The 108,172-nt window shown below is 43.0% G+C and overlaps 1 protein-coding gene across 1 annotated transcript; it reads left to right on the plus strand.

Annotated features, from left to right (window-relative positions):
• Positions 1-4,007: 4,007 nt before the first annotated feature.
• kcnh5b (potassium voltage-gated channel, subfamily H (eag-related), member 5b) lies at positions 4,008-102,837 on the plus strand. Its single transcript, XM_014190142.3, has 11 exons — positions 4,008-4,204; positions 5,486-5,609; positions 24,917-25,023; positions 25,168-25,317; positions 27,601-27,737; positions 32,235-32,627; positions 55,408-55,837; positions 67,896-68,095; positions 68,465-68,717; positions 74,832-75,028; positions 97,911-102,837. The coding sequence occupies exons 1-11, from the start codon at positions 4,132-4,134 to the stop codon at positions 98,880-98,882; spliced, it is 3,036 nt and encodes a 1,011-aa protein (XP_014045617.1). The 5' UTR covers positions 4,008-4,131; the 3' UTR covers positions 98,883-102,837.
• The last annotated feature ends 5,335 nt before the right edge of the window (positions 102,838-108,172 follow it).

Consider the following 108,172-nt stretch of genomic DNA (forward strand, 5'->3'; position numbering starts at 1 on the left):
AATCACCACCCACTTGGGTACCAGAAACAACACAGAGGACCTCCGCACGCCACACCTTCCTACTGCTTATCTATGAGGTAAGTAGTGTAGGGAAACCCAACAAACTACTGCTTGTGCAGGAAGGGCCACGATGTGCTGTAAAACTACTCATCATAGTGTTTATAGAAGTCGCCCTGTTACCATGACAAAACCATGTTAAGAAAAACAAGAGCTGCTTTTGTCTACAGTCACTGTTGGGTTTGGCTGAGTCTAGAACATTGTGGCCTAACTCAACTGCAATACCCCCCAGTAAAGAGATGTCTATCTGCACTATTTTCAAAGATGCATATTTTATGTTCCTGGCAGATTTATACTGGAATCATAGTGTCTGGCTCCGAGGATCATCATCCCTTAGAGACAAGGTCCCTCCCCAAACTATTTTAATAAACGTTCATACTTTCATTTTGTCTTTGTTGTTCATTCAGTTAGCCTGTCATCGATTGAACTGATGTTAAACATGTAGAGGTGGGTATTGGATACTGTCTGCTTAGTAGAGGCGAGGGGAATTATTTACTTGTGTTAAGTAGGTCATAATTTACATGTAGTAAATGTTATTCTAGTATTTGCAAGGTGGTAACTGTATAATTGATGCATGTACATAGCTCTGAAAGGAATGCTGTGAAGTTGTAGGACCTAACCAGGCCAGTGGAAGTCACAGTGCTACTGTGTCTTCTTTAAACATCTGCTTTTACATCTGATTGGTTCCTCAAAATAAATATTTCAACACTAAATGCACAGTGCTTTTACATCTGATTGGTTCCTCAAAATAAATATTTCAACACTAAATGCACAGTGCTTTTACATCTGATTGGTTCCTCAAAATAAATATTTCAACACTAAATGCACAGTGCGGAGGTACAGCCTGTCAGAATATGCTAAATGTCCCCCCGTCCCCCCCCACCCAATTTACCTTACTAACAAAGGAGCCAGTTTTTCAATTGTTTTTCCTAGGGAAAAGGAAGGTCCCGGTAATTTCTCACTTAATCACTTAACTCACCACCAGTGGTTGAAGGAAAACGCACCACAAAACACCTCCCACCCTGCCCCATAAAGCTCTGTTTTCATTTTGTGGTGATGAGATCTTTCCTTTGAAGACTGTAGGCTACACAGTATGTGACGAAAGGTGTGATTCGTATTGCATCTTCTAGATCAAACTTGTGCTCATCGTGACTACTGGCATATGCTTATGCTGCTGTTTCACTGACAGTCTTCAGAGTCTAGTCCCCTAGCAGCTGTAGACATGATCCCCAGAGAACGTCTCTATGTTGTGGGGTGGAGTTTGACTCAATTAAAGCTGCTACATCATGACTCCAACTCCAATTAATCAATTATGTATTGTATTCTGGCTGGCACAGGGAAGCAAGTAAGTCTTTAATACAGACCCACAGACTAGTAGCAGTGTAATTAGTACTAATGAGAAGACGTGATATTTGGCAGGTTGCTCTCAAGTAGCACGTCCAGTGACGGCTTGCGGCTCAATCTGAACATTCTCATTTGTAGTTCTATCAAAGTAGTGATGTTTGCAATTGCAGCTGAAGGAAACACATTTGAAATGCCATGGACTATGATGTTATACAAGGAGCGACGAGCTGCGGTATCTGGCACACACACTTTACAGCGAGGAAGCAGAGACATGGGTCATCTGTACACATTGTGTTTGGAGCACATCTCTTACTGACTAATGCAGCAATTTAGTCCCATTCAGACTCCTTGGGGGCATAAATGGAAATACTACAGAAAGAATAGCCAAGTTACAGTTTGTCTTTCTGATCAATTTACTACACCTACTTTTTGAAGTGTTAAGGGAAACCGTTGCATCTTGGGACGTGGGCATTGACTTCTCAGTTGAATTGTTTTTCATGGTCTATTTTAGCTTTGATGGAGCTGCTGGCACTCCAGTAGAATGAAGCAGAAGGGGCCTGATATCCAATCCTCCTTTTAGCCCAGAAAGGACCAACGAGGGGACCATGGAACATCTTAATTCATTCTCAGATCAATGAGGAAGAATGGAGACAGATTTCACCAGATGTGCTGCATTGACTAGGGGAGAAGTTTGATATTTTTTCCCAGTCCCCAAACGAGGCATCAATGTCATCTGCTTTTTGTTTTCATTTGTTTGTGACATTTACAGCTTGTATAATACAATCGAGGGAATCTTGAATCTCTCACACCTGGAAGGGATTTCTAGAACAATGTTTCTCACATAATTCATATCTTCCTGACTGTGGTCGGATAACTTTGTTTTGTGTGCAGCTTCCTCCTGGTGAGGACAATGATGTTAAGTCCAGAAATAAATTTGTCAGGCACATACAGTACACTGATGTATGCCTTGTTGTTGTGTGAGTGGACTTTCAAAGATTTTTTGGACTTCCCACTGAACAATGAGAGTCCTGTTGAATGCTGATTGGGTGTAATTGGTGGTTAGTGAGGCATGGTAATTAGTGTGATTACAGTAGTCAAGTCCCTGCAGAGATGTCCAAGTGCCCGACACATGTGTCTCTGCACTCTCCCCAGCTTTTTCAATTCAGTTCACTGTAAGAAACTTTTATTAAAAAAGTGTTACATCTGAGTCAAGAGGTAGAGTTGAATAAATAGTGCATATTCGGTAAGAAGTGGATTTTTATCTGGATTGTCCTTGTTTCTCCTGACAGGTTCTTACTGTCTTGCTTATATCCTACAGTGACATTTGGGCTCCTCTCCAGCTCAATCGCATGTCAATGTCCCAGAGCCACTCAGAATTGACTGAGAGCTGTCTATGCAGCATGTTCAGCTGCATGGTGGTGGCACACATTTCATTTCTGAGTAATAGGGTTGAGGAGATGATCCATTCCTGTACGACTGCCTGCCTGTGAACAGGATCCTAGGTCTGTTAGTATTACAACTCAGGAAGGCAGCTGTCCAACCTGCACTGTCACATATGTCTGATACTCTATGATGCAATTGGGCCAATTAGAGACGTCCTGTGGGAACACTTGGCGGTGCACACACTCCCACCCCCACCCGCTTTCTCACACATTTATTTGGATATCTCTTCTGAAGTGCTTCTGCTTCTGACAGTCTGTTTGACAGATTGAAGATATTCAGGCGTCTGCTGTTGAACAGACAGGGTATTTCTATGAAGATGTATATAACCTTTATAGCCTATAATAGAATAAAAAAATTGGCATAAACCTTTGTTTAGTTTGCCCTGTATGTATTGTATATACAGCCTGAGCCATATTGAAAGACCAACCTGCGTCATGGCATGAAAAACAGAAACAAACACTGTCACACTGACAGTCACAAGTGACAGTCCATACAGTGCAAGTCCCTTATGCAACACCTGTTGCAGTTATGTGTTTCTTGGTGGGGGACTCAGTTCCCCTGGGTCCTATTACCAAGTACCAATTGGGGACTCAGTAGATAGAAGACTTCTAATGTGTTTTCTGCATTCACTGGAGATGACTCACCGTTTAAAAGCAGTCTGCTCAGTCAACACAATCCAATGTCTCTTAGATCATCTTCATAAAATCTATTAAGTTGTTTACACTGTATTGTCTGGGCTCCCGAGTGGCGCAGCGGTCTAAGGCACTGCATCTCAGTGCTAGAGGCATCAACCGGCCGTGATTGGGAGCCCCAAAGGGCTGCGCACAATTGACCAAGCGTTGGCCGGGGTAGGCTGTCATTGTAAATAAGAATTTCTTCCTGACTTAACGTTCTCGACGTGGAGGCACATTGTTTTGTGGATATGTTGCGGTAATTGTTTGAAAAAGTGTCAGTGCGTCAGTGAAAATAGTTCGCCAAAAAGCAAGTGTGTAAACCGTTTCCCCCTGCATACTGGGAAACCTAGATGTACACCGCAGAGATCCCCCGACGCCTGTATTAAGGAGCGTGTTGTGTGTGGTGATACGCATGCGTTATCACACCCCGGGAGCCTGCAGAATGCAGCGCTTCGGAGGCGCGCGTCTGTGCCACAGTGCGCTCTCAGCAGCTGAAGCGCAGTGTTACAATGAGCTTCTCCATCCCACCGGCTAATACCCACCCACACTGCCGTCCTCCGATAAGCAGCATCAAAACCGCCCACCACCCTCACAACCACCGCCTGGCCCCAGGATGCCCGGGGGAAAGAGAGGGCTTGTGGCACCGCAGAATACTTTTTTGGAAAACATTGTCCGGCGCTCAAGTGGTAAGCAATGTACCTGTTCGTGGGTTTCCATAACAGACAGCTTTAAATAGTTTGGATGATTGTCTTCCTTTTTTTGTTCAAAATATAATTATAGTTTATTCATAGTCTAATCATAGTTTTTTATATGACTTGTCTTTATTGTTAAAATTATCTGGTAGTTTGTTTACAAAGTTTATTCGATGGCGTCATGCCAAGGCGGTTTGGTGTTCATCATGGTAGTGCATGGGCTGCTGAATTGGATATACTGCCAGTGATGTTGCACGGAAATTATATTTCATTAAGGTCAATATAAAATATATTTAATTTCAGATATTATGTATATTCTTTTAGTGATTATTTGTAAGTTAATTTGTAGGCTATATCAAAAATAGATAGCAATAGCTTAATTTGCAATCCATTTAGAAATCTTTAGACTACTCTCTTATATTTATTTGTCTGTTTGTAGTGTGTGTATATCACTTCTTGGCAAAGTGTTAGGCTATAGGCTTTATACATTTGCAGTAAAAAGAATCAGCATGCAGGATGCAGTAAAACATTTATGTCATTACTTAAAGGGGCAATCTGCAATTTCTACATACATTTTTGAATTTATAAATTAATGATATGTACCCATTGATTCTTGAAGAATATAACTTATAAATGCCGCATGAGCTTAGTTCAACTGTTGTACCCCATCAGAACCCAAAATATAAGCTTGTTTACTTCAATGTTTCTAAACAAATTATATGTAAACAAACATTTACAAAGTAAATGTAGCCTCAAAACATGGTTAAAACTATAATTATGAAATCATGGATGATCAGTCCTTGCATGCGTAGTTCCGTCTATAAATTGTTATTTCTCTCCAAGTTTCTGCATACAGAAATGTGATGATCCATATTGTGCTATCAACAACCTGAGAAATGAATCACTCTCTTGTCTATCAGCGAAAAGCCAGTAAAACTGCAGCAGCGGAGGCATAGAATCCCTAATGCAGAGGCTGGTGTGGACTTGGCAGCAGAGTTAAGGCATATGTGCTGTAAACTCTCCCTCTCTGATTAACTTATGGTTGTTGTTGTGGACATAGAACAAGCTATTGCGTGTAGTGTCATAATTATATGGACCACAAAAGAACGAGACATTTGATGGACACGTCATGACTGTGTTAGGCTTCATTGTGTGGGCTCACTCTCATCACGCATCGCCAATGGGTTGTGACAGACCATCTGAGTGTTTGCAGACATTTTACACCAAAGCCCTCCCCCTCACCACACACCTTTTTACTTCGACCTTTCCTCACAGAGACCAGCTTCCTCCTGGGGAACGCCCAGATCGTGGAGTGGCCTGTAGTCTACAGTAATGACGGATTCTGCAAGCTCTCTGGGTTCCATAGGGCTGAGGTTATGCAAAAGAGCAGCACTTGCAGGTAAGCATGGTTGTTGTATGGTAATATAGTAATCATTTTATTATGCCCCTTCGTATGTGTACTGTATCTGCTGTTATAGATGACCACTAAACCACTGTAGAATGCTTTGAAAAGTGCCTTTATTAAAGTGAAGTAAGTCTGTTTATCGCCTGAGCTGTCTGAACATCACATTGCAAGAGACTCACTGAATCTGGCGTTCCACTAGTACTGAATGAGTCCATGTACTGCCTGCTGCTTATAGAAAGAGTTTCAAATGGAGCAAATGACTGTTGCAAAGGGGAACCAGTCAGTCCGCCCAAGGTGAGGCCATCTTTAAAATACAACTCCAAAAGCTTCGCTTGAGGTTTTCCTGGCCTTCGACCAGGGCTAAGGGGCTAAAGCCGTCCTTAACATGTGATTCTATGGGAGTGGAGGAGCATTGGCCTTAAAGGGTAGGTAGCATAAATGTACCACATGTAACATCTGGATTTTCATTAGAATACGCATCAAAGGGCCTCCCGAGTGGCGCAGTGGTCTAAGGCACTGCTTCACAGTGCTACAGACCCGGTGTCATTCCCGGGCTGTGTCACAACCGGCTGTGATCGGGAGTCCCATAGGGCAGTGCACAATTGGCCCAGCATCATACGGGTTTGGTCATTTATTTGGCTCATCGCGCTCTAGCAACTCCTTGTGGCGGGCCGGGCGCCTGCAGGCTGACTATGGTTGTCAGTTGAAAAGTGTTTCCTCCGACACATTGGTCCGGCTGGCTTCCGGGTTAAGCGGCAGGTGTTAAGATGCGCGGTTTGGCGGGTCATGTTTCAGAGGACGCATGACTTGATCTTCACCTCCGAGCCTGTTAGGGAGTTGTAGCAATAAGACAAGATTGAAAAAGGGGGTAAAAGTTTTTATAATAATAAAAAAAAGAATTTGCATCAATTGCTACTTTTTTTTCCCCCTTCTAGTTTATTACATAAAACTGATCCAAATGATGAAGAATGACGAAATCAGGATGGAAAAAACATTTCTGTGGTGTGATGTAATATTGAGGTCCAGCCTATTCCCTATAATGTAAACTCCAACATAAATAACTTTGTTTGCACTCATGACTACTGACTACAGCCAACTTACAAGCAAATACAAGTCAGCTTGTAAAATTGCTAGCCAACTAGCCTGCTAACGTTATCCCTACCAGCCTGCTAACATTAGCCCTACTAGCCTTCTAACGTTATCCCTACCAGCCTGCTAACATTAGCCCTACTAGCCTTCTAACGTTATCCCTACCAGCCTGCTAACATTAGCCCTACTAGCTTTCTAATCTTATCCCTACCAGCCTGCTAACATTACATTAGCACTTCATGAGTCAGCCAGTTGCTATCAACACCTAGCTCACAGCTACATTAAAGTAAAACCAATGTTTTTGAAATACATAACCACAGCTAACCAGTTATCAGAGAATTGTAAGGGAGTGTGTACGCTTATTACTATTAGATGATTAATGGGGCTATAAATCAGCATGAAACTATAGAATAGTTACAATTATAACTACGATCAACTTATAGGCAATTAAGTTCTCAAAATGACAGGCAATGCATTCTTGGAGACAGTAGATAGCTTTACAAAACAAATATATCTTTGTTTGCAAGTGCATCAGTAGTGATGTACCCACGGTGACTATTAAAACCTTCCCCAACCAGAAACTGTGGATTGATGGCAGCCTTCGCGCAAAACTGAAAGCTCGAACCACTGCTTTTAAACATGGCAAGGCGACCGGAAACATGACCGAATACAAACGGTGTAGCTATTCCCTCCGCAAGGCAATCAAACAAGCTAAGCGTCAGTGTAGAGTCACAATTCAACGGCTCAGACACGAGACATGTGACAGGGTCTACAGTCAATCACGGTTTACAAAAAGAAAACCAGCCCCATCGCGGACACCGACGTCTTGCTCCCAGACAAACTTAACAACTTCTTTGCTCGCTTTGAGGACAATACAGTGCCACTGACACGGCCCGTTACCAAAACCTGCGGGCTCTCCTTCACTGCAGCCAATGTGAGTAAAACATTTAAACGTGTTAACCCTCGCAAGGCTGCCAGCCCAGACGGCATCCCTGGCCGCGTCCTCAAAGCATGCGCAAATCCAGCTGGCTGGTGTGTTTACGGACATATTCAATCAATCCCTATCCCAGTCTGCTGTTCCCACATGCTTCAAGAGGCCCGTCATTGTTCCTGTTCCCAAGAAAGATAAGGTAACTGAGCTAAACGACTATCGCCGTCATCATGAAGTGCTTTGAGAGACTAGTCAAGGATCATATCACCTCCACCCTACCTGACATCCTAGACCCACTCCAATTTGCTTACCGCCCCAATAGGTCCACAGACGACGCAATCACACTGCCCTAACCCATCTGGACAAGAGGAATACCCATGTAAGAATGCTGTTCATTGATTACAGCTCAGCATTTAACATCATAGTACCCTCCAAACTCGTCATTAAGCTCGAGACTCTGGGTCTCGACCCCGCCCTGTGCAACTGGGTCCTGGACTTTCTGGCGGGCTGCCCCCAGGTGGTGAGGGTAGGAAACAACATCTCTACCCCACTGATCCTCAACATTGGGGCTCCACAAGGGTGCGTTCTCAGCCCTCTTCTGTACTCCCTGTTCACCCACGACTGCGTGGCCATGCACGCATCCAACTCAATCATCAACTTTGCAGATGACACTACAGTGGTAGGCTTGATTACCATCAACAACAAGACGGCCTACAGGGAGGAAGTGAGGGCCCTCGGCGTGTGGTGTCAGGTTAATAATCTCACAGTCAACGTCAACAAAACAAAGAAAATGATCGTGGACTTCAGGAAACAGCAGAGGGCACCCCCCTCCTATCCACATCGACGGGACAGTAGTGGAAAAGGTGGAAAGTTTTAAGTTCCTCGGCGAACACATCACGAACAAACTGAAATGGTCCACTCCTGAGAAGCCTCAGGAGGCTGAAGAAATTCAGCTTGTCACCAAAAACTCTAACATACTTTTACAAATGCACAATCGAGAGAATCCTGTCGGGCTGTATCACCGCCTGGGACGGCAACTGCTCCGTCCACAACCGCAAGGCTCTCCATAGGGTAGTGAGGTCTGCACAACGCATCACCGGGGGAAAACTGCCTGCCCTCCAGGACACCTACACCACCCGATGTCACAGGAAGGCCAAATAGATCATCAAGGACAACAACCACCCGAGCCACAACCTGTTCATCCCGCTGTCATCCAGAAGGCGATGTCAGTACAGGTGCATCAATGCTGGGACCGAGAAACTAAAAAATTGCTTCTATCTCAAGGCCATCAGACTGTTAAACAGCCATCACTAACATTGAGTGGCTGCTGCCAACACACTGACTCAAATCTAGCCACTTTAATAACTAAAAGGTGGATGTAATAACTAAAAGGTGGATGTAATAAATGTATCACTACTCACTTTAAACAATGCCACATTATATTTGGCTCATCGCGCTCCTGCGACTCCTTGTGGCAGCCCGGGAGCCAGCAGGCTGACTTCGGTCCTCAGTGGAATGGTGTTTCCTCCGACACATTGGTGCAGCTGGCTTCCCGGTTAAGGCAGCGGGTGTTAAGAAGTGCGTCTTGGCGGGTCATGTTTTGGAGGACACATGACTTGACCTTCACCTGTCCCGAGCCAGTTGGGGAGTTGCAGCAATGAGACAAGATCTTAATCACAAAATTAATTACGTTGGATTATGTTGGAGAGGCTTCCATTGTGGGGTATGCATGGATGTCCGAGCTGTTTGCTAGAAGTTTAAACAGACAGCTCGGTGCATTCGGCATGTCAGTACTTCTTACAAAAACAAGTAGTGATGTTCTGTTAGACAGGTAACTCTTTATCCACAATATAGCAAGGGGATGTAAAGCCATAACACATACGTTTTTCCAGCAGCAGACTATGATTGATCATGTCAAAAGCCGCACTGAAGTCTAACAAAACAGCTCCCACAATCTTTTTATCATCAATTTCTCTCAGCCAATCAGTCATTTGTGTTTGTGCCGTGCATAATGAATGTCCTTCCCTATAAGCATGCTGAAATTCTGTTGTCAATTTGTTTACTGTGAAATAGCATTGTGTCTGGTCAAACACAATTTAAAAAACAAGTTTACTAAGGTTTGGGAACAGGCTGATTGGTCGGCTATTTGATTAACTTAGGCCAGGGCAATTGTTCACATACATAGCATCCCGGAAGGATTCGGACTTCTAAAAACCTGGTTTTGCTTTGCCATTATTGGGTATTGTGTGTAGATATATGAGGGGGAAAAAAACAATTGAATCGATTTTAGAATAAGGCTGTAACATAACAAAATGTGGAAAATTTCAAGGGGTCTGAATACTTTCCAAATGCACTGTATTGTTCACATAAATGGAGGGTACTTTGTACACTCTCATAACATCTTCCACTGCCTGTGTGAAGATTGTGATCGCACAGATATCAAACAGTATCCTTTTTGTGGATACATTTTTGGTAATAATAACTGTACCCACAGATCTCAACACATTTAACCATGTCATTTTTAGTCCGTTTACGCTGTTTGCTTGAGGAAATAAGAGAGGTTGAGGCAATTTTGTCGCAGTGTATTGTCCTTTAATGGAGAAGTCCCTTGGCTGAGTCATCATCATCGTAGCTCTTCATCAGAATCCTGCTCTGTCCATGTCTCCAGCAAAAGTTGGAGTGCCCTTTAGTTCAAACCTGCCACCCTTGTTGCTGATAGTAGAAGCTTTGATGAAGACTAGAGGCACAGATAGAACAGTGAGACAGATATTTCAGCAGATGTATAAATGTGAAGCATCCGCTTGGCATTTCCACTCACTACTAAATATGGTGGTGAGAAGAAGCCTAGTGGTCGGCAGTGGGAGAAGATGGAACGATATGGATTTCGGCTGACATTCTGCAAATGTTCTCATCGATGAAACATTTGATCTCAATACAGTTTTCTGTTCGCAAAAGTATAATCTGTTATGAACAGAGTGGACTACGTTTTGTAGAATTTTTACTCTTTGCCAAAGTTTCCAAAAATTGCTTGTCTAGAAGGAGTACAAGGGCGAATTTAGTTATTGCACACGCGCACTTCAGAGTAGGTGTTCCCTACGGAAATATGCAAATACATGCTAGAACGTGCCAATAGGATCTCGCTAGCTCGTGCTTGGCTCTGCCCCCCTCCTTGCTTGTTTTGCCCACTATGACCAATTTTTTCCTAATGGACACGACAAGCTGTGGTCTTTCTTGGGTTAGTTATAAACATCTTTGCTAGAGGTGTGAGATGAGCAAAAGATGAGAAGGCCGACTTCTGCTGTGAGCTTGCTGTGAGTGGCCCTCCATCTTCCTTTGTTCTCTGGCCAGTGAAGAGAGGGAATCCTTGTGTATTGTTATTGTGGTTGACATCTGGCCTGGATGTGTTAATTTGACGCTCCTCTATAGAACTGTATATGCAGTTAACGTTATCTTAGCCAGCAAACTAGCCAGCCAGTTAACATTATAAAAATGAAGACCAGCGAGCACAGGCAGTAACCCACAGAACATAACTAAAACAAAACCCGCCAACAGATAAAAAAAAATAAAAAAAAGGGAAGATAGAGTGGAGACTTACATATTGACGGCTGTGGCCCATCATGGCAAGGACTGTAGGCTGAGTTGGCTACAAAACAAAGAGAGAGCCAATGAGAGGGAGGCACTTCTGGTGTGATAAGTCTAGCTAGCTATTTTAGCCAGCTAACTAGTCTTGCCAGCTAGCATATCCCTGCAGAGGAAACTTCCATCAGATATGAAATGTCAAGATGTCCGACAAAAGCAGCGACTCTGAGCATAGCAGGAACTCTGTTTCCCTGGGCCTGACCATTTTGGAGAATCTGATGACGATGAGGTGGTGGCAGAGCAGGCAGCTGAGCCAGGGATCACTTTCCCATTTCGATTTGACCCTGAAGCATGGAAGCTTGCTGGTGCTGAACTTGTAGTGCGCGATGCGACGCCACGTGTAGGGAATGTTGATTGGTAATATGGCTTGCTAGTTTGCTACTGAGAATACATCCTATAATATCACTTATTTCCTAACTAAGTACTAGTGGGTGGTATAATGCAACATTCTGGCTTCCCCACAATCTACGTGGATGTCAATGTGCTGCGCACGGCCTATAATACCTACCGGCAGGACCACACCCAGGATGCTGACACCGAGTCCATACTCAAGTTAGCTAATCTATAAATAAAATCCTCAATCGAATGCAATCAAATAATGTTACACCACTCCCCCTACCAATAGTAATAAACTTTTTCCCTTAATTTTTAGAAAGTTCAGACACAGGCAGTTGATCAGCTGGAATTGGAGCTATCTGGGGCGGTACAACCTTGTGCCACTTCCAGCATGTGCAGTCAATGGGATAAGTAATAGGTTCACGAAATGAGGAGAACATGCCCTACACAGGCTTCAAGTGCCCCCCACTTGGGGCTCCCGAGTGGCGCAGCAGAAATCAGCTTAGGGCTAGATGCAGGTGTGTTGATGTCAGTGTGACATTAGAAGGCTGATGTTGGACTGAGGTGGTAATCAGGTTCCTAGAGAAAGAGACAGGGAGAAAGACAGAAAAAATTATTCCGAAGTTACTCAAACATTTAGACCTTGAATCAACTCCACATCAAGTGACTGATGCAAGCAGTACAATTAGATTTAAAAAAACACCTTATGGAACAGAGGGGACTTTGAAGCAACACAAACATAGGCACAGACACATGCATACACACGATAGCATATGTACTATACACATGGATTTAGTACTGTAGATATGTGGTAGTGGTGGAGTATGGGCCTGAGGGCACATAGTGTGTTGTGAAATCTGTGAATGTATTGTAATGTTTTTAAAATTGTATAAACTGCCTTAATTTTGCTGGACCCCAGGAAGATGGGGATCCATAATAAATACAAATATTATGACACCGTATTTTACCAATGAGATAACAACAATACTTGCTGCATGAGTACTGTCTCAAGTCATTCCAGAGCAGACTGGAGAAGCTGAGACACGAGGAGAGCCACCCGAAAGTAAAAAAAAAGCCCTACACTATACATTATGTAATCCCTCATTGCCTGGTCCTTCATGGGATGCTGAAACTGGCTACAGAGTGGTGGAGGTGATTCCAGGATCCTGGTGTCTGACCTGTCTTCCGGGAGTAGGGGGGGACAAACCACAGCTTTCACTATTTTGGCAGCGTAGTCTGTAAAGACACAAATAATAAACAGGCATTTCAACATTTAGATAATTTGACTTAGGTGGTTTTGGTCTTCATTGGCCTAAGTGTGTATCCAAAATTCTTGGCCTTTGGGAAGGAGAGGGAATACCTCAGCAGGTTGTGTTTTCTTACTGCCTGCATCCGTCCAGTGTTCTCATTGTAATGTAAGGCTGGGGCGGCAGGTAGACTAGTGGTTACAGCATTGGACTAGTAACCGAAAAGTTGCAAGATCGAATCCCCGAGCTGACAAGGTAAAATCTGTCGTTCTGCCCCTGAACAAGGTACTGTTCCCAAGCTGTCATTGTAAATAAGAATTTGTTCTTAACTGACTTGCCTAGTTAAATAAAGGTAACATTTTTTTTAAAAGGCTGCAATAAAAAAAAGAAGCACAGGAAGCATTTGATGAGTTGGCTTCCAATTGAGAGACACAAACAATGGAAAGGGTTTTGATACACTTGACTGTAATAATGACAGATTCAGTAGTATTGCTTTATCAATACTGCATGCATTCCCTTGTGGGAGAAGGTAGCGCTTCGACAGGAAGTGCAGCATCAGAGAGTGGTACTCCTCTAGCCCTGATGTCTGGTAGTCAGGGGATAGTTGCGAGATGTCCTTCAGGATCAAGGCCCCATGTAGAATCTTCTCCAAATCTATTGAGGTCCCAGAGTCTGGAATTTGATTTAAAAACAGAATGAACTATTATATTGTAAGATTGGCTGTTCTGTAAAAATACATGTACTACATGTAGGATATGTACACTGACTTAGTTCCAGCCACTCCTTTGTCCGTTCCTCTGCTTGCAGTGGTGTATGATGACACAAAGGCGTGAGTGGCATCAGTAGGTTGGTATGCTGGTTCTGTATGTGGTACAGTGTAACGTTTCCATTTTGGCACAATAATTTCCCTGCTTTCTTCAGGAGTCATATGACCAGTAGGTGTGGTTGATAGTGGCGTTCCGCCACTGCCCAACATAAGCACACCCTCTCGAGTGGTGTCAATTTTCTTGTGTAAAGCTAATCACATTAGAAAACGGGTAATACAAATGTTCACATGGATGAGTAGAATAGTTATACCCACTTATACAGTATAATGACACAAAGTTAAATATTTCTTACATTTAGCCAAATATCAATGCGATGCTTTGTACCTGGCATGTTCTCCCAGATCCATTTAACGATCTATCTGTTTGGGTCAGAGATGAGGGTTCCAACCACCAGCTCAGCTTAGTCCTCTTCAACCCCTCCAGTTCACACCACGTGGCGCTCTTCACCTCATTGCTCTTACATACAAACAAAAAAAGAAATACACTTCAATGCAATTAAGCAAATCAGATTTGACACATCAATGTGACAAATTGTTGCATGATTTTACAGTATAACAATAGATAACATTCAGAAAGTATTCAGACCCCTTGACTTTTTCCACATTTTGTTACGTTACAGCCTTATTGTAAAATGGATTACATTGTTTTTTCCCCCTCATTTAACTACACATAATACCCTATAATGACAAAGCAAAAACAGGTTTAGAAATGTTTACAAATGTATTACAAATTAAAAACACTGAAATATGACATTTACATAAGTACTCAGTACTTTGATGAACCACCGTTGGCATTGATAACAGCCTCGAGTCTTCTTGGGTATTCAGAGACTTACATTTACATTTAAGTAATTTAGCAGACGCTCTTATCCAGAGCGACTTACAAATTGGTGCATTCACCTTATGATATCCAGTGGAACAACCACTTTACAATAGAAGGATTACTTTATCCTATCCTAGGTATTCCTTAAAGAGGTGGGGTTTCAGGTGTCTCCGGAAGGTGGTGATTGACTCCGCTGTCCTGACGTCGTGAGGGAGCTTGTTCCACCATAGGGGTGCCAGAGCAGCGAACAGTTTTGACTGGGCTGAGCGGGAACTGTGCTTCCTCAGAGGTAGGGGGGGCAGCAGGCCAGAGGTGGATGAGCGCAGTGCCCTCGTTTGGGTGTAGGGACTGATCAGAGCCTGAAGGTACGGAGGTGCCATTCCCCTCACGGCTCCGTAGGCAAGTACCCTGGTCTTGTAGCGGATGCGAGCTTCAACTGGAAGCCAGTGGAGTGTGCGGAGGAGCGGGGTGACGTGAGAGAACTTGGGAAGTTTGAACACCAGACGGGCTGCGGCGTTCTGGATGACAAGTGCCTGGATTAGGACCTGCGTCGCTTCCTGTGTGAGGCAGGGTCGTACTCTGCGAATGTTGTAGAGCATGAACCTACAGGATCGGGTCACCGCCTTGATGTTAGTGGAGAACGACAGGGTGTTGTCCAGGGTCACGCCAAGGTTCTTAGCACTCTGGGAGGAGGACACAATGGAGTTGTCAACCGTGATGGCGAGATCATGGAACGGGCAGTCCTTCCCCGGGAGGAAAAGCAGCTCCGTCTTGCCAAGGTTCAGCTTGAGGTGGTGATCCGTCATCCACACTGATATGTCTGCCAGACATGCAGAGATGCGATTTCGCCACCTGGTTATCAGAAGGGGGAAAGGAGAAGATGAATTGTGTGTCGTCTGCGTAGCAATGATAGGAGAAACCATGTGAGGATATGACAGAGCCAAGTGACTTGGTGTATAGCGAGAATAGGAGAGGGCCTAGAACAGAGCCCTGGGGGACACCAGTGGTGAGAGCACGTGGTGCGGAGAGGGTGGAGAGGAGGATCTGGTGGTTCACAGTATCAAAGGCAGCAGATAGGTCTAAAAGGATGAGAGCAGAGAGAGTTAGCTTTAGCAGTGCGGAGAGCCTCCGTGACACAGAGAAGAGCGGTCTCAGTTAAATGACCAGTCTTGAAACCTGACTGATTTGGATCAAGAAGGTCATTCTGAGAGAGATAGCAAGAGAGCTGGCCAAGGATGGCACGCTCAAGAGTTTTGGAGAGAAAAGAAAGAAGGGAAACTGGTCTGTAGTTGTTGACATCGAAGGGATCGAGTGTAGGTTTTTTGAGAAGGGGTGCAACTCTCGCTCTCTTGAGGACGGAAGGGACATATCCAGTGGTCAAGGATGAGTTGATGAACGAGGTGAGATAAGGGAGAAGGTCTCCGGAAATTGTCTGGAGTAGAGAGGAGGGGATAGGGTCAAGCGGGCAGGTTGTTGGGCGGCCGGCCGTCACAAGTCGCAATATTTCATCTGGAGAGAGAGGGGAGAAAGAGGTCAAAGCATAGGGTAGGGCAATGTGAGCAGGACCAGTGGTAGAAAGTGGACCAGCGGTGTCGTTTGACTTAACAAACGAGGAGCGGATGTCGTCAACCTTCTTTTCAAAATGGTTGACGAAGTCATCCGCAGAGAGGGGGGGGATTCAGGAGGGAGGAGAAGGTGGCAAAGAGCTTCCTAGGGTTAGAGGCAGATGCTTGGAATTTAGAGTGGTAGAATGTGGCTTTAGCAGCAGAAACAGAAGAGGAAAATGTAGAGAGGAGGGAGTGAAAGGATGCCAGGTCCGCAGGGAGGCGAGTTTTCCTCCATTTCCGCTCGGCTGCCCGGAGCCCTGTTCTGTGAGCTCGCAATGAGTCGTCGAGCCACGGAGCAGGAGGGGAGGACCGAGCCAGCCTGGAGGATAGGGGACATAGAGAGTCAAAGGATGCAGAAAGGGAGGAGAGGAGGGTTGAGGAGGCAGAATCAGGAGATAGGTTGGAGAAGGTTTGAGCAGAGGGAAGAGATGATAGGATGGAAGAGGAGAGAGTAGCGGGAGAGAGAGAGAGCGAAGGTTGCGACGGCGCAATACCATCCGAGTAGGGGCAGAGTGAGAAGTGTTGGAGGAGAGCGAGAGGGAAAAGGATACAAGGTAGTGGTCGGAGACTTGGAGGGGAGTTGCAATGAGATTAGTGGAAGAACAGCATCTAGTAAAGATGAGGTCAAGCGTATTGCCTGCCTTGTGAGTAGGGGGGGAAGGTGAGAGGGTGAGGTCAAAAGAGGAGAGGAGTGGAAAGAAGGAGGCAGAGAGGAATGAGTCAAAGGTAGACGTGGGGAGGTTAAAACCTCTTACATCTAGACGTTCCGCTAGCGGAACACCTGCTCCAATATCCAATGATAGGCGTGGCGCGAATTACAAATTCCTCAAAAATACAAAAACTTCAATTTTTCAAACATATGACTATTTTACACCATTTTAAAGACAAGACTCTCCTTTATCTAACCACACTGTCCGATTTCAAAAAGGCTTTACAGCGAAAGCAAAACATTAGATTATGTCAGCAGAGTACCCAGCCAGAAATAATCAGACACCCATTTTTCAAGCTAGCATTTAATGTCACAAAAAACAAAACCACAGCTAAATGCAGCACTAACCTTTGATGATCTTCATCAGATGACACACCTAGGACATTATGTTATACAATACATGCATGTTTTGTTCAATCAAGTTCATATTTATATCAAAAAACAGCTTTTTACATTAGCATGTGACGTTCAGAACTAGCATTCCCACCGAACACTTCCGGTGAATTTACTAAATTACTCACGATAAACGTTCACAAAAAACATAACGATTATTTTAAGAATTATAGATACAGAACTCCTTTATGCACTCGCTATGTCCGATTTTAAAATAGCTTTTCGGTGAAAGCACATTTTGCAATATTCTGAGTAGATAGCACGCCATCACGGCTAGCTATTTTGACACCCACCAAGTTTGACCCTCACCAAACTCCGATTTACTATTATAAAAGTTTGATTACCTTTCCTGTTCTTCGTCAGAATGCACTCCCAGGACTTCTACTTCAATAACAAATGTTGGTTTGGTTCAAAATAATCCATAGTTATATCCAAATAGCGGCATTTTGTTCGTGCGTTCAAGACACTATCCAAGGGTGACGAAGGGTTACGCGCCCGACGCGTTTCGTGACAAAAAATTCTAAATATTCCATTACCGTACTTCGAAGCATGTCAACCGCTGTTTAAAATAAATGTTTATGCTATTTTTCTCGTAAAAAAGTGATAATATTCCGACCGGGAGTCATTGTTTACGTTCAAAGACGAAAGAATAAAAACATGGAGTCGACTCGTGCACGCGCCTCAGTCTCATAGTACTCTGACCGACCACTATCCAAATGCGCTAATGTTTTTCAGCCAGGGCCTGCAAAGCCACGATTCAGCTTTTTGCCGCCTTCTGAGAGCCTATGGGAGCCGTAGGAAGTGTCACGTAACAGCAGAGATCCCTTGTTTTGGATAGAGATGATCAAGAAGGCCAAGAAATGGTCAGACAGGGTACTTCCTGTACAGAATCGTCTCAGGTTTTGGCCTGCCAAATGAGTTCTGTTATACTCACAGACACCATTCAAACAGTTTTAGAAACTTTGGAGTGTTTTCTATCCAAAGCTAATAATTATATGCATATTCTAGTTTCTGGGCAGGAGTAATAATCAGATTAAATCTGGTATGTTTTTTATCCGGCCGTGAAAATACTGCCCCAAATCCATAACAGGTTAAAGTCACCCAGAACTGTGAGAGGTGAGCCATCCTCAGGAAAGGAACTTATCAAGGCGTCAAGCTCATTGATGAACTCTCCAAGGGAACCTGGAGGGCGATGAATGATAAGGATGTTAAGCTTGAATGGGCTGGTAACTGTGACAGCATGGAATTCAAAGGAGGAGATAGACAGATGGGTCAGGGGAGAAAGAGAGAATGTCCACTTGGGAGAGATGAGGATTCCAGTGCCACCACCCCGCTGGCCAGACGCTCTCGGGGTATGCGAGAACACGTGGTCAGACGAGGAGAGAGCAGTAGGAGTAGCAGTGTTATCTGTGGTAATCCATGTTTCCGTCAGCGCCAAGAAGTCGAGGGACTGGAGGGTAGCATAGGCTGAGATGAACTCTGCCTTGTGGGCAGCAGACTGGCAGTTCCAGAGGCTGCCGGAGACCTGGAACTCCACGTGGGTCGTGTGCTTGGACCACCAGGTTAGAGTGGCAGCGGCCACGCGGTGTGAAGCGTTTGTATGGCCTGTGCAGAGGGGAGAGAACAGGGATAGACAGACACATAGTTGACAGGCTACAGAAGAGGCTACGCTAATGCAAAGGAGATTGGAATGACAAGTGGACTACCCGTCTCGAATGTTCAGAAAGTTAAGCTTACGTTGCAAAAATCTTATTGACTAAAATGATGAAAATGATACAGTACTGCTGGCTGGTGAAGTAGGCTAGCTAGCAGTGGCTGCGTTGTTGACTTTGTTTGAAAGTGTAGCTGGCTAGGTAACCTCGATAGTTTCAGTACTACACCTTTATCATGATACAAAGGAAACTATGACTTGTCCCGAAGCCACTCCTGCGTTGTCTTGGCTGGGTGCTTAGGGTCGTTGTCCTGTTGGAAGGTGAACCTTTTCTTCAGTCTGAGGCCCTGAGCACTCTGGAGCAGGTTTCATCAAGGATCTCTCTATACTTTGCTCCGTTCATCTTTCCCTTGATCCTGACTAATCTCCTAGTCCCTGACTCTGAAAAACAACCTCACAGCATGATGCTGCCATGCCCATGCTTCACCGTAGGGATGGTGCCAGGTTTCCTCCTGACGTGACGCTTGGCGTTCAGGCCAAAGAGTTCAGTCTTGCTTTCATCAGACCAGAGAATCTTGTTTCTCATGGTCTGAGAGTCTATAGGTACCTTTTTGCGAACTCCAGCGGGCTGTCGTGCATTTTACTGAGGAGTGGTTTCCGTCTGGCCACTCTACCATAAAGGCCTGATTGGTGGAGTGCTGCAGAGATGGTTGTCCTTCTGGAAGGTTCTCCCATCTCCACAGAGGAAATCTGGAGCTCTTTCAAAGTGACCATTGGGTTCTTGGTCATCTCACTGACCAAGGCCCTTCTCCACCAATTGCTCAGTTTGGCAGGGCGGCCAGCTCTAGGAAGAGTCTTGGTGGTTCCAAACTTCTTCCATTTAAGAAGGATGGAGGCCACTATGTTCTTGGGGACCTTCAATGCTGCAGATATACCCTTCCCCAGATCTGTGCCTTGACACAATCCTGTCTCTGCACTCTAAGGACAATTCCTTCCACTTGGTTTGGCTTGGTTTTTGCTCTGACATGCACTGTCAACTGTGGGCCCTTATATAGACGGGTTTGTGCCTTTCAAAATTATGTCTAATCAATTGAATTTACCACAAGTGGACTCCAATCAAGTTGTAGAAACATCTCAAGGAAGATCAATTGAAACAGGATGCACCTTAGCTCAATTTTGAGTCTCATAGCAAAAGGTTTGAATATTTATGTGAATAAGGTATTTCTGTTTTTTATTTTTAATACATTTGCAAATGTGTCTAAAAACCTGTTTTCGCTGTGCCATTATGGGGTATTGTGTGTAGATTGATGAGGATTTTTTTTATTGAATCCATTTTAGAATAAGGCTGTAACGTAGTAAAATGTGGAAAAAGTCAAGGGGTCTGAATACTTTCCGAATGCACTGTAAATGTATTAGATTAAAACCTCTTAGGGCTAGGGGGCAGTGTTCGGAAGTTCGGATGAATGACGTGCCCAAAGTAAACTGTCTGTTACTCAGGCCCAGAAGCTAGGATATGCATATAATTGGTAGCATTGGATAGAAAACACTCTGCACTTTCTAAAACTGTTAAAATAATGTCTGTGAGTATAACATAACTGATATGGCAGGCAAAAACCCGAGGGAAATCCATCCAGAATTTCTTTTTGAGGTCACAGGCCATTTCAATGCTAGTCTATGGGATATACAAATAAATAGCTCCCATATTGCAGTTCCTATGGCTTCCACTAGATGTCAACAGTCTTTAGAAAGGGTTTCAGGCTTGTTTTTTGAAAAACGAACAAGAAGTTGTAGTTTTTCCCCAAGGTGTCTCTCATTAGAAAAGTAGTCTTGTTGCGTGTGTCAATGAGGTGCGCGCTCTTCGTTATTTATCTTCCCTATTGAACATACTATTCTCTGTCTTAAATTTGATCATTTATTTAGATATTAGAGTACCTGAGGATTAATTACAAACATCGTTTGACTTGTTTGGATGAACTTTACTGGTAACTTTTTGGATTCGTTTGTATGCATGTTGAACGAGTGGATTACTGAATCAAGCGCACCAACTAAACAGACATTTTTGGGATATAAAGAAGGACTTTATCGAACAGAATGGCCATTCATTGTGTAGCTGGGACCCTTGGGATTGCAAACAGAGGAAGATCTTCAAAGGTAAGTGATTTATTTTATTGCTATTTGGGATTTTGTGACGCCTGTGCTGATTTGAAAACGTATTTTGATGTGGGGCGCTGTCCTCAGATAATCGCATGGTATGCTTTCGCCATAAAGCCTTTTTGAAATCTGACAACGCGGTTGGATTAACAAGAAGTTAAGCTTTTAAATGATGTAAGACACTTGTATATTCATGAATGTTTAATATTACAATTTTATAATTTGAATATGGTGAGCTCCAGCTTTACCGGATGATGTCGATTTTGATCCAGATAGCGGGATCCGTGCCCTAAGAGGTTTTAACAATTTATATGTTCAGGATCTTGTTGATTCTCTTTTCAACAGCAGTGAATGTCCCAAACTTTGCAGAGTGGCCAGACTATCACTCCGGGACTATCACTCCATATGCTGCCAAGAACAGATCCCCACCCATTTCTTTGAGGATTTCGCTGGTGCCACTCTGCTCGACATCCCATGTCTTGAAGACTGCTGGCTCAAGGTGGCTATGCTGATGACAGAAGAATGTGCTGCGATGAATGGTGGCCACTCCCATCATGCAAAGCATTCGGAGGACATTGGTCGGCATACAACTTGACACCAAAATGGCAGCAAAAAGGAGCAGATTGCCTGCTGGCACCCTCCCAATCATAGGCTGGCTGGATCATTCCCTTACATGATTTCGCGAACTGCAGATCTGCGTGATGTTGAGCGCTGCTCGTCTGGCTGTTGACGTAGTCCCTGGAATCTCCACACCCAACACAGACTTGGAAAAGCTTCATCAGTTGGGACTGGAACACAAAACAAGTATTTCCTTGTCCAGACTGGCTGAAGCTTCGGGCTCCCTGAGAGTGAATAAAATATGTCAGACCTTATTAGAACGGCAGACATTTTTACAGATGCTGTAGGGCAAACACAGTTGTGTTCACAATTTACAATATGCACGCCACTACTCACCCAATGATCACATCATCTTCCTCTTCCTCAGCTTTTATTCTAATCAATTGTTAGTATTGACAGCTGTTTCACAATAACTGCCTGGTCATAACGTGAGGTGAGAAGTATAAATGTGACATACGTGTCACGTTCTGACCATAGAAAGCTGTTATTTTCTATGGTAGAGTAGGTCAGGGCGTGACTGGGGGGCTAGTCTAGTTTATTATTTCTATGTGGGGTTCGTTTGTTTTTCTATGTTGGTGATTGTGTATGATTCCCAATTAGAGGCAGCTGGTAATCGTTGTCTCTAATTGGGGATCATACTTAAGTAGCTTGTTTTTCACTTGTGGGTTATAGGATATTGTTTATGTGTAGTTTCATTGTAGTCACGGTTCGTTTATTCTTTATTTGTTTTGTATTTTTCTAAAGTTTCACTTTCTAATACATTTTGTGGAACGCTACTCACGCTGCGCCTTGGTCCGACCATTATTATTATAATGAACGTGACAGAATATCCCATCTACAAAGGACCAAGCAGCGTGCCAGGGAGATAATGGCATCCTGGTCTGTGGAGGAGCTTAGGGAGAGAATATTCTGGGCCTGGGACGAAATAGTGGCAGGTGATAAGAGCCTGCCATGGAAGCAGGCGGAAGCAGCGAAGGAGGGGACAGTGACAAAGTCGTGGAGGAAGGCCACAGAAACCCCAAGAACATTTTTTTGGGGGGGCACACGGGGTGGTTGGCAGAGCCAGGTTTCAGACCAGAGCCAACTCCCCGCACTCGCTTTAAGGAGCGTGTGACCGTTCAGGCACCATGTTATGCGGTGATACGCACTGTGTCTCTAGTGCGCATTCACAGCTCGGTGCCAGCTCCTTGCACTTGCCGTGCGAAAGTGAGCATCCAGCCAGGACGGGTTGTGCCAGCTCTAGGCTCCAGACCTCCAGTGCGCCTCCACGGTCCAGTATATCCTGCACCGGTTTTACGCACCAGGTCTCCAGTGCGCCTCCACAGCCCAGTGCATCCTGTGCCTGCTCCCCACAATCGCCCCGAGGTGCGTGTCACCAGTCTGGGGCTACCTGTCCCGGCTCCATGCACCAGGCCTCAAGTGCGCCTTCACAGTCCAGAGCTTCCGGCGACAGTTCCCAGTCCAGAGCTTCCGGCGACAGTTCCCAGTCCAGAGCTTCCGGCGACGTTTCACAGTCCAGAACCTCCTGAGACGGCCCACGGCCCAGAGCCTCCTGAGACGGCCCACGGCCCGGAACCTCCAGCTCCATGGCTGGAGCTTTTTTCTGCGTTGGTGCCCAGTCCAGGCACAGCGTCCAGTCCAGCTTCAAGGCCAGAGTCTTCTTCTGCGTTGGTGCCCAGTCCAGGCACAGCGTCCAGTCCCATTCCATGGCCGGAGCCTTCCCCTGCGTCGATGCCCAGTCTAGGCACAGCGTCCAGTCTGGGTCCAGGGCTGGATCCGCAGGATGAGCGGGTTCTTCGGCCCGCACCAGAGCTGCCTCCGATGCTGGCGGATCCGCAGGATGAGAGGGTTCTTCGTCCTGCACCAGAGCCGCCACCGATACTAGACACCCCCCCAACCCTCCCTTTTTGTTTCAGGTTTTGCGGTCCGAGTCCACACCCTTGGGGGGGGGGGGTACTGTCACGTCCTGACCATAGAAAGCTGTTATTTTCTATGGTAGAGTAGGTCAGGGCGTGACTGGGGGGCTAGTCTAGTTTATTATTTCTATGTGGGGTTCTAGGTTTGTTTTTCTATGTTGGTGATTGTGTATGATTCCCAATTAGAGGCAGCCGGTAATCGTTGTCTCTAATTGGGGATCATACTTAAGTAGCTTGTTTTTCACTTGTGGGTTATGGGATATTGTTTATGTGTAGTTTCATTGTAGTCACGGTTAGTTTATTCTTTATTTGTTTTGTATTTTTCTAAAGTTTCACTTTCTAATAAATTATGTGGAATGCTACTCATGCTGCCCCTTGGTCCGACCATTATTATTATAACGAACGTGACAATACGAGAAGACAAAACAACATATCAAATCCAAAGTAACTAGGGCAAATATATAAGAGGATGACACACCACGCTTCTTGTATGTGGCATTAGAAATGACACCTGTGTGCCTTTATTTACATTTTTTTTTTTACATTTTAGTCATTTAGCAGACGCTCTTATCCAGAGCAACATACAGCAGTGAATGCATACTTTTCATACATTTTTTTGTTGTTGTCTTTTTTTAATTTTTTGTACTTGCCCCCTGTGGGAATCGAACCCACAACCCTGGCGTTGCACACACCATGCTGGCGTTGCAAACACCATGCTCTACCAACTGAGCCACACATGGTTGAGAAGTATACAGTTTGAGGACATATTTCATTTGTCTTGTATGAAAATACTTTTTAAAAACTTTTTTTATGACACATTCCAGTTACATGCTAGCATGGCCAGTAGCTAACGTTCGCCTGCTGGAACTAGCTAAGTAGCACCGGTTCTCCATATGACTTTGAGAAATAGTGCATTGTGGATAGTTCAGAAGATATCTTGGAAATAAGTTAAGAAATATGTAAAAATGCTAAACATAACTATGTTTGTAGTTATAGGTAACCAGATCATGACTACAAATAAGTTACTAAGTGTTTGACCACACTTTGATGTTACTCTGGTGAGTAAAAACTAATGCCCCCTACCCTTTAACCTCAGGCTACCTAATCTCAGCCTTGATCAGGGAAGGGTAGACTAGTGGTTGGTGGTAAGCTCAGGAACCACAGGAGCAGGTGTGCCAAATGCACAGCCATTTTCTTAACTGGTCCCACACCAGTATAAGGTAGAACATTCAGTGCCTATGAAGAGGAGTAGAGCTTTTATGAGTTAGATCATTAATTGATTAATAACTGTCATAATTGATGCCTTATGACATCTGGCATATAGACCTGTGGTTAGGATCAAATTACTAATCACTTTTCTTCCAGTTTTATGTATGGAGAGCTGACGGACAAGAAGACAATAGACAAAGTCAGAGAGACATTTGATAATTATGAGTCCAACTGCTTTGAGGTCCTGCTATACAGGAAGAACAGTGAGTGTTCACATTTAATTGTTCACATTGTATATGTACTGCATATTCTATTCTATTGTATAAAAAAGAAAATGTAAACAAAATGCACCTTATGAGAAAAACAACTGTTACTACTACATTGTAAAGAATCCATTCTGTCTGCAGGGGCGCCAGTGTGGTTCTATATGCAGGTGGCCCCCATCAGGAATGAGAATGACAAAGTGGTTCTCTTCCTGTGCACCTTCAAAGACATCACTGTCTTCAAGCAGCCCATCGAGGACGAGTCCACAAAGGGTAAGGACGAGTCCACTTCGGGTAAGTCTCTCTGTGGCTCTCGATCATGCTGAACTGTGGCTGTTTGCTTGTTATGAAGAGCCAGTCTATGAATTACTGGAAATAAAAAGGTCTTGTGATTGTTGTGGGCAGAACCTACAGAAGATGTGGGTGTTTTTACCCTCTCCTCCTAGATGAGTGATGCACGTTGTCAGGACTTTGCCCTGGGTTCTGTTCTTAGCAGTGTTAAGCGGGTGTGTTTGCCCTTTGACAAGAAGAATGCTGTACCCCTGAGGGACCACTCTCCCCCGCGGCACAGACTCCCCATCACCATGCCTCGTCAGAGACTTACTGCTGGGAAAACCAAGCTCATGGGATTGGAAGATGACTAACACATGATGATCAACACATTATGATTATTATGGGCTTTACATGCTGTTAATGTTGGGAGCAGGTTGACCAGAAACAATACCATGACAGTCAGGGATATTGTCAAAAGATTACGTTTTGTTGAACATTTTACAGGACATGCAACTTCTGTTGTTGTTTTTAGTCAAGTCAAGGGACTTTCATCTTTTGTAAAAAACAAAAAACAAATACGAGTCAAATTACATGTATACATTCCATTCATACAGTTTACAAATAAAATCATACCGTCTCAATTTACAATTTAAATATTAAAAGTTCAAGATATGTAAACTACTAACATGAAACCATTGAAATCCTCTGGGGTGAAATGAGCACCGCATACAGTGCCCGTGGTTCCCTTAACCTTACTCTAATCCATTTATATTTTGTATTTTATCAGGAGCTTATTAGCATCTGTCCTCTAATTGCTTGTGATGACCTTACCATAGAATGACTGCTGTGTGTCCAGACCTTGTCAAGGGGTCACTGATTAGGAGTGGACCCAGAGCAGAGCTGTAGTGTGGACTGTCGCAGTGTTCAGTGTTATGGGATGGCAGACATGGATGGGTCTGAAGGGTATGGAAGCTGAATGCTCACACTATAGAAACACAACCTCCTCATGCTATAGCTCAAGCTGCTCCCACAGCTCAACACCCATTCACATCAGCTGAGGAGGAGAGACTCCAACTAGACTGATTAGCCTTTCCACACGTATTCGTCTACGCTTTGAATTCAAAAGTGTTAAGTATTCACTGTCAGTGTTTCCCCTAGGATTTTTTGTTCAGTAGTGGTGGCAAGGGTAGGGTTGGCGGGGGGTTGCATTGCTACTAGTGTTAGTGCAATGACATGCTAGCTGTTCCCATAGACTTCCAGTCATTGAGCCAACGACTATCTCATGTTTTTTGCATTGGTGGCAACAATTCAGCAGCCACTGCTGCTAAAGGATTCGAGGGGGTACTCTGACTGTATTTCAGCAGAAATGATTTGATCATCATATGCAGTTTGTTCGGGGGTGATGCTTGGATTTAGTTCTTGCTATTTTTAACTTCGCCACATTGTATTAAGTTGTTCTGGTCGGGTTGTTTTCTTTTTGTTTTCTCGAGGGCTAGCAGAATACACATTAGCCTGTTTTACAAGGCTCTTTCGGGCTATTACAGTAAAGATTGGGGGCTCTTTACATGGTCAGTGTGGAGTGATGCTTTGCCCTGATGGCATACAATGAGTTACACAACTCCTAACACTCTCTTCATCCAAGGGGAGGTCAGTTGTATCTGTTGCAGTGCCGTTGTGAGTAGGCTGCCGCTGTGGCCTGTGTGGGTCTCTGCCACTGGTCTCCTTTCACCCTGCTGCCCTTTGGGAAAAATAGCTGAATTAACTTACTTTTGAAAGGAAGTGAAAGAGTATATGAGGTTAGAGACCCTGGAGTTGAGGGCTATTTCAAATCCCTGTTTCGCTCTGTGGTAATGGCACCTGAAAGGGTTTGAGTGATCTTATATTTCATCCTGTACAGTCTTCACATTATTATGGTTTATACAGCCGACATGAGAGTGGAGCTGTAGTTATAATATATGCCATTTAGCAGACACTTTTATCCAAAGCAACTTACAGTCATGCGTGCATACTGGGTCCCCATATTCAAACCCACTATCCTGCCGTTGCAAGTGCCATGTTCTACCAAATGAGCTACAGAGGACCCAGACCTTTGCTGTGCATGCCTAGTGCCTACATCATCACTGTGACTTTGAATCCATAGCTGCTGGTTTTACAACAAGATAAAGTCATCTTTAGATAAAGTCATGTATTAACGTATGGTTAATAACGTATGCTTTCAGTGTTTCTCAAAGTGAATATCATTTATGTACCCTTTCCATATGGCCAAGCTGTGCTAAATGTGTCAATGTTTTTTTATGTTTGCAGGATGGACCAAGTTTGCACGGCTGACACGGGCACTGACACATAATAACCGCAACACCAGCCACCACACCACACCACAGCAGCTCACTCCTATGAGCAGCCATGAGGTCAGCCAACCCAAGCAATCCCGTCTGGCAGAGGTAAGTGCTGTGTCACATGTAGAGCTGGGAGTAAACCAGGTTAGGGTTGTGGTGTAGGGAGTTAGACAGACCATCATCCTGATCACGTTCAGGTCCTGGACCTAATGCAGAGAGAGAGGACAGACTATTAACATACAGGGGCTAAACAGAGAGAAAAACAGAGATGGCCAAAACGTGTTATTTTATAACAAACAGAAGAGCAGATACAAGAGGACGTTTACGTAGAAAATTGATTGACCTAATGTTTGACTGTACACACATACAAACACACACACAAACACACCTCCCTATACATACTGTACGTTCAAGTTTTATTAGTCATATGTATGGGATACTCTTGCTATACACCATAAGCATAACATAAGAAGGCACAATTTACAGTCCAATATTTACATGTGTTTTGAAGAAGGGGGGATTGCGGGTCAAGTGTTTAAATTGTGCAGCAGTTGTGATGTGTGTGTAGCATAAATGTATATGAGTGTGTGTGTGGATGTGTGGATGTCTGTGTGGGTGTGTGCATGAGTGAGTGAGTGTGTGTGTGTGTGTGTGTGCTAAGGTGCGGAAAATCAGAGTAGGTGGTCAGTCCAGTGAAGGGTGTTCCGCAGTCTGATGGTTTGTAGATAGAAACTGGCTCTGAGCCTGTTGGCATCAGACCTCATGCTCCAATACTATCTGCCAGATGGTAAGGAAGTGAACAGCTCGTGACTGGGGTGTGGGTGGTCCTTGATAATGCTGCGGGCCTTCCTCAGGCACCGTTTCGAGTAGATGTCCTGGATGGGTGAGAGCACGATCCAAGTGATGTGATGGGCCTTGCGGTCATGGACGGAGTAATTCCCGTACCAGGCATTGATGGAACTGGTCAGGACTCTCTCAATGGTGCAGCGGTAGTATTTGGAGAGGAACCGGGGTGGCATGCCAAATTTCTTCAGCCGCCTTAGGAAGTAGAGACACTGTTGCACCTTTTTGACAAGAATGGTGGTGTTGTTGGTACATGTCAAGTAGTCGTTGATGTAGATGCTGAGGAACTTAAGTCTCTCTACTGCAGTCCCGTTGACAATCAACTCCTTTGTTTTTCTGACATTGCGAGAGAGTTTGTTGTCCTGGCACCACAATGCCAGTTTACTTACCTCCTCCCTATAGGCTGACTCGTTGTTATTGGTTATCAGGCCTACAACTAAGCTGTCGTCAGGAAACTTGATGATGGAGTGGGTGTCGTGCAAAGCCACAGTCGTGGTCGAACAGGGAGTACAGCAGAAAGTTGAGGAAACACCCCTGGGGGACCCCTGTGTTAAGAGTCAGTGTGGAGAAGGTGTTGTTGCCAATCCTCACAGCCTGTGGTCAGCCCGTCAGGAAGTCCAGGATCCAGTTGCAGAGGGTGGTGTCCAGACCCAGGGCTCTGAGCTTGGTGTCAAGCTTGGAGCGAGCAATAGTGTTGAATGCTGGACTGTAGTCAATCAACAGCATTCTCAGATGTGTTACGGCCGTTTGAGTAGCGATGGAAATGGCATCTTCCATGGATCTGTTGGAGCGGTAGGCAAATTGGAGTGGGTCTAGTGTGCCTGGCATGCTGGCCTTGATGTGGGCCATGACCAGCTTCTCGAAGCACTTCATGATGACCGGGGTGAGTGGGAAGGCATGATAGTAATTTGGGCATGTCACCTTATTTTTCTTGGGCACTGGGATGATGGTGGTCTCCTTGAAGTAGGTGGAGACTACAGCCTGGGACAGGTACAGGTTAAAGATGTCAGAGAAGACAGCTGGTCAGCACACACTCTGAGGACGTGGACAGGGATGCCATCTGGGCCGGCGACTTCGTGAGTATTTACTCTTTTGAGAGTTTTCCTCTTGTCAGCCTCGGAAAGCGAAAGCACCTGGTTGTCCGGAGCAGCGAGATTGTTCCTGGATGGCTCTGTATTGTCTGCCTCGAAGCGAGCATAGAATGTGTTAAGCTCGTCTGGGAGGGAGGCTTCGGTGGGCAACGCACAGCTGGATTTGCCTTTGTAGTCTGTGATAGTCTGTAGTCCTTGCTACATGCGTTGCGAGTCTGAGTTGTTAAACATCAATTCAAGTTTAATCCTGCAGTATGGGCTCCCAGCAAGGTATGGATGTCTCTGTTCATCCAGGGTTTTTGGTTAGGGTATGTCCGGATTGTTATTGTGGGTACAACATCATCAACACATTTACTAATGAAGCCTGTGACTGACAATGTATATTCCTCAATGTTGATGGATGAGTCCTGGGTGGGTAAATCTTTGAACATATTCCAATCACTATTCTCAAAACGGTCCTGCAGCATAGAGTCTGCCTTCTCTGTCCTCTGTGGCCCGCGACAATAAAGACTGCTTCCGGATGAGAGGATTCTTGCTGGCTAATGATCTTGTACAGTTCGCTGTGGGCTGCGGCTGTACTGGGCATCATTAATATTGCATGCATAGCAGAGAGACGGAGGCAGTGTGCCGCGAGCACTTTCACTGTCTCCGTCTGTTGGAAACTCAGATGACTTGTTTTGGGACGAGCCATGTTCACTTTACCTTATCTTTTCCCTAGCTAAGTGACCTTACCTGGCTGGCTAACTATCCTGAGTCATCTATTGATGTTTCAGGGCAGTGGATTATTTGACATAAACCTTATTGTTAGATTTTCAATCCTGCCCCTTTGGTAAGTACCAATAAACAGCATCTACAGTGTATTCGGAAAGTATTCAGACCCCTTGACTTTTTCCACATTTTCTTATGTTACAGGCCTATTCTGAAATTGATTAAAACAATTAATCTACACACAATACACCATAATGAGAAAGTGAAAACAGGTTTTTAGAACTTTTAGCAAATGTATAAAAAAAACGAACTTAAATCACTTATTTATATAAGTATTCAGACCCTTTTCTATGAGACTTGATATTGAGCTCAGGTGCATCCTGTTTCCAGTGATCATCCTTGAGATGTTTCTACAACTTGATTGCAGTCCACCTGTGTTAAATTCAATTGATTGGACATGATTTGGAAAACACACACCTGTCTATATAAGGTCCCATAGTTGACAGTGCATGTCAGAGCAAAAATCAAGCCATGAGGTCGAAGGAATTGTCCGTAGAGCTCCGAGACAGGATTGTGTCAAGGCACAGATCTGGGGAAGGGTACCAACAACTTTCGGCAGCATTGAAGGTCTCCAAGAACACAGCGGCCTCCATCATTCTTAAATGGAAGAAATTTGGAACCACCAAGACTCTTCCTAGAGCTGGCCAACCTGAGCAATCGGGGGAGAAGGGCCTTGGTCAGGGAGGTAGCAGGGACTGAGAAACTAATCAGGATCGAGGGAAAGATAAATGGAGCAAAGTACAAAAAGATCCTTGATGAAAACCTTATCCAGAGCGCTCAGTACCTCAGACTGGGACAACAACCCTAAGCACACAGCCAAGACAATGGACGAGTGGTTTCGGGGCAAGTCTCTGAGTGTCCTTGAGTGGCCCAGCCAGAGCCCGGACTTGAACCCGATCGAACATCTCTGGAGGGACCTGAAAATAGCTGTGCAGCGACGCTCCCCATCCAACCTTGACAGAGCTTCAGAGGATCTGCAGAGATTAATGGAGAAACTCCCCAAATACAGGTGTGCCAAGCTTGTTGTGTCATACCCAAGAATACTCAACGCTGTAATTGCTGCCAAAGGTGCTTCTACAAAGTACTGAGTAAAGGGTCTGAATACTTATGGAAATGTGACATTTCAGTTTTTAATTGTTAATACTTTTGCAAACATTTCTAAAAACGTGTTTTTGTTTGTCATTACGGGGTATTGTGTGTAGATTGATGAGGGGGAAAAAACAATTTCATCAATTTCAGAATAAGGCTGTAGCATAACAAAATGTGGAAAAGTGAAGGGGTCTGAATACTTTCCGAATGAAATGTATCAACATGAAATTATACTTACTGTTAATTCATGCAAAGGGGATTGTGATTTCGATTTTGTGATTTGCTTACCCCTACCGGTCTCTCTCAGACAGAGAGGTAAGACGAAATCAAAACTCAGAAAAGAAGGATGAGTTTTACTATCTCTTCTCATTTACATAACCAATAACAAGATGTCTGAGTGGGTTTGTAATATCTGGGGAACATTCAATAGATTAGGCAGGTGATTCATCTGAAGACCATCTGACGTCTCATTGAGTATGCGGAATGTCAGATGTGCTGCTATTTCTCTGAGAAGGTTTTTGTGTGCTTAATTGAAGTTCTCATTTTGCACAGCGCTTCTGGTCTTGACTGAGGCCTGTTTGATTGGCACATCTGATGATGAGGATTAGATGAGAATTGTAGCCTCTGTTCATCTTCTCAGCGAGCACCCAACCTACTTTTATAACATGGAGTCAGGAAGCCCCATTCCTGATATAGTCTGTATGAGATGAGAACAATCAACTTTAACATTGAAAGTGTCTCCTCCTCCTATAACTGTCAGTCTCTCTCTCTCTCTCTCTCTCTCTCTCCCCATCCTTCTGTGTGCACTCAGGTTCTCCAGCTAGGCTCAGACATCCTCCCCCAGTACAAACAGGAGGCTCCTAAGACTCCCCCTCACATCATCCTCCACTACTGCACCTTCAAGACCACCTGGGACTGGGTCATCCTCGTCCTCACCTTCTACACGGCCATCATGGTGCCCTACAACGTGTCCTTCAAGACCAAGCAGAACAACATCGTGTGGCTGGTGCTGGACAGTGTGGTGGATGTCATCTTCCTGGTGGACATCGTACTCAACTTCCACACCACCTTCGTGGGGCCCGGTGGGGAGGTCATCTCAGACCCCAAGCTGATCAGGATGAACTACCTGAAGACCTGGTTCGTCATCGACCTGCTGTCCTGCCTGCCCTATGACATAATCAATGCCTTTGAGAATGTGGATGAGGTACGGTAGGCTGGCTCGGGGAAGGGGTGGGTTTAGGATCTTTGAAATTGTGTTTTTTTTTTTTATTATCTTTTTATTAGAATGTTATTTTCTTTTAATAGGGGTTACATAGACAACCAAACAAAGTGCACCACACAGACTAAGTACAATAAAAGGAATAAATAAGGATACAGCAAAACATTATACAAAAAGGCAGTCATAAAATGGAGAGAAAACAATATATACAAACATTACAATTATAACATGGGCATTTATGGGAGGTTTCCTACATAGGACAACAATGGAGACCAAATTTTCCAAAATTTATCAGACCTCTGGTGTAAATCAAATGTACATTTCTCTAGAGGTAGGATAGCAGAAGCTTCAGAAAGCCACATTCTCGCAGATGGTACTTCAGGTGTGGACCATAATAACAATATGCATTTTTTTGGCTAAGTGAACAAGGGTATTGAACAGATGTTCAGAGTCAGGGTCAAACATGACGTTACAATCAAAATAGAGCAAATATAACTTCGGTGAAAAAGCTCATTATCTACCCAAGATATTCTGGATGTGTAAGTGAATATCATTCCAATAAGACTGGATTCTGCTACAGTACCAAAAAACGCACATGAAGGTGCCAGTATCCTGTTACATTTGAAACAGAAATGTGATGCATTGGAAAACATTCTGTGAAGGCGGACAGGTGTGAAGTAGGTTCTATGAAAAAAATGTGAAATGTAGCTCTTGTATGCTTACGGAGGTGCATTTGGGGTAGACCCTTTTGCAGATAGAAGCCCGTTCTTCCTCACGAAATGCATGTCCAATGTCTCTCTCCCAAACATGTCTCAACACATCATAGGATGAGGCACTTCTGTTCAATCAAATAGAATATATGTGGAGATTAAACCTCTCCGAACGGTAGGATTCGTAAATATTTTTTCAACTTCAGGCATTTGAAAATGTTGTTTATCGACTTTCTTCTGGCCCTCTATGAAGTGTCTAAGTTGTAGGTATTTGTCAGTTGTACTTCTAACAGTTGCTTCTTATGTCGGCTCTGAAATCCAGAAATGTGGCCTTCTGTCAAAACCACTTTGCCTGATGAGCTCTAGACGATTTTCAGTCCTCCAGGAGAAGCAATTATCAATACTCCTTCAACCCAATCATATAGAACACAATTAATTGGATTTTAAACAGAAAAACTTATGGACTGTGTTACTGCTTTTCTAGAGTTCAATGATAGGTGCTCCATCACCATCATTTCATTAGTATAGCTCATAAAACACATGTTTTAGGAGAGAGTGAGTGTGTGTTTGTGTGTATCCAGGTCAATGATACTGTACTTTGCTGTGTAGGTTATAAAAAATACATGTTTAAATGGGTTATATATACTGTAGGCAATGTTCCCTCAAATTTGTTCAGCACTGAGTAAATTTCAGGTCTGCTGAGCACAAACTTGAACATTGTGAATATTCTGTGCAACTTCCGGCGCGTGTTTACTGTGAACACTGAGGCTGAACCCGTTTTAAGTTACAGTTTTAACAGTGGCCAAGTAGGCTACTGTGGCTATTTTATCATAATGTAGGACTACCAGAGTGGCCTACCATAAAACATTTGAGAAAATGCATCCCATAACATTTTAACATGGAAATAGCTGTTCTATCGTTCAGCCTACAGTAGCAGCCAATGTGTGGTGTTCAAGCTAGGCCTACATTCCATGAGACTTTTGAAAAAAACATGCAGGGCTTCAAATCAAATCAAATTTTATTGGTCACATACACATGGTTAACAGATGTTAATGCGAGTGTAGCGAAATGCTTGTGCTTCTACTTCCGACCATGCAGTAATATCTAACAAGTAATCTAACAATTTCACAACAACTACCTTATACACACACAAGTGTAAAGGAATGAATAAGAATATGTACATATAAATATATGGATGAGCGATGGCCGAACGGCATAGGCAAGATGCAGTAGATGGTATGGAGTACAGTATATACATATGAGATGAGTAATGTAGGGTATGTAAACATTATATAAAGTGGCATTGTTTAAAGTGACTAGTGATACATTTATTACAGCCAATTCTTTTCATTATTAAAGTGGCTAGAGATTTGTGTCAGTATGTTGGCAGCAGCCACTCAATGTTAGTGATGGCTGTTTAACAGTCTGATGGCCTTGAGATAGAAGCTGTTTTTCAGTCTCTCGGTCCCAGCTTTGATGCACCTGTACTGACCTCGCCTTCTGGATGATAGCGGGGTGAACAGGCAGTGGCTCGGGTGGTTGTTGTCCTTGATGATCTTTTTTGGCCTTCCTGTGACATCGGGTGGTGTAGGTGTCCTGGAGGGCAGGTAGTTTGCCCCCGGTGATGCATTGTGCAGACCTCACTACCCTCTGGAGAGCCTTGCGGTTGTGGGCAGAGCAGTCGCTGTACCAGGCGGTGATACAGCCCGACAGGATGCTCTCGATTGTGCATCTGTAAATGTTTGTGAGTGTTTTTGGTGACAAGCCAAATTTCTTCAGCCTCCTGAGGTTGAAGAGGGGCTGTTACGCCTTCTCACCACGCTGTCTGTGTGGGTGGACCATTTCAGTTTGTTTCCTGAAGTCCACGATCATCTCCTTTGTTTTGTTGACGTTGAGTGTGAGGTTATTTTCCTGACACCACACTCCGAGGGCCCTCACCTCCTCCCTGTAGGCCGTCTCGTCGTTGTTGGTAATCAAGCCTACCACTGTAGTGTCGTCTGCAAACTTGATGATTTGAGTTGGAGGCGTGCATGGCCACGCAGTCGTGGGTGAACAGGGAGTACAGGAGAGGGCTGAGAATGCACCCTTGTGGGGGTGGCCCGTCAGAAAGTCCAGGACCCAGTTGCACAGGGCGGGGTTGAGTCCCAGGGTCTCGAGCTTAATGACGAGTTTGGAGGGTACTATGGTGTTAAATGCTGAGCTGTAGTCGATGAACAGCATTCTTACATAGGTATTCCTCTTGTCCAGATGGGTTAGGGCAGTGTGATTGCAATTGTGTCGTCTGTGGACCTATTGGGGCGGTAAGCAAATTGGAGTGTGTCTAGGATGTCAGGTAGGGTGAAGGTGATATGATCCTTGACTAGTCTCTCAAAGCACTTCATGATGATGGAAGTGAGTGCTACGGGGCGGTAGTCATTTAGGTCAGTTACTTTAGCTTTCTTGGAAACAGGAACAATGGTGGCCCTCTTGAAGCATGTGAGAATAGCTGACTGGGATAAGGTTTGATTGAATATGTCCGTAAACACACCAGCCAGCTGGTCTGCGCATGCTCTGAGGACGAGGCTAGGGATGCCGTCTGGGCCAGCAGCCTTGCGAGGGTTAACACGTTTAAATGTTTTACTCACATTGGCTGCAGTGAAGGTTTTGGCTTGACATAATCCACTTGTCCTTCAGACAAGGATGTAACTGAAAATGTTGTGGTGTTTGATGCAAGAAACCACTCTTCAAAATAAAATGTATTATTATTCCCATACCATTATTACAGAGAATCAGAGAAATTATGCTACGCTCTGCCTATTGGCTACTTAGCTTATTCAAGACTGTCACAAAATACAACACTTCCCCTTTAAGACATAAAAAGGCTCTTTACCTGACTCGCTTCTCAAAGATGGCTAGAAATGCACACATTTTGTACTCTTGTTGGAAGCAACCACTCCCCATTGTTGCTATAACTGGGCTAATAACTCACTAACTAGCAAAGATTATGAACAATTGTGCACATGTGGCTACATGCAGCTCTCACTTTGATCTCAAAACAAGCACATCTACTCATGACCACTCATACTGTAGCCTAAACACAGTTCAGTTCAAAGTGAATGGCACAGATCCATATATGGCAATGGCTATTGGCATATAGGCCTACTGCAGCTCTGATTGATTATGGTGCACCGGTCTGTTTAGAGTACAGGCCGGAGTCGTGCCTGTCAATGCAATAGAATCCTACTCCAATGTGCTCTGCCTACAATAAAATCTATTGCACAGTTTGTTTTCCATTCTAAGTCTTGGATAGTTTATTTTATTTCGGTATGCTACATTGAAAGTGACTAATATTGCGTTGATTCGAGCACAATTCCCACAGCAGAGCGAAACAGTTGATAGTGTTAACTAAAGGGGAAAACTCTAGAAGTTGAGTGAAGTTCAACCTCGTGATTCTCTGCCCGGGCTGATATTGCATCTGTGCAGCAGTAGTCTGAGGGGAGCTGTGTGCGCAGCTTAGAGGGAACATTGACTGTAGGTTATATAAAATACATGTTTTCTGTATTGATGGCTGACGTTCCCAGGTTTCTAGAATAAGAGAACTGGTTCCCTGCTGTAATTTGAAGCTGGTGTGAAGGCGTGAACTATGTCTTGTATTGGTGTCTGGTCAGGATACAGTAGGTGAATGTCTCCTGCTGTATGTTAGTTCAGGTTTGTGTGCCTCTGTGGGTTTTCTCCGGTAGACCTGATAATTTCTGGGAGCTCCTGCTGGGATGTGGCTGTGAAGTCTACTAGCTCACAGAGGAAGAGGGGCAGGAGCAGCCATGAGGGGCTGATGGGAAATCAATAGGATTCAAATGCACAACCACAAAACTCAAATTGACGATTTGTCTCTGTGTCAAGATGTGAGCACATATTGAGGGAAAAGGGTAATGTACCGGGTGTTGTGACCAATGTGCACAGTGTATTGTAGTGTGTTCCCAAGACCTACCGTCACTCTGAAACATGCAGTGTAGAGAGAGAGAACATAGAAAATATAATAGAGGAGCTAGAGAGTGAGAGGTGAGACAGAGAATGACAGGGATAGACAAAGAGATGTCAAACAGGAAGAGATAATAAGGACATTTTATTTTTTGTCAGGGTTGTTTTTTTGCCCTTTTTTCTCTGGAGGTTTACATTGTGATGACAGTTTTTGCCTTTCAACATTATGGCTTTATAGTTGATTTTAAATCCGGTGCTATGCAAAATATCAAGTGCTTTGCTGCACATTGAAATGTCTTTAGTTTCTGCAGGTGCTTTGATATATGTTGAGCTTTATTCGCTGTATGCTAGTGTTCCCCAAGTGTTAATTTATCTGTCCACCCAAGTTTAGAGAGCAACATTGATTTTTTGTTTTCAATTTGTTTTCATCACATTTATTTCCATGACTGATCAAAACACTTCTCAGGGATCTCTCTTGTTCCTCTGCAGCAGACATATGGTGAGCGATATGTTTGGAACATCGAACCGCAATAAAATCGCAAACATTTGGTATCGGCACCTAAGTATCATGTTAACATCGTATCGTGAAGAACCTGGCAATTCCCAGCCCTAAAGTATTCCCACACATAAATAGAGAGACATATGTGATCGTATCCAAATGTAATCAAGGTTTCAAATGATTATGTTTTTGTCAAATACTATATATGTTTGGACATCTTGCAGTCAATTTGCAGTGTACAAATTATTTATAACTATGTTCCAGCCCCCTGACCATCTGCTCAAGAAAAGATCGGTCCACAGCTGAATGTAATTGGGGACCCATGATGTACACTATAGTGAGGGGGATGTTTTAAGATTTCATAGAACACAACAGAAGAATCGACATCCAGATATTTTACACACAGAATCCTGCTTGTGTATAAGGCTACACAGTCACATCCTAGCAGCAAGAACTGCTAGAAAGTGACATGATGTAATGTGTTCACAAGTCTTCTTTGCTGTGTGCTGATGACTGCTGAGGTTCCCTGAGGTCTTGGAGGGGAGGAGTGGGCTTGGAGAGGAGGAGGGGGCAGGCAGCCCCCTGTAGTCTGGGCTGCTACCTGCTGGCACAGAGCCCCAGTAAAGTGCACTCAGACGCACTTTTCCTGTCTGCAGGGGCCACGCCAGCACTGGCTAATCCAGCGTGACCTTTTTATGTACCATGCATGTTGCAATGAACAAAAACAATCTGACAGGCCCAGGGGAGCCTCGCCCTCAGCACTGTGGAGGCTTGGGAGAGCATTATTAGCACCCACTCAAGCTGGCTGTGGAGGTTGTGGGTTAGCATTAGCCTAGTACTAAGGCTGGCTGTGGGGGTTTGGGTAAGCATTAGCCTAGCGTTTAGGGCTGTGGGGGTTTGGGTAAGCATTAGCCTTGCGCTAAGACTGGCTGTGGGGGTATGGGTAAGCATTAGTTGAGTACTTAGGGCTGTGGGGGTTTGGGTAAGCATTATCTAAGCACAGCGGTTCCCAAGCTAGGGATCGCAACCCCATGTGTGGTGTGAGAGTCACGGGAGAATATGATAATATGATATGAAAATGGGGTCACGGGAGAATTTCAAAAATCCTATATATATATACAGTGCCTTGGAAAAGTATTCATCCCCCTTGGCATTTTTCCTATTTTGTTGCATTACAACCTGTAATTTAAATAGATTTTTATTTGGATTTCATGTAATGGACATACACAAAATAGTCCAAATTGGTGAAGTGAAATGAAAAAAATAACTATTTAATTATTATTTTTTTTAAACAGAAAAGTGGTGCATGCATATGTATTCACCCCCTTTGCTATGAAGCCCCTAAATAAGATCTGGTGCAACCAATTACCTTCAGAAGTCACATAATTAGTTAAATAAAGTCCACTTGTGTGCAATCGAAGTGTCACATGATCTGTCATATGATATCAGTATATATACACCTGTTCCGAAAGGCCCCAGAGTCTGCAACACCCCTCAGCAAGGGGCACCACCAAGCAAGCGGCACCATGAAGACCAAGGAGCTCTCCAAACAGGTCAGGGACAAAGTTGTGGAGAAGTACAGATCAGGGTTGGGTTATAAAAAAAATCAGAAATTTCGACCATCCCACGGGGCACCATTAAATCCATTATTAAAAAATGGAAAGAATATGGCACCACAACAAACCTAACAAGAGAGGGCCGCCCACCAAAACTCATGGACCAGGCAAGGAGGGCATTAATCAGAGAGGCAACTAAGAGACCAAAGATAACCCTGAAGGAGCTGCAAAGCTCCACAGCGGAGATTGGAGTATCTGTCCATAGGACCACTTTAAGCTGTACACTCCACAGAGCTGGGCTTTACGGAAGAGTGGCCAGAAAAAAGCCATTGCTTAAAGAAAAAAATAAGAAAACACGTTTGGTGTTCGCCAAAAGGCATGTGGGAGACTCCCCAAACATATGGAAGAAGGTACTCTGGGCAGATTAGTCTAAAATTGAGTTTTCTGTCCATCAAGAAAAACACTGTCTGGCGCAAACCCAACACCTCTCATCACACCGAGAACACCATCCCCACAGTGAAGCATCATTTTGTGGGGATGTTTTTCATTGGCAGGGACTGGGAAACTGGTCAGAATTGAAGGCGCTAAATAAAGGGAAATTCTTGAGGGAAAACAGTTTGTCTTCCAGAGATTTGAGACTGGGATGGAGATTCACCTTCCAGCAGGACAATGACCCTAATTATACTGCTAAAGCAACACTTGAGTGGTTTAAGGGGAAACATTTGAATGTCTTGGAATGGCCTAGTCAAAGCCCAGACCTCAATCCAATTGAAAATCTGTGGTATGACTTAAAGATTGCTGTACACCAGTGGAACTCATCCAACTTGAAGGAGCTGGAGCAGTTTTGCCTTGAAGAATGGGCAAAAATCCCAGTGGCTAGATGTGCCAAGCTTATAAAGACATACCCCAAGAGACTTGCAGCTGTAATTGCTGCAAAAGGTGGCTCCCGAGTGGCGCAGTAGTCTAAGGCACTGCATCTCAGTGCTACAGGCGTCACTACCGACACCCTGGTTCGAATCCAAGCTGTATCACATCCGTCCGTGATTGGGAGTCCATTGCTCAGCGCGCAATTGGCCCAGCGTCGTCCGGGTTTGGCTGGGGTAGGCCGTCATTGTAAATAAGAATTTGTTCTTAACTGACTTGCCTAGGTAAATAAAGGTTAAATAAATAAAAATACAAAGTATTGACTTTGGCGGGGGTGAATAGTTATGCACGCTCAAGTTTTCCGTTTTTTTTTGTGTTATTTCTTGTTTCTTTCACAATAAAAAAATATTTTGCATCTTCAAAGTGGTAGGCATGTTGTGTAAATCAAATGATACAAACCCCCCAAAAATCTATTTTAATTCCAGGTTGTCAGGCAACAAAATAGGAAAAATGCCAAGGGGGTGAATACCTTCGCAAGCCACTGTGTGTATATATATATATATATATATATATATATATATATTATATGGCGTATCGCTGCAGAATGCTGTGGTACCCATGTTGGTTAAGTGTGCCTTGAATTCTAAATAAATCACAGACAGTGTCACCAGCAAAGCATCCCCACATCATCACACCTCCTCCTCCATGCTTCACGGTGGGAACCACACATGCGGAGATCATCCGTTCACCTACTCTGTGTCTCACAAAGACACGGCGGTTAGAACCAAAAATATCAAATTTGGACTCATCAGACCAAAGAAAAGATTTCCACCAGTCTAATGTCCATTGCTCGTGTTTCTTGGCCCAAGCAAGTCTCTTCTTCTTATTGGTGTCCTTTATAGTGGTTTCTTTGCAGCAATTCAACCATGAAGGCATGATTAACGCAGTCTCCTCTGAGCAGTTGATGTTGAGAGTGTCTGTTACTTGAACTCTGTGAAGCATTTATTTGGGCTGCAATTCCTGGGGCTGTTAACTCTAATGAACTTATCCTCTGCAGCAGAGGTAACTCTGGGTCTTCCTTTCCCGTGGCAGTCCTCATGAGAGCCAGTTTAAATTCAATTCAAATCAAATTTTATTTGTCACATACACATGGTTAGCAGATGTTCATGCGAGTGTAGTATAATGCTTGTGCTTCTAGTTCCGACCATGCAGTAATAGCTAACAAGTAATCTAACCTAACAATTTCACAACAACTACCTTATAAACACACAAGTGTAAAGGAATTCATAAGAATATGTACATAAAAATATATGAATGAGTGATGGCCGAACGGCATAGGCAAGATGCAGTAGATGGTATAGAGTACAGTATATACATATGAGATGAGTAATGTAGGGTATGTAAACATTATAAAAAGTGGCATGGTTTAAAGTGGCTAGTGATACATTTATTACATCAAGATGGCAAGATGCAGTAGATGGTATAGAGTGCAGTATATACATATGAGATGAGTAATGTAGGGTATGTAAACATTATATAAAGTGGCAAGTTTAAAGTGGCAAGTGATACATTTATTACATCAATGTTGCACACTTGTCATTCTCTCAACCAGCTTCACCCGGAATGCTTTTCCAACAGTCTGGTGGGAAAACTCATCCCAAACCATCTCAATTGGGTTGAGGTCAGGTGATTGTGGAGGCCAGGTCATCTGATCCAGCACGACATCACTCTCCTTCTTGGTCAAATAGCCCATACACAGCCTGGAGAAATGTTGGTTCATTGTCCTGTTAAAAAAACAAATGATAGTCACACTAAGTGACTGGATGATAACGGGGTGAACAGGCAGTGGCTCGGGTGGTTGTTGTCCTTGATGATCTTTTTGGCCTTCCTGTGACATCGGGTGGTGTAGGTGTCCTGGAGGGCAGGTAGTTTGCCCCCGGTGATGCGTTGTGCAGACCTCACTACCCTCTGGAGAGCCTTACGGTTATGGGCGGAGCAGTTGCCGTACCAGGCGGTGATTCAGCCCGACAGGATGCTCTCGATTGTGCATCTGTAAATGTTTGTTAGTGTTTTTGGTGACAAGCCACATTTTTTTAGCCTCCTGAGGTTGAAGAGGCGCTGTTGCGCCTTCCTGTGGCACTGTATTGTCCTCAAAGCGAGCAGTCTGTCTGGGAGCAAGACATCTTGGTCCGCGACGGGGCTGGTTTTTCTTTTGTAGTCCGTGATTGACTGTAGACCGTGCCACATACCTCTCGTGTCTGAGCCGTTGAATTGCCACTCTACTTTGTCTCTATACTGACGCTTAGCTGGTTTGATTGCCTTGCGGCGGGAATAGCTACACTGTTTGTATTTGGTCATGTTTCCGCTCACCTTGCCCTGATTAAAAGCAGTGGTTTGCGCATTGGCGAAAATCTGATATCAACTTTGGAGGGGACAATTACATGACATTTTCTCAAGAGCAATTCCTGAGGGGGACACCAAAAGTAGTGCAGTAAAACATAGCCTACATTGTAATATGGTAAATGTATATTGAGGAACCAAAGAAATAAGGTGTTTGCCGTACTCCTAACTACCGGTACCCAAAACTACACAACTAATCACAACAGCAATACCAACTGAGCTACAGCCCTCCCTGTAGCTCAGTTGGTAGAGCATGGTGTTTGCAAAGCCAGAGTTGTGGGTTCGATTCCCACGGGGGGCCAGCACAGAATTTTTTTTAAGTCGCTCTGGATAAGAGCGTCTGCTAAATGACTAAAATGTAGTTGCCTTTAACAAATCTTAGTTCAGTCACCAGTTTAAGTTGAGAGTGGGGGTATCCATGGCATTTTCCAATTATGTTCCTATTTTACAAGTAAAAAAAACTGAGAACCTTTCATAATGTTGCCAAACAAAGACTCAACAAACTTACCTGAGACTCCCTGTCTCTGCCAGTCTGTCCCTGCATATCTGTCCCCAACTCTGCTGTCTGTGTGCCATCTGTTGCCTGCTCTGCCTAATGACATCATTGTGAAACATTTCCATTAGAATTTCATTTCTTTCTTATGAACATTTTATCAACTAGTCTTTGAGATATTAGGCTACTAGGGTTCTTACAATGCGTTTTGGTGTATTGAAAAATACTCTGATGTCCGTCTTTTATTTTTCTGCCATTTTTCTACCTGGCTGGCTGGCTACACACACAGTGTGTAGGTTATTTACAGTAGGAGATGGGCTTCTATCATCTTCTATCATCATTCTATTTGGGCTTCGATCTAAAAGGTAGCTAGCAAATGTGAAACGGATTAAAATGACAAGAGTTGACAGCTGTATGAGTTCACCATTTACACAACATATGCTGCAACCTTTTGTAATTTTAATAGTTTGTTTCATATTGGCTGGCTTCCAACAATAGCTGAATTTGCAAAGCTAGCGAGCACCAATTCAGTTTCAGTGGTGTTTGCTATAATCTTTGCTACCCGGGTTAAATAAAGGTGAAATAAAATAAATAAATAAAAGTTCACTTGCGACAATTTAGCTTTTGCAACGAGACCATTAAATATATTTAAGACAATGGTAGAAGAGAGTGTAGTTCTGTTCAGTTTGGATTTCAGTTTATCGCTAACCTTATCACAGAGACTTTGAAGCACTAACTTACATCATCTGCATGCTGATTCCATCTTTGACGACGCCACATAAATGGAATAGGTACTAGCTAGCTTAATAGTTAATATTTGCGCGCTAGCTCTGCATATTCAGCTAGTGTATGTGCGCGATTGACTGGATTAACCTCATGTCAGTTACGTGCATTGAGTGCCTTTCAGACAGTAGATATGACCTCTCTGTTACCTAGCAAGCTAAGGAACTGGCAGTGGATCAAACCATTGTGAGGCAAAGGGTGGGGGGGTTGCAATCTTTTGAAACTTAAAAACGCGCTATTAAGTGTCTGTAATCAGCACAATTGCTTTCATTGCGTATTATTAATATTATTTAAATTACATAGTTATGTTTCAGTGATATATTGGGGGGGACATGTCCCCCCCGCCCCCCCCGGGATTTCCGCCCCTGGTTTCGCGCTTTCAGTTTTTCGCGAATGCTGCCATCAATCCACGGTTTCTGGTTGGGGAATGTTTTAACAGACACTGTGGGTACAACATCACCGATGCACTTGCTAATAAACTCGCTCACCGAATCAGTGTATTCATCCATGTTGTTGTTCGACGCTATGCGGAACATATCCCAGAGCCAGTTTCATCATAGCGCTTGATGGTTTTTCGACTGCACTTGAAGAAGCTTTCAAAGTTATTGAAATTTTCCACGTTGACTGACCTTCATGTCTTAAAGTAATGGACTGTCATTTCTCTTTGCTTATTTGAATTGTCTCAAAGACATTAAGAAGGAAAGAAATTCCAGAAATTAAACTTTTAACAAGGCACACATATTAACTGAAATGCATTCCAGGTGACTACCTCATGAAGCTGGTTGAGAGAATGCCAAGAGTGTGCAAAGCTGTCAACAAGGCAAAGGGGGGCTACTTTGAAGAATCTAAAATATATTTCGATTTGTTTAACACTTGGTTACAACATGATTCCATATTTGTTATTTCATAGTTTCGATGTCTTCACTATTATTCTACAATGTAACAAATAGTCAAAATAAAGAAAACTCTTGAATGAGTCGGTGTGTCCAAACTTTTGACTGGTACTGTATATAAGGCGGCGCACAATTGGCCCAGTGTAGGCCGGGGTAGGCCGTCATTGTAAATAAGAATTTGTTCTGCCTTTATTTAACTTGCCTAGTTAAATAAAGGTTAACAAATATATTATAATATTGTCTTTGTATCTCAAAATTATTGTACTGTGGTTAACCTTAAAAATTTCATTGAAAATTACTCAAATTTCAAAGATTTAATTCAACCAGTGAGTGCCCTTAGATCATGGGAAAAGGCTGCACTTGACCGTTGCACTTCAATCATTCCCACGGTGAATGGCTAGGCCCCTACGCTATGAAACCACACACTATTGTAGAGACTTTGATATTACCGGACGCAATTGATATGGTGAGGAGGCAGAGGTACAGAAACTCACATCAATACCTTTGTCAAATAAAACTGATAAATTAAGAATTTGTGTTTTTGCTAGCAATCATGAGGAAACTCTGACTGAACGACTCAAAAACTCCCCAGCTTATGCTCTCCAAATCAATGTTAGCTGTGAAGGCCGAGATGCCCATGCATTGACTTATGTTCGCTCTATATGTCGGGGGATGTTATTCACATGGACATATTGTTCTGTCTCACGATTCCAGAGCATGAAACGGCACAGGAGATGTTCAGTGTGCTGAGTGGCTAAATTGATGAAAAACTGATTCCATGGGATCGAATGGTGGGCTTTTGCACAGATGGGGCTCCATCTATGGCGGGACGGCAGGCAGGCCTCTGCAGTCTTGTTTTTAATATGTCTCCTTCTGCGATATGGATGCATTGTATGATACAACAATAGCAATTGGTGGCAAAAGAGCTGAGTACAGAACTCTGAGACATACTGCAGCAGGTAACTTTGATTGTAAACTACATCAAACCACATCTACTGTGCACACACCTGTTCGCAAAACTATTTGGAGATATGAGATCAGAGCATGACAATGTTCTATTTCACACCGAGGCTTGGTGGTTATCGAGGGGGATTGTTGGCAAGATTTGTTTTTGCATTGAGAGAGGAACTGTTGTCATTCACAATGGATGTAAAGAAAAAAAGACTTGGTTGACTTTGCCTCCTTACTTATGTAACAGACATATGAGAGAAACTGAACGCAAGCATGCAGGGGAAATACAAAAACATTCTACAGATGAGTGACAATCAGTGGATTCAGAGGAAATAATTCTTATTGGAGAGAGAGTCTTTCAAAAGCTAGCCATGCCCCCTTCCCTCGGCTGTGCATGTTTTTAACGGAAAACAACAACAGTAAGTGTCCTACACGGGTGATGACTGCTCACCTCCAACGCTTGGAAGAGCACTTTGGGACCTTCTTCCCAATCTGTTTGACTGTGATTCTTGCTCAGTTGACATGCCGGTAAGTAAAATCGATCAGCTGATCGAGCTGTCACGTGACCAATTGTATTCACGGGTCACTATGGAGGAGTTTTGGTTCCTAACTCAAAGGGAAAACCCTGCCATCTCCCTCTGAGCATTAATGCTACGTTCACAACAACTGGGAACTCGGAAGTCTCCGACTTCCGACTTTAGTGCGTTTAAAGTAACTGGGAACTCTGAAGAAGATTTAGCAAAGACTGGGGAAAATTGTTTTGAACGGTCATCCAACTCGAAATTCCAACTCGGGAACTCAGGTCTCTTTCTAGGACTCTGAATTTCCGAACTGAAGATCACTGATGTCATGATTTGACCTCCTACTTTTCCAAGGTCCCAGTTGTCTTGAAAGCACAATAAAACCAACGATACCCTTCGTCAGCTCATACAATATATGTGTGAAACTGGATTCAGTGCTCTCGTCTACCTTAAAACCAAATATAGATCCAGGTTGGGTGTGATAGCAGAGATGTTATTTTTATTTAACCATTATTTAACTAGGCAAGTCAGTTAAGAACAAATTCTTATTAACGATGACGGCCTACACCGGCCAAACCCAGACGACGCTGGGCCAATTGTTCGCCGACCTATGGGACTCGCAATCACGGCCGGTTGTGATATAGCCTGGATTCGAACTAGGGTGTCTGTAGGGACGCCTATAGCACTGAGATGCAGTGCCTTAAACCGCTGCACCACTCGGGAGCCCGAAAGGGAAAGAAGGTAGAGACAACAATACATAATGCGAAGCAGCCACAATTGTCTGTAAGAGTGTCCATGAGTGTCCATTAAGTCTTTGAATGAAGAGATGGAGATAAAACTGTCCAGTTTGAGTGTTTTTTGCAGCTCGTTCCAATCGCCAGCTGCAGCGAACTGTAAAGAGGAGCGACCCAGGGATGTGTGTGCTTTGGGGAACTTTAACAGAATGAGACTGGCAGAACGGGTGTTGTATGTGGAGGATGAGGGCTGCAGTAGGTATCTCAGATAGGGGGAGAGAGGCCTAAGAGGGTTTTATAAATAGGCATCAACCAGTGGGTCTTGTGACGAGTATACAAAGATGACCAGTTTACAGAGGAGTTTAGAGTGCAGTGATGTGATGTGTCCTATAAGGAGAATTGGTGGCAAATCTGATGGCCGAATGGTAAAGAACATCTAGCCGCTCGAGAGCACCCTTACCTGACGATCTATAAATGACGTCTCCGTAATCTAACATGGGTAGGATGGTCATCTGAATCGGGGTTAGTTTGGCAGCTGGGATGAAAGAGGAGTGGTTACGATAGAGGAAACCAAGACTAGATTTAACTTTAACCTGCAGCTTTGATATTTGCTCAGAGAAGAACAGTGAACCATCTAGCCATACTCCCAAGTACTTGTATGAGGTATTTGTATTTATTATGGATCACCATTAGCCAATGCAGCAGCTACTCTTCCTTGGGTCCAGCAAAATTAAGGCAGTTTATACAATTTTAAAACATTACAATACATTCACAGATTTCACAACCCACTGTGTGCCCTCAGGCCCATACTCCACCACTACCACATATCTACAGTACTAAATCCATGTGTATGTATAGTGCTTATGTTATTTATCATGTGTGTGTGTGTATGCATGTATGCATGTGTCTGTGCCAATGTTTGCTTCACAGTCCCCACTGTTCCATAATCTGTTTTTTTAATCTGTTTTTTAAGTCTAATTTTACTGCTAGCGTCAGTTACTTGATCTGGAATAGAGTTCCATGTAGTCATGGCTCTATGTAGTACTATGTGCCTCCCATAGTCTGTTCTGGACTTGGGGACTGAAGAAACCTCTTGTGGCATGTCTTGTGTGGTATGCATGGGTGTCCGAGCTGTGTGCCAGTAGTTTAGACAGACGGCTCAGTGCATTCAACATATCAATACCTCTCATAAATAAAAGTAGTGATATAGTCAATCTCTCCTCCACTTTGAGCCAGGAGAGATTGACATGCATTCTATTAATGTCTCTGTGTACATCCAAGGGCCAGCCGTGCTGCCCTGTTTTGAGTCAATTGCAATTTTCCTAAGTCATTTGTAGCACCTGACCACACGACTGAACAGTAGTCAAGGTGCAACAAAACTAGGGCCTGTAGGACCTGCCTTGTTGATAGTGTTGTTAAGAAGGCAGAGCATCGCTTTATTATAGACAGACTTCTCCTCATCTTAGCTGCTACTGCATCAATATGTTTTGACCATGACAGTTTACAATCTAATGTTACTCCAAGCAGTTTTGTCATCTCAACTTGCTCAATTTCCACATTATTTATTACAAGATTTAGTTGAGGTTTAGGGTTTAGTGAGTGTTTTGTTCCAAATACAATGCTTTTAGTTTTAGAAATATTTAGGGCTAACTTATTCCTTGCCACCCACTCTGAAACTAACTGCAGCTCTTTGTTGAGTGTTGCAGTCATTTCAGTCACTGTAGTAGCTGACGTGTATAGCGTTGAGTCATCCTCATACATAGAAACTCTGGCTTTACTCAAAGTCAGTGGCATGTCGTTAGTAAAAATCTAAAAAAGCAAGGTGCCTAAACAGCTACCCTGGGGAATTCCTGATTCTAACTGGATTATATTTGATAGGCTTCCATTAAAGAACACCCTCTGTGTTCTGTTAGACAAGTAACTCTTTATCCACATTATAGCAGGGGGTGTAAAGCCATACACACAAGTTCTTCCAGCAGCAGACTATGATCAATAATGTCAAAAGCTGCACTGAAGTCTAACAAGACAGCCCCCACAATCATTTTATCATCGATTTCTCTCAGCCATTCATCAGTAATTTGTGTAAGTGCTGTGCTTGTTGAGTGTCCTTCCCTATAAGCATGCTGAAATTCTGTTGTCAATTTGTTTACTGTAAAATAGCATTGTATCTGGTCAAACACAATTTTTTCCAGAAGTTTATTAAGGGTTGGTAACAGGCTGATTGGTTGGCTATTTGAGCCAGTAAAGGGGGCTTTACCATTCTTGGGTAGCCGAATGACTTTAGCTTCCCTCCAGGCCTGAGGGCACACACTCTCTATTAGGCTTAAATTAAAGATGTGGCAAATAGGAGTGGCAATATCGTCTGCTATTATCCTCAGCAATTTTCCATCTAGATCGTCAGACCCTGGTGGCTTGTCATTGTTGATACACAATCATTTTTTCACCTCTTCCACACTGACTTTACGGAATTCAAAAGTACAATTCTTGTCTTTCATAATTTGGTCCGATATACTTGGATGTGTTGGGTCAGCGTTTGTTGCTGGCATGTCATCCCTAAGTTTGCTTATCTTGCCAATGAAAAAGTCATTAAAGTTGTTTGCTTTGTGATGAATGAGCCATCTGATTCAATAAATGGAGCCGAGTTAGCATTTTTTCCCAAAATTTCATTTAAGGTGCCCCAAAACGTTTTACTATCATTCTTTATATAATTTGTCTTTGTTTCATAGTGTAGTTTATTTTTATTTAGTTTAGTCACATGATTTCTTAATTTGCAGTACATTTGCCAATCAGTTGGGCTGCCAGACTTAATTGCCATACCTTTCGCCTTATCCCTCTCAACCATACCATTTTTTAATTCCTCAGAAATCCAAGGGGATTCAACAGTTTTTACAGTAATTTTCTTAATGGGTACATGCTTATTAGTAACTGGAATAAGTCGTTTCATAAATGCGTCAAGTGCAGCATCTGGTTGCTCCTCATTACACACCACATACCAGCAAATATTCTTCACATCATCAACATATGAATCACTACAAAACATATTGTATGGCCTCTTATACACTATATTAGGCCCGGCCTTTGGAACTTTGGTTTCTCTAGATATGGCTATTATATTGTGATCACTATAACCTATGGATTTGGATACTGCTTTAAAGCAAATATCTGTAGCGTTAGTAAAACTGTAATCAATACTTGTTGATGATTTTATTCCTGTGCTGTTTGTAACTACTGTTAATGTTGCGACAGTTCGTTTCTGGTAACAGAACAAATAGTCAGCACATAGTAACTTCTGATTTAGCTGTACTTTAATTAATGCAAACACGTGTGTGGTAAATGGGTTGTTCGTATATACGGTCTCGCTGTTTTACCTCGCAGGGCAAAACAGAGAAGAGAGCGTCACATTCTATTGTTCTCTCATTTATACCGAGAGATATTTCCCGCTCAATGCCGACCTGTCCGAGGGAGGAGGAGCGTGGTTTAAACTTGCTCCTCCTGTCGTCGGCGTGTAGGCTGATCCCAGCGTCGTGACGCACTTCCTGTTGCCGGTTCTAGTTCTTGTCTTCAACAGATGATTTACTCGTAGTTTATGTACTTAGCATAGCTTCCCCAGTATTATAAAGGTTATGCATATAAATAGCCAGTTCAACCCTAACACTACCCTGGTAGGTTGACTGACAACCTGATCCAGGTTGAAGACACTGGTTACAGTTTGAAGTTTTTTCCTGAGTGGGCAGCTTGATGATAGCCAGTCAATATTTAAATCACCCATAAAATATACTTCTCTGTTGATATCACACACATTATCAAGCATTTCACACATATTATCCAGATACTGACTGTTAGCACTTGGTGGTCTATAGCAGCTTCCCACAAGAATGGGCTTTAGGTGAGGCAGATGAACCTGTAGCCATATTACTTCAACAGTATTTAACATTAGATTGTCTCTAAGCTTTACAGGAATGTAGTTCTGAATATAGACTGCAACACCACCTCTGTTGACATTTCTGTCTTTTCGGTAGATGTTATAACCATGTATTTCTACCACTGTATCATCAAAGGTATTATCTAAGTGAGTTTCAGAGATAGATGACATTCATATTCTGACTGTTACAAGCAAGTTATTGACTTCATGACCTTGTTTCTTAGGCTGCATATGTTAAAATGGGCTATTTATTTAGCACTTTTCTGGGTTGCTTAAAAAGGTTTTACGGCGAAAGCATAAATTTAGAGTATGTTAGGACAGTACATTTACAAGAGTTGTGTGTAATGTTTTGTCAATTCAAAGACAGGGTCACCAAAACCATAAAACCAGCTAAAATGATGCACTAACCTTTTACAATCTCCATCAGATGACACTCCTAGGACATTATGTTAGACAATGCATGCATTTTTAGTTCTATCAAGTTCATATTTATATCCAAAAACAGCGTTTTACTATGGCATTGATGTTGAGGAAATCGTTTCCCTCCAATAACCGGCAGTCAAGTCAGCACCACAAATTAAATAATTAAAATTAGAAAACATTGGTAAAATATTATATTGTCATTTAAAGAATTATAGATTTACATCTCTTGAACGCAATCAACTTGCCAGATTTAAAAATAACCTTACTGGGAAATCACACTTTGCAATAATCTGAGCACTGCGCCCAGAAAAATACGCGTTGCGATACAGACTAGCCGTCATGTTGGGGAGATCTAAAATCGAAAATACTATGTAAATAATCCATTACCTTTGATTCTCTTCATCAGATGTCACTTCCAGGTATCACAGGTCCATAACGAATGTAGTTTTGTTCAAAAAAGCTCATCATTTATGTCCAAAAATCTCCGTCTTGTTAGCACATGATCTAAGCCCGCCGGACTTCACTTCATGAACGAGGGGAAAAAATATATTTACGTTCGTTCAAACATGTCAAACGTTGTATAGCATAAATCATTAGGGCCTTTTTTAACCAGAACATGAATAATATTCAAGGTGGACGAATGCATTCTCTTTTATAACGTATTGGAACGAGGGTACCCAACATGAACTCGCGCGCCAGGTGTCTAATGGGCCATCATCGTTCCATGGCTCTTGTTCGGTCAGATCTCCCTCCAGAAGACTCAAAACACTTTGTAAAGGCTGGTGACATCTAGTGGAAGCAATAGGAAGTGCCAAAATATTCCTCAGCCCCTGTGTTTTTCAATGGCATAGGTTTAAAGGTAATACAACACATCAGGTATCCACTTCCTGTCAGAAAATGTCTCAGGGTTTTGCCTGCCAAATGAGTTCTGTTATACTCACAGACACCATTCAAACAGTTTTAGAAACTTTAGAGTGTTTTCTATCCATATATAATAAGTATATGCATATTCTAGTTACTGGGTAGGATTAGTAACCAGATTAAATCGGGTACATTTTTTTATCCAGCCGTGCAAATACTGCCCCTAGCCCTAACAGGTTAAGGAGCTCCTTTAGCACCTCGGACTCAGTGACTGCCTGCAGGGAGAAACTTTGTAGCGGGGCAGGGGAAAAAGAGGGAGGAGCATCGGGGCTAGTTGCATTAAAAGGGGTGGGAGATGAGGAAATGTTGGAAGGGCAAGGAGGCATGGCTGAGTCAAATAGGAATCCTGATCCAACAATCGAGGCTGTATCAGGCTGTATCACATCCGGCCGTGATTGGGAGTCCCATAGGGCGGCACACAATTAACTCAGTGTCGCCCGGGTTTGGCAGGGGTAGGCCGTCATTATAACTAAGAATTTGTTCTTAACTGACCTGCCTAGTTAAATAAAGGTTAAATAAAAAAAATATATAAAAAAATCAACAAGGAGCTATTTGAAAGTTTAATGCTTACAAAAACAGCATATTAAATTGTTTGGGGACAGACTTGGTGGAGACAACTGGGCACCGAAGGTGTTCCTTGGTAAAGATTGCCACTCCTCCACCTTTGAAAGATCTGTCTTGCCGAAAAAGGTCATAACCAGAAAGGTTAACATCAGTGTTCAAAACACTCTTTCTTAACCACGTCTCAGTAATGACTAACACATCTGGATTGGAACTGTGAACCCACACTTTTGATCAATTTTAGGTAATAAGCTTCTAGTGTTAAACGGCAGAAAACCCAGGCTTTTATGAGAGCATAAATCAGTGAAGCAGATAACAGAGCACAAGTCAGAATTGTGGCTAGCAATAGTAGATGGGCTAGGGTGTACATGCACATTTCCAGATATCATCAGCAGTAATACACTCAGGCCACGGCTGAGGACAGGGAGAGCTCTGCAATGTTTATTTATGACATTTGAATGTGCATTAGATGGCAACAAGATCATATTGTATAGCAATTTCATCAGGTAACATGACTACAAAGCCCGCGAGAGGTGGTTGGAATAGGATGGGAGACCAAGAGTCCATGTAACCAATAGAGTCAGAGTCCCGAGTGTGGGAACAAACAGTCTGTCCCACGGTTGGGTAAACAAGTAAGTTCATAGTCAACAAAGCATGCAGGAGTCATGAGGCAAATAGCATAAAGCACAAGAAAAATATATAACGACTTGGGGCTAGCCATTGTAAGTTCAGAGTCACAAAGATGAGATGTGCACTGTTGACCAGGCCCCCTGACTTTGAGAATCTCTGACGCGACATGAATCAAGCACACCCATCTCATTAGTGGTGGTGAGATAAGATACATTATGTCAGACTACAACATTGGTTGTTAATTCCATAATTTTTGGGCTAAGCATTAGCCTAGCGCCAAGGCTGGCTGTGGGTTTTGGGTAAGCATTAGCCTAGCACTTAGGGCTGTGGGGGTTTGGGTAAGCATTAGCCTAGCGCCAAGTCTGACTGTGGGGGTTTGGGTTAGCATAAGGCTAATTTAGCACTCAGGTATAATATTATAATGCAGCCTGCTGTCTTGGAGTAGGGAAACTAGGGGGAAACAAATGCATTAAACCCTCCCAAGGGAGAAGAAGCATGTTACCCGGTAAACAGGGTACTCCATCCCTATTAGCTTGACTTATTGGCTTGGATAGTCAATGTCTCAGGATGAAAACCTCTCAGGACTCTACAGGAGCTTTGAATCTTAATCGAATGATCAAGATCATGGTGGCAATTTGCTATCAATTTGATTAACTGCACACTTTGTCCCAGAATAATTATTGTATTCAATCTATTAACTCTTCTTCTCCTCAATCTAATGTTGCTCCTATTTTGTATTTGTATTTATTAGGGATCCCCATCTGTTGCCAAGGCAGCAGCTACTCTTCCTAGTGTCAAAACACATTAAAGCACTTACATTACATATAAAACAAAAGATTAAACAGTAGGGGCATACATACCCTAGGCCCAGGGGTACACTACCCTCCATTTCTCACGTTCATGCATGACTGCTCCCTATACATGACTTAATAAGGCTGATCTGTAATAAACAGGTGCTTACCAGCAGTAATCATTCATCATCATGTGTTACTGCTTTTTACGACCCATGCTGTTATCTTTTCATCTGATTGCCCTATAGGTGAGCCTTTAATGTGGATAGTTTTTTGCTCCTCATTTACATATGAGCTTAGCTGGGGTCTCCGGGGAGGCCTTTGATGCTGTGGGAGGAAGGGAGAAGAGAGGAGAGGGGAGGGGCCGAGGGGAAGCGATGATGGGACGGTACAGCTCCTCCGCTGACTGTTTTCGCCTTTTATGTGCTTTTATGTTGCTGCAATACTTCACCTGATAAAAGCAGTGTATTGAGATTCATGTTTGTAAACATTAAACTATCTATGGATGTTGTTTTGTTGTTGCCTTGTGGAGACTCCCCTGCCTACCACCCGTTCCTCAATGTTTACAAAAATAAAGTGGATACAGTAGCACAATAAACATGCTCCGGTCTACTGAAGGTTTTTCCGTCTTTACCATATAAGCAAAATCATTTTATTTGTTGTCTGCTTGTTTTCTCAGCCAATTACTTCTGCGTCCTTTCTCTGGCAAAGTTGTGTTATTACAAAGGCACTTTGGAGAACGTGTCACTTATGTCAGAAGAGAAAACGCTGAACAAGCTGTTAGATTGGGATATAACAGAATGTTTGTGTGAAGTGATATGGAACCTAAACTACAGCAGCATTCTGTTTTTACGAGGCATTGTATTGTGTTTTATACATTTTGGCTGGCTAGTGGGAAAGCTGCAATTCTGCCTACTTTTGTCCTATTTAGCTCCACTCATAGAACAACTTTGTTTAGCTTTATTCAGATGACATTCGCTGAGATGGAAATGAATCCGTTTTTGTACCCCAGGTCCAGTTGGGTTGATTACATCATGCTAATTTGAGGGCCAAGGGGTTAGTGCTACATGTCAGCACATTGCATATAGTTTTGCACAATGACCCTGACCCTAACTAAACCTTTACCATGTCCCCTTGTTCTCTGTGTCTCCTCCAGGGTATTAGCAGTCTGTTCAGCTCTCTGAAGGTGGTGCGCCTGCTGCGTCTGGGCCGGGTGGCCCGTAAACTGGACCACTATCTGGAGTATGGAGCAGCTGTATTGGTCCTACTGGTGTGTGTGTTTGGCCTGGTGGCCCACTGGCTGGCCTGCATCTGGTACAGCATTGGCGACTACGAGGTCATTGACGAGGTCACCAACACTATCAAGACGGACAGCTGGCTCTACCAGTTAGCCATCAACCTCGGGTCGCCATATTGCTACAATGCCAGCGGCTCAGGCCAATGGGAGGGTGGCCCCGGGAAAGACTCTCTGTACATCACGTCTCTTTACTTCACCATGACCAGCCTGACCACCATCGGGTTTGGCAACATCGCCCCCACCACGGATGGAGAGAAGATCTTCTCTGTGGCCATGATGATGGTGGGCTGTAAGTAACTGGGCTTGGTTGTTTTCCCTTCTCCATGGTGTTGGTTGGATGGCTAGCTGGTTGGTTGGTTGGATGGCTAGCTGGTTGGTTGGTTGGATGATTGGTTGGTTGGTTGGATGGCTAGCTGGTTGGTTGGTTGGATGATTGGTTGGATGGCTAGCTGGTTGGTTGGATGGCTAGCTGGTTGGTTGGTTTGTTGGATGATTGGTTGGATGGCTAGCTGGTTGGTTGGTTGGTTGGTTGGTTGGATGGATGGTTGGTTGGATGATTGGTTGGATGGCTAGCTGGTTGGTTGATTGGTTGGATGGCTAGCTGGTTGGTTGGATGGCTAGCTGGTTGGTTGGTTTGTTGGATGATTGGTTGGATGGCTAGCTGGTTGGTTGGTTGGTTGGTTGGTTGGTTGGTTGGTTGGTTGGTTGGTTGGTTGGATGGATGGATGGATGGTTGGTTGGATGATTGGTTGGATGGCTAGCTGGTTGGTTGGTTGGATGATTGGTTGGATGGCTAGCTTGTTGGTTCGTTGGTTGGTTGGATGGATGGTTGTTTGGCTGGTTAGTTGATTAGTTGGCTGGGTGGGCAGCAGTTCCAGGGAGATCGCTGATAGTACAGAGTGATGATGGAGAGAATAGATCTCCACGATTACGATAGCGAGCAATGATGACACGTTGATGATTAATGACACACAATACTCCCCATCGTCTGTCAGCATAATCTTGGGTGGCAATCTGAGCAACAAAGAGAGAGATGAGGATAGGCTGCTCTCAGATAGAGCGAGAGAAACATACTGTAGTGAATGCTTTGCTCCACTGCTGTAAACAGATCTGATGGTATTTGGGTCTCCTCTATCTGCCAGCTCTGCAAGTCCTCTGGGCTGTCCTGTCCTGTCCTGTCCTGTCCTGTGATAGTCAGGGGCTCACACTGTGTCAGTCTGATTCTGTAGACTGTCAGAGCCAGGCTAGCCAATAAACAACAGAGCAAAATGATCTGTGTTTCCCTCTGAGTTGTCTGGGCATAGCTGATAGTGTTGGCATGGCGTGCCACTGTGCCACAGCCACCTAGCACACAAAACAGACAACACTGTGTTGTTTGTGTTTTGGACCCATGTGAGTGTGAGTAGTGGAGCTGAACAGAGATAAGATTGGTTCAGCAGCCCCAGTCAGAGGAGCTCGCTCAGTGAAGTGATCACAGGCTTATTAATTGGCACCTTTTCCCATTACTCTGGATAAGGCCATTCTTAACTCCTCCTCCTCCCCCTCCCACCTCTTTCTCTGGCTGTCAGAAATCACTTTTAGATTAATGATCCACTTAGCTATCAGGAGCTGATAGGAGGGTGACTTGTACAAATTGTATTAACATGCATGTACACGCACACACTTACATTACATGCAATGCACATGCTAGCGCCTACATACACTTTTGCAAACATTATGCCATTACTCATATACTGTATGCACATGAAAAGTTTATTTCCAAAATGCTATATCCAACAATTTTTTTACTTTGTGATTTCTCATGAGAAATGAGAACACACCTTAATGTGTGTTCTCAGATTTTTTTATTCATGGATTTAAATGTGTTCTTTTGCAAAACACTATATATATCCATTGTTTAGCTGGAATTTAATGTTTGTGTCCTGTATTTTTGACTGTGATATGTGGTTAGCTCACCTAGCTATCTTAAGACGAATGCACTTACTGTAAGTAACTATGGATAAGAGAATCTGCTAAATTACAAAAATGTTAAATGTAAATATTTTACATACAGATTTCATATTACTGTATTGACTTATATGACTGTATAAAACCTCTCAGTACTACTTATTTCTCTGAGAGTGAGGCAGATATATAGCATTTTGCAAAAAAAACATGATTATTTGTCTCTCTAAAATGAAATCATCAAGTGATAGATTTGAAATAAATACATATTTCATTGAACAACCCCATGCCATGATTAGATAGTGAAAAAACACACCAATCCCTTTCATAATTTTTCCTCACTAGTCCAAAAACGAACAGCTTAATTAAATAGTACCCGCAAAACACCAGTCTCAACGTCAACAGTGAAGAGGCGACTCCAGGATGCTAACCTCCTAGGCAGAGTTGCAAAGAAAAAGCCATATCTCAGACTGGCCAATAAAAAGAAAAGATTAAGATGGGCAAAATAACACTGACACTGGACCGAGGAACTCTCCCAAGATGTCCAGCATCCCAGAGTCACCTCTTCACTGTTGACATTGAGACTGGTGATTTGCGTGTACTATTTAATGAAGCTGCCAGTTGAGGACTTGTGAGGCGTCTGTTTCTCAAACTAGACACTCTAATGTACTTGTCCTCTTGCTCAGTTGTGCACCGGGGCCTCCCACTCCTCTTTCTATTCTGGTAAGAGCCAGTTTACGCTGTTCTGTGAAGGGAGTAATACACAGCGTTGTATGAGATCTTCAGTTTCTTGGCAATTTCACACATGGAATAGCCTTCATTTCTCAGAACAAGAATAGACTGACGAGTTTCAGAAGAAAATTCTTTGTTTCTGGCCATTTTGAGCCTGTAATTGAACCCACAAATGCTGATGATCCAGATACTCAACTTGTCTAAAGAAAGCCCGTTTTATTGCTTCTTTAATCAGCACAACCATAATTGGAAAAGGGTTTTCTAACGATAAATTAGCCTTTTAAAATGATAAACTTGGATTTGCTAACACAACATGCCATTAGAACACAGGAGTGATGGTGGAGGATAATGGGCCTCTGTACGCCTATGTAGATATTCCATTAAAAATCTGCTGTTTTCAGCTACAATAGTAATTTACAACATTAACAATGTCTACACTGTATTTCTGATCAATTTGATGTTATTTTAAGGGACAAAAAATGTGGTTTTCTTTCAAAAACAAGGATTTCTAAGTGACCCCAAACTTTTTCTACATCGTCTTGAATACATGCCAGTACAACTGTAAATGCACACACTTATATGCATTTGTCGGTTCATGCACACGGGCACATGCATACACACACATGCATGCATGCACACACAAATACAGTACAGTTGTGACTACATAAATTGTAATAAAAGTAGAGAAATTAAAGCACTTTCCAACCTCACTGCTCTCTGTGTTTCTGTGAGTTTGAGGTTTTATTATGAGAGGTAAATCAAAGACATGGATTATTAGTCGACCCTATCCCAGTCACTGGGAATTATGGGAATTACCTGAGCTTAGCTCGTCAGCAGGCGGATGGCAAGGGCGCTGGGTGGAAGGATGGAGTAAAGGACGGGTTTTGCCTGAGGAGCCTGCGCTTGATGGCCGAGTCTGTAAAACAGTAGAGACTTCTTCTCCCCAGTGAGTGAGGGAATGAGAGAGGAGACAAGAGAGGCAGAGCAGTGAACTAGAGAGCAGTTTTATTTGAGCAGAATCGCTTCGGCGGATGTAAAAGTGTATTGAAAACCATAACACATGATTGGGGTTGTGTAAGGATCAGGATTAATTCCATCAGTTGCAAAGAGGAAGCTTCAATATCTACTGTTTCTGTGCCATGATGTCCATAGAGCTCACCAAGTAGATTGGCATTTATTTTGTCCCCCTCCCCATTTGAGGACCCATTACCCAGTGATCAGCCCAGAGTCAGGCCTAAGAAACAGTGATGGGGCGTGGGTGGAGGAGGTCTGAGGGCGTTGACAGAGAAGCAGCTCGGAGTGTCTCTCCCCCTCTGGCTTTTTAGCTCCGATGCCCTGATTAATGGAGAGAGAGAGGGTTAGAGAGGGGGAAGAAGGACAGAGATTTCAAGGGACAGACACAGAAGCATAAAAATATACACAGTAGGTTGAAGAACAAGTGATGACAAAGAGAGAGAGGGAGGGAGCTGTATTGTCCTGCCTGCCCTGATCCATCCTGCAGTGGAATTGGAGAGCTTTTCTTTCTCTGGCTGCTCTGTCTGCAGGGCGATTAGTCTAATCCATAAAGGGGTGTCGTTCTCTGCACTCTCTGCTCTCTCTCTCTCTCCAGGAGTCCTCTAAACTGACTCATCCGGGTCACTGCTAATCCCACATCAAGTGGCCCAAATCAAGGGAGGCTCAGCCCAAAACCAGCTCCTTTACTCTGGAGGTGACTGCTGCCTTAGTGTCTGTATCCTGTGTGTGGATGCCTGGCGTCTTCCATATCATGCGTGTGCACGTGTGTGTGCACATGCATGTTCGGGTGCGCGAGAGTGTGTGTAGAGGTTCTGTGTGTGGTTGGGTGAGTTTGTTTAGTTGATTAGTATCCACATTATAAAGTGCATTCGGAAAGTATTCAGACCCCTTGACTTTTTCCACATATTGTTACGTTACAGCCTTATTCTAAAATGGATTTAATTGTTTTTTTCTCTCATCAATCTACATACAATATCCCATAATGACAAAGCATAGAATTTGTTTGCAAATAAATAAAAAAACAAGTATTTACATAAGTATTCAGACCCTTTACTTAGTACTTTGTTGAAGCACCTTTGGTAGCGATTATAGACTCGAGTCTTCTTGGGTATGATGCCACAAGCTTGGCACACTGATATTTGGGGAGTTTCTCATATTCTTCTCTGCAGATCTTCTCAAGCTCTGTTAGATTGGCTGCACAGCTATTTTCAGGTCTCTCCAGAGATATTAGATAGGGTTCAAGTCTGGGCTCTGGATGGGCCACTCAAGGACATTCAGAGACTTGTCCCAAAGCCACTCCTGCGTTGTCTTGGCTGTGTGCTTAGGGTTGTTGTTCTGTTGGAAGGTGAACCTTCTGAACCCCAGTCTGAGATCATGGGCGCTCTGGAGCAGGTTTTCATCAAGGTTTTCATCAGACCAGAGAATCTTGTTTCTCATGGTTTGAGAGCCCTTTAGGTACCTTTTGGCAAACTCCAAGTGGGCTGTCATGTGCCTTTTACTGAGGAGTGGCTTCTATCTGGCCACTTTACCATAAAGGCCTGATTGGTGGAGCGCTGCAGAGATGGTTGTCCTTCTGGAAGGCTCTCCCATCTCCACTGAGGAACTCTAGAGCTCTGTCAGAGTGACCATCGGAATCTTGGTCACCTTCCTGACCAAGCCCCTTCTCCCCTGATTGCTCAGTTTGGCCGGGTGGCCAGCTCTAGGAAGAGTCTTGGTGGTTCCAAACTTCTTCCATTTCGTCCCACCTGCGGGACACAGCCAGTGAAATATCAGGGCGGAAAATTCAAAAACAACAAAATGTCATAATTCAACTTTCTCAAACATACAACTATTTTACACCATTTTAAAGATAAACTTCTCGTTAATCTAACCACATTGTCCGATTTCAAAAAGGCTTTACAGCGAAATCAAAACATTAGATTATGTTAGGAGAGTACATAGACAAAAATAATCACACAGCCATTTTCCAAGCAAGGACATGTGGCAATAAAACCCAAAACACAGCTAAATGAAGCACTAACCTTTGACGATCTTCATCAGATGACACTCCTAGGACATTATGTTACACAATACATGTATGTTTTGTTCAATAAAGTTCATATTTATATCCAAAAACAGCATTTTACATTGGCGCGTGATGTTGAGAAAATGTATTCCCACCAAAACGTCCGGTGAATGTGCACATCAATTTACAAAAATACTCATCATAAACGTTGACAAAATATATAATAATAATTTTAAGAATTATAGACTACCCCTGGATGCAACCGCTGTGTCAGATTTTAAAATAGCTTTACGGAGAAAGCACATTTTTCAATATTCTGAGTACATAGCTCAGCCATCAACTTCCTGACTAATGTCTTCAGATGTTGCTTCAATATATCCACATAATATTCCTTTCTCATGATGCCAGCTATTTTGCGAAGTGCACCAATCCCTCCTGCAGCAAAGCACCCCCACAACATGATGCTGCCACCCCCGTGCTTCACGTTTGGGATGGTGTTCTTCGGCTTGCAAGCCTCCCCCTTTTCCTCCAAACATGACGATGGTCGTTATTGCCAAACAGTTATATTTGTGTTTCATCAGACCAGAGGACATTTCTCCATGTGCAGTTGCAAACCGGAAATTGCTCCCAAGGATGAACCAGACTTTTGGAGGTCTACAATTTTCTTTCTGAGGTCTTGGCTGATTTCTTTTGATTTTGCCATGATGTCAAGCATAGAGGCACTGAGTTTGAAGGTAGGCCTTGAAATACATCCATAGGTACACCTCCAATTGACTCAAATGATGTCAATTAGCCTATCAGAAGCTTCTAAAGCCATGACATCATTTTCTGGAATTTTCCAAGCTGTTTAAAGGTACAGTCAACTTAGTGTATGTAAACTTCTGACCCACTGGAATTGTGAAATAATCTGTCTGTAACAATTGTTAGAAAAATTACTTGTGTCATGCACAAAGTAGATGTCCTAACCGACTTGCCAAACATATAGTTTGTTAACAAGAAATTTGTGGAGTGGTTGAAAAATGAGTTTTAATAACTTCAACCTAAGTGTATGTAAACTTCCGACTTCAACTGTAAATATACAGTACCAGTCAAAAGTTTGGACACACCTACTCATTCAAGGGTTTTTCTTTATTTTTACTATTTTCGCCATTGTAGAATAATAGTGAGACATGAAAACTATGAAATAACAAATATAGAATCATGTAGTAACCAAAAAATGTTAAACAAATCGACATATATTTTATATTTGAGATTCTTCAAAGTAGCCACCCTTTGTCTTGATGGCAGCTTTGCACACTCTTGGCATTCTCTCAACCAGCTTCATTAGGTAGTCACCAGGAATGCATTTCAGTTAACAGGTGTGCCTTGTTAATTTGTGGAATTTCTTTCCTTCTTAATGCATTTGGGCCAATCAGTTGTGTTGTGACAAGGTAGGGGTGGTATACAGAAGATAGCCCTATTTGGTTTTATTATGGCAAGAACAGCTCAAATAAGCAAAGAGAACTGACACTCCATCATTACTTTAAGACATAAAGGACGATCAATCCAGGGAATTTCAAGAACTTTGAAAGTTTCTTCAACTGCAGTCGCAAAAACCATCAAGCACTGTGATGAAACTGGGTCTCATGAGGACCACTACAGGAAAGGAAGACCCAGGTTACCTCTGCTGCAGAGGATAAGTTCATTAGAGTTACCAGCCTCAGAAATTGCAACCCAAATAGAGTTCAAGTAAGAGACACATTTCAATATCAACTGTTCAGAGGAGACTGTGTGAATCAGGCCTTCATGGTTGAATTGCTGCAAAGAAACCACTACTAAAGGACACCAATAAAAATAAGAGACTTTCGTGGGCTAAGAAACACGAGCAATGGACTTTCGACTGGTGGAAATCTGTCCTTTGGTCTGATGAGTCCAAATTTGAGATTTTTGGTTCCAACTGCCGTGTCTTTGTGAGACGCAGAGTACATTTGACATTTTAGTCATTTAGCAGATGCTCTTATCCAGAGCGACTTACAGTAGTGAATACATACATTTCATACATTTCATTTTCATTTCATGCACATCTTTTCAATTTTTTTTTTTTTTTTTTTATTATATATTTTTTTTTGTACTGGCCCCCCGTGGGAATCGAACCCACAACCCTGGCGTTGCACACACCATGCTGGCATTGCAAACACCATGCTCTACCAACTGAGCCACAGGGAAGGTGTCACCAGGAATGCATGTCCGCATGTGTAGTTCCCACCGTGAAGCATGGTGGAGGAGGTGTGATGTGTGGGGGTACTTTGCTGGTGACACTGTCTGTGATTTATTTAGAATTAAAGGCACACTTAACCAGCATTGCTCTGACAGCCTTCTGCAGTGATACGCCATTCCATGTGGTTTAGTGGGACTATCATTTGTTCTTCAACAGGACAATGACCCAACACATCTCCAGGCTGTGTAAGGGCTATTATTTCCTAGTTTTGATGTCTTCACTATTATTCTACAATGCAGAAAATAGTAAAAAATAAAGAAAAACCCTTGAATGAGTAGGTGTGTCCAAACTTTTGACTGGTACTGTATATATACACTAATTGTACAAAACATTTAGAACACCTTCTCTTTCCATGACAGACTGACCAGGTGAAACCAGGTGAAAGCTATGATCCCTTATCGATGTCACCTATTAAATCCACTTCAATCAGTGTCGATGAAGGGACAGGTTAAAGAAGGATTTTTAATCCTTGAGACAGTTGAGACATGGATTGTGTTTGCGTACCATTCAGAGCGTGAATGGGAAAGACAAAATATTTAAGTGCCTTTGAATGGGGTATGGTAGTAGGTGCCAGGCGCACTGGTTTGTGTCAAGAACTACAACGCTGCTGTGTTTTCACGCTCAACAGTTTCCCATGTGTATCAAGAATGGTCCACCACCCAAAAGATCTCCAGCCAACTTGACACAACTGTGGGAAGCATTGGAGTCAACATGGGCAGGCATCCCTGTGGAATGCTTTCGACACCTTATAGAGTCTCTGCCCCGACAAATTAAGGCTGTTCTGAGGGCAAAGGGGGGTTGCAACTCAATATTAGAAAGGTGTCCTTAATGTTTTGTACACTGTGTATTTATACATCGAAATCCCGATGTGGCCCTCGAGCCAAAAACTCTGTCCGGCCCTGAGTTAAAGGTCTACTTCTCTGCTTTTGAGAGGAGCTGGCTACTGTACCTGTAGACTTCCAGCAATTGCGCCAAGCTAACGATATGCTAATTTACATTATCTCCAAACTGCACACAGAGACATAAATATGGTATCCATGAGGTCATCTGACTCTGGGTAAGTAGGAAAATGACCTAAATTTAGAAATCTCACAGTTTCCCTTTAATCCCACTGGCATCGTGACCTTGCACTTTCTCACTAAATGTTTGGGAATATTTCTAGCTGAGGTTTTGCGTCAGAGTTTAGCCTCTCCCTCCTTTTGGAGCACAGCATGTAGACCATGGTTGCGGAGACTTCCTCTATGACTCTTACATCGCAGGGTTAAGTAGGGGGTTCCACTGTCAATATGACCTGCCTCATTTGACATGTTGGCATGACAACGGGTCAGGGGGACTTAGCTCAAGTGTGTGAGTGTGCAAGGGTTATGGAAGTGTTTCGTAAAATAGTTGAACCTCTACTAAACAAAATCACAAGTCTTGCATTACAGTATTATGCAATCCTTAATCAGTAACTCATGAATACCAGTTTCATATTTGCACTCTCCATGCAAATTACCCAAGGGTTGCATTTGTACTGATTCTGACACCATTTCCATAATTATCACCGTTCTAATTGTCCCTGTGGGCTATCTCCCTGACTCATTCATTTGTGATTCTCATTTTCCATTGACCTAATCTTCCCATGGGAAAAGTCCTGAAACACGGGAAATCAATTTTTTATTATAATGATTTCATTTCTCACAGCGATTTATGCATGCTGAACGGGTAGAGTCTGCAGTCTGACTTGCAGTGGGGGATAACTGAATCAAGCAGGTGCCATGCGTGATGGATTGGACCTCTTAAGTATAATTGCAGACAGTGTGAGTTGGGGTCTGGCTGCACGTGTCATGAACCTTTATTCATTGCACTGATACAGGATGAACCCACTCACCTGCTCTTCTTTAAGGGTTCCTTTATTCAAGGAGCTGTGAATAATGCCTTTAGAAGTAGGAGCCTTTAGAAGATGTCCTTCTCAGTTTACACAGCCTACAAAAACACTCCCAGTCCCTCAGACACCTAACCCGATCTAGAGTTAAATGAAACCTGAATTAATTTCCATGTCTGTAGTTACAGTATCTGATGCTACCAGTATGTAGCCTTGTGTAGAGTAAAGCCATCAAATAAATGGGGTGTTACTTCAGCTTACGTTGCTCGTTACAGTATATACCTGCTGGTGTGATCCGTGTGTGAGGGATGAGGGTGAGTGGTCCCAGTGTTTACCTGGCCAGGTGGTTCTCTGAGTGGTCCTCCATGACTTCATTATGGTTCTCCCCTAAGCCCCTGAGGGAGACCCCCTATGGCCTTGTTACCTTCAACAGCAGACCCACAGGACTGGTTATATTTGTTTCGCAGCTTAATTCAATCCCTCAGGTGTGCTGCCACTGTTAAATTCTTCTCACAACACACAGTGTGATTAGCACTCCTGCAACATTCATGCAACAAATACAGCAAGGTGGTCACTCGTGGTCATCAGTCTGGTTATTATTTTAATCGTGATCAATGAATGGAATTAAAGGGTTGAATGAGGCGATTTATCTTTGTTCATAACATTTTATTTAATGGCAGTGTCTGTGTGTTCTAATGGAAATTCCTCTCAAATTCACAATTTTTTCAGTGAGAGAAAAATTTAGATAACCATTTATGAACAAGACAGTTAAACCAGTTAACCCACTGTTCCTAGGCCGTCATTGAAAATAAGAATTTGTTCTTAACTGACTTGCCTAGAATATCAGTAATTGTTCAGTATGACTGATATAAATGACTGTTATGAAAAAGCACTCTACTTTTGATGTATTGTGTTATGAATGTTCCCCTCTCTGTATGTTTACTGTGCCAGTGTAACTAGTAAAGAGCAGATGTTCTACTACAGATCAGAACCCCCCCCCCCCTTGGGCTCTGCAAAAGCCATTATCTTCTCTAAATAGCATCAAATTGACTATTAAGTTGACCTAATGAAAAATAAACCCCACAATGTCAACGCTAAATAATATTTATTTACTCAATGAGAATTCTGATTATAGAAATGATAGTTCCCTCTTGGGGGTGAGAGTATGACTTATGCATGCTGCCTCTGCACATTGTTCATTCAATTATTACTTAGAGACACTGCAAGAATGTTTACTTAAAAAGGGAAGGCCTGATACACAATTACACCTTGTCAAAATAGATTTACACGGTTGTGGTACTTTTGGAAAGAAAAGTAGTTTCAATTGGCTGTTAGTGCCAGTGATTGGCTGCTTGACCATTGCGTCATAGACATTTATTGGACATTAATGTGTTGAGTTGTGGTTTTGGACCAGGCTCTGCAATGTGGTCTCAAGGCAATTTGTATTATTCTGTTAAATAAATCTGTGACACTCCATTTAGTATGATATGTTATGTTACGTTAGGTTACATTATGAATGGAATAGTGGTAGTACAATATCATACGAATTAGAGGACGTATAGTATCATACGTCTTACCAGGTCGTACAATAGCATATGAATTGGATGATGTAAGTTATCTTTTATTTTATTTATTTAACCTTTATTTAACTATGTTTGTAAGTTATCATACCTCTTGGAGGATGTATAGTTTTGGAGTCTTTCTCTGAGTCCAGGTTGCTTGTCTAAAGTAACGAGACCATTGTTAAGTATCATATGTCTTGGAGGTGCTCAGAAATATGTCAAGTATGTTTCGTTTGGCTCTGAGGCCAGGCTGGCAAGCGCAGAGCTAAGGCCATGCCCTCTGACTTGGTCTTTGACTTAAGGAGATAAGGTAGAATGTCAATGCTATCTTCAATTTGTATCCAAATACCCGGATTCATTTCCAGAGGTATTTTAGATTTAGAAACTAGACTTTTAATCTGAAATGTACAAGTTGGTATTGTCACCCTGCGGTCTGTTGAAGTTGACTAAACAACACTGTCAGCAGTCGTTCACAGGTGCGTTGATGTCAGGTGTGAGGTGCAGCTGTTTGAATCTGTCTGCATTGAGAGGAGAGTAGTTATTAATAATTCCACAGGGAAGGAAGGAAGGAACATGTGCCCTTCCTGCCTGCTGAATCATTCTCAACAACCAGCCTACCAGCCTCTTTTCTCTGGATCATGTGCCAGAGCGGATCCCTCCCCCATTGTAAAGTCTTTAAAGTTGTTATTTCTTGTCTTTTATTGTCTTTTTATTGGCTGGGAGAAAAAGACAGAACTATTTTTGGGTAAGGTCTCTATGGTAACAGGGAGCTGGGTTACAATCACAGCGTTGGAGGCAGTCAGTAAGCCTTGTGGAGCGCTAGTGTTCTGGAACTCTCCCCCTTCTTTCTCCCATGGAGTACATGAACACCATTATATACACAATCTGTCACCTGTCATTATTACTCACTTCAGCTCATTTCATTTTATGACAACTGTATTTGAAAGATAATTTCCCTTTCTTCTCCAGCTCTTCTGTACGCCACAATCTTTGGAAATGTAACCACCATCTTCCAGCAGATGTACGCCAACACCAACCGCTACCACGAGATGCTGAACAACGTGAGGGACTTCCTCAAGCTCTACCAGGTGCCCAATGGGCTGAGTGAGAGGGTGATGGACTACATTGTCTCTACATGGTCCATGTCCAAGGGCATCGACACTGAGAAGGTGAGCCATGCCCCTGAGCTTGGACCCAGGAGAGATAGGCCTAACAACACCAGGGCTGCCTGCGGTTACAGCACAGGAGGGATGGGATCTAACAACACCAGGGCTGGGGTTAAAGCATAGATGCAGCAGTAGTATGGTTATGAGATAACTGCAGAAGTCTTGTAGAACACATTGGATTCAAATGAATGGGAATACACAATACCGCAATGGCTCAGTACAATGGTGAAACCCATTCTATACCACAAGAATATCGCTACACCCTCAATAACATCTGCTAAACATGTGTATGTGACGAATACAATTTGATTTGAAAGTACTATACACAACCTGAAAGCCTGATGGACAGGTGTCTGTCTGTCCTCTCTCCAGGTGCTGTCTATCTGTCCTAAAGACATGCGGGCAGACATCTGTGTTCACCTGAACCGGAAGGTGTTCAATGAGCACCCTGCGTTCCGCTTGGCCAGTGACGGCTGCCTGCGCTCTCTAGCCGGGGAGTTCCAGACCATCCACTGCGCCCCCGGGGACCTCATCTTCCATGCTGGGGAGAGCGTCGACACACTCTGTTTTGTGGTGTCGGGGTCACTGGAGGTCATCCAGGACGATGAGGTCATCGCTATTCTAGGTGAGCAGCAAAATGCATCATGGCATCTTTCTCCAGTTTCCACACCAACTTACTGGTGAGTTCTTGAGTTTGTCTGTGGATTAGTGGTGTGTGGGTCAGCTGTTTGTTCACCCGCAACAGCCCACAATTGCTAATAACTCATCCGCAACCACCAACTATATGTGATAAAGTGAAAATCTGAGGCCCGCACCCAACCTTAACCCGTAACTATAGAAAATGCACTATATGCTACAGTCAAAGAATGCAGAAAGATTTTTTGACAGGGTGTGCAGGATTTTGTTTTGCCTTATTCAGATATGTTTCTGCTTATAATGTCTATAGATAGATACATGCAGTAGCGATTTTCGCATGTAAATCTTGGTGGGGCAAACTATAAAAAATGCATGCCAGCAAAGCCACAACACAACACTAAACAATACATTAATTGCACTATAACGGTGACAAACGGGGTACACAAACTGTTAGGGCCTATATAAAGCTGTCCCAACACCTTACCACTACTACACCGGGTTATCAGCAGAGCCTTGTCTGGCAGCAAAACAGTTCATTCAGTCTCATTTACTGCATTTAAAAAAAACATAGCTGATATGGCTGACTTCCTTAAACAAATGTGGTTTATACTAACAATTGAGATGTACAAACTATGGCATAAGGGTGGATAAGAGGGAATCCGTCATTCCGATTAAGATATTAATGAGCAAGCTAGGATGGACCGAGTCAATATAACTATTTGTTCAGCGCTTTTGAAATGTACAGAACCAGAATTCAGAACATAGGCCGTTCTTACAGTATTCTCCCTGTACAAGTCAGAACCATAGGATAAATAAAGGGGGCATATAAGTAGACAATGAAAGCTCTACAATATTTGATGATTACATTTCTCTAAAACAGGCTATAGGCTACATGTGCACCACTAAATCAGAACAGTAGGTGAAATTAAGAGCTGAAAAGGGACCAAATTATCAGGGTGAGGAACATGGGCTACTAACAGATTACTACACAACATACTGTTCACTTAGTATTACTTTCTTTGCTACAGTATATATTTCTCCCTGGCATATTACATCATTTATGCAGCAGTATTTTTGGACTCACCTTGTTGTGCTGTGCTCACTTGAACAAGAACATGGCACGGTGGTTCTTTGTGGGCAAATTTTGTCATCAAACTTTGTAATCAAAGTCTGCCATTTTCTGGATTTATGGTGCTTTGAAGACAACTGGGAACTCTGAAAAATCAAGGTCGAATCATAATGACGTCAGTGATCTTCAGGTCGGAACTCTAGAAAGAGGCCCGAGTTCCGGACTTGCAATTTCGAGTTGGATGACCGTTCAAAATGTATTTTCCCAGTTTTTTTCCCAAGTTTCCTGTTGTGTTGAACTCACTGAAGTCAGATTTCCTTGTTTTGACTTTCCAGTTGTTTTGAGCATGGCAGAAGTCATGCTGGATTGGCAGCATGGCCAATGTTAAATGTTGATCCATTTAAGCTTGGAAAAGATACCCTTAAAACTAGTCTTGGGACCACACACCCACTCCACTGAATAGCAGGCTAGTGATTGTTTTGCAATGCTTGCAGTTATCCACTGATTCCTTCCAAACCTCTCATTGTTGAATTTGCGATTTCCAACTTGTTGTGTAATGTTAATGTCAAACGGCCGATGAGCACCAATACGTTTTATCTAAAATTTCTCTTCATTATTTCTCTTCATATGACAAGGATTAAAAATCATTTGCCAGTAGATTGTCGACTTGATTCATGATGATGACTGCTAGCTTGCTAGCTAAGATTTTGAAAGTATGATGTTGACATCAGTGCAATCAAAGCTAATGTAGATATAACGTGATTTGACATCGTTTTATCTGTGGCCAATGACCTTGAGCCTTCTTGGATGGGCACTTCTAATGTAACTTTATGGCAGCACCCAAGGCGCTTGAATTTCCGAGCTCTACCCTTAGATATGGCAGCGAGGTAGTGTCCCCATGAGTGACAGAACACTGAGCCAAGAACAGGCGCAACTAGAGAACATTAACCAATCACGGCACAACTAGAGAACATTACCAACCTACACTCCTATATTTTCTGCTAGCTGCCCCACCACCACAGAAAGCACTGAGCTAGGCTGAAACACCTGCATTTTGGAGCTGCCTTATTCAAGAAAGCAAAAAAGAGACCAAGTTTGTATGCGGCTTTGTTTACTCAATTATAATGATTATTTTTTACATTGTTTGCTAACTGATATTTCACACCTATTAATGTGTAAAAATAACATGCAAAACAGGCAACCCCAAGGTGGGGCTCAAAACAGGTGGGGCAGAGGTCGCCACTGGATACATGTAGCTTCTCTTTTGTCATTATATGTTGCCCTAGAAGACTAAATAAAACATTGCTCAACAGAATATTGTAATAGATCGATAGAATGAATGCTTCAATCTATGTGACATCGGTAAAGTTTTCGCGGAGCAAAGATGTTTAGGTACTGGGGAGAAAATACAATAAAGCAATAACAAACGGGAAAGATTTTCTGTACAAAGTGTCCAAATGACATCAGTTTGACCGGTTGTAAGGGAAAAGAAAGCTGTGAAAACGATCCGATGTGTTCTGATAAGATTTCAGTTTGGCTTCAATACATATTTTATGTGGTCAGCTTTTATGATGAATACAGCAAATCTACAGATCGTATCTAACATTTTACTACAATTAATGCTTAATTCCGCAGGAGTTATTATTAAGCCTATAGCCCTATTCGAGAACGTGTATTTATTCCAGAGGGCGATTCGGACTGGATACGTTTTTTCCAAACTGCCCTTTGTACTTCTTATTTGTTTTTAATACATTGACAGTTATGACGGAAGCCTGGAAGTGTGGAGATATTTCAAAAAGTCCAGGCGATAACAGGCTACACTGATAACTCTAGTTTCTAAACCATACCAAATCATCTTTGGTATAGTGTCGACAATATTTGGATTGAGGAAGTGTGATCATAATCATTAGGATATTTTAGCGATCCGCATTCTATATGTGGGGGCAGCCTTCAGATGTGAGCTAAACTCGCACCTGATATGAGTTTTTAGGCTATGGATGAGAAAGTGAACTTGTTCCAAACGTTTAGCTCAGTTGTATGCTGCTTTGCGATTTAATTACAGCAAGGGTTGCATTAAATAGGCGCAATATTTTTTTATGATACATTTGGCAGAGTTCAATTCAATCGCGCAAAATCAAATCAAATGTTATTTGTCACATGTGCCGAAATACTACAGGTGTTGACCTTACAGTGAAATGCTTACTTACAAGCCCTTAAGCCCTTAACCATCAATGCAGTGTTCGTATAAACAAAATCATTCAGACATTTCTCTCAACACACAGAGATGTCGATTCGCTCGTGAGTAGTATTATCAGAGGACTTTGGAGTTTGCCAAAAAACAGTAGGTTATATTCTAGTGAATCAATGTCCAGATTTCAGTTTCTATTTAACCCATATAAACAGTAGGCTACAGTTTCCTTGACATGCCATAGGCCTATTTGTTGTCTTGTGACTGTCGAATTTGTATCATCTTTTGTTTACCACTTCACCAAATATTTTCCAAGCATGACTTTTTTTTGGCCTTCCCTTGTCTTTATTTTTAACTCTCCTTTCGCGGATTTTGTCTTTTTGAATTTAAGTTCGACAATGTAATTTTTGCCTCCGTGATTGATGTTAACTTTTTCTGCCAGTTCCCAAAAGTATGCAATTTGGCGCGCGTACAGTTAAACCCTAAAGTTTAGGCTTATGCACTAATACCAGATAACCTAAAATAATTAAAGAAAAAATTCTATGTAAACTATATAAATTGCGCAATAATTATGCATTAATGGATTTTTTTATGGTATTGTTTCTCTTAATTCAACCCGTACGCCCGCCACCCGCCCTTCAGCCACACGCTGTTTGATGACACTAAACCCGTCCACCCCGCGATAACCGCAGGGACTGCGGGTTTTGAGACATCACTATGGTGGATGATGTTGTTTCTGGGGTTTGGCTGATGCTTTGTCAACTCAAACATCAACAAAAAAAATACCCATATACAATAGAAAGGAAGAAAGAAGGGAAATATAAAGACAGCGTTGGAGACCAGCAGAGCAGGCTGTAGTGCCAGCGGGTGTTTTCAGAGGCTATTTTATTGCTTTTCCACTTTAACTTCATTAGGAGCTAGAGTAGGGCTGTAGTTAGAGCTTCATAAAAAGTATATTAGCCACAGATGAATTGCCTCACAACATGGAGGACATTAATCAGCAGCTCAAATGGACACCGACGTGAGGCGTCTGTCTTGCCACCACAGGTGGTCCCGGGATCACATTTACAGACTTTGTAGGGGGCATGGATGGTGGGTGGGTGGGGGGGGGGGGCATGCCTGGTGCTGCTGTGATGATTTAGAGCAGATCGACACTGCAGAAGACCCACGGTGGGGGAGCCGTGGGGGGGGGGGGGGGCGCAGCGCAGCAAGAGAGGAAGGAGGCACATTAGTGTAACATCCTGAGAGCATTAACTCTCTCTGCACAATGGTAGTCTGTACGTTTGTTCTATCATGTTTAATATTGTTGATGGTGAGTTATGAGCACTACTCCATCTGTCACGCCTCATTTGGTGCCAGATATGTTGCTATTCACCCTGCTCAATTCCACTTTACTGTAGGTATGTGATTCTAGTCATAGACTGGTTGCAAAACCTGACAATACTATGGTGACGGGTGGCAGGGTTAGCTGACTGTGCTGTATGTCTCGTGGGCAGACAGTGATCACCTCCCTTTAGCCTTGGCCAACTCTGTGCCTGTCTCCCCCTGGAGGTAAGAGGTGCAAACTGGCAAGAGGAATAGCTAGGGCTCATAGCTGACAGGGGAGAGAGACAGATACAGAGCGAGACAGAAAGAGAGACCCCTCTGATTTCCCCTGGCAATCACTAAGCTAACTCTTAGCTCTGGATCCTTTCTCTCTTCTTCATTAGCAGCCCACTAGCAGAGGAGAGGAGCTGCCTGCAACACTCCCACTGTAACAAGCCTGTACTTGGACAACCTGCAGAATCACACACCTTTAATAATCCATTCCACTGGCCACAGGGCTACAGCAACTTTCCATCAAACAATATTCCATCGGCCTTATCGGTTTATGATTTTCTCCTCTGTTCTGGCTTAGTTGTGTTTCGCGAAACGATGATTGGACTAATTTCGCAATCTATTATTCATGCTGCTTTATGAGAAAGGGAATTTTAGTGGGGAAAATTATTCAAACAGCAATATGTTCTGGCCCAGTGAACTGATTGGATATGCAGTAAACTGAGGGAGATGAGACTGTATCAGTCCGCCTCAGCACTGTGCCTTAGTCACAGAAATCTGCTCTCTTACATAGAGCTATAGTTGTCACCATGACCACCATTGATCACACAAACATGAAACACTGAATTCACTCCCATTCACCTCCACAAAGGATGATTGTAGTGTGAGAGTAGCACTGCATTGATCTCCAACCACAGACAGTAAGACACCTCTTCTCAGGTTGATGCTGACCTCTAACTCCTCTAGAGCCACCAGGCTGATCTCTCTGACCTTCTCCATATCGGCTCCAATAATTGGTGGCGTGCTGTGTCTCTAAGGGGGGCTTCCAGCACCGATGGTTCCTCAGACCCAATAGGGAAATGGTACAGGAGAGACAAGGTTCACACATCCTGTCTATGTTGTGGTTCTGATGTTTGGGTTCTCTCTGCTGTATGGTAGACTGGTTGGACTGAGTTTCATTGGTTTTCATTTGGTGATACTAGTGCAATCCCTTCAAGTGAACCATTGATTTGATATTCAACTGACAGTTTATGATAATTTTAGATGGGTTGAAATGAGAATAATATGTTTTTATTGGTCTTTACTGGCTGTAGAGTAAATCAGCTTGTAACATTTTACTGTGCTCTGGGTAATGAGTATCTTTGGTTGCTAAGGGCTCAGCCAGATAACCTCGTTGCTAAGGAAACCTTGAAACCTCAGATCTCAAAATATCCATAACATCTGTGACTGGTGATTTCGCTGAGAAAATACTAAATATTGTACCATTTTGTCTCCCACACAAATCTCTCAATTTATCTTTCCCCTCTCAGGTAAAGGAGATGTGTTTGGAGATGTGTTCTGGAAAGAGACCACTCTTGCACACGCGTGTGCTAACGTGCGGGCGCTGACATACTGCGACCTGCACGTCATCAAGAGAGAGGCACTGCTCAAGGTTCTGGAGTTCTACACAGCCTTTGCTAACTCCTTCTCACGCAACCTTATCCTCACCTGCAACCTACGCAAGCGGGTATGAGTTACACAGTGACACACACACACACACACACACACACACACACACACACACACACACACACACACACACACACACACTGACAACCACATGTCAGTCCTCCTCCTTTTCCCTCCCTCTTCTGTATCCTATTTTCTCATCTAAAACTTTTGCAGAGTGTTTTTGTTGCCTTTCTCCTTGACTGCAGATAGTTAGTTCTCCAATCACTAGTGCTGAGCATTAACCGAAATGTCAGTTTTATTTGAATTCCTTTTCTTTCTTTTTTTCTTTTTCGGTGTGCTCAATGTGCAGATTGCACCGTTTCTCTAGAGATAAATCATATCAAATCTGAACTGTGCGATGTAGTATGGAGTAGTAGTTTCCAACATTCAACACAGTGTAGAGCAGAAAACGTGGTAATTAACTACAATCACCATAATCCATTGTATGCCTATTTGTCCGGTCTGTGTTTTTTTTAAACTTCTGCTACATTAGATTAGTGTGGGACAGACACTGAGAGAGAGATTCCAGAGAAGAATGCGTGATGGAGAGCGATAGAGAACAGTGTCCTCTCTAGGTATCTCTACCTGAAAATACATGATCTAAGTGATTGATAGTTGGTATTCAGTAGCCATAAAAGTATGTATAATTTACTTTGAAGCATTACTAAAACAATGATTTTGTCAGACAGCATAGGCAGCAGCTCTATAGAGATGAGATGATGACTTGGTAATCAAATAAAACAAATGTAATATACACCACTGAAATATTTTATTAAATAAATGAATGTGAATCAATGATGGTTAGTAAGTTATAAGCCGTTATGGGCAGTCACTACCATCATGGGACTTTTATTAATTGTTTTATTCATTGTTGTTTGGGACTGCTCGTTCAACTGAATGTGTCCCTTGTACTGTAAAATCAATTGAACACCCTCCCCCCTCATGGAATTAACTCTAAACAATGTTTACGGCCACAAATAGCATTAACTGTAGTGACCCTGTGTTTATAATCGTGGGTATCTACTTTGCTTTTGTGGCACAGTCGATGCCACGCAGGGCTACGGGTCAGAAGGTTGAGGGCTCGCTGACCATCACAGGGGAGCTCTCTCTCTCTGCCTGTTTCATTACTTCACAATCAGAGCCAGCTGCAGACAATGATCAACTAGGGGGAAGTCAGATTTTCAGCATTTTGATGCCATCTTTATACTTAAAGAAAATACTGTATATGCAATTCATTTTCCACTATCAGGTTTGTGTGCCAATGTACCACATAAACAATAAAGAAAAAAAGCATACTGACATGGTTTGCGTTTTCAACACCACAATAAATAGATGTCAATCTCGACAAATAGCAAACGCATCCCTCCTTACCTTGTAACCTTACCCAGTATCGAAGGCTTGGCTTGACAATCTCTGAATGTCGTTAAACTTGTTGGTGTTTTTTGACAGCTGTCTCTTTTGATTAATCAATGGCCTCTGCACAGTTTGGATTGATTGATTGATTTTATTATAAAAATACATGCAGTGTATATACACAAATCATTTTAAAAGTTACCATGATTGCACAATAAAGTCGGGGACTTATTTCCATTGTGGTCCCTACATTTGCTGCAGCATATGCTACAGTAATATAAGGACTGAATGCACATCTAATGTACACATCTCTGGCTTTTGGGGGTCACCTTATTGTTTTAACATAGCTACAGCACATCTATGGGCTTTTATGTTTTTCTGTCATGTGTAATGTGTGGTAGCCTTTCATAGGCTGTCTATTGGATAACGGCACAATCATTCGTTTTTTGGGGGGAGCTTGGGCTCATAAAATGTCATTAATGTAGGGCTCATAAAATGTATTTAATGTATGGCTTATCAGGCTCAGGTAGCATCAGGCTTGAATTTTCATGCCGACCAAAGCTCTAATCAAATCATATTAGAATGCTTCCATTTTGGGAGGGAAATACGGGCTTACCTGAGAGAAAAGTGATTATTCTTGGATGGAACATTTGTAAAATAATGAGAAAATATTCAACCCTAGTCTGGAGCTTATTCTTTAGATGTTTGGGGCTGCTGGTGAACCATGATGTGCAGGCATAATCAAAGTGACACTGGACTAGCGCACTTGCCAGAGTCTTTAGGGTATCTGTAAGTTCCCATCCAATTGGCGACAGATTTTAATGCAAATTTTCGGAAATCTGCATAAAAACAATATTCACATTTTGAGGTTTTACTTTAGGAGAATTTGGCGCCGCACAGCGTGACTGGGAAGATTTTAATTTACCAGACATTTGAGAAATTTACCAGACATCCATATGCATTCAGATCCGAATTGGCTCAGCCAGCGCCATCAATAAACAAAGGATATTGGCCAAATGAGCCACACTTACGTGTCCTTAAAAACAGCCTATAACAAATTACAAAAACACTATTCCTTATCTTTCGATGTATAGGATATGCAAAACTTTATAGCCATTTTTAAAAAATAGTTTTTTAGGCTACTTTCCTAAAACAATAATTGTCCACCTCACGGTTCAGCTGTCAGAGATTTGAACACTAATTGCATCAGGGCATTGCATGTATAGGCTTAGGGTCCACTGTGTGATATTAAAATTTAACATGAAGCTTAGGCCTAGCCCCAGAGAGATAGAGAGAGAGATAGTCGCTTTGGATGAAAGCGTCTGCTACAGTAAATGGCATATATTATTCTATATTATAGAGATATGCTGGCGGCTTGCTACGGTACCGACATGCATGTCTTTATGTCAGATGGCATACGAGCAGGCTATTATGCTGTGTCAAACACAGCATTACAGTTGGAACAATTTGGCCAAAGAAAATGGCACAACAGAATGAAGCAAAACACTTGCGAACTGGTTTAAACCTTCACAGGCTATATCGCAGCAATTACCAACAAAGGCAAGTGCCTACCATACCCAACAAATGACAGAAATAGGCTGTTATTTATTTTACAACAGACCTACTTATAACCTATAGTATCTTAAAATAAATATGGAGTACACAATTAAAAAGACAGATCAAATTTAATTTGGCCAATGAAAATGTCTCAACAGAATTAAACAAAATAGGTTCAGCATATTTACAGAACTGGTTTCGATTAATAAATAGCCTAACAATTATAACAATGATATACAATAATAATGATAAAACAAATGATTATAAATAAATTTGTTACAAAATTGCATCCTACCTGAATGGGAGTTGCACAGTAACCTACATTCTTCTCATCTTAGTCCACTACCATATTAAAACTTATATTAAATTACCCTTCTAGGCTTTTCACTATAGGCATACTCTTTTTCCTCTAACTTTTGTTTTACTTCAATGAAAAAGGACTCCATCTTCACAATCAACAGTAGCCTAAGCCAAGGCTCCTCTGTTTTTCTCTCTCCTCAGCAGCAGGCGCACCTGCGCTTAAGGCGAGAGAGAATGGTGCTGAAGCCAAATTGTTATTAACTTTTCATTTTTTTTTTATCTGCCAAATCCTGGAGAATTTTCCCATCAGAGTTGTGTTTTCATCAAATTGACTTGTTACAGATAAAAGTCTGTGCGTAAATACATAAAAAATACAAGTTCAATGGATTTCCATTGCTTTTTCAACTCTAGGCATACTGATGGTTTTGTCACTAAGCATGTTGCGTACAGTAGGTGTAGGGAATGTGCCCACTCTGCTATTGGCACGTGCGCTCTAGCCAACAGCTGGCAGATACAGTGCCTTCGGAAAGTACTCAGACCCCTTGACTTTTTCCACATTGTGTTACGTTACAGCAATTTACACACAATACCCCATAATGACAAAGTGAAAACAGATTTTTCAAAAAGTGTGCTAATTTATAAAAAAACAAAAAACAGATACCTTATTTACATAGGTATTCAGACCTTTTGCTATGAGACTTGAAATTGAGCTCAGGTGCTTCCTGTTTCCATCGATCATCCTTGAGATGTTTCCAACTTGATTGGAGGTCCACCTGTGTTAAATGCAATTGATTGGACATGATTTGGAAAGGCACAGACCTGTCTATATAAAGGTCCCACAGTTGACAGTGCATGTCAGAGGAGCAAAAACCAAGCCATGAGGTTGAAGGAATTGTACGTAGAGCTCAGAGACAGGATTATGTCGAGGCACTGGTCTGGGGAAGGGTACCAAAAAATGTCTGCACACATTGAATGTCCCCAAGAACACAGTGGCCTCCATCATTCTTAAATGGAAGAAGTTTGGAACCACCAAGACTCTTCCTAGAGCTGGCCGCCCGGGCCAATCTGAGCAATCGGGGGAGAAGGGCCTTGGTCAGGGAGGTGACCAAGAACCATATGGTCACTCTGACAGAGCTCTAGAGTACCTCTGTAGAGATGGTAGAACCTTCAGGAAGGAACCATCTCTGCAGCACTCCACCAATCAGGTCTTTATGGTAGAGTGACCAGACGAAAGCCACTCCTCAGTAAAAGGCACATGACAGCCCACTTGGAGTTTGCCAAAAGGCACCTAAAGACTCTCAGACCATGAGAAACAAGATTCTCTGGTCTGATGAAACCAAGATCGAACTCTTTGGCCTGAATGCCATGCATTACGTCTGGAAGAAACCATCCCTACTGTGAAACATGGTGGTGGCAGCATCATGCTAAGGGGATGTTTTTCAGAGGCAGGGGCTGGGAGACTAGTCAGGATCAAGACAAAGATGACCAGAGCAAAATACAGAGAGATCCTTGATGAAAACCTGCTCCAGAGCAGTCAGGATCTCAGACTGGGGGCAAAGGTTCACCTTCCAACAGGACAATGCCCCTAAGCACACAGCCAAGACAACGCAGGAGTGGCTTCGGGACAAGTCTCTGAATGTCCTTGAGTGGCCCAGCCAGAGCCCGGACTTTAACCCGATCTAACATCTTTGGAGAGACCTGAAAATTGCTGTGCAGCAACGCTCCCCATCCAACCTGACAGAGCCTGAGAGGATCTGCAGCGAAGAATGGGAGAAACTCCCCGAAAATAGGTGTGCCAAGTTTGTAGTGTCGCACCCAAGAAGACTTGAGGTTGTATTCGCTGCCAAAGAAGCTTCAACAAGGTACTGAGTGAAGGGTCTGAATACTTTTGCAAATGTGATATTTAAATGTAAAAAATGTAAGTCAAGGGGTCTGAATTCTTTCTGAATGCACTGTATGATTGCTAGTTAGCCTATTACAGATACGGACAAAGGATCTACCTACCACTATTGTCACTATGAATGGTGGATAGAGGGCAGGACAGACCGTTAGACTGATAGACTATACTGACCTGTGGCATAGTAAAAGTTAGCACATGGAGAAGCGTAGGTCATAAGGGAAGTACCAAAACACCTTGATACAGAGGAGGAGCATGCAAGCAGATTAGGAAATTTGGCTATATGGAAGAAATAATAGAGTAAATCCTGCAAAAGATCGAATTTACTCCAGGGAAAAAACACACTATCCTCCACTTTGCCCAATAAAAACCCCCACAATCCTCCCCAATGCAACAAAAACTAGTTTGACAACCCTCCCCTATTTTCGACCACCCCGCCCCCCAGTAAATTGTGATCTGTCCATTACAGCATTCAACCCACATAATGCATAGTGTATTTAATGTTTAAAAAATAACCGCAATTCATTTTTATAAATGGAACCGAAACCGAACCAACCTCAAAAACACTAATCGTTCAGCACTACCTATCACTCGAGGGAACTCTGGAATGTAATTCTCAGGTTATTAATCCTAAAGGTAATTACCATGTTTATTCTCTCTACACTCAATAGGTCTTTTGTCAGAGCCATTTTCACATAATGAATTATATATTAAATACTAATAGACTCCTTACTTACTGTGGCCTTTTAGCAGTTAACACCCATGTTGGCGGTCTGTTATCTCCCAGTGAGAAATAGCAGAGGTAGCCTTTACCCTCAGAGCTGATACTCTGTTTATGTGTGTGTGTGTGTGTGTGTGTGTGTGTGTGTTGAACTGCCGCTATATCAAATCAATCAAATGTATTTATAAAGCCTTTTTTACATCAGCCGATGTCACAAAGTGCTGTACAGAAACCCAGCCTAAAACTCCAAACAGCAAGCAATGCAGATGTAGCAGCACGGTGGCTAGGAAAAACTCCCTAGGAAGAAACCTAGAGAGGAACCAGGCTCTGAGGGGTTGCCAGTCCTCTTCTGGCTGTGCCGGGTGGAGATTATAACAGTACATGGCCAAGATGTTCAATCGTTCATAGATGACCAGCAGGGTCAGATAATAATAATCACAGTGGTTGTAGAGGGTGCAACAGGTCAGCACCTCAGGAGTAAATGTCAGTTGGTTTTTCATAGCCAAGCATTCAGATTTTGAGACAGCAGGTGGAGTCCAGAGAGAGAGTCGAAAACCGCAGGTCCGGGACAAGGTAGCACGTCCGGTCAACAGGTCAGGGTTCCATTGCCGCAGGCAGAACAATTGAAACTGGAGCAGCAGCACGTCCAGGTGGACTGGGGACAGCAAGGAGTCATCAAGCCAGGTAGTCCTGAGGCATGGTCCCATGGGAGGGAGAGAGAATTAGAGGGAGCATACTTACATTCACACAGGACACCAGATAAGACAGGAGAATTACACCAGATATAACAGACTGACCCTAGCCCCCTGACACAAAGACTATTGCAGCATAGATACAGGAGGCTGAGACAGGAGGGGTTGGGAGACACTGTGGCCCCGTCCGACGATGCCCCCGGACAGGGCCAACCAGGCAGGATATAACCCCACCCATTTTGCCAAAGCACAGCTCCAACACCACTATAGGGATATCTGCAAACCACCAACTTACAACCCTGAGACAAGGCAGAGTATAGCCCATGAAGATCTCCCCCATAGCACGAACCCAAGGGGGGCGCCAACCCGAACAGGAAGATCACGTCAGTGACTCAACCCACTCAAGGGACACACCCCTCCTAGGGACGGCATGGAAGAGCACAAGTAAGCCAGTGACTCAGCCCCCGTAATAGGGTAGCGCAGAGAATCCCAGTGGAGAGATGGGAAGCGGCCAGGCAGAGACAGCAAGGGCTGGTCCCTGTTTTGAGTTTGTGAGCTGGTACCATGGCTGGTGCTTGAGAGTGTGTGTAATGAATTGGTGTGATGGAGCACTGATTGAGTTCCATCTCCATCATCTTATTCGTCACAATGCAGTGTGAGAGATGTCACACAGCCATCAGGTACATGACGACGGCTAGTATTTGGGTCAGCCCTGGACCTGTACTGAGGCAGGCCTGCTTGCTATTCTGCACCTGGAGTTCGTGACGTACTGTATGTCTGTCATTCAGTCCATTAGTGACTATGGCTGGTGGAAATAAGTGTGGAAGGTGTTTTTCTTGCTAGTATTTCAGCATACACAGTGTACTTTCATAACCAACAAAACTTTTCTCTTTCTCAAATAATCTCATAAATGCATACTTTGTGGGTATGCAGAAACAAATACTCAAACTGTTGATCCTTTTGATTATAAAAACATTGAATTCATGTATTTTAAGTTGCTCCTTCACCTGATCAAATTATTTCATACAACATTTGACAAATGATTTCAAAAGACAAAGTTGAATGCTCATGTTAAAAATGGGGCCCTGTGAATTTTCAACACAAAGCACCTTTCTCTCTCTTTCTTAGTCTGAGCGATTGTTTCTATCTTGGTAAGATGAGCATTAAGTTACCTAACCATTTTCTCATTTAAGAAAACACTTCAGGGCTTTTAGACTCTTTACCTGACTAAAGAGAGCTATATTTCTTTAAAAAACACATGCAAATCTGCTATTTTTCTTTTGCCTAAAGGGGCCACTGCACATAGTTTGTTAAGCAAAATCTATAGTGTACTTCTGCAGTGCTTTAAGGTTCTGGTATTAAAACGATCAGTTTTGAATATTTTCACAGTGCTGTCGAATACTAGGCTACCAATACTTTTCAGAGAATTCTAGATCTCTGGAGTATTCCTCTTTTACATGTAGGTTGAAAGCCTAAAAGCAAACATCCACAGAGTGCACCAAATACTTACAGAATATCTGTGTCGTTAGGGGCTCTTTTCTATGGTTTATTTTTGTTAGCTGGGACAGCTTGTGTGCTTGGAGGACAATGGTAAGAGACGCTAGACCCTGCAGACAAGGATACTTTTACCAGCCGACTGATGTATTAGTAATGAGAGTTTACACAAAAAACCCAGACCAAAAGAATACCATGATTTTGGGGATTTTCACAAAATGTAATCAATCCATAGAATAGTCTTTTGGAGGAATGATTGTTGACATATTTGACATTTGTATCTAAAAGCATAATTGAGAAATAATGAATCAAAGCAAAGTTATTACATTTTGCCATTACCCAGGCCTCCTTTAAGACTCCATAATGTTTTATCTGTAGATGCTGTAAAGGAAAAATAGGTGTCATATGAGTAGTAATATGAGTAGTATTTTGATTTCAATAAAAACATTTTAAATTAATTTATGAATATTGAAAAATATAAACATGAATATTGAAAATATTGTCTAAAAATATGTTTATTCGTTTATTTATTCATTTTCAACACACTGATACAGCCTAACTGATAAAACTGCACAGTTTTGATTTGTGAAGTTCAAATAGAGCAGTGGTCACCAACCTTTTTTGAGTCAAAATGCAAGCCGAAATCTACCGCTCTGATTTATTTGGAACATGACTTAATAATGTATGCCTAGTCAACATTAACCTATTAAAAACAGTACTGTGAGGTTTGTGCAGTAGGCTATAGGCCCAATACATTATCACCGCATATAGGCTTTTCTTGAATTGCCCTGCCAATGCATTGTTGTTCGAACCATTTTAAGGTAGGCTATATGATCACACCGGTAAGAGCATACATTTAAATAATTTGCTTTTTATTTTTATTTTACTGGGCTAATGATCCCTGCATCTCATGGTCAGTCTCAGCGGAAGGAGAGAGCAGCAGACAGAGGTTTCGTCTCTCAACGTCCCTCTGCTCTCCCTTTCCTCCGCTGACACTGACCAAAAAGGGACACACCGTCTTCCAGCAGATGGCGAAACTCGAGTCGCACTGCATTATTTCTGCCTCATGCACAAATTCATGTTGTTACTCCTATGAAGTGAGAAAGTGAAATATTCCTTGATACTAAAAAAGACCCAAGCTGCTAATAATAACAATGCAAGCCTATTGATACACTTTCCTTCTCATTCATTACAGTTGCAGTGCTGGTTGTAGCGTGAGTTGAAGTAGGAAGAACGCATATTTCATGGCTTATAAAAGTTTTGAATAAAAAGTGTTGACAGTGCTGAGTGAGAACTTGAACATGAACTCACTCATAAAAACAGCAGCTCTTTGTTGTATTCGTTGACAGTCTCTCTAGTCATGGTTTTGAAATGTCACACTATCAACTTTACTGTAGCTTTCTTTTACGCCCGCTACATTACTGCAGACACGGTAATCTGAGCCATCCGATTGGCCCCCCGGGAAGGTAGAGTTCGTACCTTCAGACACATGAAATGGTGTAGAATAGGAACACTTCGCCTAACTGGCGTGCTGGACAGCTGAATCGGGTGCACCTACAGTCAAAAGCGCGAGATAAGAAAATTGGAACGCAAGGCTTTATTCTTTTTTTTTTTACAGAAACGGTTGGCGATCAACTAGAAATGCCTTGGAGATCGACCAGTTGATCGCGATCGACTGGTTGGTGACCACTGAAATAGAGTACAGTTTTGACATCACGATATATAGTCTTGCACTTCACGAGATATCGTCAATGTCAAATATAACCCTAGTAAGCAATGTAACCAATCACAGCCTTCCTATTACACATCCTCCAAATCACCAGCAGATGGTGACCATTTTTTATCAATTTTCATATTCACTCAGTTGGTAATGCTTACAAATACCACTAAAAGTAGCAGAGATCCCACTCTCAAACTTTTCATAGCCCCTTCAAACATTCAGCTTCCAGCTGCATACTCCCTCCAGCACAAGGGTCAGCACACTCTCAAATGTTGTTTTTTGCCATCATTGTAAGCCTGCCACACACACACACACACACAATACGATACATTTACTTAACATAAGAATGAGTGTGAGTTTTTGTCACAACCCGGCTCGTGGGAAGTGACAAAGAGCTCTTATAGGACCAGGGCACAAATAATAATATAATAATAATCAATCATTTTGCTCTTTATTTAGCCATCTTACATATAAAACCTTATTTGCTCATTAAACTGTGAATAACTCACCACAGGTTAATGTGAAGGATGTGCTTGAAAGGATGCACATAACTCTGCAGTGTTGGGTTGTATTGGAGAGAGTCGGTCTTAAATCATTTTCCACACACAGTCTGTGCCTGTATTTAGTTTTCATGCTAGTGAGGACCGAGAATCCACTCTCAAATAGGTACATGGTTGCAAAGGGAATCAGTGTGTTAACGCAATTTACCAAGGCATGATACTCTGAGCGCAGCGCTATCCAGAAATCTGGCAGTGGCTTCTGATTAAATAACATTTCCCAGAAGAATATGTCAATATTGCAGAAGAGGAAATCTTCCTTAATTAACCCCCATAAACGTAATGGACATGTACCAGGAGCTGTGCCAGCCCGCCAAGTCTGACCTGCGGTTTTCGACTCATCCAGCTGTAACACCTAGAATTCACTGGCTTGTATGCGACGCAGTAATTGTTCCAAAACATTTCCTGCCATGTCACTGATGCGTCGTGAAACAGTGTTGTTTGATGAAGACATTGTCTGTATAGTTTTTTGGCCTTTTCCCCCAGCATTGTCCCAGCCATATCTGCGGCAGCAGGAAGAATTAAGTCCTCCACAATAGTATGGGGCTTGCCTGTCCTAGCCACTCGGTAGCTCACCATATAAGACACTTCTAGCCCCTTCTTATTAATGGTATCTGTTGCTTTTATACATGTGTTACTACTCGAAACTCGTCTTAATTCTCACTCAAAAAACTCCTGTGGCTTATTTTTCAAATTGGCATGTTTTGTTTCTAAATGTTTGCGCAAGAATGAAGGTTTCAATGACACACTGTGGCTGAGGAAAGGCACTACTCCCAATATAAGTGAAGCCCAAATCAATGTAGTCCTCATCATATTTGTGCCTCTTCGATGGTCCAACGTCCCTGTCTGTTGTTTGGTGCTTTACCGGGTAAGGGGGCAGTAGCTCTTCAGCTGCATCAGATTCACAACTCAAATCAAATCAAAGTTTATTTGTCACGTGCGCCGAATACAACAGTGAAATGCTTACTTACCGGCTCTAACCAACAGTGCCAAAAAGGTATTAGGTGAACAATAGGTAAGTAAAGAAATAAAAGCAACAGTAAAAAAGACAGTGAAAAATATCAGTAGCGAGGCTATATACAGTAGCAAGGCTATATTCAGGCACCGGTTAGTTGGGCTGATTGAGGTAGTATGTACATGTAGATATGGTTAAAGTGACTATGCATATATGATAAACAGAGAGTAGCAGTAGCGTAAAAGAGGGGTTGGGGTGGGCACACAATGCAAATAGTCCGGGTAGCCATTTGATTACCTGTACAGGAGTCTTATGGCTTAGGTGTGAAAACTGTTGAGAAGCCTTTTTGTCCTAGACTTGGCACTCCAGTACCGCTTGCCATGCGGTAGTAGAGAGAACAGTCTATGACTGGGGTGGCTGGGATATTTGACAATTTTTAGGGCCTTCCTTTGACACCGCCTGGTGTAGAGGTCCAGGATGGCAGGCAGCTTAGCCCCAGTGATGTACTGGGCCGTACGCACTACCCTCTGTAGTGCCTTGCGGTCGGAGGCCGAGCAATTGCCGTACCAGGCAGTGATGCAACCAGTCAGGATGCTCTCGATGTTGCAGCTGTAGAACCTTTTGAGGATCTGAGGACCCATGACAAATCTTTTTAGTTTCCTGAGGGGGAATAGACTTTGTCGTGCCCTCTTCACAACTGTCTTGGTGTGTTTGGACCATTCTAGTTTGTTGGTGATGTGGACACCAAAGAATTTGAAGCTCTCAACCTGCTCCACTACAGCCCCGTCGATGAGAATGGGAGCGTGCTCGGTCCTCCTTTTCAGGTAGTCCACAATCATCTCCTTATTCATGTTGAGGGATAGGTTGTTATTCTGGCACCACCCGGCCAGGTCTCTGACCTCCTCCCTATAGGCTGGCTCGTCGTTGTCGGTGATCAGGCCTACCACTGTTGTGTCGTCTGCAAACTTAATGATGGTGTTGGAGTCGTAACTGGCCATGCAGTCGTGGGTGAACAGGGAGTACAGGAGGGGACTGAGCACGCACCCCTGAGGGGCTCCAGTGTTGAGGATCAGCGTGGCAGATGTGTTGCTACCTACCCTCACCACCTGGGGGCAGCCCGTCAGGAAGTCTAGGATCCAGTTGTAGAGGGAGGTGTTTAGTCCCAGGATCCTTAGCTTAGTGATGAGCTTTGAGGGTACTATGATGTTGAACGCTGAGCTGTAGTCAATGAATAGCATTCTCATGTAGGTGTTTCTTTTGTCCAGGTGGGAAAGGGCAGTGTGGAGTGCAATAGAGACTGCATCATCTGTGGATCTGTTTGGGCGGTATGCAAATTGGAGTGGGTCTAGGGTTTCTGGGATAATGGTGTTGATGTGAGCTATTACCAGCCTTTCAAAGCACTTCATGGCTACGGACGTGAGTGCTACAGGTCTGTAGTCATTTAGGCAGGTTGCCTTCGTGTTCTTGGGCACAGAGACTATGGTGGTCTGCTTGAAACATGTTGGTATTACAGACTCAATCAGGGACATGTTGAAAATGTCAGTGAAGACACCTTCCAGTTGGTCAGAACATGCCCGGAGCTCACATCCTGGTAATCCGTCTGGCCCCACAGCTTTGTGAATGTTGACCTGTTTAAAGGTCTTACTCATATCGGCTATGGAGAGTGTGATCACACAGTCGTCCGGAACAGCTGATGCTCTCATGCATGCCTCAGTGTTGCTTGCCTCGAAGCGAGCATAGAAGTGATTTAGCTCATCTGGTAGGCTCATGTCACTGGGCAGCTCGCGCCTGGGCTTCCCTTTGTAGTCTGTAATAGTTTGCAAGGCCTGCCACATAAGACGAGCGTCGGAGCCGGTGTAGTATGATTCAATCTTAGCCCTGTATTGACGCTTTGCCTGTTTGATGGTTCTTCGGAGGGCATAGCAGGATTTCTTATAAGCTTCCGGGTTAGAGTCCCGCACCTTGAAAGCGGCAGCTCTAACCTTTAGCTCAGTGTGAATGTTGCCTGTAATCCATGGTTTCTGGTTGGGGTATGTACGTACAGTCACTGTGGGGACGACGTCCTCGATGCACTTATTGATAAAGCCAGTGACTGATGTGGTGTACTCCTCAATGCCATCGGAAGAATCCCGGAACATTTTCTAGTCTGTGATAGCAAAACAGACCGGTAGTTTAGCATCTGTTTCACCTGACCACTTTTTTATAGACCGAGTCACTGTTGCTTCCTGCTTTAATTTTTGCTTGTAAGCAGGAATCAGGAGAATTGAATTGTGGTCGGATTTACCAAATGGAGGGCGAAGGAGAGCTTTGTACGCATCTCTGTGTGTGGAGTACAGGTGATCTAGAATTTTTTTTCTTCTGGTTGCACATTTAACATGTTGATAGAAATGAGGAAGAACTGATTTAAGTTTCCCTGCATTAAAGTCTCTGGTCACTAGGAGTGGGTGAGCGGTTTCCTGTTTGCTTTTTTTCAGTGTCCATCCTAGCTGGGCTAGCAACAATGTAGAATTACTGATGCTAGTATTGGATGTGCTCGTGGAAGCAGAACAACTTGTGTCGTCGACAGGTGCAGGTGTAGTACTGCTGGTAGTAGCAGTACTACCAGTAGAGATGGTAGGTGTCTCTATGGACGCGGGTCTTACTTTTTTTTTAACCATTTATCAATTTTCGAGCAAACGGAATGAGCAGCAGCTACGTTTGGCTACATACGGACCGTTAGGGGAATTCCCGCGAGAGAGTAACGGTTAATGTGATTGGATGTTAATTATTTGACTAGGCTACCTGTATTTGACATTGTGTTGTTATTTCGCTGAACACTAGATGGTTTAATTTATTTTTGGCAGTGCAACGAGTCTACTTATCCTTTACCCTAGCCCTAACTCTAACCTTAACAAAGGGTTGTGAGACATCACCCAAATGTATAGCCCCATTGGAAAATCGAAATGGACTGTTTGAAAATGTGAATCACATTTTTATTTGGCGTACCTCTGACGGCATTACCCCAGTTTGGGAATAGCTGCCATAGAGTATATTTTGTTCAACAATATATTGAAAAATTGGTCACACTTTTTTTGGATAGCCCATCTGCAGATGCACTACATGCTATCAACAATTATCTGTTGATAAGCAACTGACTATCTGTTGTAAAGCAGCTGCTTGCTAGGGTTACGGTAAGGGCTAGGATAAGTTTTAGAATAAGTGTTAGGGTAAGGTTAGGGTTAGGAGATCGCTTGTTGAAATGTTACAGATAGTCTGTAGAGCATCTACAGGTGGACTATCCAAATAAAGTGTTACCGAAAAATGTGCCAAATCATAAATGGTATATTTTCAATATTCATGTTTATACACTGCTCAAAAAAATAAAGGGAACACTTAAACAACACAATGTAACTCCAAGTCAATCACACTTCTGTGAAATCAAACTGTCCACTTAGGAAGCAACACTGATTGACAATAAATTTCACATGCTGTTGTGCAAATGGAATAGACAACAGGTGGAAATTATAGGCAATTAGCAAGACACCCCCAATAAAGGAGTGGTTCTGCAGGTGGGGACCACAGACCACTTCTCAGTTCCTATGCTTCCTGGCTGATGTTTTGGTCACTTTTGAATGCTGGCGGTGCTTTCACTCTAGTGGTAGCATGAGACGGAGTCTACAACCCACACAAGTGGCTCAGGTAGTGCAGCTCATCCAGGATGGCACATCAATGCGAGCTGTGGCAAGAAGGTTTGCTGTGTCTGTCAGCGTAGTGTCCAGAGCATGGAGGCGCTACCAGGAGACAGGCCAGTACATCAGGAGACGTGGAGGAGGCCGTAGGAGGGCAACAACCCAGCAGCAGGTCCGCTACCTCCGCCTTTGTGCAAGGTAGAAGCAGGAGAAGCACTGCCAGAGCCCTGCAAAATGACCTCCAGCAGGCCACAAATGTGCATGTGTCTGCTCAAACGGTCAGAAACAGACTCCATGAGGGTGATATGAGGGCCCGACGTCCACAGGTGGGGGTTGTGCTTACAGCCCAACAGCGTGCAGGACGTTTGGCATTTGCCAGAGTACACCAAGATTGGCAAATTCGCCACTGGCGCCCTGTGCTCTTCACAGATGAAAGCAGGTTCACACTGAGCACGTGACAGACGCGACAGACTCTGGAGACGCTGTGGAGAACGTTCTGCTGCCTGCAACATCCTCCAGCATGACTGGTTTGGCGGTGGGTCAGTCATGGTGTGGGGTGGCATTTCTTTGGGGGGCCGCACAGCCCTCCATGTGCTCGCCAGAGGTAGCCTGACTGCCATTAGGTACCGAGATGAGATCCTCAGACCCCTTGTGAGACCATATGCTGGTGCAGTTGGCCCTGGGTTCCTCCTAATGCAAGACAATGCTTGACATCATGTGGCTTGAGTGTGTCAGCAGTTCCTGCAAGAGGAAGGCATTGATCCTATGGACTGGCCCGCCCGTTCCCCAGACCTGAATCCAATTGAGCACATCTGGGACATCATGTCTCGCTCCATCCACCAACGCCACGTTGCACCACAGACTGTCCAAGAGTTGGCGGATGCTTTAGTCCAGGTCTGGGAGGAGAGCCCTCAGGAGACCATCCGCCACCTCATCAGGAGCATGCCCAGGCATTGTAGGGAGGTCATACAGGCACGTGGAGGCCACACACACTACTGAGCCTCATTTTGACTTGTTTTAAGGACATTACATCAAAGTTGGATCAGGCTGTAGTGTGGTTTTCCACTTTAATTTTGAGTGTGACTCCAAATCCAGACCTCCATGGGTTGATAAATTGGATTTCCATTGATTATTTTTGTGTGATTTTGTTGTCAGCGCATTCAACTATGTAAAGAAAAAAGTATTTAATAAGATTATTTCTTTCATTCAGATCTAGGATGTGTTGTTTAAGCGTTCCCTTTATTTTTTTTAGCAGTATATTTGTCAATATTCATAAATGAATGTAAAAGAAATACTAAATACTACACATATTACAGAGCAAGTGTTAAAGCTTCATATGACACCACAGTCTGCTTTGTAGCACCTTCACAGATAAACACTATGGAGTTTTAAAGGAGGCCTTGGTCATGCCAAAAGGTCATAAATATGCCAAATTATTTCTCAGTTATGCTTTTAGATACAAATGTTAAATATATGTCAACAATCCTTCCGCCAAAGAACTATTCTATGGATGACATTTTGTGACAATCCCCAAAATCATGGTATTTTTTTGTCTGGGTTTCATGAGGAATCACTGTGACTATGGAGGTGTGGTGTGTGTGTGTGTGTGTGTGTGTGTGTGTGTGTGTGTGTGTGTGTGTGTGTGTGTGTGTGGTGTGTGTGTGTGTGTGTGTGTGTGTGTGTGTGTGTGTGTGTGTGTGTGTGTGTGTGTGGTGGGGTAGGGAGTTTAATACAGAAAAGTGAAGTCCAGGCTGAAGTCCAGAATGGTGATTTGTTGTAAGTGTTTTCCTGATTTCAGCAAGAGAAGAGCAGGTGTGTGTGGAAGGCAGTGCAGTGATCAGGGGAGATGGAGGAGGGGAGATGAGGAAGTCACCCATGCAGAGTCTCATTTTCTCTGTTCTGTCTGGTAAATAATGAATTGCTGAACTTAAGAAGAAAATTGACCCACTTTTTTTATGTGGAGAAGAAGAAGCCAGAGCTAGAGAGCTGCATTAAGAGGGACAGGGTAGATTATCTCTGCAGTCTCTACATCAGAACAGAAAAACATAGACACTTTGAAATGTTCAAGCGGCCATGGACACTCCATGTACTGCTCTCTAATCCACTCTGTGCTTTTTAAGATGATTCTTCTCCACACAAGTCTAGATTGAGCTCCTATTGCAATATCTCCTAGCCTCCGTTATGACTCTCCTTAAGGCGTGTGTGCACATGTGCGTGTGTGTCTCCATGCATGTGCGTACATGTGCTTTCCAGTGTGTGTGTGTGTGTGCTTCCTCGTATACGTGTGTGCTTGTGTGTGGCCCTCCCCCCTCCCCTGGCATGTATATTTGTGACCGGAGTGGGAGGAGGATGACAGGCTGGATCACCTAGGGAGCAGTGATGTGTCATCCATTCGCCTACAGAGACGCTTCCCAGAGGGGGAGTACAAGTCCCTTTCTCTCCCTTTCTCTCCTGCCCCCACTCCCAGGGCCTGTGTGATGGGGCTGCCCAGAGACAGAGAGAAGGCGGTATGGAGAAATGGACAAGCATCTCTCCTCATATTCCAGGAAAACGTGACAGAATGACAGAGTTTGGTCTGGAGTTCTGACTGTGCCTTCACAGCTCTGCATCATCTATCCCTCTTCAATATATGAATGTGGGATTTCAGCCTCACATCCAAGTCAGCAATACATTTTCATTATGAGTTTGAACCGAAGGGTTGGCATGTGGTGCGGGAGTCAGGGGTACAGTTTGGATCCTGTGTTCATTCTGATTCTGTGATTGTGCGAGTATTGTTAGAGAGCCAACAGAGTATCTATCACATACCCCATGCTCCAGGAACATCCACTCTCTAGCTTACTGGGATAAATTATAACTCAGTAATATAACGCTAAATCTAATCAAGAGGAGAGATGAGACCACCTACACACTCCCAGACCATCCAGCTACCAGGATTAGCTTCCCTGACCAATATCTCCTCCCAGGAATTACACAATTACAGTACCTCCCACTCCCTGGCCCTGCATTCTCCTGCAGGCTTGGGACGTTTTTGAAATGGGGGGGGGGGGGGGGGGGGGTACTTGGAGAAGTGTTTCACATGCAGTTATATCATGTTTTATTACTCTGAGTGCTTTGCCATAATTATATATTAGTAGAAGGTCTGCATGCTGGCAGCTGTATATTTAAGTGCTTGGACCTTTTTCAGTCAGTGTGCTGACTAGGCTTGGCTCTGCCACTGGAGCACTGCTGATGTAGATGCATTTTTACCCTCAGCACCTGAAAGAGGAGAAATTAACTAGGCTTTTGATTATCATCTCTGTCATAATGAGTCGTGGGGAGAGGAGTGACTTGTGACAATGTGACATAGCTCAGCAGCACGCATCTCAGTAATTGGCAGCACATCCTACAGTGTTTTCCTACAATACTGCATGGAGGCAGGTTTTGATAGGTCACACGTTGCCACCACAACACTATGACGTCAGTGGTACACTACCTTTCTAACAGGCTTGTTTGTCATTGGCACAGTGCTGCACACTGTAGCCTAACACGTTTATCAGGCTTACCAAGACCGCAACAAGGAATGAGCCTGACTGGACAATTCCCAGTGCACTATCATTAATAAATGAAGATATCAGGTAGAGAGAGAGAGAGAGAGAGAGAGAGAGAGGAGAGAGAGAGAGAGAGAGAGAGAGAGAGAGAGAGAGAGGAGAGAGAGAGAGAGAGAAGAGAGAGAGAGAGAGGAGAGAGAGAGAGAGAGAGTAGAGAGAGAGAGAGAGAGAGAGAGAGAGAGAGAGAGAGAGAGAGAGAGAGAGAGAGAGAGAGAGAGAGAGAGAGGAGAGAGAGAGAGAGAGAGAGAGAGAGAGAGTGAGAGAGAGAGAGAGAGAGAGAGAGAGAGAGAGAGAGAGAGAGAGAGAGAGAGAGAGAGAGAGAGAGAGAGAGAGAGAGAGGAGAGAGAGAGAGAGGAGAGAGAGAGAGAGAGAGTTAATCATGGCCCTCAGTACAAGGCAAACCAATTCCTCATGGGCCCTATTTGATATTGAGTTTTGGAGATAAGACTACAATCGTTGTTTCTCAGATTTCTTTTCTGTCCCCTTCCCCTCTCTCTCTTTTTCTACCCACTTCTGTTTCTAGCACTCTCTCTCCATCACTCCTTTCTCTTGAGCCAGAGGTAGATTGTTACAACGGAGCCTCAGAGAAGAAAAGACAGTTCAAATGCAAGACTCAAACACAACCCTTGTAGTGAGCGGGTTCATAACGATCTTGAACCCTTTTCTCCCCCTCTGGCCAAAATATTACTTCATCCACTGTGTAAACATAGGATTGTTTGTACTATTTTTATTTCTACTTTGAACCAGAGGTAAGAGTTTATTTGATTTGAAATTCATTATATATCTGTTTTTTTTCAACGAGCTTTGAAGTCTGCTCCACAAAATAGAGCCTACGATGGCAATGATGGCTGCATGGAATAACTTTTCCCTCAGTCTGCCGAACTGTCTGCAAGAAAAATGGTTTTTGTTGATATACATATACTGTATAGAGTATATTATGTTCTTTGAATGCCAGGCATTCTGGCTTATTTATAAATTCTTAGAGTTTAGAATAGAATATTCTAGAATAGGCAGCAAGGGGCTGTGTATTTCTAAGTTATATTTCTTCTTCTTTCTTTCTTTACATATTTTAGAGATTTCAGTGGCAGCTGTTCTTCTTGTTTAAAAAATAAAAACTTCTAATGGGGTTAGAAAAGATTGGATTTTGTATTAACAAACGTATTAGAGCTGAGAGAATCAGGTCATCCTGGTGTGTTTGTATTTTCTCCATCTTGGTCAGGTTGTAATTGTAAAAGAGAATGTTTTCTTAATTACCTACCTAGTTAAATAAAGGCTAAATAAATCAAATATGTTTGTGGAAGTTAGTTTTTTTTTGTTGCTGCGATAAGTCTCTGTAGTGTAGAACAGGTGTAGTCGGTCTGTTTTCAGTCTTCAATTATCAACTCACCCTTACTGCCCCTCTCTAAAAATGTTTTTAAGTACTCCAGGCCCTCTTTTCATCTGAATAATGAATGTCTGTTTGTGTCTGTGTCAGTGTTTCTTGTTGTTTTATGTTTGTTGCCTATTTTATGTTCTGTACCGTCTTGTGGGGTGAGCTCATAGCTGCTCCCCTTCCGGCTACACCGCTAATTCTCCTCTCCATTACCATACACATTACGATATCTGCATATTGTCCTGTCTCTCTAGGAGCTCAAAGCCTCTCTCTCAGAGGAAGGCAGGATGAACTTGGAGGGGACGATGCCTAAATGCACATCCATTTTGTCTCCCAAATATGTTTCGACAAATAATGCTTGTGTATTCCTGATATCATTAACTTATCGTTCCCTTAACTGATATCCCCGATTTTATGTTTGAATGATATGACTTGAGTTCCCACAAAGGTGGAAAGCTGCTGTATCTGAGAATAACTCAGGCAGAAGGACTGTAATCTGGTCAGATATTGTGAAGAGAACTCCTCGGTAAACCGTAATGAATAGGCCATTCATCCCTATTCATAGCAATGGTTTGTCATTTGTCCTGCTCTACCATATGGATGTAAAATAAAGTATAACGTTCCATAACAGACAGATGGAGAGAATAATTGGGTCAGAGAAATTAGGTTGAATAATGAAAATAAGTCAAGCCTCTTGTCTGAGAGCCATGTGGTCAAAGCATGTCTTGAGTTTTAGCATTCCAAGGATGCCAACCATACTACCATGCAACCTTGTTTCTTTTCCAAGCCTAATTGCCTCTCACTCAAGAGGTCCATGCAAATCGGTATAGCACTTAACCTGTCAATCAAAGTTGAGACCTTTTTCCCCCCTTAACTTTATTCAAATCTACCCACCTACTCAAGCTGCCCAAGTCATGGTGTCTAGAGAATCTCTGTTTGACAGAGAGAAAAGCTAACCTGTTATGCTGTAATTAAAATAAGTGGGAAACACTATTGTCTTGTGTAGAAAAATCAACACAATATTTCTGTCCCTGCACTGGATGAACCAAGACACTGACTCATCACATAAATGTAGACTCCATTTCAGAAAAAGCTTTAGTTGTCTTGTAATGAATAGTCACTGCCTCCCAATTAAGCCCACAGTACAGACTATCTGCAGGTGATGTGATTGACAAGTCCTTTCTTTCCCCTTCCTTGTCCCTACACTAGCCCACTGACTCAGCAGGGGGCTTGATACAATGACATTAAGTGACATTACGCAGCCACTTCAAACAGAGGTGCCGGGTACAGCGAGGAGGGGACATGTCCTGACAAGGCTGAGAGAAAGAATGTGAGGGAATAATATAATAATATATTCCGGCCATGCTGAAGAGCCACATGCCTGGACTGTCAGCTGCAGAGGGACCATTATTATTTTTTACCAAGAATAATACTTCAGTCTACTGGCTGGCTGAGGTCCCTGTCATTCCCAATTTAATTAGTATCTAAGCGCCAGGAGAGGAGAGCAGATTGGCGGCGCCAGGCAAAGCAGGTTGAATAATAGAGTGAGGCACAGTCAGGAGTGCAGATGGATATTTTCATAGAGATCCCTTCTAAAACCAGACTTGACTGCACTGCGCTGTCAATGGGACACGTGATGAATGGATAGCCAGATAGGCAGACAGACAGGTGCTCTTTATCAGTTTGCATATAAATCTCTCTGGTTCCTTTGTTGTTTTCAGAGTCATATACAGAGCATTCGGAAAGTATTCAGACTGACTTTTTCCATATTTTCTTACGTTACAGCCATGTTCTAAATTTGATTAAATAGTTTTTTCCCCTCATCAATCTACACACATTACCCAATAATAACAAAGCAAAAACAGGTTTTTAGACATTATCACAAATGTATAAAGAAAAAAAACGATCAAATTTACATAAGTATTCTGACCCTTTACTCAGTACTTTGTTGAAGCACCTTTGGCAGCGATTTAAGCCTTGAGTCTTCTTGGGTATTTTTTTATTTTATTTAACCTTTATTTAACTAGGCAAGTCAGTTAAGAACAAATTCTTATTTACAATGATGGCCTACACTGGCCAAACCCTAACGACGCTGGGCCAATTGTGCACTGCCCAATGGGAGTCCCAATCACGGCCGGTTGTGATACAGCCTGGAATTGAACCAGGGTCTGTAGTGATGCCTCTAGCACTGAGATACAGTGCCTTAGACCGCTGCGCCACTCGGGAGCCCACTCAGGGGTATGACGCTACAAGTTTGACACATCTGTATTTGGGGAGTTTTTCCATTCTTCTCTGCAGATCCTCTCAAGCTCTGTCAGGTTGGATGGGGAGCATCGCTGCACAGCTATTTTCAGGTCTCTCAAGAGATGTTTGATCAGGTTCAAGTCGAGGCTCTGGCTGGGCCATTCAAGGACATTCAGAGACTTGTCCCGAAGCCACTCCTGCGTTGTCTTGGCTGTGTGCTTAGGGTCATTGTCCTGTGAACCTTCAGCCCAGTCTGAGGTCCTGAGTGCTCTGGAGCAGGTTTTCATCAAGAATCTCGCTGTACTTTGCTCCGTTCATCTTTCCCTCGATCCTGACTAGTTTGGCCGGGCGGCCAACTCTAGGAAGAGTCTTGGTGGTTCCAAACTTCTTCCATTTAAGAATGATGGAGGTCACTCTGTTCTTGGGGACCTTAAATGCTGCAGAATTATTTTCGTACCCTTCCCCAGATCTGTGCCTCGACACAATGTGTGTGGCTTTCCAAATCATGTCCAATCAATTGAATTTACCACAGGTGGACTCCAATAAAATTTCAAATAACCTGTTTTCGCTTTGTCATTATGGGGTATTGTGTGTAGATTGATGAGGAAAACTATTTATTTAATACATTTTAGAATAAGGCTGTAACAAAATGTGGAAAAAGTCAAGGGGTCTGAATACTTTCCAAATGCACTGTATACATTAACAGAATAATGTATTACTTTTCATTCATAAATAATGTATACAAATTTGAAATTACTCTTCCGTTTTTTGTACTCTGCAGGTAATTTTTCGTAAGATCAGTGACGTGAAGAAGGAGGAGGAGGAGCGCCAGCGTCAGAAGAACGAGGTTCAGCTGACCATCCCCCAGGACCATCCGGTCAGGAAGCTCTTCCAGAAGTTCAAGCAGCAGAAGGAGCTGCAGAGGAATCAGGGGGCGTCCTCCCAGCTGGACCTGGAGAAGAACCAGCTCCAAGTGGAGCACCACCTGCATCCCATCCCCCACAGCCTGCAGCTGTCCCACTCCAGCCTGCAGCACTCCCTGCCCCTCAACATCCAGCGGCCCGGGCCCCACTCCTCCCTGCAGGGGCTCCAGAACGGGGCTCCCCCTACGGGCTGCAGCAGCAGTGTGCTCACAGTGTCCCAGGTCACGCCCATGCAGTCTAGTCCTGCCATGGGGGAGCCGCCTCCAGTCCGGCTCAAGGTGAGCAGCAGCCCTGCTCTGGTAAAGCCTCCTGCTGCCAGGGGCTGGGGGCGCCTCAAAAACGTGGCTGCCCCACCTCCCGTGGTCAGGAAGGAGGGACTGAACAATGTAGCTAAAGCCGTTTCTGTGGAGATGCTATCTCAGAAGGGCAGGGGTCAGGAGGCGGGGCTCAGAGGAGGAGAGGGCGAGGACAACCGCCTCCATAAGACAGACTCCTGTGACAGCGGCATCACTAAGAGTGAGCTGCGTATAGACAGGGCCGGGGAGGCCCCCCTGCCACACCCGTTCGGCCCCATCCCAGAGCAGGCCCTGCAGGCTGCGCTGCAGGAGACCCGTCTGGAGCTCCGGGGGGACCTCCAGACTCTGGGTGGCCGGCTGGGGGCCCTGGAGAAACAGGTGGCTCAGATCTTCAAACTGCTGACCTCTACAGAGAAGAGGAGGCCGTCTCTACCTCTGGCCGCCACCCCCAAAACCAAAACCAAACGTCAGGACATCTTCACTGTCTCCAGACCCGTTTCCCCTGACTTGGTGGACGATGACGGGCACATCTGAAGAGGACATAACACCACTGTTCGACGTACCTTAACATTTGCACACAAACTTTTAACTCATGTCCTTCACGAGACCTTTCTTGATTGTAAATATTTCTCTATGCATGTCCAGCTGGATTCTGGCTTGCCAAAGAAACTAACAGTCTATTCAGGGGCGCAACTTTGGTTTTAGAAGTGGGGGAGACATAACCTGGGAGTGGGTCTGGGAGTCCTTCAGAATTTTTGGGGGCATCTAAAGCTAATTTCCTGCATTTCTACTAGGGCTGTTCCCGACAACAACAAACAAATATTGGTCGATCAAGAGTAGTCTTTTATTCCAACCAATCAATTGGTTGACATTTTTAAACATGTATTTTTACGCATATAGACTCTGTGTTCTAATAAATCAACTAGGCTATAAGTACTGAAATTGTCTGATACTTTGAGCACGCTGTTTGATTAAATAATTACGACACACAAATGACTCAACAGGGAGCCAGAGATCAAGATAGCCTAACCAGAAGAAAAAAATATTTTCCCCACTCGCTGCTGCTGGCCTTCGCAGATTCTCCCTTTATGCTCCTGAAGTTGCTGGTAATAGGCTACACCAGCGGTCGGCAACCTTTTCCATTTGAATTGCAAGTTTATGATACCATTTCTACCAATCTGCGTGACTGTTATGATTTTTATATGCACATTTTCGAGGAACAGTTTAATTTAATTTATAATAGGCTTTGCATCTCAAAATCTTTGTCTGTGGTTAATCTACAGTCTATCTAAATCTAAATGAAAATGATACAAATCTAAAAGTAACTTTTATTGCCAACTATGTAAAAATTACCTATTTAAAGCCAACACACAAAAACATTGCAGCCTGTAGGTAGAAAATATCCTGATAAAAATAAATATCCTATAAATCACATTGGCTACACATGGCCTGTCTATCAACTGGGTCGCCCGAAACTCGCGCTAGCAAACTTGAAACATTGTATAAAATATTCTGTCCCCTTAGAGTTTCCTGCACCAGTGAGCTCGGGACAGACACAGCTGTAGGCTATTTGTGCAAGGGATAAGAAGTAATTTTTTTATGTTTCCACTGGACCAGAGCATTACATTTTTCCTTTTCATGCTGAGTGGATATCGAAAGGGAGAGAGCTGGAAATATTGTTGAAATACTTAGAGGAACTATTGTCATTATCAGTTGATTCTAAAAACAGACTTTGTTTACTTGCTGTTTGAGGTGAAGAAAAATTACTTTGAGAATCCCCACAGCTCATTAGTGGTGGTGAATTAAGACAATCAGAAATACTATCAGACATCCCCAAGTGGGCGCATTTATAGACCTACATTTGCGCGCAGGCCAGGTAGACTAGTCCTACTTCTTTATGCGTAATCAGGTGTGTGTCCTTACTTAACATTGACAGGAGCATTTCAAACAAAAGATGACCAATAAATGGACAACACTCATAAATGGAATGAAATAAACAAAAATTGTTTCTCACAAATGTAGCATAGGTTGTGAGTTCTACAAAACACATGCCCAAACCCGACAATGGTAAATAACTGTAATAATATATTGAATGCATTAACAGAAATTACTGTAACCAAACAAACATTGCAGATTAGGAATTAATGGTACATGTAGGCTACTACTGGTGATATATACAGTTGAAGTCTGAAGTTTACATACACCTTAGCCAAATACATTTCAACTCAGTTTTTCACAATTCCTGACATTTAATCCTAATAAAAATTCCCTGTCTTAGGTCAGTTAGGATCACCACTTTATTTTAAGAATGTGAAATGTCAGAATAATAGTAGAGAGAGTGATTTATTTCAGCTTTTATTTCTTTCATCACATTCCCAGTGGGTCAGAAGTTTACATACACTCAATTTGTATTTGGTAGCATTGCCTTAAAATTGTTTAACTTTGGACAAATGTTTTGGGTAGCCTTCCACAAGCCTTCCACAGTTGGGTGAATTTTGGTCCGTTCCTCCTGACAGAGCTGGTGTAACTGAGTCAGGTTTGTAGGCCTCCTTGCTTGCACATGCTTTTTTCATTTCTGCCCACAACTTTTCTATAGGATTTAGGTCAGGGCTTTGTGATGGCCACTCCAACACCTTGACTTTGTTGTCCTTAAGTCATTTTGCCACAACTTTGGAAGTATGCTTGGGGTCATTGTCCATTTGGAAGACCCATTTGCGACCAAGCTTTAACTTTTTCCTCCAAACATAACGATGGTCATTATGGCCAAACAGTTCTATTTTTGTTTCATCAGACCAGAGGACTCAAAAAGTACAATCTTTGTCCCCATGTGCAGTTGCAAACCATAGTCTGGCTTTTTTATGGTGGTTATGTCGATCTAGGACTCGTTTTACTGTGGATATAGATACTTTTGTACCTGTTTCCTCCAGTATCTTCACAAGGTCCTTTACTGTTGTTCTGGGAATGATTTGCACTTTCTCACCAAAGTACGTTCATCTCTAGGAGACAGAACGTGTCTCCTTCCTGAGCGGTATGACGGCTGCGTGGTCCCATGGTGTTTATAGTTGTGTACTATTGTTTGTACAGATGAACGTGGTACCTTCAGGCAATTGGAAATTGCTCCCAATGATGAACCAGACTTGTGGAGGTCACCATTTTTTTTCCTGAGGTCTTGGCTGATTTCTTTAGATTTGCCCATGATGTCAAGCAAAGAGGCACTGAGTTTGAAGGTAGGCCTTGAAATACATCCACAGGTACACCTCCAATTGATTCAAATGATGTCAATTAGCTTTTCCGAAGCTTCTAAAGCCATGACATAATTTTCTGGAATTTTCCAAGCTGTTTAAAGGCACAGTCAACTTAGTGTATGTAAACTTCTGACCCACTGGAATTGTGATACAGTGAATTATAAGGGAAATAATCTGTCTGTAAACAATTGTTGGAACAATTACTTGTGTCATCCACAAAGTAGATGTCCTAACCGACTAGCCAAAACTATAGTTTGTTAACAAGAAATTTGTGGAGTGGTTGAAAAACTAGTTTTAATGACTCCAACCTAAGTGTATGTAAACTTCCGAATTCAAATGTATAATGGGGAATTGAGAGACACAGCAAACAATGCACACAATAAAGTTTTGAAACATTGAATATCCACGAAAGGGCGGGAGAGAATGCATTCTGGAGAAAGACGTGCCTTGTGCATCTGAGCCACAATCCCCATATTGTTGGACCGTGTAATCCCTGCGGCCTCCTCAATGGATTAGTCCACTGAGACAGGCGCAAATCAGACAGGTGTCTCGTGTGCCATAATCTATTTGCTTCTGCTGGACCCAAAAAAATCTCATGTTTTCAATACAGACCCCTTTTGTCATACAGTATTTCATATAAGACACCCAGACTTTATGAAAGTTGCACAGTATACACTTAATCTTGTAAGAAATCAAATATAGTGATACATAACTTGACATTTCTGCCATCCATTGTGACATTGTGGGAGGATAACCGACCTTCCAATTAATGGCAATGCATTTCTTAGCTGAGTTTCACAGTTTCTTCTGATAACATTCTCCAATATCAACATTTCCAAGCAAACAAAAACAGGGATACGGGTGAATCTGTAGACATGCTGAGATAAAATAACATTCTCTGACAGAATTCAGCCAGCCTTCACAAGACCATAACATAACAAATATGTCCCCTTTTGTGTTTTCCACCTTCAGCAGCGGAATGACATTTCTGAGTGCATGATATTCAGTTTCACTGGCTTAAAGTAGGTTCTATGGATGGTCTTAAACGGCATGAATTTATGTCTGAGATTATACGAACATGACTGGGCATTCAAACATATCTGTATCCATTCATCATCATCAATAGTGTTTCCCAGGTCTCCCCCACAGTTTTGTTTTGTGTCATCAGGAAAAGCCTCTATCAAACTTTGATACAGTTTGGAAATAAACTTAAGGTTTGTCAGACTGCCTTAAAATAGTTTAAATCTTTGAAGCTTCTGGATTGTCCAGTGTTTTGCTGCACAGAGAGAATAAAGTGTTGTATCTGCAAAAGTTCACATGAGTGCCATCACAGACTGGACTTCCCTGGCTAGCTGACCCTGCTGAGACCCCTGTCATCACCTGATCCTGCTAAGATGAGGCATGACAAAGAATTACCTTGGTGTACATTTATTCATGAGATTATCCAAGAATAGTTCAAAAATTAAAATTATCATTATTCCCAGATCCCAGACTGAAGCCTACCCATGAACTCAGATGGAATTTTGTGTCCATTCATTGATTGTTATAATATACTGCAAAATTCATCTGAGCTCTGTAGACTTGTCTTCCCTGGCTGTCTGATCCTGCTAAAACATGATGAGCATAGTATTGTGTACTGACTGTGCACCATGACAGTGTAGCCTGTAGTGCTGTTTATACCATGTCAGTGTGAAAAGTAGGGAATTAGCTCGAAAAACTGATAGATCAATAATGTTACATTGCTATACTGAGTCTAATAAAAACTCACATTGCGCTGTCAAAAAACATCAGAATATCAGTTTTCAGTCGTTTGGCCGCTGGTTTCATCATTTGATTCAGGTCTAGTGTGATTGAGGCATAAGTAGCCCACGTTAGCCAACGTTAGAAGAAAACTAGCAAAGTTCATTTATTTCTGTTGAAACGGGACAAAAAGGCTACAAAACAATACATACACATAACAGCTGTTAGATATAGCAACCTGACAGATAGCTAGAGACTAGAGCTGAACTGGCTGTGGTAGCTACTAGCTAGTTTATTCTCTTCAGACAGAACTTCAGTCGAGAGGGAATTAAATATTACTGTAGCTAACGTTACAGGTTAGTTACACTACTAGCTCAGCACTGGTAATATAAGTCAAACAGCAGTTACCTTGCCAGCTACATCAGTCAAATAAAGAGTAGCCAGTTTCTCCTCTGCTTGCTTTTACGACTTGGAGAAAAATCGCAACACACAGAGACAGCAGCTACAGACAGCAGCACCATGCCTTTCAGAAGCTTTGCCGTCCACATGGTCTTTGTTGTCCGCATGCGCCTAAATCCAGCCGGCTGAACCCGCCAAACAGCCTACCCGACCACTCTGAGGCGTCCACGTGGTCCTAAAGCACACCGATGCCGCTTTTAGTGTCACAGTGCAATGGTAAAACTGAGGGGGGGACAAAAATGCCATTTCAGAATGTGGGGGTCATGTCACCAGTGAAAGTTGCGCCCCTGACTCTATTTACTTCTTGCCTGTATATTATGCAGTTGACTGCATGCAAATGTATTGAAAGAGACCAAGATTTTATTGATCTACTCTATATATAAATATTTTTTAATTATTGACAATTTCCAATGTTGACATTCAGGGTATGACTGACCATGACTTACCAATGGTTTCTGAAACACTACATTGATACTTGGCGAATGGGGAAATCCATAAGGTTAATGCTTTTCCCACAGAAAGAAAGTCCTGTAGCTATAGGCTAAACTTATCTGGTCGTTCTGGATGATATGAGTGCCAATGCAAGTGATAAACTGATATTAATGATTGAGTGTCAATTATTGAGCACCGTCATGATTTTTCTCTCTCAAGCCTTGGTCAGTTCCAGTAAGTTGTTGCTACATACTGTACATTGATTTATATTTTTGATGATTGACATATACAGTCCTGCTTAAAAGTATGTGAACCCTTTGTGCAATGACAGATTTTTTAATTTTTTACCATGAAATCTTAATTTAACCAGTCTTTTTGATCTGACATAACAGGTTTATATTTACCAATACCATATGTTGGTATAGAGGAAATCATGCGTGTAGTAGAAAAACAAAATTAAAAAGGAATTAGTGCACACGCAAAAATAAGTGAAACCCAAGTTGCATTGGATAAATCAAGTAGTTAAGTAGAATCAGGTGGGTAAATAACTGGGTACCAAATTAACCAATCAAAGGAAAGATCATTTGGAAAGAGTTTGGGTGGGACTCTGATAAATAGACATAAGAAACCTGGTCAGTTTTGTGTTTACTCATCCAGGTGAATGCAAAGCACACCATGCCGAGAGGAAAGGAGATCTCAGAGGACATCGGGACGATGGTAGTGAGAGCTCATCAGTCTGGGAAAGGCTATACAATTATCTCAAAAAGATTTGAGGTCCATCAGGCCACTGTGAGTCAAATCATTTACAAATGGAGAGCATTTAACATGACAGCAACTCGGCCTAGAAGTGGAAGCCCTTCCAAAATATCCCCGAGAGCCACAAGAACAATAATAAATCAGGGTAAAAGCCAACCTAAACATAACATCTAGAGATTTGCAGACCTTCCTTGCTCAGGTAACTGTGCATGGTTCAACAATAAGATGAACACTGAATTGAAAGAAGCCTCTGCTGTCAAAAAAGAACCAAACTGCCCGTCTTAACTTTTCCAGAGACCACCTGGACAAACTTGAAGGTTTCTGGAAGTCCATTCTCTAGACCGATGAGTCCAAAATTGACCTTTTTAGTCACAATCAACACCGCTATGTTTGGCAAAAACCCAACACCGCCTACCACCAAAAGAACCTTATCCCAACAGTCAAGCATGGTGGTGGGAATGTCAAGATCTGGGGCTGCTTCTCCCCCTCTGGACCTGAATGACTCCACATCATTAAGGGAACCATGAATTCTGAGGTATACCAGGAGATTCTTGAACAGAACGTCAGGCCATCAGTCAAGGAGCTAAAGCTGGGCCAAAATGGGTCTTACAACAAGCAACGACCCAAAGCATTCAAGCAAATCTACCAAAGAATGGCTCAGGAGAAAGAAGATTTGTGTTTTGGATTGGCAAAGTCAAAATCCTGACCTAAATCCAATCGAAATGCTGTGGCAGGACCTGAAGCGTGCATTCATGCCAGACACCCCTCAAACCTCACTACAATTGGCTGAGTTCTGTAATCAGAGACTGATTACAGGCTATAGGAGACGTTTACTCCAAGTTATCGCTGCTAATGGAGGTTCCACAAGCTATTGACTGAAGGGGTTCACATTTTTGCACACATCAAATCTGAGTTTCTGTTAAATAAACCACTATTGTTAAATAAACAATGAAAATATATATTTTTTTGTTTCTGTCATTTACTAGGAATGTCTATTACGAATGACTTATATTTTATGACAAAATAATGACTAGCCCTATAGGGTTCGCATATTTTCAAGCAGCACTGTACAGTATATACCCTATCACTATCTGATTTCCTGTAGAGAGAGATTTTTTTCAGAAGTATTTTAGCATTAATAGCATAACAGTTTCCCCTCGTGTCTATGCATCATTTAGGTACATGTTATGTACCGACCGTATGTTGCCATGATGTATAAATAAGGCTTTTTAAGTTCACCCTGCTGCATGAACTAGATGTGCAGACTGACTGCAATGTGGTAAATAAAGTAGGGACGTCTGAGACAGACTGACAGCATGGCTTCTGCCACATAAAGTTTAATGCACACGAAAGTCCACTCCATCCAGTGACACACAGTTCCACGGTCCCTACACATGACACGAGACAGCCTCCACACGGTGTGTCACAAAGCCTGAACCAAGTTCTATTATTGAAGATGAGTTTGTTGAGAGCACCGTCACCACTAAAGGTTCATCTCAATAAAAATATGAAATACATTTATGAAAATGCATTTGTAAGTCTGCAGCCTGAGGAGCAGTTTTATAACCCAGGGTACTGTAACTGCTGTATACACATATGCAACACTTGATCTCTTCATCTGGGTCTGATTTCCCAAGATGGTGTCTCCACAGAGGCAGATCAGTTGCCCTGGCTGCCAGAACATCAAGCAGACAGAGCCTGGGAGGCTTTAGTTCTTGTGTGGTGGGTGCCTGCCTGCCTCTCAGCCTCTCCCCAACTCAACTCAACTGCACTGCACTGCAGCACTGGGCTGGGTTGGCTTCTGTTTAAAACTCACCTCTTCTCAGCTAGCCCAGCCTGCTGCAACGTGCTCCCTCTGTGGCACAGCTATTCCAACAGAGATACCTACCTGGGGTGTTTAGTACCAATGGGGATGTCTTCTGTCCATTTTACCACCACGTTCATGGTTATGAAGATTTTCTGGTGATTGAGAACTGATTTTTTTTCTCAATGGCACTCATACGCTTACAGCAGTCTTATATAAAGTATGTATGTGTATTGTTCTTGCTCTAAGTCCACTGATGAATGCCTGTCTGCTACAAAGGAATCTAGTACTAGTACTACGTAATAGTACAGCGATACATTAGGATGCAGTGGTTGCATTCAGTCGAGGGATTTGTGCATATAAGTCATTCATACAGTAACACTCTTGTATACATCACATGCCATTTGAAAGTTTCTCTCAAGTGACTTAAACTGACTTGATTTTCATGAAGGGACACAGGGAGGATGAGCAGTGGGAAAGAGAGAGTTTCTCCTGGTTCTTCCTTCAGTCTTGATTTGACAAGTGACTGGAAAAAAAAGAGCCTGGCCAGACTTCCCTTCATCACAGGGAGAGAACACATCACGTCTCAGTCTCAGACGCCTGAATGTATAGCTGCTCCCTCCATCCCTCTCTCAGCTGACACTGCTCTCTCCTCTCTTCTATCTCTCCTTCTCACAATACTCGCTCGCTTCCTCTCAATCCCTATCCCTTTCTCCTCTCTCTCTCTCTGTCCCTCTCTCTCTTCTTTTTCTCTCCTCTCTCTGAAGATCTTCTAGCGAAACTCACTGATTGTGTCTTGAGCATGCTAATATCTAGCCCCTCTCTCTATGTTTGTGTTGACTGGATACCTCTCCATATGGGGACAGGACTGGTATGACTGGGAAGCATCTGGTCACACCTGGACTATAATTTCCAATTCATTTCTACTGGAATGTTACTGTTGTCTACCATTTGTTAAAGCAATGGCATAAGTAGCATTGATGATTCCCACTATGGCTCATGTATTGTTTTACAGTTGCACACCTTAACTGTAGCCTCAGCTAAATAAACTACTGTCTGGGACTTTCTAGTCTATTTGTCAACTTTAAAATGTGCTTCTCTACAGGGAAGGAAATGTATTATTACTGGGAAATCTACACAATGTCAGAATCACTCGTTCAATGTATTCCCTCTTTATACTTTCAGATGGCTAAGCAGACAAAGATTTACCCACCGATTTATGTATACACTAGATGAGGCTTAGAGGGTGCTGTGTTGAAGCCAATGTGTCTCCATCTTGGCACTCCCCCACCATTGTAAACAACATATTTTGGAATAGAAATGTATGCCACATTTATTATATTACAGACACCTTATTACAGACAATCTCATTGCTAACCTGTAGCCCC

Source organism: Salmo salar, chromosome 01, assembly GCF_965601325.2.
Source record: "Salmo salar chromosome 01, fSalSal1, whole genome shotgun sequence".
In the NCBI taxonomy this organism is placed as follows: domain Eukaryota; kingdom Metazoa; phylum Chordata; class Actinopteri; order Salmoniformes; family Salmonidae; genus Salmo; species Salmo salar.

Coding starts and splice junctions, on each gene's coding strand:
- kcnh5b (XM_014190142.3), top strand. CDS start 4,132: ATGCCCGGGGGAAAGAGAGGGCTTGTGGCACCGCAGAATACTTTTTTG. Junction 25,024..25,167: donor CCTGCTATACAGGAAGAACA/GTGAGTGTTCAC, acceptor TTCTGTCTGCAG/GGGCGCCAGTGTGGTTCTAT. Junction 55,838..67,895: donor GGCCATGATGATGGTGGGCT/GTAAGTAACTGG, acceptor TTTCTTCTCCAG/CTCTTCTGTACGCCACAATC.